A 130921-nucleotide genomic window follows, 5' to 3' on the forward strand; every position below is an offset into this window, starting at 1 on the left:
TTGGGATTTGAACCGACAACCTTAGTGCTGCTAGATGGAGGCACTAACTACTTAGCCACTGTGCTGCCCATATATGATTATTTTTTTTAATCAACATTTAAAATGTAGCACTCTCTAGCTTAGTGTGCTAGAATTAGTGTACATAGCTGTAGTGTGGGTAAATTTTGGCCTGGCTAAGAGCAAGGCTGGGCTGAATCTGGGTCAGGGTGAGTGACTCAGTGAGGCTAGATGACTCAGCAGGCAGTACCTCTGGTACCTCCTTCTACTTTCTGGAACCTTGGAGAAGCTTCCAGAAGAATGGGTGGGAGGCTAGGAGGAGCTGCTTGGAGTATTTGTGAAGGCCCCAGCCAATCCCCGGCCAAATGGTCTGGCATAGTCAAATACTCCTGAGTCATTCCAGCAGGGGCAGTCAGGTGGAAGATGGAGGAGTGCTAAGGAGGCTGTTGGTGGCCCTTGAGGGTAACCCCTAGTCTGGGGGGCGGGTGACCTTGGGCCTGGGGATCAGGTGCTGGAGGGATCCTCTACAACACTTGCAGGAATCCTGTCCTGGATGCACGGGAGCAGGTGTGAGGAGAGACTCAGCACGTCCAGGAGTTCTCCAGGAGAAGACAACTGGGTGTGCTGATGAGTGAGCAGTCTGCGAGGACTGTGGTGCAGTCCGGGAGGACTGTGGAGAAGTAGCCAGGTAGGCTAATGAAAGGGGCAGCTGCAGCCAGGGGTCCTGGCAGTGCCTGAAGATGTGGTGCTTGGACTAGTAGCCACAGGGATGTGAAGCTGGACACTGACTTTTTCTCTGCACACCAAAGGGGCCTGCGGTTTCCTTGCTTCAAAATCTGTTGCCTTTTTGTCGGATTAACTATCAGTATGCCAGGTGGGATATCTGCGAACAAGTGTGCTGGAGGAAGAAAAGTAGTTCTTTAAAGTCAAATGGACATCCCATAGTACCCCTATTCCCTATCCAAGTTTTATCCCCTCAATAAAAATACAAAAACAAGCACTGGACTGTTTTCTGACTCTAGGAGCCTGTGAAAATTCAGTGTGCCTGGCTGAGCAGGGTGGGGGATCCCAATTCACCAGCGGCTCCTATGTAGGGTGCGCTACCAAAAAAAAATCTTGAACTCTTTCATCGGGTTTTGGTCTGGCGCTGCTTTCTATATGTGTATGGTTTGAGCTACTGTTGGGTTCCCATTAAGGGAACCCTTGCTGTGTGGGAGCCACCTTGCCAGATCTATTGAGCTTGTTTGATGTTTTCCTTCATCTGACTACATTTGCAAGTCTACAAGTTCTAAGCGCCTTATTGAGTATGGTATTCTGAAGAAATGAAACACGGACAGACTCCCCTGTCTCAGTGGAGAAGTGCCTTCTTGCATTGGTGGTCAGAGAGAGGAATGCCACGATTACAAGCAACTAACTAACAAGATCTTTGGTGGCATGCAAATTACTCTGTAAACCATACCTTCCAACTTTTTGAGATGGGAACAATGGACACCTATTAGCAAAAGTATGTTGGCATAGGTCACACCCCTGCCATGCCCCCTTAAATGAGAATTCCTTTTAAAAAAAAGTGATTAGGTAAACCCACAAGTGCTTATTTTTACCAATGCTATTCCTTTATACTGGCTTTTGAAATTTACAAATGCAGCAATTTAGGAATTGGATAAAAGGTTTAGCACTACGGAACAATTTTTGAAATATAAAAAGTGCATTTTATATATAACTATATAGATCAGACCAAAATGAGGGACAAATGAGGAGGAAAGAGGGACAGAGGGGCTTTGTTTCAAATCAGGGGCAGTCCCTCAAAATCAGGGACAGTTAGGAGCTATGTGTAAACTCAGGGCTTTTTTTCTCAGAGAATAGGTGCCGGAACTCCCCCTTTTCAAGTCACCCCTTGTCTCCGCCCCTACCCACCTCCGAGCACCGTTTCTTGTTTCCACCCATTACCCACCTCCGAAGATCACCCCTTTTAGATAATACAGTAACATTTGTGGTACTAACTAATTTGTATTGAGCTTGTTAATGATAACAAGAAAAGCAGTAGAATAGATCCCCTGCAGCCAGCAACAATGGACCACTCACAACAAAACACCCCCCTCCCTAGCAGCAAAAACAGATCTCCTCGCAGCCAGCATCAGCAGACCCTCTGGAAGAATAGACCCCCCCCCCAGCAACAATGGACCACCTACAAGAAAATACCACCCCTTATCTCAGCAACAATAGACCCCCGGAAACAACAATAGACCTCTTCCTCAACAGTAGATCCCTCCAAGAAATGACTGACCCCCCAGCAACATAAGACCCACCCTTAGCAACAATAGAACCCCTGCCAGCAACAACAGATCTCCCCAGCAACAGAACCCCCTGCAATAATAGATTCCCTCAAGTAACAATTGATCCCCAGCAACCAGCATCAACAGACCCTGCAGCACACCTCCAGCACCCCTTGCCATTACTGCGTTCCCCCGCGTTCCCGCTGAAAAAAAGCCCTGTGTAAACTGATGTTGGCCCCCACACTATGTAAGCACTATCAAAAGGGAGGTCATTCTGCCACAGATTTCCTAGCAACCTCTACAGCGCTGGTGCCCAAACTTTGGCCAATGATATATGGTATATGATGTGCGGCCCTTGAACCTCAGCAGTCTGTAGTGGGAACATTGATTAGGGCAGTGGTCTCCAAACTGCGACCCTTTGCTTGCCTTTATCTGGCCCATGGGACACTCTTCCTCCCTCTGACATTAACAATAGTCCACTGACACCAATGATGGAACATAAATTCCTCTTCTTGACACTAAAGATGGAGCACTATTCCTCCCACTGACACCAAAGATAGGACACTGTTCCTCCCACTGACACCAAACATGGGGCACTATTCCTCCCTCTGACACTAACAAAGGGACACTATTCCTCCCACTAAAACCCATGTGTCATGGGGATTAGAGCCTAACATATAGAGGGAGGCCTCTTGTACAGCCCCAGATTTTAGACTGATGTTGTGACAGTGGCTGTGAGAGCACGGCAAGGTATAGGTGCCTGTAAGATGTTTTGTCAGCTGTGGCAGCAGGTAGCAGGTGCGTTGCCAGAGACAGGTCGGATCGCTGGAACAGCAGATGGCAGCAGAGACAGCAGACCCAGGACTGGGCAGACAGCGGGCAGCAGATGCTTGACACGCAGCAGGCAGGTAGCAGGTGCAGCAGGATTAGTAAGATTCAGCAGCTAAAGAACTAGCAGGGACCAGGTATCATGCAGATTTCGGCAACATAGAATCAGGCAGATGAATAAGAGACAGAGCAAATCCAGGGACAGGTCAAGGTCAGGGCAGGAAGCATTCAAGCAAGGTCAAGGCAAGCCAGGTTAATAACAGGAGTCAATACAGGAATGGGTGCAGGTTACCGTGGGCATTAGCGCACGGTTATGCACAGAAAGATGGGCACCTGCACATCTGCGCCTGGGCACCTGTGGACGTCTAGAGGCTTCAGCTGTACTAAGGCTAGTGCCTTCCTGACACAATGACTGGGAACTATTGTTCTTCCACCTAACCACAGTAATGTTTTGTACTTTTTTTACATCCACTGACCAACAAGCCTGAGGCATTATCTACTCCCGCTGACCACAGTCTAGCCCCCCTAAATTCTGAAGGACAGTAAACTGGCCCTTTGTTTACACAGTTTTGAGACCCCTGGATTAGGGTAATAGCATTGATCCCTACTCCTCATGTATAATGTTCCCAATTTCATATTGTCTTTTGCAGCATATCCCCAGCCAAAAATGTAGCATTACCACACTCTCTGACCCACATTTAAGGTCCCCCTTAGCTCATATGTTGACAACCACTGCTCTAGTAGAGGACCCCTAGGATTTCATAGAACTCTGGTTGAAAATGGCTGGTCAATATCATACGGCTAGTTGGATTCATACTGTAACTTTACCTGGAATTAATCAGAACCCGTGCAGGCGCAAAGTTACATGATTACTTCTTGACTGAGAATCCCAGCATCTGTTTCTTATCGGACATTTGCTGAGAATGGGATTTATTAAGCATTAATCTTTTCCTGTCATATGAGCGCGGGGGAGCACAATCAATTCCAGAAAGCAATGTGTGAGTGGGTTACCCTCCTTCACACTTGCTTAGAAGTAAACCTTACATAAGGAGCAGATCACGGTAATTTCAGAGAGCGCATAATTTGAGTTATTTTTGCGCTTTACCTTAAGCTTGTGTACATGGGCATGTGTTTTAAAACGCACATCAAACCCAGGTCAACAGAATCCTATTTATTTTAATAATACATTATTCTGAGTCTGCCTTGAACCTACTTTGCGTTGTGTTCTCTTTCTCTGGACACTGCATTTCCAATTTGAGATGTGATTTTTAGCAAAGCATGTAAATGCAGGATTTTGCATCTAGGACCTAGGTAGTGTTGTGTTCCAATGCAAAAGCCAGCATTTGTTAGCAATACCCAAGTGCAGATCCACAAACCAAATTTGCTGGGATAAAACTATCAATTCTACCTCTCCACTCGGTGCTGGGAACCCTCCATTGACTATTATTACCCGTACCACTGCTCTGATCTCTGCCACCAGCACTTCCAGGTATCGGGGAGCACGCGACACATTCAATGCCTTCCTTCAATGCACTACTTAAAACCCTTCTCCAGACAGATGTAGGTTTCTATAAACTGCCTACTGAATGCTTGAGATGCAAATCATGAATGGTAGGTACAAGCAGGTACAGATCCTGGTGCTCGGAGATATGAAGAAGAAGGAAAGCAAGATTCATTCTCTACCTTGTTATTACCATGACATCTCTTCTTCCTGTAGCAGTCTTGCAACAATGAAGGTATGCCCTAAACCTGCCACTCACAGGGTGGGTTGGAGTTAGGAAAAGGGATAATTTAATAGAACCAAACTGAGTAGTGAAACCCCCCCCCCCCCCCTTTCAGTCCTCAGACCCCACCTAGAATATGCACAGTATGTGACTCAGTGGGTAAGCACTAGAAGGTAGAGTACATACGTAACCTGCTGTAATTGCCCTGTTTGGCCACAAGATGCCCCTATAGCTTGGGAGTGAACTTTGGTTTTAGGAGCCATTGTGCCAGCCTTGCCCCTACTAGCAGATGGGCATCCTTGGTGAAGGTATATTGGGAAGGTGGGGAGACTTTTGGTTTGTTAATTGCCACAAGGAAAGTGATTACTGTTTTTGTGGATGTAACAGGACACACCAGCATGCAGGAAGGGAACCTTTATTATTAGCTTTCACCTAGGGAAGAGAGTTGGAGGTAATTGAAGGATTTGTATGTATTGGGACTACTTGTATCCCCTTAGGGGGGGGGGGGTGCCGAACTCTGGTGCACCCCTCATGTAGGTACAGACCCCTAATTTTGTCTCTGCTTTCTGTTATCTCTGAACTGCATAGTTGCATCACCCTCAATATTCTGCTACCATCTTGCTAAGAACTGCTCTGAATGGTAGGCTTTGTGCTGTTGCCCTTATGTGAGGCTGGCATGTACTGCACCTTGCACCTTATAATTTTGAAGATTCTTGAATGAGCTGCTCCTTCTTCTAATCTAATGTACATGTGGATGTCTCTTGCAAACATCCTTATGTACTAGGGCTCTGTGGGGTCTGTTGAGGGCAAGGCCAGTAGTGGAATGGAATAGGGTCATGCCAGGCTGGGTGGCTCTCCAGATGTCCCCTGCCAGGTAGAGCCTTGGGAAAACTGGGAGACCCAAACTAGGGGACTCCATAGTAACATAGTTAGGTTGAAAAAATACACAAGTCCATCTGGTTCTACCAACGACCAGTGTGCCATGTGGATCACCTGGCCAGGCCTCAACAGGTTAAAGAACATATGTGCTCCCCAACTACAGAACAGCACTTATCTAACATAACCCAACAGCTAACCCTCTTCTGCATCATAGTTTCCATATGATTTGCTGGGAGCCACTGCATTCAATATTTACACGGCCTGTGCTGAAGCATTGCATTTCCGATCTCAAGTTAGCTATTGATTAGTCCTTGTGCCCTCCCCCTCCTCTAGGTCTCCAGCTCCCAATGCCTGAAATATGTTCCATTTTCTTACAGCACTAGCATTCATACCGTCAGCAAAATGTTTGGCTTGTAAGTTAATAACGTATTTTTAAAAATATTTTTTAAAGCTAGGCATGCATGTAAAGATCCATAAATTCCACCAACCATGCTAAACAGAATCTCCCCCTGACAGTTATTTTATTCTAATAGCTTCAAAAAAAGTTTGAGAGAGGCGCCTCTAAGTGTAGACAATTAAGGTCGATTTCTTAAAACAGACAAGTGGCAACTCACATAGACACATCAACAATATCTGTTGGGTAGGCTGTCATCAATTGTTTTTCTCCAAGGCGCCCTCTCCAAATTCTGTGATGCTCCACTTGGTTTCAGGAAGTCAGATGGAAAGGATCTGAAAGCGAGGGCTAGGACGTCACTGGATGTCGCGACGCGTTTCAGAGCATGCACACTGAAATGTTTCATACACAGAATAGACTCATCATGGAACCTGTCTTTTTTTAACCTTTTAGATATTATTTAGTAATTGGAAAGATCCATTACAATATTAACCCCTTGGAGCCTAAGCCTTTTACTGACACTTTTTGCTGACAAAATAAAATCAGTATTTTTTGCTGGAAAATTACTTAGAACCCCAAACATGCCCAAGAAGGCAGCAGGAGAGGTGGGAGAGGAGCGTCCACGTCCCCTCCCGTTGCTTGTAATAACAGACAAACTCTAAAAAAACAGCAGCTGCAGGCATCACTCCTTTAAAACCTCTTGAACCCGAAGGCCGCATATTTGCCTTACGTCGTTGTCAAGGGGTTAAACTTGTTATGTGCCAGGGAGCCAATTTGTGTTCCTCTAAAAAGAAAAAGCCCCAAGGGGAATGCACATCTCCTGGTGCTTTCTTCTGAATTTTTAGAGGAACAAGGACAATTGCTAAATAATATCTAATGGGTTCAAAAAAAGACAATTTCCATAACGAGTCTATCCTATGAAACATTTCATGCTCTGAAAGGCGTTGCCATGTTCATTGACATCACCACACCACGCTGCGCTCCATGAGCACCCCAGCCCTCGCTTTCTGGATCCCTTCCATCTCATGACTGACTTCCTGGAACTGAGCAGGACATCAAAGCTTAAGGAGAAGTTTAATGACAGCTTACTCAGCAGATATTGTTTATGTGCCACCTGGGGACCAGCGGACATCTGGAGAGCCACCCAGCCTGGCATGTTTTAATAAATCTACATTAAATGTCTACACTTAGAGGCGCCTCTCTCCCTCTTTTTTCTCAGCTTACATTGGAATCTGCTTCAGGTCCTGCTTGGAGGCTTCCATTTGTGGATGGATATTTTTTTCCCTCTCCTTTTTCCACCTTGGATGAACTTTATCCATGTGTGTTCTTTAGTCACAACTCTTTACCCCTATTGTGGACTGTGCCATTTACTCAGGGGTATTTGTCTAATTACCCCTGGTTTTATTTATGCATTTAGTGCTTTTATACGTGTTATTTCCTGAGACCAATAGCCTTCTATTTTATTGTTTTATTCTGAAAGCTACGGATGTCAGAATACCAGAACGATAACAGGAGCTGATTGGCCACAGTCAGTGTCCGGTGGCTTTTTTTCCATCCAGCTCCCTCAATTCCTCAGTTGAAGTTTGTTGAGCCGGGTGTTGTTGGCAGGGCCCCGTGGCTTAAATTTAATTATATGATAGAGAACTAGTAACTGGATAAGGTGTATTAAAGTCAATTAAGAATGGTCGTGGCTTATTTCAGCTCATCAAGACATAAAAGACCAGCCAGATGCCATTTCCCTCTTTATAGAAAGAATACAGTCTTCCTTACTCATTTTAGAGTGCTTACCCTTAATTGTGGCCATTGTTAGAGCTAATAGGCAAGCTATTGTAAAGAAAAGCCTTGGGAAGCTGGGCACTACTATAAGGGGCCATGTGTATCAATACCAAACCTGATTGCTCCTTAATTGTCAAATAGACTTTGACTACAACAACTGTAGTACACTGCCACCCTGGCTGCTCTTTGCCCCCCTTTATAGTAATGGAGCTGACTTATCCAAAAGCCCTCTAATTAATCCCATAGAAAATATGTGGAGGGAGCTGAAGGTTTGAATTACCAAACGCAAGCCTCAAAACTTTAATGACTTGGAGAGGATCTGCAAAGAGGAGCGGGACGTAATCCCTCCTGAGATGTGTGCAAACCTGGTGGCCAACTACAAGAAACGTCTGACCTCTGTGATTGCCAACAAGGGTTTCGCCACCAAGTACTAAATCATGTTTTGCGAAAGGGTCAAATACTTATTTCACTCATAAAAATGCAAATCAATTTATACCTTTTTTTGAAATGTGTTTTTCTGGATTTCTTAACCACTTAAGCCCCGGAAGATTTTACCCCCTTCCTGACCAGGGGGTATTTTGCGATTCGGCACTGCGTGACTTTAACGGACAATTGCGCGGTCGTGCGACGCTGTACCTAAACGAATTTGACATCCTTTTTTTCCCACAAACAGAGCTTTCTTTTGGTGGTATTTGATCACCTGTGCGATTTTTTGATCATGCGCTATAAACAAAAAAGGAGCGTCAATTTTGCAAAAATAACAATATTTTTCACATTTTTTTTATATGAAATTCCCCCAAAAAAATTGTAAAAATCTAAATTTTTTAACATTTTTGGCCAATTTGTTTTATGCTACATATGTTTGGTAAAAAAAAATCGCAAAAAGCGTATTTTGATTGGTTTGCGCAAAAGTTATCGTGTTTACTAGCAAAGGGAAAGATTTTTGTCATTTTTGGTGTTTTTTTTTTTAACGCGTAATGGCGGCGATCTGCGATTTTTTTTGCGGTACTGCGACATTGGGGTGGACAGATCGGACCCTTGGCTGACATTTTTGACACTTTTGGGGTTACCAGTGACATTACTGCAGTAATCAGTGCTATACATATGCACTGTTACTGTAAAAATACACTGGTAGTGAAGGGGTTAACTTTATTTAAGAGGGAGGGACTGTGTGTGTCCCTAGGGGCATGATTCTTACTGTGATTGGATGTGGCTTGAAGTGTAGGAACAGTGATCAACGGCCCTACATAGTAGAACCATATGATCACTGTTTCTACACAGAGGAGAATGACAGGCGGCTTGTTTACACTAGCCGCCTGCCTTTCTCCCGCTCTAACGGACGATCGTGAGTGAGCGGCGGACATCGGGTCCGCCGCTCACACGCGCGGGGTGGTCCGTGACCGCGCGGGAGCGGGAGCGCGCCTCCGGCGGCGGGCGCTTGCTCCCCAGAGCCTCACAGTCTAGTGACGTACTGGTAAGTCACTTTGCCTATGAGGGGCTGACCGCCGCAGTATATGTACTTGTGGCGGTCGGCAAGTGGTTAATTGTTATTCCGTCTCTCACTGTTAAAATATACCTACCTAACACATTCCAAGTATATATACCATGGTTTGTAGGTGCTATAACTTTCTCTTGTTCAAATGTTTAATTGGAATATGCAAATTACAGCACAAAAAAACAAGTTAGGGAAGTGCAAAATGCAACCTGTTAATCATCATATCGTATAGAACATCAAATATAAGGTAACCTTCAGCTATGTGGAGCAATGGGACGTACTGTATAACATAAGAGGGCAGGCCTCAAACAAAGAAGGTTTATGTAAAATAAAAATCAGGTTTAACAGATAAAGTAACATCAAATAAACCAGTCAAGTGGGACGTTCTCAATAAACTCTGCGGAGAAGAATCTCAGTATAGGAAGTTAGTTATATAATATGCATATATAACTACAGAGGATAGCACACATGCAAAATAAATGCCTATCAAATATAACAAGGCAATCAAAATGAGTAAGAATGGGGATTTGGGGATAATTTGGGGATTATTTGGGAATATTTGGGGATTTGGGGATAATGGGGCCCTATATGGCCAAATTAGAAAATTTTTTTTCTAATTTTCTTTATTGGGCATGATTTGTAGCAGAAAGTAGAGAATATTTTTCTTCTTTTTATAGCGCAAAAAACAACAGCAAACCCAGTGGTGATCAAAGACCACCAAAAGAAAGCTCTATTTGTGTGAAAAAAATAAAATAAATGATAAAAATTTTGTTTGGGTACAGCATTGTTTGACTGTGTAATTATCAGTTTAATTAGCGCAGCGCTAAATAGCAAAAAATGGCCTGGTCATGAAGTGGGTAAAACCTTCTGGAGCTTATGAGCTCATTTACAATTAAATATTCAAAAATAAATTGAAAGACAATACATTATTTTTTAATGGCTGCTGGGATCCTCAAAGTATAGAATAAAAGTACGTGCAATATTTGTCTTCCAAAAAAACTGATTTCTAAATACGTTTCTAAATTTCTAAATTTTCTTAATAATTTCTAAATAGATTTCTAAATTTTTAAAAAAACCTTTTGGAGAAATAGTTACTTTTTTTCTGTTGATGTGACCGGGATAAATTATGTATTCAGTATGTATGGTGAAAAAAGGCCATTGTCCGACTTTGTGATTCTGACTGTCCCTTCCTTAACAGATAGGGACCTCTTAAACTAACAGCTTGATGAATCTTTTTTTTTTTTTTTTAATACTTTCAAATTATCTTCTTCTCTGCTATCTCTGGGAAGCCCAGAATGGTGACCAGATGGCCACTCTGCAAAGGGACATTATGCTGCCCAGGCCCTACAAGGAGACACTGCCCAGGACAACTGTTATATTCACAAGAACAGAGCTGAGCTGTACGAATATAAGTCATGTACAGGAACTAATGGCAGCCAATCAGAAGTAAAACTTATTGTGCCCACTTACCTAAAGTTTTGAATCCTGGGTTATCTGTACACAACTGATCTTGGCACCTTTATATGAAATAAGAACCATTTAGTGCCACTAAGGCAATGGGTAGCGGAGGAATTCAGTCCAGGCTCCCCAACATTCACCAGATTGATAAACAGATTTTCTGCTTGTTGGAATCCCTTACATGTTCCAGCTTCATTCTCAGAAATACCAACATTAAAGACGTCTTTTTTTCTAACAGAATAAAATCAAACAAAGGGCAAAAGAATTAATGTGTTAAAAATTATAGAAATAAAGGTAAATACAAAAATAAATAAATAGGTTAAACATTTTAAAAATAATTAAAAGAAAATGTGTAAAGCAGAAAGTAGATAATATTTTTTGGTCTTTTTATATCGCAAAAAAACAACGAACCCAGTGGTGATCAAAGACCACCAAAAGAAAGCTCTATTTGTGGGAAAAAAAAAAATGATATAAATTTTGTTTGGGTACAGCATTGCTTGACCGTGTAATTATCGGTTAAATAAATAGGTTAAACATTTTATAAATAATTAAAAGAAAATGGGTAAAGCAGAAAGTAGAAAATATTTTTCGAATGTATGTTGCCCCATGCACATACATCGAACACAGAGACGCGCACATGTATAAATGGAAAAAAAAAAAAAAAATTAATGTGTTAAAAATGATAGCAATAAAGGTAAATACTAAATAAATAAATAAAAATAAATAAATAGGTTAAACATTTTAAAAATAGTTAAAAATACATACATTTGAACACAAATGTGCACATGTATAAATGGAAAAAAAAAAACAAAGAAAAGTACATTTTATTATAATATAGTGTGGGGGGAGGGGGGGTGCTGTGCAGAAAATTGGTGGCACTATCCCCATATATAAATTATGCAAAGAAGCAATAAATGTAAATACTAAAATGAATAAAGAGTTTAAACATTTTAAAAATAATTAAAAACAAATGTTTAAAGCACCTCGTTGCCCCATGCACATACATTCAAACACAAACGCGCACATGTATAAATGGAAAAAAAAAATAATAATGTGTTAAAAATTATAGAAATAAAGGTAAATACAAAAATAAATAAATAGGTTAAACATTTTAAAAATAATTAAAAGAAAATGTGTAAAGCACCTCGTTGCCCCATGCACATACATTCAAACACAAACGCGCACATGTATAAATGGAAAAATAAATATAAATGTGTTAAAAATGATAGCAATAAAGGTAAATACAAAATAAATAAATAAAAATAAATAAATAGGTTAAACATTTTAAAAATAATTAAAAATGCATACATTTGAACACAAATGCTCACATGTATAAATGGAAAAAAAAAACAAAAAAAAAAGTAAATTATATTATAATATAGGGTAGGGGGGTGGTGGTGCTGTGCAGAAAATTGGTGGCACTATCCCCATATATAAATGATGCAAAGAAGCAATAAATGTAAATACTAAAATGAATTAAGAGTTTAAACATTTTAAAAATAATTAAAAAACAAATGTTTAAAGCACCTCGTTGCCCCATGAACATACATTCGAACACAAACGCGCACATGTATAAATGGAAAAAAAAAAAAAAAATTAATGTGTTAAAAATGATAGCAATAAAGGTAAATACAAAATAAATAAATAAAAATAAATAAATAGGTTAATCATTTTAAAAATAGTTAAAAATACATACATTTGAACACAAATTCGCACATGTATAAATGAAAAAAAAACAAAAAAAAAGTAAATTTTATTATAATATAGTGTAGGGGGGCGGGAGGGGGTGCTGTGCAGAAAATTGATGGCACTATCCCCATATATAAATGATGCAAAGAAGCAATAAATGTAAATACTAAAATGAATAAAGAGTTTAAACATTTTAAAAATAATTAAAAAAAAATGTTTAAAGCACCTCGTTGCCCCATGCACATACATTCGAACACAAACGCACACATGTATAAATGGAAAAAAAAAAAAAAATGAATGTGTTAAAAATGATAGCAATAAAGGTAAATACTAAATAAATAAATAAAAATAAATAAATAGGTTAAACATTTTAAAAATAGTTAAAAATACATACATTTGAACACAAATTCGCACATGTATAAATGAAAAAAAAACAAAAAAAAAGTAAATTTTATTATAATATAGTGTGGGGGGGGGGGAGGGGGTGCTGTGCAGAAAATTGGTGGCACTATCCCCATATATAAATTATGCAAAGAAGCAATAAATGTAAATACTAAAATGAATAAAGAGTTTGAACATTTTAAAAATAATTAAAAACAAATGTTTAAAGCACCTCGTTGCCCCATGCACATACATTCGAACACAAACGCGCACATGTATAAATGGAAAAAAAAAAAAATTAATGTGTTAAAAATGATAGCAATAAAGGTAAATACTAAATAAATAAATAAAAATAAATAAATAGGTTAAACATTTTAAAAATTGTTAAAAATACATACATTTGAACACAAATGCGCACATGTATAAATGGAAAAAAAAAATAATAATGTGTTAAAAATGATAGCAATAAAGGTAAATACAAAATAAATAAATAAAAATAAATAAATAGGTTAAACATTTTAAAAATAATTAAAAATACATACATTTGAACACAAATGGGCACATGTATAAATGGAAAAAAAAAAACAAAAAAAAAAGTAAATTTTATTATAATATAGTGTGGGGGGGGGGAGGGGGTGCTGTGCAGAAAATTGGTGGCACTATCCCCATATATAAATGATGCAAAGAAGCAATAAATGTAAATACTAAAATGAATAAAGAGTTTAAACACTTTAAAAATAATTAAAAACAAATGTTTAAAGCACCTCGTTGCCCCATGCACCTACATTCGAACACAAACGCGCACATGTATAAATGGAAAAATAAATATAAATGTGTTAAAAATGATAGCAATAAAGGTAAATACAAAATAAATAAATAAAAATAAATAAATAGGTTAAACATTTTAAAAATAATTAAAAATGCATACATTTGAACACAAATGCGCACATGTATAAATGGAAAAAAAAACAAAAAAAAAGTAAATTATATTATAATATAGTGTAGGGGGGGGTGCTGTGCAGAAAATTGGTGGCACTATCCCCATATATAAATTATGCAAAGAAGCAGTAAATGTAAATACTAAAATGAATAAAGAGTTTAAACATTTTAAAAATAATTTAAAAAAAATGTTTAAAGCACCTCATTGCCCCATGCACATACATTCGAACACAAACGCGCACATGTATAAATGGAAAAATAAAAAAGTAAATGATATTATAATATAGTGTAGGGGGAGGGGGGTGCTGTGCAGAAAATTGGTGGCGCTATCCCCATATATAAATTGTACAAAGAAGCAATAAAAGTAAATACAAAAACCCTTACATGTTCCAGCTTCATTTTCAGAAATACCAACATTAAATATGTATTTTTTTCTAACAGAATAAAATCAAACAAAGGGCAAAAAAAATGATGTGTTAAAAATGATAGAAATAAAGGTAAATACAAAAATAAATAAATAGATTAAACATTCTAAAAATAATTAAAAGAAAATGTGTAAAGCACCTCGTTACCCCATGCACATACATTTGAACAAAAACGCGCACATGTATAAATGGAAAAAAAAAGAATAAAAAAAAGTTAATTATATTATAATATAGTGTAAGGGGGGGGGGGGGGGTGCTGTGCAGAAAATTGGCGGCACTATCTTCATATATAAATTATACAAAGAAGCAATAAAGGTAAATACAAAAACCCTTACATGTTCCAGCTTCATTTTCAGAAATACCAACATTAAAGACGTCTTTTTTCTAACAGAATAAAATCAAACAAAGGGCAAAAAATGATTGTGTTAAAAATTATAGCAATAAAAGTAAATACAAAAAAAAAAAAAAAAAAAAAAACAGGTTAAACATTTTAAAAATAATAAAAAAATAAATGTTTAAAGCACCTCGTTGCCCCATGCACATACATTCAAACACAAACACGCGCATGTATAAATTTAAAAAAAAAATAAAGTAAATTATATTATAATATAAATAACAATTAAAGTGGATGTAAACTCTTACATATACTCAGTGAAGTGGACAGCCTCAGATGATACACAGAGATGAAACAAATCTCCCTACATACGTTTTATTTGTATATCTGCTGTCTTCAGCTTTCTACACTGTTTTGAAAGTGAACATCGTGTTAGAAATTTTTCTTCCTGTTCCAACACTGGGTGTGGAGTCTTGACATACACTGTGTGACAGCTGATTGGAGGAAGGGCCTCCACAAAGGAAGGAAGAAACATGCAGAGCTGTGCTGTGAATAGACCAGCTCTCTGCTAATTTATCTCTAAGCACCCACCCCAACACAACATTTCCAACTGCTTTTATCTCCTGTGTCAGAGAACTTGTCAGAAGTTATCATGCTGATAAGAGAGGAACAGAGCAGCAGAAAGACACGGGACTTAAGGCTTTGGAGAGAGATAAGTAAAACACTACAAAAATATGTGCAAAGGTCAAATTTCATTACATCCACTTTAAATGTAAAAACCACCTCCATCACCTCACGCACACACACATAGAAACGCAAAAACTATGTAAAAAATGATTGCATACAATGGATATGGCTACATATGCTGGAGTGGGAGAAAGATTTCTAGATCCCTCATTTATACATAAAGTGGTTGTAAACCTCAGACATGAAATAGGAACAAAGCATATCTCTCTATAGTGTGTACTGGTCTCTATCCAGAGCACTAATGTGTCATTTCTGCGCATGTTTGCTGCTTCATTCCTCTGCTATCTGCATGAGTTATTTCTGACAAGTTTTCTTAAAACCAAGAGAAAAATGGTGACAAGGGAGGGACCTCCAGCTGATTGACAGCCTCAGCTTTGTTCCTGTGTGCTGTGTGAAGGGGGCTGTGTCCCTTCCCTCCAATCAGCTCTCTGAGCTCTCCTCACTGAGCTCTGTAGAGTGTAATTTCATTTCTCTGCCCCCTTTTTTCTGAACTCTCAGGCAAGCTTTATAAATTCAGCACTTTGAACTGTTGCAAAGAAGAGAAGACTGCAGATAAACAGGTATAACTTATATAGGATAATGTGTTTCATCAGGCCAGTCTCTTCACTTGGTATATGTTTGGGTGTAAAACCACCTAAACTCTAGGTCAGTGATGTCGTATCTTGGCACCCCAGATGTTTTGGAACTACATTTCCTATGATGCTCATGCACTCTGCAGTGTAGGTGAGCATCATGGGAAATGTAGTTCCAAAACATCTGGGGTGCCAAGGTTCAACATCACCGCTCTAGGTTGATGAGCTCTAATGGCATTTAAAGCGTCACCTATTAAAGTGGTTGTGAAGTCTCATTTTAAAAATAAAAATAAAATAACAAACATGTTATACTTACCGGCTCTGTGTAATGGTTCTGCACAGAGCAGCCCCAATTCTCCTCTTCTCGGGGTCCCCTGCCAACACTCCTGGCTCCTCCTCCTCTGCTGAGTGCCTCCATAACAAGTGGCTTGCTATGGAGGAACTCGTGTGTGCTCGCTCCTGAGCCCGCTTTTAAAACTCGGCTCGGCCCCGCCCCCTCCTCATTGGTTCACAGTCAGGAGAGAGCCGAGAGAGCCTGTGCTCTAGTGCACATCGCTGGATCGAGTTTGGGCTCGGGTATGTATTTAGAGGAAGTTACATGCAAAATTTTTTTACCATACTGCATAGAATGAAATAAGGTAAAAAAACCTTCTGCCTTTACAATCACTTTAATCATTTTGGGTACAGTCATTTTTTTTTTTGCCATTTTGTGGGCACTTGCGTTTTGAGACTTGACACATTTGTTATCATTTTGATCAACACAACCTTATTTTTTTTTGTACAAATATCGGTATTATATTGTGTTTGTGAGCTCTAAATTCATTATATTTTTTTACTGAAATTTTAGATTTGATAAATGGTTGCACTGATATCATACAACAGAAAAAACTGCAATTAACTTTTCTTTTAATTGTACAGGGCCTGGGGGTTTATATAATTTTCTGGCCACAAATGCAGATTTTACTGTGAAAAATGAAAAAAATTGCAAAAAAATTGGTAATGGGAGGAGTGGTAAAAAGAGGTTTCTAAATGCACAGAACATAAAGGGCTATTAAAAAAAAAGCTGATTTTTTTTTTTTTGTTTATTTACCTTATTACTTTTAATTATTAATTTTAATTTAACCACCTTACGATCGCCCGCCGCAGTTATACTGCGGCAGGCAGCTGCTCCTGTGCAAACCGCCGTAGGTATATGTTGGTCGCGCGCAGGCAGCTAGGGGGTGTGCTCCCGCCCCTGCTCATCAGCGGGGAAGCCGATTGCTGCCTGACACCCGCGATTGTTCTCCACTGAGAGAGAAGAACAGTCAGCTGTTGTAAACACAGCCGACCGTTCTTCTCCCTGGGATGATCACAGAGCGCCTGTGATCCTTCTATATAGGATCACATGTCTCTATGGTCATTTCACAAGCCCCGCCCCCAAACAGTTAGAAACACACCCCTAGGTATGCATTTAGCCCCTTGATCACACACAGTGTTATCCCCTTCCGGGCCAGTGTCATTATTACAGTAACAATGCATATTGTTAGCACTGATTACTGTAGTAATGTTACTGGTCCCCCCAAAAGTGTCAAAAATGTCAGTTAGGGGTCCGATCTGTCCACCGCAATGTCGCAATCCTGCAGAAAAATCACAGATCGCCACCATTACTAGTAAAAAAAAAACAAAAAAAATGACATAAAATCTTTCCCGTATTTTGTAGACACGATAACTTTTACGCAAACCAATCAAAATACACTTATTGCGATTTTTGTTTTACAAAAAATATGTAGCAGAAAACAAATTGGCCTAAAATGTTAAATTTTGATTTTTAAATTTTTTTTTTTTTAAAATGTCATATAGCAGAATGTGAAAAGTATTGTGTTTTTTTCAGAATTGTTGCTCTTTTTTGTTTAAAGCGCAAAAAATAAAAATTGCACAGGTGATCAAATACCACCAAAAGAAAGCTTTATTTGTGGGGGGAAAAAGGACGTCAATATTATTTGGGTACAGCGTCGCACGACCGCGCAATTGTCCGTTAAAGTAAGGCAGTGCCGAATCACAAAATATGGCCTGGTCATTAAGGGGCAAATCCTTCCGGTCCAGAACTGGTTTAATTATTACTTTACGACGTTCCCCTGCCTCCATTCTTACCTAGATGGGAATGATGTGGACACTGCTCCTGGAGCCTCCTTGGATATGCACATGACATGAGGAGGCCTCAGCAGAGGCATCACACGGCGATGGAAGAAGGACCCGGCTTTTTATCATCAGGGCTCGGCTGCTGGAGTCAGATAGAGACAGCTGGCTCCCAATGGTGTAAGGAAGGAAGACGATGGTGCAGGACACGGCGTGCGCCATCACAGCAGGAGATTACAGCAGAACAATGCTAGATTCGCTGTACATGAGAGAACAATGTTTGGGGATAACCCAGCAAAAAAACAGTAAACCCCGGTTCACACTATAGCGATGACAGGCATTGCATGTGATTCGGAGCGCACTGCTCTGAAAAGCACATGCGATGTCTGTGGAATGCGAATTCAGCCATACAGATTGTATGGCCGTACATTTTTAAAAGCCTTTAAAAGTCTTTACAGGTTACCACTTTAGACTTACAGAGGAGGTCTACTGCAAGAATTACTGTCCTCGACCTGGCGTTCGCGGCGATACCTCACATGCATGCTGCAATTGCGGTTTACATATGACACTAGACCAACGCTTGCGTGCGCCATTGTGTGCAAGCACGGGGGAACAGAGGGGAGCTTGATTTTTTTTTTTTTTGCTTTTTTATGTTATTTTGACACCTTTTCTTTCATTTTTTTTTTTTAAATCATTTTTATTGTTATCACAGTGAATTTAAATATCCAATATGATAGCAATCTGTAGTGACAGGTACTCTTTTTTAATAAAATTGGGGTCTTTTAGACTCTAGATCTCTCCTCTGACCTTAACGCATCTGACCACACCAAAATTGGTGTGATAAAATACTTTCCCAATTTCCCAATGGCCCTGTTTATTTCTGGCGAAACAAAAGTCATGAAATGCTCGTAGCTTCCGGTATCTTAGGCCATAGAGATGATTGGAGCCATTCTCATCTCCAATTAGCTCGATGGTTAGATAATTGAACCACCGGCTGTACTCTCGGGTTAACCGGTGGGACAGGAGAGCCCGAGAAAAACCATGGAAGGCGGCGGAAGGCGGCGGTGGGGGGGGAGTCACCTCCCACTGCATGTAAAAGCAGTCTAGCAGCCAATTATCCGCTAGGATTGCTTTTACATGTAACCCGACCGCTGGCTGTAAAAAACGATACCAAGATGATGCCTAAATCTGCAGGCATCATCCTGGTATAACCACTCAAAGTCCAGCAACGTACCAGTACATTGCTGGTCCTTGTTTGGCATATAGTGTAGGTTTTTTTTTTTTCATGCATCAGAAATCAGCACAGGAATAATGCGTAGTATTACTCATCATTAACCGCCCAAACATCCACCCACTGAATTTAATGATGGGTATACACAACACTATTCCACGTATACCTAAATAGGATTTTAACTGCAGTGCTGAAATCAGAAAACCACCACAGCTGCTGCCAGCAAAGGTATCCATATATGCTGAGTGCAAACGCTGTTTGTGTCAGAATATATAAAATCAATGTGGCAGCCGACGAGTACTTGCAAGAGAAACAGGTTAACAAAAGAATGAAAAACAAACAAAGTACAGTAAAAGCACAGTAGGAAGGGTAGAAGAACATATAAAATGACTGACACAACAATTTTTTGGATTCTTTTATTTTTCTTTCTAACTGTTTTTTCTCGATTTGCGACTGCGATTTTCCAGCTTGGGTCTCTCAAAATGTCGATAGCCATCGAACATCTTTCGAGACCCTGTGTTTGTGTGCCCTACACTATGTCGTGCTGTACCCTACACTAATACTCCACTAGTGTATGGTAGCGCTCAAAACATTCCCCGATGCAGAGACCAGGTTGGTCAGGACATCTGGGACAATAATAGCACGTGTCACGCCTACATCCGCGCCTGCTAGAGACACGACATCTTCTTTGGGGTCGTCTTTGGGTAGGGGTACTCGGGAGGACATGTGGAAAATGCCTCTCATGCAGCCGGCTCACTGCATCTGGAAGGGGAAGTTGGGAAGGCATGCCTCCTGGGTACAGGTAGGCAAGGATGATCGCTTCCTGGAATTCCCGGAAGGATCCAGTTCGTCCTGACGCCCTGTATAGGACAAAGGTGTTCAGCATAGCCAATTGGTATAAATAAACAGACACTTTTTTGTACCAGCGTCTGGCTTTACGGGAAATTAAATACAGCGCCAAAAGCTGGTCGTTAAGGTCCACCCCTCCCATATTAAGGTTATATTCGTGGACACAGAGGGGTTTCTCTATAACGCCAGTTGCCGTAGGAATTTGGATCGTCGTGTCTGCGTGAAGGGAGGACAGAACATAAACATCCCGTGTATCCTTCCACTTCACCGCAAGCAATTTGTCCGTTTTCAAGCAGGCTCTTTCCCCCCGACTAAGACGGGAATTTGCAAGCCATTGGGGGAAGCCCCGGCGATTAGGTCGCACGGTGCCACATGCGCCAATTTGTAATTCAGAAAGATGACTAAATAGTGGCACGCTTGTGTAAAAGTTGCCCACATACAAATGGTACCCCTTTCCGGATAAGGGTGACACCAAGTCCCAAACTATCTTGCTCCCTATGTAGTCTGGGCAGTTCGGGGGCTCCACACAGCTATCTTTTCCCTCATAGACCCGGAAACTAACTGTATAACCTGTGGCCCTGTCACACAGTTTATACAGCTTGACCCCGTACTTGGCACGCTTGCAGGGGAGGTACTGTTTCATAGCAAGGCGGCCAGTAAATTTAATCAGGGACTCGTCAACGCAGACAACTTGTTCGGGGGTAAACAAGGCTGCAAACCGCTGATTGAAGTGGTCTATGAGGGGCCGAATTTTGTGGAGCCGATCATATGCAGGGTCTCCCCGAGGACGACAGATTTCATTGTCGCTGAAATGCATAAATCGCAGAATTTGCTCGTATCTCGCCCTGGACATGGAGCCAGAGTACATGTGCATATGGTGAACTGGGCTAGTGGACCAATATAGCCGCAAATCACTCTGTTTAGTAATGCCCATGTGGAGGGAAAGGCCCAGAAAAATTTTTAAATCAGAAACCGTTTTGATTTCCAGCCGAATGGTCTGGCAAGGGGCGAATTTGGGTTGGCGGCGATAAATTGTTGTGCGTATAAATTTGATTGATCCACAATTGATCTGTAAACATCTTCAGTGAAGAACAGCTCAAAAAAGTTCAGGGGCGTAAAACCAGCTGTCTCCACATGGATTCCAGATTGGGCAGTGAATGGTGGAAGTACTGGCGCTGTAGAATCAGTGGGTTGCCAATTGGGATATGCCAGCGCATCAGGGAGGGCACTATGGGCTCTACGGGCCTGTCTTCGAATACGCGGTGGCTGCGGGCCACTACTTGTGCTAGCCACCGCACCAGCTTCAACTGCACTTAGGGGACTCGCCACGTCACCAGGTGATACTGCAGTGCTGGTTGTACTAGGTCCAGGTTGTACTAGGCCGCTCGTGCTTGCCAGGTCACCAGAAGGATGAGCGGCCGTAGTATCGACAATCTGCTCCATACGAGCACCCTGCGATTCCTGCATCTCAACAACTTCAGAATGGGGTTGGGTACGCCTGGGTCTAACAGGGACCCATCTGTCGTTGGAGCTATCTGTCAGGGAGCCGCTGCTGTCATCTGGTTTGTATACTGACCCTGATTCTGCCAGTGTAGCTTCCCCTTCGCTATCATCTGGCATGGCCAGTATACTATATACCTCTTCACTACTGTACCAACGTTTGGTCATTTTGGTAACTAAATTTACCGGTACAGTAGTGTGACTCACAGGTAATAAAAGCACCTGGTTGTCAAGGACTATTTCAAGCACCCTAAAAAAAAAACTGCTAATGCTAGCAGGGATCAGGCCTGACTCTGCTAACACAGCGGTTTTGTGTGTTGTGTTTTTTTGTAAGTGACAGTAATCTATTGATTACTACACTTACCTGGGTGAAAGGGTTAAACGCAGGTGCTGGCAGGAATCAGTGCTGATCGTGCAAACACTGCGGTTTGGGAACCCTAAACTATGGGGGCGCTAGTATAGTTCTGATCAGATCAGATATTGATCTGTTCAAACACTATACTAGAAATGGAAGTGTATGAAAGTGGTTTATTTTCGGAGTGGGTATATGCGGTGCTATGGTGTGTTCCAGTGTGGATGCGGTATTTGGCCAACCTAACCAAAAACATGCATATGAAAAAGTATTTCTGCACAACAGAAAAGGTTATATGGTCGGCAAAGTATGAGTCAGGAACCTGTAGTTAGTCATAGCAAAATATTTATTAAATGTGATGTGAATATTCACTAACGTGCAGTATACAAAATGGTAAAATCAGTATAATCAACCAGTATACACAAGAAACAAGACAAAAAACATGAAACATAAGTAACAAGGTACCGGCCGGTGCACAAAAAATAATTATCAAGGGAGAAAGGAGATAATCCCTTGTAGATGGTGTCTTTGCATGACAGTGCTGCTGTCAGTAATGTGTTGTTCCCAAGTGGGTGATGGTCCCTTGATATATTCCTGTGGGCCTTTCAGGTTCTTCCTATATGATTGTGGGTGTTAGGTGTATTACAGGTCAGAAGGTGACTTTTACTGTTTTTCCTTTGAAAATAAAAGATATAGGCAGTCGATTGGAAGTAGTGATTATTTTGAAGGATCCGGAAGGGTATCCTCTGTGGTATATGCAATTATGCCTGAATGGGGGTGCTGAAATGCAGATTTGCAGGGATGGCTGCTGGGAGATCGTGAAGCCAATCGTCTGTGTTTCATCTGATGGTGTATGGGGACTTATGCAGAGGTAGGGGTTAACCCTGTGTCTCTGACGGCTTCAGTGCCAATTCTTCACCCCTCCTCCTTCTGAGTGGTTTATGAGGGATTGGTGTCTTTCATGTGTGGGGAGATCGTGTAGCTGCGGTTGGTCAGAGTTTAGAGGGGTGTGGCTTCTGAGATGACCACAGAGACATGTGATCCTATATAGAAGGATCACAGGATCTCTGTGATCATCCCAGGTAGAAGGACGGTCGGCTGTGTTTACAACAGCTGCCCGTCCTTCTCTCTCAGCAGGGAGCAATCGCGGGTGTCAGGCGGCAATCAGACCTGACCCACGCATCAGCTTCCCCGCTGCCGAGTGGGGGTGTTCCGTGAGAATTACCTACCCTGTGAGAATTACCTACCCCTCGTCACTTCCGGCCAGAAGCATCTGAGCAGCGCAGCAGTGCGCATGCTCAGAGCGCCGGATACCTAATGGCAGAACAGAGGAGCTTACTAGTGCGCATGCGCACTAGTATAAAACGATCACGGTGTACCGTGAAAAAAACCTACCGACGCGGCACTTACCTAAAACAGCTGTGCTGACATACGAGTCATCCCCGCTCCTGTCCCGGTCACTTCCCTGCTCACGGCAAGTAAATATAAAAGCGGCTGGCGGCTCAGTGATTTATGTTTTCATACAGCCGCCGCCGCTTTTATATTTACTATCCGAGAGCAGGGAAGTGACCGGGACAGGAGCGGAGATCACTCGTATTTCAGCACAGCTGTTTTAATGTAAGCGCTGCATTCCATACAGTGCCGTGAACCGGAAGTGACGAGGGGTAGGTTTTTCTCACGGGTAGGTAATTCTCACGGAACACCGGGGCAGTAGCGTGCCGCTGCCAGTGCGCTCCCCCCCTAGCTTCCTGCGCGCGACCGACGTAGATCTACGTCGGTTTGCACAGGAGAGCCACCCTGCTGCAGAAAAAAGGCGGCGGGTGGTCGGGAAGTGGTTAATACACAGCATGGTGGTTTATTACTTAGCACTTCTGCCAGCATTAGGATCCTCAGTTTAAAATCCAAACAGGACCCTTACCTGCATGGAGCTTGTATGTTCTCGATGGGTGTCCCTTTGGTACTCCGCTTTCCTTCCACACTCCAAAGACATGCTGGGAGGTTAATTGGTTCCTATCTAAATTGGCCCCAGTATGTGTATGTATGAATGTGTGTATGTGGGGGACCTTAGATTGTAAGCTCCTTGAGGGCAGGGGCTGATGGGAATGTACAATATATATATATATATGTAAGTGCTGCGTAAATTGTTACCACTATATAGGTATCTATATATATATATATATATATATATATATATATATATATATATATATAAATAAATAAATAAATAAATATATATATATATATATATATATATATATAAATAAATATATATATATATATATATATATTGTATATATATATATATATATAGTGTATATATAGTGTGTGTATGTATATATATATATATATATACACATTTTTATATATATATATACAGTACCCATAATAGAACACAACAGAATGTCATCTAGTGTCAGGGTTTTGATCCACTTCAACATAATTCATATCTTAGTACATTGTATAGTGGTGCAGATGCATTACAATGCTGTTGTAAAGGAACACGAATGAGGCTGTGCATACACTAATCTGTAGCAACCAATCATATCAGTGTAGTAGCTCTATAAATAAAATCTCTACTGCCACAAGCAAGCCCTTCTGGGTCAATTAAACAAGAGAGCCTTCCTGAGAGGCCTGGAATGGGTACTCTGTATGACCTCTAAGCACTCTCAGGGGACCTGGGATAGGATTACATTACCTACTTGAGGCTTAAGATAACCGCGACTTGTAAAAATCTGTTAATTAAATTCTATGACACTCCCAGAAAAACCCTCTGAGTGCTCATAAATCATGAGGTCTGTGTTGACTGCATTGTATATGTATTTTGCATGGAGGAATAAGATTGTTTGTACCATTTTGTTTTTTTTGTTTAGTCGGCATAGGATATTTAATGGCAGTCAGTTTACGAATCCCTTAGACCTCCTATTCTTTTGAAGTCGGAAAATTTTACATCTTCAACACGGCACAATCATTGCTATTAATTCTAGCAGATTGAGTATATTTAGTGTCAGCTGGTTTACAAATCTCCTAGATCAATAAGAGTTATCTGTGCAAAAAACCCATCTGATTGGCAGAGATGCCCCAAAATGGTTTTTCTATGAATTTCCAATTTATTAAAACATCATTTTTTTTTTTCATTTCACCATTTATTTGGTGAAATAAAGAAATTTGCTGTTTCAGTAAAGCAGATGACTCCTACCAATTCTTTAAAAACACCACTTTGGGCATCTCTGCCGCACGGGCCATTACCTGGGGGTTTTTTTGCGCAGATTCCTCTTATTGGTCTCAGGGATTTGTAAGACAGATGTCACTATTGCACACTGCAGCTCAAAAAAAAGCTGCTTTCACAGATATTTGAGCTTTTTTTTTCTCAGCCTATAAAAGCATGAAGAAGCTTGTGCTTTATGTGCCCTTTTGAGCGTTTTTAATGAGCTTACAGTGTATATGAGCCTTTTTGACCATAAGCCTTTTTTTCATAAACCTTCCCCTTTAGCTCCTTTTTTTCCCTTTTTTTTGGTGTGGATTTTTACGTCTTTGCATTTTATTTCATGTATTAAGGGCACCAGAAATTTATTTTTGGGAGTCTGTTATTCATCCCGCGGCCCTACAGAGATGTGGTGACATTATTATTGATGGCCTATGGGACCCCCTATATTTTCGGCACTATATGGCAAGGCACTGAAGTTGGTTCTGCTTGGGGACAAACGCCCTTGGATCCGTCTCTTTTGTGGTCAGTAGTGATGCAATGTCTATATGTGTGTGTAATGGGACTTCAATTACATAGATAAAGGTATGTAATATGTGCAAATAATGTTATTTTCCATCACAGAGGTGGGGATAATCTTCCCTGAAGAAGAATAGAACTACAAGTTCATACTCTATTCCAGGGATTCCCAAACTACGGCCCTGCAGTTGTTCAGGAACTACAATTCCCATCATGCCTAGTCATGTATGTGAATGCCAGAGTTTTAGGCTCCATGTACACGGGACGCTGGAAATGGCCGTTTAGTAGCAGTTGGGCGTTTTTTCAGAAGCCCCTGAACCCATGAATGAAGAGAATGAGTTGGTCGGTATTTTGAGACCAGATTAGCGATGTAGCTTTCTATCTTTCCTTGCTTTGCTTTGGCTAGTCGGACGCCCTAAATCCCACACTATTTGTGGTTCACTTCACTAGAATTAGTAACAATAATTGTGTTATGTTGAAGATGTGAACTTTTCCGACTTCAAGAGAATAAGCAGTCTAAGCAATTTCTAAACTGATTGCCACTAATTTTTGGAAACACCCCTTTGGGTGCCTCTGCCGACTGGAACACCAGCAGACTTTTTAGCACAGATTCCTCTTATTAATTCCTATAGCCTTTCATTTTCTCCTGGCTGTTGGCGATGGCGGTTTATATGGCTGCTTTCTTTGGCACCTGTGTGAGAACTTTGTGCCTGCATTGAGATTCTATTGTTCCAATATCTTGGGGCACGCTAGTCTGTTATTCTTGCTGTGTGGTTCCTCCGGCGGTCCCCTACCTTTTCCACAGCTTCTGGAAAAGACTTTCCCTATGGTGATGCAGAATCCACATGGGGAAAACAATGGGGAAATGGGACTATGCGATACCCAATGATGTAAAAAGAAAGCAACAAAAACAAAATAGCAAAACATGTAATATATACATTTATAGAAACTTTATTAATACAAATGGCCTAACAGCAGCATAGTACATAAACATACAAGGATATACAGCGCATTGCGAAAGTATTCGGCCCCCTTGAACTTTTCGTCCTTTTGCCACATTTCAGGCTTCAAACATAAAGATATAAAACTGTAATTTTTTTTTGAAGAATCAACAACAAGTGGGACACAATCATGAAGTGGAACGAAATTTATTGGATATTTCAAACTTTGTTAACAAATAAAAAACTGAAAAATTGGGCGTGCAAAATTATTCAGCCCCTTTACTTTCAGTGCAGCAAACTCTCTCCAGAAGTTCAGTGAGGATCTCTGAATGATCCAATGTTGACTTAAATGACTAATGATGATAAATAGAATCCACCTGTGTGTAATCAAGTCTCTGTATAAATGCACCTGCACTGTGATAGTCTCAGAGGTCCGTTTAAAGCGCAGAGAGCATCATGAAGAACAAGGAACACACCAGGCAGGTCCGAGATACTGTTGTGGAGAAGTTTAAAGCCAGATTTGGATACAAAAAGATTTCCCAAGCTTTAAACATCCCAAGGAGCACTGTGCAAGCGATAATATTGAAATGGAAGGAGTATCAGACCACTGCAAATCTACGAATACCTGGCCGTCCCTCTAAAGTTTCAGCTCATACAAGGAGAAGACTGATCAGAGATGCAGCCAAGAGACCCATGATCACTCTGGATGAACTGCAGAGATCTACAGCTGAGGTGGGAGACTCTGTCCATAGGACAACAATCAGTCGTATACTGCACAAATCTGGCCTTTATGGAAGAGTGGCAAGAAGAAAGCCATTTCTTAAAGATATCCATAAAAAGTATCGTTTAAAGTTTGCCACAAGCCACCTGGGAGACACCAAACATGTGGAAGAAGGTGCTCTGGTCAGATGAAACCAAAATCAAACTTTTTGGCAACAATGCAAAACGTTATGTTTGGCGTAAAAGCAACACAGCTCATCACCCTGAACACACCATCCCCACTGTCAAACATGGTGGCAGCATCATGGTTTGGACCTGCTTTTCTTCAGCAGGGACAGGGAAGATGGTTAAAATTGATGGGAAGATGGATGGAGCCAAATACAGGACCATTCTGGAAGAAAACCTGATGGAGTCTGCAAAAGACCTGAGACTGGGACGGAGATTTGTCTTCTAACAAGACAATGATCCAAAACATAAAGCAAAATCTACAATGGAATGGTTCATAAATAAACATAACCAGGTGTTAGAATGGCCAAGTCAATGTCCAGACCTGAATCCAATCGAGAATCTGTGGAAAGAACTGAAAACTGCTGTTCACAAACACTCTCCATCCAACCTCACTGAGCTCGAGCTGTTTTGCAAGGAGGAATGGGCAAAAATTTCAGTCTCTCGATGTGCAAAACTGATAGAGACATACCCCAAGCGACTTACAGCTGTAATCGCAGCAAAAGGTGGCGTTACAAAGTATTAACTTAAGGGGGCTGAATAATTTTGCACGCCCAATTTTTCAGTTTTCTGTTTGTTAAAAAAGTTTGAAATATCCAATAAATTTCGTTCCACTTCATGATTGTGTCCCACTTGTTGTTGATTCTTCCAAAAAAATTACAGTTTTATATCTTTATGTTTGAAGCCTGAAATGTGGCAAAAGGTCGAAAAGTTCAAGGGGGCCAAATACTTTCGCAATGCACTGTATAATAAAAACTATATAATTGCTCTTTTGGCTGGAATTGTCTGCAGGAGGCCCAAATGGGTGAAGTGCAGTAGCATATGTGGACAAGGAGACTTCCAACGCGTTTCAACATACAGTCTTCTTCTGGGGGTAAGAATGTTCACTTGACAACATCTATTTTTTAGTCACAGTAAAACATACATAGATGTAAAGAATGGGACATCCAGCTGTGTGTCAAAGCCTCGTAGGTAGCAGCCCATAACCAAATAACCAAAGTTCCAAATTCACTGCACAAGGGAATAAAAGCCAGACCGGGACCAATGGAAATCTTGAAAAGTAGGAAAAAACCTTCCAGCATGGCCTTTCAAAACAAAGATGGCAAAAATGGAAACCAAAATGGCCCCAAAAGGCTAAAATTAAAGCCTTCAAAAAATCTGCCAACGGGAAATGAACCTACCCCCTAGTTTGGGAAGACTCACTTTCCCTATGGTGCTTTTTTTTATTAGATTCTTGTTTTGTTGCAGGAAAAGGAGCGTATAAATACTTTTTATACGTTTTGTGTGATTGGTGTATTATCCCTTTAACAGTACTTCTCCTGATGAAGTGAACTTTGTTTCACGAAACATGTTGAGTTGCAGGATATCATCTGATCATCTCTTCATGCACATATGTTATCATACAAAAGTTTTTGTCATTTTTGAATATATTTAATGCAATTTTAACCACTTAAGCCCCGAAAGATTTTACCCCCTTCCTGACCAGGGGTTTTTTTGCGATCTTTTACTGCGTGAATTTAACGGACAATTGCGCGATCGTGCGACGCTGTACCTAAACGAATTTGACGTCCTTTTTTTCCCACAAACAGAGCTTTCTTTTGGTGGTATTTGATCACCTGTGCGATTTTTACTTTTTGCGCTATAAACAAAAAAAAGAACGTAAATTTTGCAAAAATTACAATATTTTTTACATTTTTTATATGAAATTCCCCAAAAAAAATGTAAAAATCAAAACTTTTTAACATTTTTGGCCAATTTGTTTTCTGCTACATATGTTTGGTAAAAAAAAAAATCGCAAAAAGCGTATTTTGATTGGTTTGCGCAAAAGTTATTGTGTTTACTAACTAAGGGAAAGATTTCTGTCATTTTTGGTGGGTTTTTTTTAAACGCGTAATGGTGGCGATCTGCGATTTTTTTTTTGCGGTACTGCGACATTGCGGCGGACAGATCAGACCCTTGACTGACATTTTTTACACTTTTGGGGTTACCAGTGACATTACTACAGTAATCAGTGCTATACATATACACTGTTACTGCAAAATGACACTGGCAGGGAAGGGGTTAACTTTATTGGGGAAGGAGGGGTTAAGTGTGTCCCTAGGGGCGTGCTTTTTACTGTGATTGGCTGTGGCTACTAGTGTAGGAACAGTGATCAACAGTCCTACATAGTAGAACCGTATGATCACTGTTTCTACACAGGGGAGAATGACAGGCGGCTTGTTTACATCAGCCGCCTGACTTTCTCCCTCTGTACCGACGATCGGCGAGTGACCGGCGGACATCAGGTCCGCCGGTCACACGCACTGACTTCCCTGTGAACGAGCCGCTATTGGCTCACAAGGAAGTGACAGGCAAGTGACGTATATACGTCACTTTGCCTGGCCGGGGCTGACCGCCGCAGTATATAGTCGTGCAGCAGTCGGCAACCGGTTAATGTGACCTTAACCATGTATGTGAATAAAAATTGGTATTTTTTAAATAATGTATTGATCTATTTTTTTTGTACAAGTCCCATGGGCAATGTGTGTTTCTGAGAGTTCTCCTATTATTTCCTTTAACCACCTGAGAACCCCACAGAGAACCTAGGGTGGGAACCCCAAGAGGCATAGTTGGTGACCACCCTGACCCTGCATGGAGACAGGTTTTCTCCACCTGTGTACTTGAAAGGTTACATATGTGTTGCCCATCTCTTTGGATGACTGCAGCCTCAACAGATGTAAGTCTACTTTTATCTTTTCTCATCCTACTATGAAACTACTCTCCATGATTCTATCACCTTTGGAAGCAATTGAACCTGTTTTTAAAATAATCTACTACAATATAAGGGCTCTCATTCTTTCCTCTCTTTTCTTTTTCGGTGGACATTCTAAGCTATACCAGAGATCCCTGGCCATCTCTTCAGAATCCTTCGGGCCATGTTAGACCACCACACCTTGGACTTAAAGTTATCGTAAACCCTTCCATATACCCAGTGGAATTGCTATCCTCAGGCGATACACAGAGATTAAATAAATCATCCTACATAAATTGTACCTGCTTATTTGCAGTATTCTCTTCTTTGCATTCATTTAAATTTCAGAATTTATAAAGCTTGTCTGAGTTGTCAGAAAAAAAGAGGGGAGGGGGAGAGCTGAAGTTATACTCTGCAGAGCTCAATGAGGAGAGCACTGAAAGCTGATTGGACGGAAAAGCTGAGGATGTCAATCAGCTGGAGCTCCTTCCCCTGTCACCTTTTTTTCTCTTGGTGTCAGAAAAACTTGCCAGAAGCCATTCATGCTGAAGCAGCAGACATAAATTACACTTAGTGCTCTAATTTGAGACAAATACAAACTATAGACCGATATGCTTTGTTTATATTTCATGTCTGAGGTTTACAACCACTTTAAATCCCTTAGACTGCTTTTATTCTTAGGTTTGGGCATTATAAAAACCTCAACATGACAAAATCATTGCTACCAATTCCAGCCAATTGAGTATATTTAGTGTCAGTTGGCTTACAGATCCCTTAGACTGTCTCTTCTCTTGATGGTGGGCATTATAAATCATCAACATGGCACAATAATTTCTACCAATTCCAGCCAATTGAGTATATTTAGTGTCAGTTGGCTTACAAATCCCTTAGAATGTCTCTTCTCTTGATGGTGGGCATTATAAATCATCAACATGACACAATTATTTCTACCAATTTCAGCCAACTGAGTATATTCAGTGTCAGTTGGCTTACAAATCCCTTAAACTGCTTCTTCTCTTGATGGTGGGCTTTACAAATAATCAACATGGCACAATCATTGCTACCAATCAGTGGCGGCTGGTGCTCAAAATTTTTTTGGGGGGGGGGGGGGGGGCGAAAACAGAAAAATGTAATAGGCATTGCTTTGCAGCAAAAAATGCTGTAAAAAATTGCGTGACTTTGAGGTCACAAAAGTGTGAAAGGGGCCTTCAGTAATTAAGGCATAGCATGCCCCCTTTCAATGCAAAGAGACCAGCGTGCCCCCTTTCAATGCACAGAGACCAGCGTGCCCCCTTTCAATGCACAGGGACCAGCGTGCCCCCTTTCAATGCACAGAGACCAGCGTGCCCCCTTTCAATGCACAGGGACCTGCGTGCCCCCTTTCAGTGCACAGGGACCTGCGTGCCCCCTTTCAATGCACAGAGACCAGCGTGCCCCTTTTCAATGCACAGAGATCAGCGTGCCCCCTTTCAATGCAGTGACCAGCATGCCCCCTTTCAATGCAGAGATCACCGTGCCCCCTTTCAATGCAGAGATGCCAGCATGCCCCCTTTCAATGCAGAGATGCCAGCGTGCCCCCTTTCAATGCAAAGATGCCAGCGTGCCCCCTTTCAATGCAGAGATACCAACGTGCCCCCTTTCAATGCAGAGATGCCAGCGTGCCCCCTTTCAATGCAGAGATGCCAGCGTGCCCCCTTTCAATGCAGAGTGAACAGCGTGCCAAGCCCCCCCCCCCCCCCCCCCGAGACCAGTACACTTACCTGTAGCGGCAGCTTCTCTTCAGTCCCCGTGTCTCCTCGAGTCCTCAGTCCTCCCTGGACCTGTGTGACAATGGACCTGTGTGACAATAGTGAGTTTTCATTCGCTATTGTCACACAATGGGTGGGCTCGGGGCGCACTGCTCTGCGCCCCGGGTCCACCCTTTTCTGAAGCCTATTAGAGCCTCTGGCTCTAATCAGATGACTAATAAAAAAGCCCCATTGAACTCCATGCGCCTGGCACCCCGCATGCAGATTAGGCGGCTGAACGCATGGATAGGGGGGCGGCTCCCCTGCGCCCCCAACGCACCGGCCGCTACTGCGTACCAATTCCAGCCAATTGAGTATATTTAGTGTCAGTTGGCTTACAAATCCCTTAGACTGTCTCTTCTCTTGACATTGGACATTATAAATCATCAACATGGCACAATTATTTCTACCAATTTCAGCCAACTGAGTATATTCAGTGTCAGTTGGCTTACAAATCCCTTAGACTGTCTTTTCTCTTGATGGTGGGTATTATAAATCATCAACATGGCACAATTATTGCTACCAATTCCAGCAAACTGAGTATATTCAGTGTCAGTTGGCTTACAAATCCCTTAGACCACATCTTATCTTGACGTTGGGCATTTTAAATCCTGAACATGGCACAATCATTGCTACCGATTCTCACCAACAGGGCTATGCGTAGATTCTACTAATCAAGCGGCTCATTTCCAAGTATACAAAGCATAGACCACACTCTGGGGATGGTTGCAAACTGAAATTGTTTGCTGAGTATTGAACTGAGATCAATAGGAAAGCCTTTGAATAGCCCCGCTCCACTCTGACAAAAGCAAATGTGTGCTTTGTGAGCACTTTAAAAACTAATTAAGGCTGATGACCATGCGTTGTTCTTTCCATCAACAGACAGGACCACAATGCTCTCCTTTGATACAACGTATCAGTCAGACCCCTTGGAATCTAATACTGATGTACCAGATGTAAGGTTAGAACTCCCATGTTCCCCATCTGTGCTTATTTTTACTCTGAATAGAGCAGAATTTAGCAAATATAGCACCGGTTATCATAAAAATATAGACAAACCTAGGCTGAAATTGGCCTGAATTATGGGACCTAATAAAAGTGACACCAGCAGGCGCTTAAAAAAAAAAATCTAACAGCACCTTCAATGCAATAGAAGTATTATGTTCATTACTTTTCCTCCTTTCCTCCTAGTGTTGCAGCTTCTTTAAAGCCAAACTGTCGATAAAATCAAAAACTGAAAAAAAAAAACAGCACAAGGGACTTAACTTACAGTCAGTTGGATGTATCCCTTGTTCTAATTGCGCTTTTGGCAGTCCTGCCAGACCTCTCTCCCCCATCCAGTGCAGCGGGGGTTAATAAAACCAACCAAGCTGTCATTAAGAGAGCCTGACTATGCCCTCCCTTTCCGCCCAGATCTGCCATTCATAGAAGCTGTACTACTGGGGGGAGGGCGTAGGATGTAGTTTTTCACTAACAGAAAAGAAATCAGCAGAAGGGATACATACTACTGACTAAGTTATGTCCCTTGTAATGATTTTTCTGTTTTTGATTTTGCATTTAGGCTTTAAAGTTGAACTCCAGGAATATTGTTTTTTTTTTGTGCACTTACATTTGCCCAGCTTGAATAAGTCGAATTCTTAATATCTCACATCCGGAAGGGCCACCGGGGATGCAAAAATTAATTATAGTAGTCTGTGCTACATAAAGTCACTGCTGGTTTCTTTTAGGTGTTGCTTGCCACCTGCATACTGAACACACAGTGTTGCTTGCTCGACACCTCCGCCATTCAGAGAACGCCTTGTATTTTGAGTGAGCACAGTAGGTGAGCACAAGAAGTTCTCTACTTGTAGCAACAGAAAAAAGCCGCTTAGGTGAGGCAAAGCACTCCGGTGCCGGTTGGATCCGCCATCCAATTGTCAAGTGTTCAAAGAGAAAGTTTTGACCGCACTCAGGAGTAAATAAACTGGAAGTGTTTTATTCCCATAAACTTTAATACATAGGTGCATCACACAGACATGGGACAGGTTGACGCGTTTCACGACTCTATAGATCGCTTACTCATAACCAAGGTTATGGTTTATGGGAATAAAACACTTCCAGTTTTTTTACTCCTGAGTGCGGTCAAAAAGTTCTCTACTTGGATGAGGTGATGAGGAGGGACAAGTGACATCACAATCTCTGCCTTGTCCAACCAAACAGAGGGCAATACCGTCAACCTGTTTGAGTCCAGAGCAGGTTCATATGTTGTAAATCACAGGTCCCCATGGAAAAATTGTAATTGGTCCCTCTCTGCTTTGCAACCTACCTTTTCCAACAACCTCTTTGTGGTATAAAGAACAGAACTCCGGGGCTGCAAACAGCTGTGAGCTCCCGGTGTCGTCTTCTCTGTTCTCTGAGCTCCAGGAAAAGAGTGACCTGAGGGGCCACGCTGGCAGAAGGGAAAAGGTCTTCTCGTGCTTTCTTGTTCTGGTACGCTGTGAGGACCGTTATATGCAGATAAAAGTTGTGGCCGGAGTGCACAGTCTATTGAGGCTTTTCCACTGCATGGAACCGAACGGTTCGGCTCGCTTTTGCGCTTTTCCACTGCATGGTACCGCATGGTACGGTGTTGGAATGGTTCGGTACGGTACGGTGGCGCTTTTCCACTACATGGAACCGAATGGTACGGCTCGCTTAAACAGTACCACCTCGGTTGTGGTTCCAAGAGGACCGTACCGATACCATATCCCACAATCCTTTGCATGCAGCCTTGACTGTTTGTCACTACTAGCCACTGATTGGTCAGAGAATTGTTGTTATCCCACTCACTTAATATTAGTGGAAAAGCAAACCGTATCAAACCGTACCGAACCGTTCCAACACCGTACCATGCGGTACCATGCAGTGGAAAACCAAACCGAGCCAAGCAGGGCCAAGCAGGGCCGAGTGGAGCCGAGCCGGTACTTGCAGTGGAAAAGTGCCATATGAAGGGATTTACATACCAGGAAGTGACCGTCTGCTCAAGCCCATGCAATATCTGGATATCTTTCATTCAGGCGTATATTGATAGCCTTAAGGTGAGCGCGGTGTAATCACACTGGTGGAGGGTTCCCTGTAACTTTATTCCCACGTGCACCTTTTGATCCTGTTTGGGACTTTTTGGACTTTTACCTAAAATCTTATATCATATTTATATATTCCAAACCATTTTAATTGCGCTGCACTTTTGTTTTATGATAACCTCTTTGTGGTGCCTGGTGTTCTACAGCTCTACTAATAAATTCCTTTACCACTAATGGTTAGCAGCTTATAGTTCAAACTTCCTTATTGGTGATTATGTATACTTCCTCTACTCCTTTCCTACATTCCATTTAAAAAGGTGACCAGTAGAAAGGTATACTAATAGTCAATACAAAGGTCCCCTAATGCCCCTTGGTGTCCCCATAAGGCATTCACTTTATGTTAAGTATCATGCTTCGGCCAGTGGATTGATACACAGTAAAAAATACACCCTTCTCTTATCCAGTGCCACTGATTGGCTTATATTAGAACTTGTTCACACTTGACTAAATTTCTAACACTTAACCACTTGCCGACTGCCGCATGACTATCTACGTCGGCAGTCAGCCCCTCACAGGCAAAGTGACGTAGGTCTACGTCGCTAGCCTGTGAGGGTCTAGGGAGTGAGTGCGCGCCGCCGGAGGTGCGCTCCCGCGTGGTCACGGACCCCCCCGCGCGTGTGACCGGCGGACCCGATGTCCGCCGGTCACTCTGCGATCGCCGCTGCAGAGGGAGAAAGTCAGGCAACTTGTGTAAACAAGCCGCCTGTCATTCTCCCCTGTGTAGAAACTGTGATCACACGGTTCTACTATGTAGAGCCGTTGATCACTGTTTCTACAGCTCAACAGACAGCCAATCACAGTTAGAATCACACCCCTAGGGACACACACAGCCCCTCCCTCTCAAATAAAGTTAACCCCTTCACTACCAGTGTATTTTTACAGTAACAGTGCATATGTATAGCACTGATTACTGCAGTAATGTCACTGGTAACCCCAAAAGTGTCAAAAATGTCAGTCAAGGGTCCGATCTGTCCGCCGCAATGTCGCAGTACCGCAAAAAAAATCGCAGATCGCCGCCATTACGCATTAAAAAAAAAACAACAAAAATTACAAAAATCTTTCCCTTTGTTAGTAAACGCGATAACTTTTGCGCAAACCAATCAAAGTACGCTTTTTGCGATTTTTTTTACCAAACATATGTAGCATAAAACAAATTGGCCGAAAATGTTAAAAAATTTTGATTTTTACATTTTTTTTGGGGAATTTCATATAAAAAAATGTGAAAAATATTGTTATTTTTGCAAAATTGACGCTCTTTTTTTGTTTATAGCGCATGATCAAAAAATCACACAGGTGATCAAATACCACCAAAAGAAAGCTCTGTTTGTGGGAAAAAAAGGACGTCAAATTTGTTTAGGTACAGCGTCGCACGACCGCGCAATTGTCCGTTAAATTCACGCAGTGCCGAATCGCAAAATACCCCCTGGTCAGGAAGGGGGTAAAATCTTCCGGGGCTTAAGTGGTTACAAAATGCTCCTATAACGTTAGTATGGGCGTTAGACTCATGTTAATGAGCTTTAGTATGGGGGTTAGACTGGCATTTTACAAGCATTAATGACAAGTTAAAAATGCTCCCCAAACAGGGCAGTTTTGAAGCGTTTGATGAGCGTAAAAGGTGCGTAAAACCACTCCACAAATGCCTGTTCCATTACAGGAAATGAATTAATCTTAACACCCTGCAAAGCATTACCATGGACTTGAATGGGAGACGTTGAACGGCTTCAAACACCTCCTGACTCGACACGAGGCTTCAATTTTGAAGTGATGAGATGCTAACGCTTCATGCTTTGATAGTGTGAACAGCACTGTCCATTGTATTATTTGCACAGGCGTTTGAGGTGTCTTTTTACATAGTTACATAATAGTTGAGGTTGAATAAAGAAACATTCCATCCAGTGCAACCTGTGTAGGTGTGTATGGATGTATTAATTTCCCGTAACCCTGAATGTTGTGATCTTTGAGATGCACATCCAAGAGTTTTTTTAAAAGTAGCTATATTCCCCGCAACGCCTTTTTAACGCCTCTCAAATGCCTGCTTTTAATGGCAGTGGGAATTTAGCCTTAAGGAAGGAACCAATAAATAAAGCATGGGGCGGATGTGCCTTTTTATCACTGCATGTGCTGCTATCTCAGTGCCACTGGAACCCTCTGCTGACATATGCCAAGCTAATACTCAACACTCAAAAAATATCCAACCTCACAGCAAACTTTGAGTTAACATAAACTTGATCTTTGTTACATTATTTTCAGCCCTGATGAAGGGGTTACAGTCCCTGAAATGCATTGGCTTTGCAAACAAACTACTTTTGGAATAAATTTGTGTTTGGATTTAAGTATTACAGTGTGACAGTTCACATTCATCTATATATATATATATATATATATATATGGATAGATCCATCTATCTCTACTACAAACCAAGGTGACCTTGGAAGCCCTTTAGTGTGCACAAGCTGCCAACCCAATATCCAGATGCTATATATGCACTACTGTTCTACCACTGGATGAAAACAATAAAATAAAACAAACCAAAGGGTTCTAGCACCTTATAATCACTTTTTCAAGCATATGAGTTGCTCCAGAGTCCCAGCCTACACCTCAACCCCCTCATTTCTCTGTCACTCGTTCATTAGAGACTCGGTCATCATCTTCTGCAAGCTCTTGGCACTGGATCAGAAGCAGGAGTAGAACTCGTGCACAATCACACCTTCTGACACTGAAGATCTAATATAAAAATCAATGAGCCATGAGCTTTCATGATAGACTACACGTTCTGTTGACAGTTAAAAAACTGCATATAGTCTAATATTGTGTAGGTTTATTGACTTTTACCTTTTTAACTGGAGTTCTCTTATAACTGCACTGCTGTGCAATGAAGATCCAATATCAGTCTTCCCCTCACCCTTCAACCCCAGGGGAATGATTACAGGACTCACTAATAAAGCCATCAGACTTTTCATTAGGAATGTGTCACTCTTGACTCATCATGCTGTGCTCATCAATCACCATTGAGCTTTACACCAAACCCTTTGACCATCATTCACAGTGGTTGTCTCTCAACGGGTGGCCATTCATATATGTCTCTGAAAATCTTACAGTTACCTTGATGTCACATGTCAATCAAGCTTGATGTGCCATGTTCAGAAAATCCCAAAAAACCTTATAAAGTATAAACAAAAAAATGAAAAGAACAAAACGGGAAAACTAACATATACATTTAGCTATTTTTTTAGTAATTACATTGTTTAGGTGCCTTTTTTAAACCTACATACTATAGGTATAAGTTTATATACTGTAAATCCATTAGCATTGGAATAACTGAAGGCTTTACGGTTTTACAGCAAAAGCTTAAGGGCCCAAGTGGATAAATGAAGAACACTAAAAAAAAAAAAAAGATTACTACATCCCATAATACTTATTTTCATCACTTTTGCTTCGTTATACTGTTTTTTTTTTTTTAAATAACAAATTTAAGCATTTAGAGGGTTTAGGCCCCTTTTACACATATATTCCATCAGTTCATTTTTGACCCGTAATTACATGGATCATAAATGGAATGCCATGTATCACTATTAGAAGACAGAAATAAGCATACAGCCAGCTTTGTTTAGGTTTACTGCACCAAAATCGCTTGATTTATTCTCCCTGGAGAAGAGACGCCTGAGGGGGGAAATGATAGCAATTTATAAATATCTCAATGGGGATCTCAGATTAGAAAAAAAGCTATTCAGTCGAAGGGATTGCATGAGGACTCGAGGGCATACAATGTGATTAGAGGAGAAGCGTTTTAACCTCAGGCAACGTGGGGGGTTCTTTACTGTTAGGGCTACAAGATTGTGGAATTCTCTACCACAAGAGGTGGTTTCTGCAGGAAGTATGGTGGCTTTCAAAAGACTCTTAGACGTACATCTCAAGGATCAGAACATTCAGGGGTATGAGAGATGATTATGGCCACACACACCTACACAGGTTGAACTGGATGGACTATTGTCTTTATTCAACCTCACCTACTATGTAACTATGTAACTATAAAATAAAAAATTTGGCATCCGAAAGTGGGTGGATATAGGTAGACGCAAGGTAGCTTACATCTGGATTATGTTTCTCTTTTCCTCCTTCATAAAATGAACGGACATGGATGTCACATATGTGACATCTGTATTAATTCCGATCCGACTTAGCAGGGGATTAGTCTAGAATTCCCTTTTGAGACCGAACAGTGGACGCCTATGTAAAGAATATCTTGGTAAAATTAATGGAAGTTAAATAGTGCATTTTTATAGAGGCCATACCTCAGATCAATAAGAGGGGCAGACAACAACAAAGAGGGGTTGAACCTGAAAGTAAGTTGTCATTGCCAGAACAAACCCAGAACAGAAACCAAGCTCATCCCTACTGAAGAGGAAAGAAGGACAGAAGTGCCAATTGGAGATAGTCCCTCTAAAAATAGGAGCAGTTGGGATATTTCCCAGTGGCTGATTGGACCAGGAGAAAACCCATGCCAATGAAAAGGGATGCTATTTTTCATTACACTGGCATGTTGTTGCACATGCTTGTTTATGCACTAGGACATTGGATAGGGTAACCGTTTGCATAGTTTCATAACTTTGATGTTGATTTCTATGTTTGGAGCTGATACAATTGATGGTGGTGGTGGTGACCTCATGGACATCTACAGTTCGAGGGATGCCTGGCATAAATTTAATATTTTGGGAGCTTTTTATGACCTACATTTGTTTCCGTGTGGGTTATGGCAATAAATGACCCTTTAGCCATATTAATTATTACTTGAGGGACACGGATCCTAAAGAAGCGAGCAATCACAAAATGCGTTGATCCATTACGTCTTTACTCATGTGTTGGTCACATTGAAAATAAAACTTCATCTAATATTTAATGAATTGTGTGATTTTTAGATGAAATATAGTCTGTTTTTATATTTTATCTATAATGTGTAATCCCTATTAAGGCATATTTTAAGTCCCGTTTAATTTTTATGCTCTCCCCCCCAAGGGTTGGGATGATTTTGGAGAAAATTAATTAATAAGGCCAGTGTTTCTCAACCTTTTTTCAGTCAAGGAACCCTTTATAATTCTGCACAATCATGAGGCACCCCCTTCTAAAGTGTAAAAAAAAATAAACTAATAGTTTTACATAATGAAGCAACATCCATACATGTAGGATAGAGATGTCGTGAACATAAAATTTTCCGTTCGCGAACGGCGAACGCAAACTTCTGAAAATGTTCGCGAACGGGCGAACCGGGTGAACCGCCATAGACTTCAATAGGCAGGCGAATTTTAAAACCCACAGGGACTCTTTCTGGCCACAATAGTGATGGAAAAGTTGTTTCAAGGGGACTAACACCTGGACTGTGGCATGCCGGAGGGGGATCCATGGCAAAACTCCCATGGAAAATTACGTAGTTGACGCAGAGTCGGGTTTTATTCCATAAAAGGGCATAAATCACCTAACATTCCTAAATTGTTTGGAATAACGTGCTTTAAAACATCCAGTGTGTGTATACGATCAGGTATGATGTTGTATCGATCAGGTAATGTAAGGGTTACGTACGCTTCACAGTGCCAGACCAAACTCTGACAGACCAAACTCCCCGTTTAACACACCGCAAACAAACGCAAACAGTCCATTTGCACAACCACAAACTCCCCACTTGCACAAGGTTGGATACCAAGCTAGCCATGTCCCGTTCCTTGTCCTCACTGACGTCATTGAAGGTCTCTTCCTCCACCCAGCCATGTACAACACCAAGGGTCCCCGAAAGGTGACAAAAAGCCCCCTGGGATGCCTGCTGTGGTTGGTCTTCCACCTCATCAAAGCCACCTTCCTCCTCTGACTCCTTCAGACTCCTCTCTCTGCGTTGCCGCAGGTCCAGCAATCGACGACGACAAGGCTGCTTCTGGTGGTGATGGTGACCACAACTCTTCCTCTTCATGCTCATCTACGGCCTGATCCAGCACTCTTCGCAGGGCACGCTCCAGAAAAAACGCATATGGGATGAGGTCGATGATGTTGCCTTGGGTTTGACTGACCAGGTTTGTCACCTCTACAAAAGGACGCATGAGCCTATAGCCATTGTACATGAGCGTTCAGTAACGCGGCCAATAAATACCCAGCTCTGCAGAGGCTGTCCTCTTTTTTTTTAATTAAAAAAATCTGTTCTTACCAGTTTAATCTCTGTTTTGTCCCCTATCAGGGGCCAGAGTATGGAATAGATTTTAGGAACCGGGAGATGGAAAAAGATGGTTGGTCGGTCCTCTTACTTCCAATTTGGGGCACTGCGCGTGCGCCGTGCAATGTACTGTGCCATCCTATATGAGTGGTGTGTTAAGTAGCACTATTCTTATCAGTTTAATCCCTGTTACGTTCCCGTGTATCGAATAGATTTTAGGAACCGGGAGATGGAAAAAGATGGTTGGTCGGTCCTCTTACTTCCAATTTGGGGCACTGCGTGTGCGCCGTGCAATGTACTGTGCCATCCTATATGAGTGGTGTGTTAAGTAGTACTATTCTTATAAGTTTAATCCCTGTTACGTCCCCTATCAGGGGACGTGTATCAAATAGATTTTAGGAACCGGGAGATGGAAAAAGATGGTTGGTTGGTCGGTCCTCTTACTTCCAATTTGGGGCACTGCGCGTGCGCCGTGCAATGTACTGTGCCACCCTATATGAGTGGTGGGCAGTGGGCACAGTACAGTCAGTGGGCCTGACACTCACTGGCAGGCAACTGCAATATATATATATATATATATATATATATATATATAAAAAATAAAAAATAAAACAGACTGATGTACCAGCCCTAAAAAGGGCTTTTTGGGGTGCTGTCAGGACGCTGTCCTTACAGCAGATGAGTCTTTGAGGACTGGAGTGGACACAGAACACTGGCCTAGCTAACGATTTCCCAATCCCTATTAATTCAGCAGCAGCAGCACTCTCCCTGCTCTAACTAACACTGCAGCTTCAGAATGAATCTAAGATGGATGCTGTCCTTGCTTTTTATAGGAGGTGGGAGGGTCTGGGAGGGAGGGTATGCTGATTGGCTGGAATGTGCCTGCTGACTGTGAGGTACAGGGTCAAAGTTTGCTCAATGATGATGTATAGGGGGCGGACCGAACATCGCATTTGTTCGCCCACCGCGGCGAACGCGAACAAGCGATGTTCGCCAGGAACTGTTAGTCGGTGAATAGTTCGGGACATCTCTAATGTAGGACACCTAATGTGAGAGGTGATTTATTCTTCCAAAGCAAATATACCTTTGCACACTGGTACTGACTAATATTCCAGCGTTTCTCTTCTACCTCATTTTTGTTCCCTCATTCAGCTACCCAGTGCAACAGAAAGGGGCAAACACGGATGTTGTGCAGATGTACAATGTCCTCTTCATCCACTGGTGTCAAGGTTGTAATGGTGCACGATGAAAACCTTTGGCTTTGTGTATTTAAAAGGCAGCCTTCATGCACTCGCTGGCTTGTATACAATTTGGGCAAGTTTTAGACATTTGTCAACGCACTCCTGAAGGCACCCCAGGGTGCCTGAGCACCCTGATTGAAAAAGGCTGATATAGCAAATGAAAAGGGAAGGCAGCAACGAGGCGAAGTGGTGGACCTAAACTAAGTTTTTGACTTACATTGTAACTGCAGTTCCATGACAATTGCCACAAGGTTGCCTCACTGTCCTCATGGATCCATCCGCTGACACCTCCATCTTACAGCATCTATTAGGTCTCATGTCGCATCTTTTGGGAGGGCATATATGATGTAACCCTATAGCCTGCAGTCTGTTTATCTTTAAAGGAAAGCAATACTCTATTAACAGTACAGTAATGTCTCATAAAGCTCACGGAAAATACACCATAGGTTCTTTATAACAAAGAAGGTTGTAGCCTAAAATACATTACAATAAATAGAGTTGTATTGGCAGACAGCTGGAGATAACCACAACATCTCTGCTCCAGGGAGCTTACAGTCTAATTAGTCTAATGGAAAATCAAACAGAATCTGGAGGCCAAAATGAAATACATACATCAAGTGTGTGTAGTGTACGTGCAGGACTCTGCCGCACAGGGGACAAAATACACATCAAAATGGTCAGTTAAGCTTTGCTAGAATTGTACCAGAGGCGAAACATGTTACTAATTATATTAGCTGTCACTATTGCTATGATTGTGTGTGACAGTTGGGTAGTAATGGTCATAAATAGCAGATCTCCTGTCTGTAGTAATCTGATAATATCCGATAGTACATACACATTGTCACCTTATATATCTTACTCTTCACTTTTCTTGTTTCTAAGCTTTATTGCGCGAGACTACAGGCTTGGGTGGCTCACACTTTTCACATATCTTGTTTTGTACAACTGGGTTCTTTTAGAGTAGTAATTCTCAAACAGGGTTCATGGAACCCTAAGGTTCCTCCAAGGTTTTGTAGGCAAGTAGCCTACTGCATATCAGGTCAGGGGGAAAGGAATCATTTTTTTGCAGCCTTCCCCCAAAGTGTGTTTTGCTGTGGTCAAGCGTCCCTCCCGTTCTATTAAAGGGAAGAGGTCCATGTCCTACGGGGCTCTGGAGAAAGCTTGAAGAAATGCATGGAGAACATACACAACTAGAGAATTGTTGGGATCTGTGGTCCGCTCTGGAACACTGATTCGCCAGAAGACGCTAAGGAGGTGGACCACTCGGTTCGAGCTTTGGCAAGCATGGACTTTTCTCAAAGAGACTTCACCTGTGCAGGTAACCTGGGACAGCTACAGTTAGGTATAGTTAGGAGAAAGTCATTATTGCATGTTATACATGTTGTGCCAAGTTTACAGGAAAAGTTGATTCAAATGCATAGAGCCTGGTCTGAAGTTACTCAAGGGGTGAGGTTCTAGCACTTGACTAGGGAACTTGGGTCCATAACCACAAAATGGGGTATGGATAACATCACTACCACAGAGGTTTATTCAACAAGACAAGAAGGAAGAATAGCAACTAGCAACCCCATTCTGTTACTGGGAGTGAAGCAAGGGTGGTACGCTGACTGTGACTGGTGGATTGGGCAGACGCTCAGCCTGTCCCTCCGACTGCAACACATACATCAGGACAAGTGTGTAGGACAAGCTTAAGGAGGCAATTCATACTTTGGGTACTGCGCACATGTGGCCGCCTTAATGTTTGACTCTTCACATGACCACCGCTCCCACGTGGTTTCTCAAAGAGCCCACCCCAGGGTAGGCCTCTCATGTGACCCTTGCTTGGCGCCCAACGAGGAAGGAAAACATGGAGGATGTGATGACCACCCTATCATCCTACCCTTACTAGATAGTTCCTTCAATTGTGGCTAATTGGCCTCCCATCTAATGCTGCCTGCATAGCTCTGGGACCAACATCATTCGGCAGGCCCAGCAGCATGACGATGAGAATCGGTTTAGCTGTCTGTAAAGGTGGCAATCTGACCACCACTGCAAGGGGTGCATTCCATCCAGACCACCAATGTACTTAGAATTTTTCCCACTGATGCCCAATAAATTGGATTTAGCAGGGTTCCCTAAAATCTGAGGAACAGTAGGGTTCCTTTAGAGGTGGTCAGGTCTTCCTTGAGCGATGTTGGATTGTTCTCCCATCTGATGATGCCTGCATTGTGCCAGTGCCATTATCACTTGGCAAACCAAGCAGAATGTCACCAATAATTTGTTTCACTGCGTGTAAGAGTGACAATCTTATCACTGCTGCAATGGGGCCATTCTGTCCACTGACCACCAATGTAATCAGAATGTTTCCCACTGATCCCCAATGATTTAGGTGTAGCAGCTTTTCCTAAAATCTGTAAATTATTTTAAAACTCTCCCTCTAGTGGAACAGTAGGGTTCCTTCAAAGGTGGCCGGGTCTTCCTTGAGCAGTGTTGGATTGTCCTCCCATCTGATGGTGCCTGCATAGTGCCAGTGCCATCATTAATTGGCAGAATGTCACCAATAATCTGTTTCACTGCCTTTAAGAGTGACAATCTTGTCACTGCTGCAAATGGGCCATTCTGTCCACTGACCACCAATGTAATCAGAATGTTTCCCACTGATCCCCAATGATTTGGGTTTAGCAGGTTTTCCTAAAATCTGTAAATTATTTTAAACTCCTCCTCTGATGGAACATTAGGGTTCCTTCAAAGGTGGTCGGGTCTTCCTTGAGCCATGTTGGATTGGCCTCCCATCTAATGGTGGCTATATAGTGCCAGGGCCAATTCCATTTGGCAGAGCAAGGGGAATGACCCCAATAATCTTTTTTACTGTCTGGCCGTAGATGATTTGAACCATGTACGGGCAGGCTAATTGTACCCAAGTTGATCGATCGATCGTTCAACTTGGGTACAACCAGCATGTCAAATTTTTTATGCATATAGTGCCAGTGGCTATAGCCGATAGCAAAATTCACTGTGTGTTCACCCGGCAGGAGCGGCTCTCTGCACCCCACAATAGCCCCGCAAGAGAGATTCTCCCATTAACACAGTCAGTGAGAATCAAACGTTTTTCTTTTCTGTAACCTGCAATCTCAACTAAAACAAATTGTAGTGAAAAGCCTTTCAGATTTCACTCTCCAGAGATGGTACACACCCAGGGCTTTTTTTTCAGCAGGAACGCGGGGGAACGCAGTTCTGGCACCTCCAGCACTATATGTATATAAAAGCAAGGGGTGTGCTGGAGGGTCTATTGATGCTGTCTGCTGGGGGATTTATTGTCACTGGTGGGGATCTGTTTTTGTGTGAGGGTCTATTATTGCTTGTGGGGGATCTATTGTTGCTGGGTGGGGTCTATTTTTGCTGGGGGAGTCTTTTGTTGTGTGAGTGATCTATTGTTGCTGGGGTGGGGTCTACTGTTTCTGGGGGGATCTATTGTTCCTGGAGGGACCTAATGTTGCTGGGTTGGTGTTCATTGTTGCTGGGGGAGTCTATTGTTGTGTGAGTGATCTATTGTTGCTGGGGTGGGGTCTACTGTTTCTGGGGGAATCTATTGTTGCTTGGGGGATCTATTGTTGCTGGCTCCAGGGGATCTATTTAACTGCTTTTCTTGTTATTAGACAAGAACAAATTCCATACAAATTATTTAGCACCATAAACTGATACTTGGGGCAGTACTGGGTGGTGGGTAGGGGGTGAAACCTAGGGACGGTTCTTGGAGAGGGGTGGGGAGCAGAGACAAGGGGGGACTTATAAGGGGGGAGTTCCTGCACCTATTCTCTGAGAAAAAAAGCCCTATACACACCTCATAGTTGGAGAACCATTGGCCAAAACAGTAACAAACCTTACAGGAATATGGAGGGTGTCATTGCAGTCTACTTATACAAATTCTTGTTGTCTGGTTGTCATATGCTGCCAATCTTTATTTCCTCATAGGGAAGCTCTCGAGAAGGACAGTGCCTCCACCTACATTCAGGACCATGGCTACAATTGTGCAACTTCTGGGAGTGGGGCTGGTTCCAGGGCAGAAACATCACTGTTCATGAGGGTATGGAGCAAGGGTCTCCAAAGTTTCCAAACAAAAGGCCCGTTTACTGTCCTTCAAACTTTAGAAGGGCAAAACTGTGGCCAGTGGGAGTAGAAAATGACAGTGTACCATCTTTTGTATTAGAGGGAGATATAGTGTCCCAACTTTGGTGTCAGTGGAGGGAAAAGTATCCCATTGTTGGTGGCAGTGGGAGAAAAAGTCCCCCATCGTTGGTGTCAGTGGGAGGAAAAGTGCCCTATTGTTGGTGTCAGTGGGAGGAATAGTGCCCCATTATTGGTGATAGTGGGGGGAATAGTGCCCCCATCATTGGTGTCAGTGGGAGGAATTGTGCCCCATCGTTGGTGACAGTGGGAGGAATAGTGCCCTATCATTGGTGTTAATGGAAGGAATAATGTCCCATCATTGGTGTCATTGGAAGGACTAGTGCCTCATTGTTGGTGTCAGTGTGGAGGAATAGTGACCCATCATTGGTGTTAGTGGGAGGAATAGAGCCCCATTATTGGTGATAGTGGAAGGAATAGTACCCCATCATTGGTGTCAGTGGGAGGATTAGTGCCCCATCGTTGGTATTAATGGAAGGAATAGTGTCATTGGGAGGATTAGTGCCTCATTGTAGGTGTCAGCGAGAGGAATAATAGCTCATCTTTGGTGTCAGTGGGAGGAATAGTGACCCATTGTTGGTGTCAGTGGGAAGACTAGTGCCCCATGGTTGGTGTCAGTGGGAGGAATAGCGCCCCATCATTGGTGTCAGTGGAAGGAATAGTAGCCCAGCTTTGGTGTCAGTGGGAGGAATTATGACCCATTGTTGGTGTCAGTGGAAGGAATTGTGGTCCATCGTTGGTGTCAGTGGGAGGACAAGTGCCCCATTGTTGGTGTCAGTATGAAGAATAGTGCCCCATCGTTGGTGTCAGTGGGAGGAATAGTGCCCCATCGTTGGTGTCAGTGGGAAAAATAGTAGCCCGTCTTTGGTGTCAGTAGGAGGAATAGTGCCCCATCGTTGGTGTCAGTGGGAGGAATAGTGCCCCATCGTTGGTGTCAGTGGGAAAAATAGTAGCCCATCTTTGGTGTCAGTAGGAGGAATAGTGACCCATCTTTGGTGTCAGTGGGAGGAATAGTGCTCCATCGCTGGTGTCAGTGGGAAGAATAGTGCCCCATTGTTGGTGTCAATGGGAGGAATAGTGCCTCATTGTTGGTGTCAATGGGAGGAATAGTGCCTCATTGTTGGTGTCAATGGGAGGAATAGTGCCCCATCATTGGTGTTAATGGAAGGAATAGTGCCCCATCATTTGTGTCAGTGGAATTAATAGTGCCCTGTTATCAGTGTCAGGAATGTTTCCCCAATGTTGCTGACAATAGGGGGAATAATGGCCCAAGGGTTGGATAAAAGCAAGCAAAGGGCCGCATTTGGCCCCTTGGCAGCAGTTTGTAGACCACTGGTATAAAAGGTTCAGCCTGCCCTGGAACTAGAACCATCCTCATTGCTGGGCACCAACAGCAGAAAATAGGACCCTCGGATAGGACAATTAAAAGCCACAGTGACAAGGTTCACCCAAAATTAATACATTTTTTGGTTCTAGTCTGGTAGGTGAGTCAGGACCTTGCCTTTGGGGTGTGCGAGCTGTGCAGCCGCACAGGGCGCCATGGGCAAGAGGGGCGCCGTGCGGCCATCACAGCTCGCAGCGGTCAGTTACTCACAGCCAGGACGAGTCACAGCAGGACTGGCTAAAGATCAACGCACCTGAAAAAAAAATGTCCGCGGCCGGCCTGACAGATTTACTGCGCATGCGCCGCTGCTCGGAAAAGCCCAAACACGCTTGTCTATTCTCAGGCAGACAGCGCATGCGCAGGGATGTGTTGGCGCCAGGCAGAGCCATTTTTAAATGCAAAGTGTCTCACCAAACGGTAAGTGAGACCCCTCCGCAGTCCCTGCATCTCCTCAGGAGCTGTACACTCACTACTTTACATTGTAGCAAAGTGTGATTTCTTCAGTGTTGTCACATGAAAAGATATAATAAAATATTTACAAAAATGTGAGGGGTGTACTCACTTTTGTGAGATACTGTAAGTATGCTGGGACCTATGGTTCTACTGCTTGTGCACCACAGATCAGAGCTTACCCGCTGCATTCTATATAAGTATCCTGGGACCTGGGACCGGATGTATGTTGGTTTGGTTGCTTCTGTGCAGCAGATCAAATCCCACCCACTGCCTTCCTTATCCAGGTATGCTGGGAGTTATAGTTCCTCTGCTTCTGTGCAGCAGATCAGATCCCACCCTTTGATTTCCTCGTCCAGATATGCTGGGAGTTATAGTTCCACTGCTTCTGTGCAGCAGATCTCACCCACTGCCTTCCTTATCCAGGTATTCTGGGAGTTATAGTTCCACTGCTTCTGTGCAGCAGATCAGATCCCACCCACTGCCTTCCTTATCCAGGTATGCTGGGAGTTATAGTTCCACTGCTTCTCTGCAGCAGATCAGATCCCACCCACTGCCTTCCTTATCCAGGTATGCTGGGAGTTATAGTTCCACTGCTTCTGTGCAGCAAATCTCACCCACTGCCTTCCTTATCCAGGTATGCTGGGAGTTATAGTTCCACTGCTTCTGTGCAGCAGATCAGATCTCACCCACTGCCTTCCTTATCCAGGTATGCTGGGAGTTATAGTTCCACTGCTTCTGTGCAGCAGATCAGATCTCCCCCACTGCCTTCCTTATCCAGGTATGCTGGGAGTTATAGTTCCACTTCTTCTCTGCAGCAGATCAGATCCCACCCACTGCCTTCCTTATCCAGGTATGCTGGGAGTTATAGTTCCACTGCTTCTGTGCAGCAGATCCCACCCACTGCCTTCCTTATCCAGGTATGCTGGGAGTTATAGTTCCACTGCTTCTGTGCAGCAGATCCCACCCACTGCCTTCCTTATCCAGGTATGCTGGGAGTTATAGTTCCACTGCTTCTCTGCAGCAGATCCGATCTCACCCACTGCCTTCCTTATCCAGGTATGCTGGGAGTTATAGTTCCACTGCTTCTATGCAGCAGATCAGATCTCACCCGCTGCCTTCCATATCCAGATATGCTGGGAGTTATAGTTCTACTGCTTCTGTGCAGCAGATCTCACCCACTGCCTTCCTTATCCAGGTATGCTGGGAGTTATAGTTCCACTGCTTCTGTGCAGCAGATCTCACCCACTGCCTTCCTTATCCAGGTATTCTGGGAGTTATAGTTCCACTGCTTCTGTGCAGCAGATCTCACCCACTGCCTTCCTTATCCAGGTATGCTGTGAGTTATAGTTCCACTGCTTCTGTGCAGCAGATCCCACCCACTGCCTTCCATATCCAGGTATGCTGGGAGTTATAGTTCCACTGCTTCTGTGCAGCAGATCTCACCCACTGCCTTCCTTATCCAGGTATGCTGGGAGTTATAGTCCCACTGCTTCTGTGCAGCAGATCTCACCCACTGCCTTTCTTATCCAGGTTTGCTGGGAGTTATAGTTCCACTGCTTCTGTGCAGAAGATCTCACCCACGGCCTTCCTTATCCAGGTATGCTGGGAGTTATAGTTCCTCTGCTTCTGTGCAGCAGATCAGATCTCACCCACTGCCTTCCTCATTCAGGTATGCTGGGAGTTATAGTTCCACTGCTTTTGTGCAGCAGATCTCACCCACTGCCCTCCTTATCCAGGTATGCTGGGAGTTATAGTTCTACTGCTTCTGTGCAGCAGATCAGATCTCACCTACTGCCTTCCTAATCCAGGTATGCTGGGAGTTATAGTTCCACGGCTTTTGTGCAGCAGATCTTACCCACTGCCTTCCTTATCCGGGTATGCTGGGAGTTATAGTTCCACTGCTTCCGTACAGCAGATCTCACCCACTGCCTTCCTTATCAAGGTATGCTGGGAGTTATAGTTCCACTGCTTCTGTGCAGCAGATCCCACCCACTGCCTTCCTTATCCAGGTATGCTGGGAGTTATAGTTCCACTACTTCTATGCAGCAGATCAGATCCTACCCACTGCCTTCCTTATCCAGGTATCCTGGGAGTTATAGTTCCACTCCTTCTGTGCAGCAGATCAGATATCACCCACTGCCTTCCTTATCCAGGTATGCTGGGAGTTATAGTTCCACTGCTTCTGTGCAGCAGATCTCACCCACTGCCTTCCTTATCCAGGTATGCTGGGAGTTATAGTTCCACTCCTTCTGTGCAGCAGATCAGATATCACCCACTGCCTTCCTTATCCAGGTATGCTGGGAGTTATAGTTCAACTGCTTCTGTGCAGCAGATCAGATCTCACCCACATCCTTCCTTATCCAGGTATGCTGGGAGTTATAGTTCCACTGCTTCAGTGCAGCAGATCTCACCCACTGCCTTCCTTATCCAGGTATGCTGGGAGTTATAGTTCCACTGCTTCTGTGCAGCAGATCAGATCTCACCCACTGTCTTTCTTATCTAAGCATGCTGGGATTTGTGGTTCCATTGTTTTTTCAGACTTGGCCACCTAGTAGGACCCATCAGTGATGAAGACCTCAGTCCCCCGGCCTCCCCTGATGGTGCATTGTCCTCTCCAGCCTCTACACAATTGTTCCCTCACTCCCCCCATGGAAGAGCCCCACAGATCCTTCAATCAGTGAGTTGAGTCTCTCCCCCCCCCCCCCCTGGGCGAGTTTCACAGGACAGCCCCTCCTCTCCCCATCTGCCCCCTCCTCCTCCATCCTCTCCCAGCCACAATAATAGCCCCCTTTCCTTGGCTGGCTGCGCTGCTCGTGGAGCCCGGGGTGGTCAGGTCAGTGTGCTGGGCATGGTAAGGGTTTGGGTTTTGGTGTAGATCTGGTGACCGGTGATGGCTGCCCAAGTTTTCCAGAGTTCCCCCCCCCCCCCAGCCCATGGTTTCCATTGGAGGTAGGCGCCCCCCTTCCACTCCCTTCATCCTTTGTGTGATGCCTACAATGCTGGTCTACTCCTACTTCTCCTCTTACAGCTTCTCCGCTCTGACCTGTAGCTCTCCATCAGTTGAAGAACTACAACCCCCAGCCTGCCCAGCCCCTCCGCGCATCCCACGCCGAGAGTCGCACTTCCAAAACTACTTTTCTCAGAATGGGGACCTGATTATATTTTTCGCTCACCTTTTATTTATTTGTTTGTTTAACAGACCGGTACTCTTCTTCATTCCGCGCTGAGCGAGACGCCAACACCAAAAAAAATAAGGCGATTGGACGGACGGATTAAACGTCAGAGATTACACGGTAAGTCTTATCTCATATTTCTATTAAAAGAGATTTTTTTTTAATTTTTATTTTAATTTATTTATTTTATTTATTTTTATTTATTTTATTTTATTTTATTTATTTTATTTTTTATTTATTTTTTTTTAATTTTAATACATTAAAACTGATCTTCAAGCAAATAGCTAATTATAGAGAATAAATAAATACAAGGGGTCTGTTTCGCCTGCCATAGGATTTGTATTTGTGTCCATCCAGTCCTGAGATTTACACAGCTCTGCCGCACAGGCTTAGTTTTTCTCTGCTGCAGTTAAAGAGGGACTCCCCCCCCCCCCCTGAGTTATTTATTTATTTATTTTTGCTTTCCTTTATACTGGGTTATCTTCAAATGACATACTCTCATGTATAAGAAATCCAGTATCATCCTAATCTACATAACCTGGTGAAGGTGCCACGCTACCATCTTTCCTGCTGGAAGCCTCCCATGTCATGTATCTCAGGGAAATCACAGAACGCTCTGTGCATGCGAGGCGGCTTATCATTGGGGGGCAGTAGTGAGGACCCAGAAGAGGCAGCTGGGTGCCACTGTGATTTGGCGAAGGTGCCACGCCACCATCTTCCCCACATCACCCATATCAGGGACATCTGGGCTATGTAGAACACGCTGTGCATGCGCAGCGACTTATCAACGGGGGACAGTAGAGGGGACCCAGAAGAGGCAGCTGGGTGCCACTATAATTTGGCGAAGGTGCCACGCCACCATCTTCCCCACCCATGCATCTCAGGGACATCTTGGCTATGTAGAGCACGCTGTGCATGTGCAGCGACTTATCATCAGGGGGGCAGTAGTGAGGACCCAGAAGAGGCCACACCACCATCTTCCCCACCCAAAGCCTCCCACATCACGCATCTCAGGGACATCTGGGCTATGTAGAACATGCGGTGCATGCGCAGCAACTTATCATCGGGGGGGCATTAGAGAGGACCCAGAAGAGGCAGCTGGGTGCCACTATAATTTGGCAAAGGTGCCATGCCACCATCTTCCCCACCCATGCATCTCAGGGACATCTTGGCTATGTAGAACATGCTGTGCATGTGCAGTGACTTATCATCGGGGGGCAGTAGAGGGGACCGAGTAGAGGCAGCTGGGTGCCATGCCACCATATTCCCCACCCACGCATCTCAGGGACATCTGGGCTATGTAGAACACGCTGTACATGCGCAGTGACTTATCATCGGGGGGCAGTAGAGAGGACCCAGAAGAGGCAGTTGGGTGCCACTATGATTTGGCGAAGGTGCCACGCCACCATCTTCCCCACCCATGCATCTCAGGGACATCTTGGCTATGTAGAGCATGCTGTGCATGTGCAGTGACTTATCATCGGGGGGCAGTAGAGGGGACCGAGTAGAAGAGGCAGCTGGGTGCCATGCCACCATCTTCCCCACCCATGCATCTCAGGGACATCTTGGCTATGTAGAACATGCTGTCCATGCGCAGCGACTTATCATCAGGGGGGCAGTAGAGAGGACCCAGAAGAGGCAGTTGGGTGCCACTATAATTTGGCGAAGGTGCCACGCCACCATATTCCCCACCCACGCATCTCAGGGACATCTGGGCTATGTAGAGCACGCTGTGCATGTGCAGTGACTTATCATCGGGGGGCAGTAGAGGGGACCGAGTAGAGGCAGCTGGGTGCCATGCCACCATATTCCCCACCCACGCATCTCAGGGACATCTGGGCTATGTAGAACACGCTGTACATGCGCAGTGACTTATCATCGGGGGGCAGTAGAGAGGACCCAGAAGAGGCAGTTGGGTGCCACTATGATTTGGCGAAGGTGCCACGCCACCATCTTCCCCACCCATGCATCTCAGGGACATCTTGGCTATGTAGAACACGCTGTGCATGTGCAGTGACTTATCATCGGGGGGCAGTAGAGGGGACCGAGTAGAGGCAGCTGGGTGCCATGCCACCATATTCCCCACCCACGCATCTCAGGGACATCTGGGCTTTGTAGAACACGCTGTGCATGCGCAGTGACTTATCATCGGGGGGCAGTAGAGAGGACCCAGAAGAGGCAGTTGGGTGCCACTATAATTTGGCGAAGGTGCCACGCCACCATATTCCCCACCCATGCATCTCAGGGACATCTTGGCTATGTAGAACACGCTGTGCATGTGCAGCGACTTATCATCGGGGGGCAGTAGAGGGGACCGAGTAGAAGAGGCAGCTGGGTGCCATGCCACCATCTTCCCCACCCATGCATCTCAGGGACATCTTGGCTATGTAGAACATGCTGTCCATGCGCAGCGACTTATCATCAGGGGGGCAGTAGAGAGGACCCAGAAGAGGCAGCTGGGTGCCATGCCACCATCTTCCCCACCCACGCATCTCAGGGACATCTTGGATATGTAGAACATGCTGTGCATGCGCTGCGGCTCATCAGCAGGGGTCACTCACTAGTGAGGACCCAGTAGAGGCAGCTGGGTGCCATGCCACCTTCCCCACCCAAAGTCTCCTGTGTCACCCATCTCAGGGACATCAAGGCTATATAGAACACACTGTGCATGCGCAGTGGCTTATCATTGGTGGGCCAGTAGTGAGGACCCAAAAGAGGCAGCTGGCTGCCACTGTAATTCGGTGAAGGTGCCACGCCACCATCTTTCCCACCCACGCATCTCAGGGACATCTGGGCTATGTAGAACAGGCTGTGCATGCGCAGCGGCTTATCATCGGGGGGACAATAACAAGGACCCAGAAGAGGCAGTTGGGTGCCACTATAATTTGGCGAAGGTGCCACGCCACCATCTTCCCCACCAATGCATCTCAGGAACATCTGGGCTATGTAGAACATGCCGGGGGCCGGTAGAAGAGGCAGCTGGGTGCCACGCCACCATCTTCCCCACCCACAGCCTTCCACATCACCCATTTGTGAGAGATCAGGGCTATGTAGAACAGGCTGTGGATGCGCAGCGGCTTGTCATCGGGGGGCAGTAGAGAGGACCCAGAAGAGGCAGTTAGGTGCCACTATAATTTGGTGAAGGTGCCACGCCACCATCTCCCCCACCCAAAGCCTCCCCCATCACCCATCTCAGGGACAGGTACAACATGCTGCACATGCGCTGATTATCATCAGGGGGGCAGTAGTGAGGACTCAGTAGAGGCAGCTGGGTGCCACGCTACCATCTTCCCCACCACAGACTCCCGCTTCACCCATCTCAGGGACATCTGGGCTATATAGAACGCGCTGTGCATGTGCAGCGGCTTATCATTGGAGGGCAGTAGTGAGCACCCAGAAGAGGCAGCTGGCTGCCACTGTGATTTGGCGAAGTGCCACGCCAACATCTTCCCCACCCACAGCCTCCCGCTTCACCCATCTCAGGGACCTCAGGGCTATATACAACAGGCGCATGCGCAGCGGCTTATCATTGGGGGGCAGTAGTGAGCACCCAGAAGAGGCAGCTGGCTGCCACTGTAATTTGGCGAAGTGCCACGCCACCATCTTCCCCACCCACAGCCTCCCACTTCACCCATCTCAGGGATATGTAGAACACGCTGCGCATGTGCAGCGGTTTATCATGGGGGGGCCAGTAGTGAGGAGCCAGTAGAGGCAGCTGGCTGCCACGCCACCATCTTCTCCACCCACAGCCTCCCGCGTCACCCTTCTCAGGGACATCAGGGACATGTAGAACATGTTGCGCATGCACAGCTGCTTATCTTCAGGGGGCCGGTTGCTAGGTCCCTGAGAGACAGCTGGCTCCTGATGACATCAGCAAAGCAGATGGTGGCGGGGTTCGATCGCCAGATTACCGCGGGATGATGCTGGATTTGCCCAAGGTGCGAGTCCGTAATTTGAAGAAAGCCCAGCAAACCAGGTTAAAGGATACCGAAAAAAAACATTTTATTGAGGGGTGAAATTCCTCAGAAGACATTCTTTTTTCCTGCTTCAGTTTGACAGAGCTGTGTAAATCTCAGGACTGGATGGACACCAGTACAGACCTTTGGCAGTGGTGTGTCATCGGGGGGCCAGTTGCTAGGACCTGAGACAGTTGGCTTCTGGATGAAATAAATGTAAGAGATCTGCTTTACCTGCAAAAAGTCTGTATTGGTGTCCATCCAGTCCTGGGATTTACACAGCTCTGCCACATAGCTGTCCTAATACAGCAGGGAAAAATTAGGTCTGGTACCTCTTTTTCTTTTTATTTCCCCTTGTACCTGGTTTGATTGATTATCTTCAAATGACATGCTGACAGCCAATCCAGCATCATCCAGTTGCGATCTGCTGCAGGTTGCACACTGCCATTTTCTTTGCTGATGTCTTCTGGGTCCTAGCAACCGACCTCTGATGACTCACCACTGCACATGCACAATGTGTTCTACAGAGCCCCAACGTCCTGAGATTTGGGAGACTTTGGGCAAGGGGGGGGGGGGGGGCAGCTTTTGCCATTATTCTTGCCTAGGCTGCACTCCGCAAAAAAGTGTATTTTTCCTTAAAAAAAGGGGGGGGGGGGTTGGGGAAAGGAAGAGGAATATTCATTAAGTCCCGGTTCACACCTATGCGTTTTTTGGGGCTTTTTGCACCATTTAACATGGTTTCCTATTGGACACGGTCACATCTATGCTCTTTTTTTGGTTCCATAGACTTCAATGGAGAAGTTGCAGAAAAGCATATAGTGCGTTCTTGCCATGAGTTTGCCGCAATTTGGGTTTGGCACATTTTAATCTGCCCAACAACAAATTGGCCGCAAAAAAAAAAGCATAAAAAGCAAATTGCGCAAAATTGTGGTTATAATAGCCTGTGCGAAAATGCACAGCAACATCCAATTGTAGAACGCACCAATCACACACTGCATAGATGGGAAGCCAGGCTAAGGCTGGGATCACAGCTACATGATGTGTGTGCATTGTGGTATGCAGCCTGTTTATTTGAATGGGCTACTCACTGCATCTGGTTCCTGGTCACACCGGTGCCACTTGTCATGCAATTTAATAGTTTCAAATCGCACGATAAGCCGCACCCTATTGTCCGCAACGGGAGCCGTCAAATTGGTGCCACTCTGACTCCTCTCGGAGTTGCACGGATTTTCAAAGTAGTTCCTGCACTGCTTTTTGTAAGTTCAGGTACATAGACATCTGTGCATGAAGTCACACAGATGTCTTCCAAGTCACACTGACAGAGTGTGAGATGTGGCATCTCCTCGCAGGGGAGACTGTACAGGTAACCAGTGCCCTGATTACTGTGCAGCCCCAACAGTGCCCAGCAAGTGACACCAGTCTGTGCCCATCAGTGACACCAATCAGTGGCCATTAGTGACACCAATCAGTGCCCATCAGTGACACCAATCAGTGCCCATCAGTGACACGAATCAGTGCCCATCAGTGACACCAATCAGTGCTCATCAGTGACACCAAACAGTGCCCATCAGTGGCACCAATCAGTGCGGCCTTTCAGTGCCCATCAGTGCCTGCTCATCAGTGCCCATTAGTGCAGCCTATTAGTGCCCATTAGTGCCATTTATCAGTGCCCATCAGTGTGGCATATTAGTGCAGCCTATAAGTGCCCTTAGTCTTGCCTCATCAGTGCCCATCGGTACAGCCTATCAGTGTACATCAGTGCAGCCTATCAGTGCCCATCAGTGCGGCATATTAGTGTAGCCTATCAGTGCCCATTAGTGTTGCCTCATCAGTGTTCATCAGTGCAGTCTATCAGTGCCCATCGGTGCAGCCTATCAGTGCCCATCAGTGCTGCCTATCAGTGCCCATCAGTGTGACATATTAGTGCAGCCTATCAGTGCCCATTAGTCTTGCCTCATCAATGCCCATCAGTGCAGCCTATCAGTGCCCATCAGTACACCCTATCAGTGCCCATCAATGCGGCATATTAGTGCAGCCTATCAGTGCCCATTAGTCTTGCCTCATCAGTGCCCATCAGTGCAGCCTATCAATGAAGCCTATCAGTGCCCATTAGTGCAGCCTATCAGTGCCCATCAGTGCGGCATATTAGTGCAGCCTATCAGTGCCCTTTAGTCTTGCCTCATCAGTGCAGCCTATTAGTGCCCATCAGTGCGGCATATTAGTGCAGCCTATCAATGCCCATCAGTCTTGCCTCATCAGTGCCCATCAGTGCAGCCTCATCAGCACACACCAGTGAAGAGAAAAATTACTTGTTTACAAAATTTTCTGACAAAAACTGAGAAAATGTTTTTTTTTTTTATCTTTTAACATTTTCGGTCTTTCTTCATTTTTTTTTAGCAAACCATAAAAACCCAGTGGTAAATAAATATTACCAAAAGAAAGCTCTACAATATTTGTATGAAAAAAATGATATGTCATTTGGGTACAGCATTGCATGACCGCACAATTGTCATTCAAAGTGAACTGAAAGCTGAAAATTGTCCTGGGCAGGAATGGGGGGAAAGTGCCCGGTATTGAAGTGGACAGGAGTCAATGCAAGTTGTATTGAAGTCACAGCAAAATTAGCGCAGAAAATTTTTCTACGTCTGAACGACTTGAGTCACTCCGATTGGAACGGTTCCTTTGCAGTGTTGGGGAGCGACTTGTCATGAAACTTTGAGCTCTCAAGTCGCAGTTGATCTACGTTTTTACTATCCACCAAACGCCCACTCCCACATATAACATGGTGGCCATGATGGTTCATGTTGCTGGCAATTTTAACTCAGCATGTCGAGTCTGACAGGAGGCACTACCTGTCAAACTCATCCATTGAAATCAACAGGACCATGTCATAACTACCTGCCAAACGCGGCCATTGTGGCTGTGCATGGTAGTTCAATGTAAAATCCTATTGCTATAGAAATGATCCCCCTAGGGATGAAGAAGGTGGCTGTATTACCACCTGAATGCCTGTAAATCGTCTGATCCAATGTTCAAGGGCCTCTTTCCAACAACCCTGGGCGGGGGATGTGGGGGTCTGCGGGCAGGGGGCTTAACGGAATCTGGAAGGCCCCCAGATCCCGCTCTCCATGTGAATGAGGATGGGGTATCTAGGGTGCCAAGGTTCTCCATCACTGCCATAGATGGATCAAAATGCAGCCGGACCCTGTTTTGATCCATCCACTGTATGGCCAGTTTTATACCACATTTTTTTTTTATTGCTTATACATTTTATCATTGTTTATTCTATATTTCAACAAAATTTCAAGCAATGTTTTATGTGAGTTTTATTAAGAACGTTTTGATCTTTTTTGGGAAATATAACAAAAGTGATTTTTGTAGAGCTCCCAGGTCTGGATTTGCACGTGTCAGTAATTATACAGGGTCCTGAATCGCTCTATTATGAACCTATAACCCCTGATTGGTAATGGTAATTCATTTAATGGTTGACATATGTGAACTCAGCTTTGCACCTTCCGCTTAGAGTGGCCTGATCTGCCATGATTAGTAGGCCAATTTGCGCATCTCTAGAATAAAGACTTTGTTATCTGAGGGATCTCTTGATCATGCCACTGTTTGACTAAGAATTCCATTAACTGTTGGTTCATTATCCCAGGCTTTGTAGCTAAGAAAAGTGTCTGGAATTTTCAAGCAAACATAGCCATGGTCTGATTTTAGGGTTAGATATGAATATATGTTAGGAATATAGCTGTCTGACTTTTTTGAGTAATATATAAATCTGCGGTTCCTCGGCTCCCAGCTTTGGCAGCCTAGACTACAGAGTCTTTGACTATCAATCATTAGGCCTAATTCAGATGAGCTAATGGGGGCAGAAAGGCTGCTGCGTCCAGAGATGGCTAAAGGCCAGGGCTGGCCCGAGACATTGTGCTGCCTGGGTCCACGAATGAAATGCTGCCCCCCCCCAAAACCCCCCCAAAAAAATCATGCCCATCAAAGGCATGAAGAAGGCGGGCCGGGCAAGAGGCCAGCTGTATCTAATCCTCCAGTTCCACCCAATAGTAATGCAAGCTGCGCCCGAACATCGGCTGCTGACGGAGCCAGTGGGAAAGGGATCTTTGCCACCCTCTCCTGTGGGTACCCCACCCCGGCAGTACACACACCTGAGCTCTTCATGTGCGCTCAGATATTTACCAGCCGATGTTAGACTGCATGTGAGCACCCTCGCACCCGGAAATTATGAGTGTGTGTTGAGGGCAGCAGGGTGGTATTGGAGCGGTCCAGGGGGGCAGTTGTCACACACAAAACTGCTGGAAAAAAAATCTTGGGCGTCAGTTTGCTGCCCCTCTCAAAGTGCTGCCTGGGTCCTATGGACCCAGCGGGACCCATGGTAGGGCCGGCCCTGCTAAAGGCCACCCTTGGATGCTGCCGCACACCGATCAGCTGGGGCAAGAACGCCATACCTGTACGTAAGCTGTCCGTGTCCAAGGCAGGTCAGAGGCTCTATTCCCATGTTACTGCTCAGATGAGCACTTTCTGCTTTTGGATTTGTTGGTGCTCAAGCGAATGGGTTGCCTTAATGCAAAGCACAAAAATCTCATGTTAACGTACTTGCATTTGCACAATACACCTGAACGCCAGGGTGCGAATGGGTCGCACACATTTTTGAAGTACTCTAAGACAAATTAGACCATAAAACAAGAAAATATTCTTTGTAAAGGGTTGATACAAGTATAGAGGTATAGCCTAGGGCAGTTGTTCTCAACCCTATTGAGACCAGGGCTTAGTAAGTTCTTCCAAAATCTTCCACACCCCAACAATAAAAAAAAAGTTTATACTCATGCAATAAAAGTAAGGGAATACAAAATATGTATTTAAATGCTGGAAAGCTGTGGATGGTGTTGATGTCACTGTGGCCCTGTAGGGGATGAGATTTCTGGAGTTGGGGGGCAACTGTGAGGGATATGGACTCTGGAAGGCGCTGGAATTCTCTCCAGTAGGCTGGGAGCTTTCCAGGGGCACTGTTGGAAACTGGGGTGAACTACAGGGATTGGGGGTGCATCCTGAGACACTGTTGGAGGCTGTGGAAAAGCACAAGAGCGAGCCGAACCGTTCGGTTCCATGCAGTGGAAAAGCGCCATTAGTGGATCAGCAGCTGGCTGGAGGCCTGGGAGGAAGGAGGCTAAGAATCATTGGCTCAGGGCACCAAAGGCTGTGTGGATATACATACAAGACTCACCCATATACAAGTCAAGACTCACCCAAGCTCTACCGCCATTTAAATGACGTGAAGATCGAGTGCCGGTGCTCAGGCCAACCAGTCCACTGTAAATAATTCCAACAAAAAGCCGGCAACTCTGTGCTTCTTAGCATCTATGGACATTGTATTTGCTGTTGTGCATCAATAAAGGATCTTTTAGGAAGAAGCCCTGAGTTGCTGGCTTTTTTTTGGATTTAACCAAAGGCTGTGTGCCTACAGGCTCTAGAGATTAAAACCAACCCTATTTACCAGTAAAGGGTTCTGGAACCATCATGACTCCAACATGGGCGTCTGCAGAACTTTTTTCAGGGGGGGGGCATAATTTTAAGGTCACCCATGCTCCACCCCTTTTCAACAATGTCATGAAGGGAAGGGGCTTAATCATTATACTTATTTTGAGTATATTCCCTTAAAGCATGTTATACAGCACAGTGCTTTGCTGTGTAATTTGGCCCCTTCTATCACCTAAAATACCTGGCTGATCCTGCCTGGCTATGTCCTCCCCTCTGTAAACTGACCACCGTATACCATGGCTGCTGAGTCCTGACACCGTGGTCAGTTTACATGCCTTCATCATCCGCAGCCCTCCTGTCCTCTCCCCCCCCCCTCCCTGCCAGTCTGCTCCTGTGTCAGTGCCCACCTCCCCTCCTGCTGCTGTAGTTTCATTTAAAGTTTCATGTCCTGTCTACAGTCTGTTTATTAATCCTGTGTGCCCCTGTGTCAGTTTTTTATAAAAATAAGCCATTCTTTACAAGTATAGAGTGTCACTTGCCGCTCACGTGACCCGCCACCTCTCTCCTCCTCTCCTCTTCCCCTCCTCCTCCCCTCCCAACTGACATCAGTGAGGAATCCTTGGCCCCGCCCGCTGCAGGCAGCTGTCAGCCAGAGAGAGGAGAGAGCCGATGGGTCACGTGAGCGGCGCTTGGCCCTCTGAATACTGGTAAAGAACGGCTTATTTTTTTAAAACACAGACACACAGGCACACATGATTATTACACAGAACAGACAGGATGGTATAAAGTGGCTTAACAACCACTTAAAAGGGGAAGTTGAGATTCCAAGGGGGGCATTTGCCCCCCCTTGCCCCTACCTGCAGATGCCCATGGACTCCAATTTTGGAGTTGCTTCCACCCCTTAGCTGTGGATCAGGGTGAGATATAGACTACTACTACTGGCAGTGCAACTCACTGACTGCCTTCTTCTGCTGTGCAGCCAGTCAGTATCACTGATTGCATACATGCCCCCCCTGCTCTGCATTACAGTCAACAGGGTCAAAGTCAGAGCGAGTCCAGAGCAGCTGTCAAGTAAGTATTATTGGGATGATAGATAGGCATATTAGATCAGACAGAAGAGAGGGATGAAAATAGGTTAGGTTGTATATTCAGTATGGGTCGTCTTTAATGAGCTAAATCTGTTTTATTCTAGAGTCCTGGGAAAATACTTAATTAGATTTGCAGCATCTTATTGTTGTACCGTATTTGTCTCTGACATGTTCTGATACAGCAGGCAGTTCCCAAGACAGTGACTGTCTCCTGTTAAGGGACATTTTAGCATAGTATGTTGGCCTAGGGTAAATATTTCATAATTAAGGCCCCATAATCCTTTGCAAACTCAAGCAACTATTTTGCCAATGCTTTGTCAAGCTATTTTTTTTTTTTTACATTTTCACCTCCTTTCTATTCTTTTTTGGAATTTTAAATATGTTTAGTACATTTTTTTTTGCCTTCTCCAAGTTGGAAGTGTGAAAGAAGAGACTCTACACTCAACAAGTGATCTATTGTCTTTTCCGGTCTTCTGGGGGCCCTCTGCTTTCCAGGCCTCCTTACTAGGAAGTATAATGATACTCATTGTCTTGGTGGGCTTAGGTGTATTTACCTTTTTGGGATTATATAGACAGGAACTTCCTTCTTGGATATCATAGAGTTATGTTCTGTAATTATAGTATGTTTGGATAAGAGAAGCAGGTTACACAGGACTTGAAAAGCGTTTACATTGCTTAGAGCAGCAAATCTCATTCTTCTTTTTTAAACTTCCTCTGCAAATCTTAGTTGGAATGTGGTTGCTGTAATATAATAGTTAAAAAAGAAATACAAAATTAATAAAAATACCTAGAATTTAATTCTATTCAAAATCAAAACATTTTTTCTTTAGTTTGTATAGACCCGGGGTCTCCAAACTAGCTAAGCAAAGGGCAAAGTTACTGTCGTTCAGACCTTAGGGGGGCTAGACTGTGGCCAGTGGGGGTAAAAAATGTCCCAGCCTTAGTGGGAGGAATAGTGCCCATGTTTAGTATTCGGGGGGAAGTAGTGTCCCATCATTGGTATCAGTGGGAGGAATAGTGCCCCATCATTGGTATCAGTGGAAGGAATAGTGCCCCATCATTGGTATCAGTGGGAGGAATAGTGCCCCATCATTGGTATCAGTGGGAGGATTAGTGCCCCATCATTGGTATCAGTGGGAGGATTAGTGCCCCGTGTTTAGTATTAGGGGAGTGAATAGTGCCCCATCATTGGTGTCAGTGGGAGGAATAGTGCTCCATCATTGGTATCAGTGGGAGGATTAGTGCCCCGTGTTTAGTATTAGGGGAGGAATAGTGCCCCATCATTGGTATCAGTGGGAGAATTAGTGGCCCGTGTTTGGTATTAGGGGAGTGAATAGTGCTCCATCATTGGTATCAGTGGGAGGATTAGTGGCCCGTGTTTAGTATTCGGGGAGTGAATAGTGCTCCATCATTGGTGTCAGTGGGAGGAATAGTGCTCCATCATTGGTATCAGTGGGAGGATTAGTGCCCCGTGTTTAGTATTAGGGAAGTGAATAGTGCCCCATCATTGGTGTCAGTGGGAGGAATAGTGCTCAATCATTGGTATCAGTGGGAGGATTAGTGCCCCGTGTTTAGTATTAGGGGAGGAATAGTGCCCCATCTTTGGTGTCAGTGGGAGGATTAGTGCCCCATCATTGGTATCAGTGGGAGGATTAGTGGCCCATGTTTGGTATGAGGGGAGGAATAGTGCCCCATCATTGGTATCAGTGAGAGGATTAGTGGCCCGTGTTTAGTATTAGGGGAGGAATAGTGCCCCATCATTGGTATCATCGGGAGGAATAATGCTCCATCATTGGTACCAGTGAGAGGATTAGTGGCCCGTGTTTAGTATTAGGGGAGGAATAGTGCCCCATCATTGGTATCATCAGGAGGAATAGTGCTCCATCATTGGTATCAGTGGGAGGAATAGTGCTCCATCATTGGTATCAGTGGGAGGAATAGTGCCCCATCATTGGTGTCAGTGGGAGGAATAGAGCTCCATCATTGGTATCAGTGGGAGGAATAGTGCTCCATAATTGGTGTCAGTGGAAGGAATAGTACCCCATCATTGGTGTCAGTGGGAGGATTAGTGGCCCATGTTTGGTATGAGGAGAGGAATAGTGCCCTATCATTGGTATCAGTGGGGGGAATAGTGCTTCATCATTGGTGTCAGTGGGGGGAATAGTGCTTCATCATTGGTGTCAGTGGGAGGAATAGTGCCCCATCATTGGTGTCAGTAGAAGGAATAGTGCCCCAAGGGTCGGACAGAAGCAAGCAAAGGACTGCCGTTTGGAGACCACTAATATAGACTGTCAATGTTTTTTTTTCTGTCTGTGTATCCCCTAGGGAGATTGAGCCTCCCCCTACCATTGTTACCAGTACAAAGGGTGATGGAAATCACAAATTTCACGGTTGTCTCCAGAAGAGGAGAAGGGAAATATTCTGATAAGGATACATGTTCTGTCTTAAACTGTCTTGAGCTGGCCATAACACCTTTAACATTTTTCTCCAAAAATTTTTTGTTTGGAATATTCCATTTTCTAATGGTTAGTAGGGTCAAATCAACTATTGTTTTCGACCATAGTGACAAGGAAAATCGAAGGAACAGCATGGAAAATTTTTCTCGTTTCTTATCTGAAAAACAAACTTCTAACCGTGTGTGTGGTTTTTGTTTGGAAGAATGGTACATATTATACACATATTTTAGGTACAAAAGAAACCTGTTTTTATACATGTGGGATTCCATTCAAATAGCAGGCCTGGATGAAATTTTAAGGGATTTTGAAGAAAATATTTTGACTCAGTGATGGTGTAGCGCTACCCCCGTAGGAGCCACTAAGAAGTTTGCTAAGACCCTTTTCCCAGTAGCTACAATAGAGGGGGCAAGGTGGGACTTTGAAGGTGCAAATGATGGAGAAAAATCTGAATTCTCAAAAAATACACATTTTATTCAACATATAGGATTAGGACAAGACATAACATTGGTTAAAATGTTAAAAGCAAGAAAATGCACTCGATAATATCAACTACTTTTCCCAGTAGTTTCCTCACAGCAAACACACAATTCCAGTCACTCTTTTTTGAAACTCAAAGGATAAGTCTAGTCAAAACCTTACTAACGCTAAACCTGCTCTTTGCTACATTCTAAACCTAATCGATCTAACCCTGTAAAGCAAAAATCACTGTACTTACCTTTTCTGCACCCAATCCAGTCCAGTCCCACGCTGAGCTGTAAGCGGCGGCTTCAGCATGGAGGCGGGTGCAGGACAGGAACTCGACAACAGTAGCCCCATAGTAAGTCCATGGGTGACATGACTTTCTATTCATTTCATAGCCATTGTCGGTCCTCTCCTGCACACAGCTACTGTCGCTGGAGACTGGACCTGATTGGGTGCAGAAAAGGTAAGTACAGCGATTTTTTCTTTACGGGGTTGGATAGATTAGTCTTAGAATGTGGCAAAGAGAAGGTTTAGCGTTAGTTAGGTTTTGCCTGGACTCATCCTTTACAGTAAATAAGTGTAGCACTGTCCCAGTAGGGCAGGGATCCTCAATCTATGGCCCTCCAGCTGTCGCGGAACTACACATCCCATGAGGCATTGTAAAACTCTGACATTCACAGACATGACTAGGCATGATGGGAATTGTAGTTCCTGAACAACTGGAGGGCCGTAGTTTGAAGACCCCTGCCGTAGGGCTTGCTGTATGATGACTTGTTTGGCCTCCTCTGATTACCAGCACACAGTCACTTAGGGAACAGTTCACACATCCCTCCTTACTCCCGATGGCTCGTCACATAATAAACAGTCCAGGAGTATTGGTTTTTAGTGTTTATTTTGGAACTTGGATGGGAGAAGGAAATAGTGGGATACTCCAACTGTAACTATTTACAATTGTTAAGGACAACTCTCACTTTGCCTCACCAGGTTGCTTGTGGAAGCAGCTGCACTGCTTAATCCATACTACCATGTGTATGAAAAGGGTTAAGTCTCCTTGCTCTTTTTTCTCCAACAAAAGACTTGGTGAATCTACATTATCTTCAGGACACTCACTGGCATCTCCTTTACTGACTCCTGTCCACGGACTCTAATAGCTACAGGGGGTGGCCCCCCTCAGGTCAGGCCCCTCGACACAGATCTGTACTCACTGTACTGCAGAATCAGATCCTCCAGTGTCTCCCCTTTCAGTCAGCTTCACGAGACCTCTGGGTTCAGTTCCTCACTAGCACTTTCCAGGCCCTCAGGTCGACTACCTGTGGTCGCATGGCACCTCTACAGAGGAGGAGGCAGCCGTCCCCTCCCTCCGTGACTCCGCTATCCAACGAAAGACCCAGAGCACATGTGCTCCTGGCTTTTATACAGTATCCCAGGATGCCCTGAGGCACTTTTCCTCTGCCAAATCACCAGGGCTATATTAAATGCCTGGGCACTCATTTGTCAGGTGTCCTCCCACTGTGCAATATGTCTCCCAATTGGACCATTGTGAAACACTCTGCAGGCAGAACGAGTTGCACCTGAGCACACTAAGCAGACCTCACAAACAGATCCTGCTCTCTGGTAGGCAGGGAACAACATAGATTTGCCTGAAGTCCTTCTGGTAAGCAGACGTGAATCAAAACTATACTTTCTCTCTAGCACCTACCTAGGAGGTTGCTACATCAGAATTTGGATAGGTAGTGTGTAATGGTAGGATACTCCAGTAACCCAAACAAACGATTTGGGGACACTGAATTTTAGGACTTTAGTATTAAGAATTAAATAGACTAATCGACTAATGTCCCCTTTAACCGGTTGCCGACCGCCACACGACTATATACGTCGGCAGTCAGCCCCGGCCAGGCAAAGTGACGTATATATACGTCATTAGCCTGTCACTTGCTTGGGAGCCAATAGCGGGCGAGTGCGCGCGCGCCCGCAGAGGCGCGCTCCCGCCCCGGCTTGTTACCTAGCAAGTCCGTGCGTGTGACCGGCGGACCCGATGTCCGCCGGTCACTCGCCGATCGTCGGTGCAGAGGGAGAAAGGCAGGTGGCTGATGTAAACAAGCCGCCTGTCATTCTCCCCTGTGTAGGAATGGTGATCATACGTTTCTACTATGTAGGACCGTTGATCACTGTTCTTACACTAGTAGCCACAGCCAATCAAAGTAAGAATCACGCCCCTAGGGACACACTTAACCCCTCCTTCCCCAATAAAGTTAACCCCTTCCCTGCCAGTGTCATTTTGCAGTAACAGTGCATATGTATAGCACTGATTACTGCAGTAATGTCACTGGTAACCCCAAAAGTGTCAAAAATGTCAGTCAAGGGTCCGATCTGTCCGCCGTAATGTCACAGTCCCGCCAAAGAAAATCGCAGATCGCCGCCATTACGCGTTAAAAAAAAAAACCCACCAAGAATGACAAAAATCTTTCCCTTAGTTAGTAAACGCAATAACTTTTGCGCAAACCAATCAAAATACGCTTTTTGCGATTTTTTTTTTACCAAACATATGTAGCGTAAAACAAATTGGCCAAAAATGTTAAAAAATTTTGATTTTTAAATTTTTTTTTGGGGGGAATTTCATATAAAAAATGTAAAAAATATTGTTTTTGCAAAATTGTCGCTCTTTTTTTGTTTATAGCGCAAAAAGTAAAAATCGCACAGGTGATCAAATACCACTCTGTTTGTGGGAAAAAAAGGACGTCAATTTCGTTTAGGTACAGCGTCGTACGACCGCGCAATTTTCCGTTAAAGTCACGCAGTAAAAAATCGCAAAAAACCCCCTGGTCAGGAAGGGGGTAAAATCTTCCAGGGCTTAAGTGGTTAAACCCGCTGACTCTAATACAAGAGGGTTGGAAACAGCACACTCTCTAGGAACTCTCATACCAGTCTGTACTCACAAATGTCCTTGGAAAAATTGGTTGCCTCCTTCCAATATCCTCAAGACATCTTCATCCCGTGGTACCAGACTAGATCCTCAGACAACAGCCTCTCAGTCAGCTTTCAGCAACTCTCAGCAGCATAGGCCTCCAGCTAACTCTACTGAGGCCTTGAAAACCCACAGGCACAATGGCAGGACATGGTGATCTCCTCCTCTGGTAAAAAGACATGGCTGCTCTCAGTCTCAGAGTATTTATACAGACTGCCAGTCACCATCTAGGCACCTTTCCCCAGGTATTGGCCAGGGCTGTATGAACATTCAGCTAGTGATTAGATTCTTCCTGCCCACTAACTTCCAGAACATTTCCGGACCAACCAGAGGAAAGCAATCACTGAAACACAGAAGAGGCCAGAACAATCAACACAGATTAGAGTGAGCCCAAACTAAATTTGCCTAACAACAAACTGCAGTTCCACTGGATACAGTGAGCCAGAACTAAATTGACATAATCCTAGCATCTATCTAGGAGGTTTTTTTTTCAGATTGCCGTAGCTTAAATGTGGATGTCGCCTTACGTCAGGAAGATTTGCTATTTATGTTTTTCTTTATACCCAGACAGGAAGTAAAGGAAAATCCCATTAAATAGATGCAGATAGGAAGAAAAAAAAATATCACAGGGTTTCTTATATTTTCCAATTTAATCACAAATATTCAAAAGTAAGGAAAATACTGTAGGTTAGGGATATACGTTTGAGTGGCAGCACTATGGAGTATTACTATAATTTTGTGACTTTTCTGCTAATAAACTAATATTTCACTTGTGCTTTACTCTGGATGACTGAAGCTTTACTCTGGATGACTGGATGACTTCTGATATCTTTCAAGGAATCCTTTATGATCTTCCTGATGAAAGGTGATCTGACACCCTTGCCATGGATCCTCAGGTCTCCTGCTAAAACAAAAGGGTTCCTGTATCTGTGGAATTCTTTTAAAATAAAACAAAATTAAACTATTTAACAGGATGAGTAAAATCTTTCATAAAGGCCACAGTAGGTGGGTGGTAGGAAATCTTGAGACAACCTGCCAACTTCTACCCAAAAGAAAACAGTTGGTAGGTCATACAGCCTGCTGACAATATCCAAAATTCAGAGGTTGATAAGTGACGAAACCTACCAAGTGGTAGCTGATGCAGCCTGTCAACCTTAACACAAATCCAGAAGTTGGAAGGTGATACAACCTGCCAACCTTACCCAAAACCAAGAAAGTGATAGGTGATGCAAACTGTCAACCTTGCCCAAAATCCAAAAGTTGGTGGGTGATACAACCTGCCAACCCTACCCAAAATCCTGAAGTTGGTAAGTGATGCAACCTGCCAACCCTACCCAAAATCCAGAAGTTGGTAAGTGATGCAACCTGCCAACCCTACTCAAAATCCAAAAGTTGGTAAGTGATGCAACCTCCCAACCCTACCCAAAATTCAAAAGTTGGAAGTGATGCAACCTGCTAACGCTACCCAAAATTCAGAAAGTGGTAGGTGATACAACCTGCCAACCCTACCCAAAATCCTGAAGTTTGTAAGTGATGCAACCTGCCAACCCTACCCAAAATCCAAAAGTTGGTAAGTGATGCAACCTGCCAACCCTACCCAAAATCCAAAAGTTGGTAAGTGATGCAACCTGCTAACCCTACCCAAAATTCAGAAAGTGGTAGGTGATGCAACCTGTCAACTGACTGTCGAACCTCAGCTCTCACTCTGTGTAATCTGTTAACAAGGCAATGCTGCTCTCCTTGAGGGGGGATACTCCAAAAGCACTAAAAGCAGAAAAAAAGGAGGGTGCAAATGCCTAGTGCATTACCTAGGACACCTTGGAAATTTATTGAAATAGCCAAAAACATACAAGCATAAAGAAGAAAAACACATGTTAGATACAACCTTAGTGACGAGGGTCATGCATCTCTGCAGTTGGAAAGTTGACACGTTTCGGGAGACACGCTACCTTCCTAAGAGCTAATCCAACTGACTGTGCTGGCTGTGGAGGGGAGGTATTTGGATTTGTGTATAGAGAATATATAAATGGTGCCCTCTGTTAGTTGGATTAACTCTGAGGAAGGGAGCGTGTCTCACGAAATGTGTCAAATTTCCAGCTGCAGAGATGCATGACCCTCGTCACTGGAGTTGTATCTAACGTTATTCACTTCTTTATGTTTGTTAGTATGTTTTTGGCTATTTTAATAAATTTCCAAGGTGTCTTAGGTAATGCACTAGGCATTCGCGCCCTCTTTTTTTTCTGCTTTTGATGCAACCTGTCAACCCTGTCCAAAATCCAGAAGTAGGTAGGTAATGCACGTCGCAACCTTACCCAAAATCCAGAAGATGGTAGGAGATACAACCTCCCAACCTTACCCAAAATCCAGAAGTTGGTAGGTGATGCACGTCGCAACCTTACCCAAAATCCAGAAGATGGTAGGTGATACAATCTCCCAACCTTACCCAAAATCCAGAAGTTGGTAGGTGATGCACGTCGCAACCTTACCCAAAATCCAGAAGATGGTAGGCGATGCACGTCGCAACCTTACCCAAAATCCAGAAGATGGTAGGTGATACAACCTCCCAACCTTACCCAAAATCGAGAAGATGGTAGGTGATACAACCTCCCAACCTTACCCAAAATCCAGAAGATGGTAGGTGATACAACCTCCCAACCTTACCCAAAATCCAGAAGTTGGTAGGTGATGCACGTCGCAACCAGTGTTCCCTTTAAGGTGCGCGCGTGCGCGGACGCGCAGTGGAAATTACGTCCCGCGCAAGCACCTAGTTAGACGGCGCAGCCGCAGACGGAGCGGCCAGGGAGCAGAGCGTGCACCCCGAGAGCACGCCCATCGTGTGACAATAGCGAATGAAAATTCGCTATTGTCATACGGATCCTCCTCCTGGCCAATCAGGGAGCGGGTCCTCCCGCTTCCTGATTGGCCGAAAGGCCAACTTCATGCCATTGGCCGAGGAGGAGGCGCCGGGACTCGGGAGGATGGAGACGCGGGAAGCTGGAAGCCGGGGACTGAAGACAGAGTGCCGTGACCGTCCGTGAGGTAAGTGCACGGGGTCGCGGGGGGGCATTGCTGTGGCACTCTGCAGTTTATTGGGGGCATTGCTGTGGCACTCTGCAATGTATTGGGGGCATTGCTGTGGCACTCTGTAGTTTATTGGGGGCATTGCTGTGGCACTCTGCAGTTTATTGGGGGCATTGCTGTGGCACTCTGCATTTTATTGGGGGCATTGCTGTGGCACTCTGCAATTTATTGGGGGCATTGCTGTGGCACTCTGCAATTTATTGGGGGCATTGCTGTGGCACTCTGCAGTTTATTGGGGGCATTGCTGTGGCACTCTGCAATGTATTGGGGGCATTGCTGTGGCACTCTGCATTTTATTGGGGGCATTGCTGTGGCACTCTGCAGTTTATTGGGGGCATTGCTGTGACACTCTGCAATGTATTGGGGGCATTGCTGTGGCACTCTGCAATGTATTGGGGGCATTGCTGTGGCACTCTGTAGTTTATTGGGGGCAATGCTGTGGCACTCTGCAATGTATTGGGGGCATTGCTGTGGCACTCTGCAGTTTATTGGGGGCATTGCTGTGGCACTCTGCAATGTATTGGGGGCATTGCTGTGGCACTCTGCATTTTATTGGGGGCATTGCTGTGGCACTCTGCATTTTATTGGGGGCATTGCTGTGGCACTCTGCAGTTTATTGGGGGCATTGCTGTGACACTCTGCAATGTATTGGGGGCATTGCTGTGGCACTCTGCAATGTATTGGGGGCATTGCTGTGGCACTCTGTAGTTTATTGGGGGCAATGCTGTGGCACTCTGCAGTTTATTGGGGGCATTGCTGTGGCACTCTGCATTTTATTGGGGGCATTGCTGTGGCACTCTGCAATTTATTGGGGGCATTGCTGTGGCACTCTGCAATTTATTGGGGGCATTGCTGTGGCACTCTGCAGTTTATTGGGGGCATTGCTGTGGCACTCTGCAATGTATTGGGGGCATTGCTGTGGCACTCTGCATTTTATTGGGGGCATTGCTGTGGCACTCTGCAGTTTATTGGGGGCATTGCTGTGGCACTCTGCAGTTTATTGGGGGCATTGCTGTGGCACTCTGCATTTTATTGGGGGCATTGCTGTGGCACTCTGCATTTTATTGGGGGCATTGCTGTGGCACTCTGCAGTTTATTGGGGGCATTGCTGTGGCACTCTGCAGTTTATTGGGGGCATTGCTGTGGCACTCTGCAGTTTATTGGGGGCATTGCTGTGGCACTCTGCAATGTATTGGGGGCATTGCTGTGGCACTCTGTAGTTTATTGGGGGCAATGCTGTGGCACTCTGCAATTTATTGGGGGCATTGCTGTGGCACTCTGCAGTTTATTGGGGGCATTGCTGTGGCACTCTGCAATGTATTGGGGGCATTGCTGTGGCACTCTGCATTTTATTGGGGGCATTGCTGTGGCACTCTGCAGTTTATTGGGGGCATTGCTGTGACACTCTGCAATGTATTGGGGGCATTGCTGTGGCACTCTGCAATGTATTGGGGGCATTGCTGTGGCACTCTGTAGTTTATTGGGGGCAATGCTGTGGCACTCTGCAGTTTATTGGGGGCATTGCTGTGGCACTCTGCATTTTATTGGGGGCATTGCTGTGGCACTCTGCAATTTATTGGGGGCATTGCTGTGGCACTCTGCAATTTATTGGGGGCATTGCTGTGGCACTCTGCAGTTTATTGGGGGCATTGCTGTGGCACTCTGCAATGTATTGGGGGCATTGCTGTGGCACTCTGCATTTTATTGGGGGCATTGCTGTGGCACTCTGCATTTTATTGGGGGCATTGCTGTGGCACTCTGCAGTTTATTGGGGGCATTGCTGTGGCACTCTGCATTTTATTGGGGGCATTGCTGTGGCACTCTGCATTTTATTGGGGGCATTGCTGTGGCACTCTGCAGTTTATTGGGGGCATTGCTGTGGCACTCTGCAGTTTATTGGGGGCATTGCTGTGGCACTCTGCAATGTATTGGGGGCATTGCTGTGGCACTCTGTAGTTTATTGGGGGCAATGCTGTGGCACTCTGCAGTTTATTGGGGGCATTGCTGTGGCACTCTGCATTTTATTGGGGGCATTGCTGTGGCACTCTGCAATTTATTGGGGGCATTGCTGTGGCACTCTGCAATTTATTGGGGGCATTGCTGTGGCACTCTGCATTTTATTGGGGGCATTGCTGTGGCACTCTGCAGTTTATTGGGGGCATTGCTGTGGCACTCTGCAGTTTATTGGGGGCATTGCTGTGGCACTCTGCAGTTGATTGGGGCAAGCTGGTCACTCTGCATTGACGTCCCCCCCCCCCCCCCCCCCCCATTGCTCAATCTAAAGGTTTGCGCTCAGAAATTTTTTTATTTGCTCAGCACAGTAAAAAATTAGAGGGAACATTGGTCGCAACCTTACCCAAAATCCAGAAGATGGTAGGTGATGCACGTCGCAACCTTACCCAAAATCCAGAAATTGCCAAATGATATGCACAGCTTACATTTACCCAAAATATCAGTATTGGGTGGAACGATCATTTAAAGATTTTTAGTTATCAACAGTAATGAAGGGTTGTAATAGAGATAATTAACCTCTACAAGGCTCAATGACTCATAAAACAGATGGAGGTAGGGGCTAATTACTACCTTTCATTGTGGTTTCCAAATAAGAAAAAAAAAAGATTTAGTGACAAAAGCCCTAATGCATAGTGCCCTAGAGGACATAGAAGCCTGATGGTTCCAACTGCCTGGGGTCGAACCATCTGTCATACAAATAGAGTATTTAAAATAGGGATTAACAAAATATAAATGTAACAGATAATGCTGATTGTGATGTGGATACAGACAGTGTATGGTCCAAGAACACCAAATGTGGTTGTGTGGAGCATGTTGAGTCTATTGAAGGAAATTCTTTTTTCTTGACTATTCCTTTGTTTTCTTCTTTGGATTTCATCTTCTTAAATTAGGTTTCATACAATGTACAGTGATTCGTAGATAACAGTGTTGGGTGGGAATGTTCCAATCAACAGCTGTTCTCTGACTATTTCAAACTTCAGTTTACTGAAATTAGCATTTACCTTAAATTGTATATGTGGCCATTACCCAAATGTGCCCCCTACCCCCACACACTTTCATCTCCCCCGCACTATTGTTTTATCTTGCCTTGTTCCTGTAGCAAGAAACAACTTTTATTACTCCTTGTGTCATTATCACCAGGTATATAAAATTCTTTCAGGGCAGTGACTGGGAGGTCAGTTTCTATTTATTTAGCCCTCCCCCCTCCCTACCTTTCCTAGAAGCCCTTTGACTTCACAGTATGTGGCCAGGTTCTTGAGATTTAGGCCTGCCATAGATGGTGTGATTTTCTTTCCTGCAACCACGGAATGAAAATCACTCAATTCCACCTTCAGCACAGTCAGTGTTGATAAGGGAATACCCCCCCCCCCCCCCTCTGCAGAGCTTTTGTGTTCTCCCGGCGGGAAGGTGCTGGTAGTGTGGTCCCTGCCAGGAGAACAGACAATGATTATTGCTAGGGATGATCGAACGGTCGGGTCGACCATCGGTTCGACCCGAACATTGGCTGCTCGAAATTCAGCCGAATTCCGAACTTTTTGCGGTAAAAGTTCGGAATTCGGCCACCAGAACCGCCCAAAATGCAATGGGACAGGAACTGGGCTTTAAAAGCCAGTGAGAAACATCAGTAAAAGCCGATTGGAGTGACTAGGGGGTCCAGAGGCCAATCAGTAGTGAATACGCCCCCCATATGCCCCCCAGTATATAACATAGCCCTGCCAAATCTCTAGCACTGTAATAGAGAGGCTGTGCAATAGAGTGGAAGCATTTCTGTTACTCCTGCTGCTCCAGTGTCATTTTGCAATTATTAGTGTGAGGAAAGGGATATGCAGTGTAGTTAGGGTACTATATACCACTATAGTTAGATTCAATAATCTAGTTTCAGTAGGGAAAGTTGTAAGTGTCAGGGTGACCGTAATGTAGTTTAGGGTGAACTGACTCTGACTGCTATGCCAGGGTGACCGAACTCATCCATGTCAGGGTGAGCGTAATGTATATATATATATATATATATATATATATATATATAGAATCAAAAAACACAATTTTGAAGCCCTAAAACCCAATAAATGCCCATAAAAAGTGCCTAGGGTTCTGGGCCATGCCCCAGGAACTATTAATCACACAAAAAAAAGTTCTTAAAAATTGTCGTTTTTGATAGAGATCCAATTATTGAAAAAATTATTGAAAAAAAAAAAAGAGATTTCTTTGGATTTAGTGTCTGGGGGGGGGGGGGGGTCTAAAAAGTGTACCTGTGAAGTTTCAGCTCTGTAGCATGTCCAGAACCAGAAAAAAAGATAATTTTTCTTAGAATTTCCGTAGCGCAGGGATGGGGTTCCGCTCCTTTCACACCTGGGCGTTTTTGTTTCAGGCATTTATTGGGCGTTTTTTGGGCGTCTTTGGAGGCAGGCATGACATCTGAACTTCTGTATAGGGGTGTATGTATATATATATATATATATATATATATATATATATATATATATATATATATATATGTGTATGTGTATATATATATATATATATATATATGTATGTGGGTATATATATATATATATATATATATATATATATAAATATATGTGTGTATATATATATATATATATATATATTGTGACAGGAAGTCAGGTAAATCTGGGAATGTAGTCACTGAGAGGAGACACATTCCCACCTGCTTTGAAAGTTCACTGATACTATAGGGTGTTGGCTGCAGAGAGAGCCAGCAGGAAGTTGAAAACCATTCAGCTGTTCAGAATGAGGAGATCAAGGACTCTATAATTTGTCCAGAGAAAATCTATTGAGTGCTGCCTCCTGTCGCCGTGTAGGCTGGGAGAGGAGGACAGACATACGTGTACCTCCCGACGCCGTGTGGGCATGGGAGAAGGACTGCTGCCGCCTGTCGCCGTGTGGGCTGGGAGAGGGGGACAGTCGGATGTGTGCCTCCCGACAAGCTGGTGAGCATGGGAGAAGACCCCCTAAAGCGATGTGAAGCTAAGGAGGGTAACCACGAGTGAAGACGTCTCAAAGGTGAGAAGACAAAGTGTTCCATGTGAAGAGTGTGAAGAGTAAAGGGACCTGTTAAATGAACTGTGTTCAATATGAAGAATCTGAAGAGTAAAGGATCCTGTTATAAATGAACATGTGCTGTGTGAAAGAAAACAAAGGGACATGTTCAATGGACAATGTTTGTGCTGAGTGAAAAGCAAACAAATGGACATTTGAGTGTCTGCTGTAGGATTAGCAGTGTCGGCCCAACAGTAGGTTGGAAAGACTTCTTAGGTAGGTTCCAGCGTGAGAAGGTAGCCGCCCACAGAGGCAAGGATTTATTTTGTCTTTTATTTTATTTTGGCTGTTTTGATGCTTGCAATTGTGTTAAGTAAATTGCATGAATAAATCAGTCTTGTTTTCAACCTCTAATCGGCTATCTCTCTGTGAAAACGCACCCCCAAAGGGGTCACCCATACGCCTACCACCGAGCTAATCCCTTACATATGGTGGAGGTATGCAGTGGGCATAAGCAGAGATCCCTGCAAGGAAGTGCAAATGTTTGATGAACTTTATCTGGTGCATGAGATTGCACAATCTATGTGTGCAGGAGAGAAGATCCTGACAGAAAAAAAAAAAAAAAAGTGTTTTAGAGACAGCGGTCTCAAAATTATTTGATGAACTTTGTTGTGTCTGGTGCAAGTGATTGCACAAACTGTGTGTGCAGGAAAAGAGATCTTGCAAGAGAGAGAAAAACTACATGTGTTAAAGAGACAGTGGTCTGAAAATTTTTTGCTGGACTGTGAAAAATTTGTGGAGTTATTGAAGATGGGGCGATCCAAACGCCTGAAAAATGCAAAGATAGATGAAATGAGAGACCGGATTCTATGGATGGAGGGGATGTTACCGTCTGAACCAGCCCCATCCATGCCTAAAGAGAGTCTACTAAAGAGGAAGGTTGTTGTCCCTAGCAACACTGATGAAACTGCTATGGAGACGCAGTGTGCTCAGATGAAAAGTAAACCCAAAATGGGGGAGATGCTGAAACAACGGAGCTTTGCAGCTCAACAAAAGGCTCATCAAGAGAGCATGGCAGGCTGGAAACAGAGACGCCAGCAGCCAATGGAGGCCATCGGTTTGGAGGAAACCGAGTATGTGTGCAGGGCTGAGTTGGATGCCTTGCAACGGAAAATGGAAGAAAAGGAACAAGCCTTGGAATTGCTTAAAATGGAGCATAGAAACTTGCAGGAAATGAATGAACTACTCAAGTCTCATGTGTTACAGTGGGAAGAATCCACTGCTCTTCTTTTGGTCGAGTTGCAAAAATGTCAAGACACTATAAAGGAGAAAGATACCATCCTCATGGAAAAGGAAATTGAAATTCAGACTTTGCAGAAGCAAAGTATGTGTGAAATGTTGGAGTTGCGTAATCAGCTGGAAAAAAAGTCTTCAGTGTTTGGAAGTTACAAAAATAGACCTGCAGGAGTCGCAGGAACAGAATGTTGCTCTGAAAGCGACATTGTCTCTCAGCGACAACGAGAAAAGTGAAAGAGAGGCTAAATTACTGAGTACTGTGTATGAGCTCACCACTTTGAGCAATGTGGTAGATGAATTACGTGCAGACTGTGAAAGTTGGAAAGGTGAAGCCCAACGTTTCCAGCAGCAGTTAAAGGAGAAAGAAGCCTGTGTGGCAGAATTACAGTCTCATTCCCAGAAACTAGCCAATGAGGTGAAGGCTCTTATGCAGGGAAAAGAAGATTGTGAACATAAGAGGGAAAAAGTAGAGGCACAGCTTCTGGAATCGCAAGTCAAGGTGTCAGAAGGTGACCGATTGTGTGCTAAGCTGTCAGAGAAGGCAAACCGACTGCAGGTTGAGTTGGACAATGTTACAAATCAGCTTTCTCAAGCAGACAGAAAATCTAGAGAAATTGCGGAAGATTTTTCTATCTTGGAATCGCAGCTGCAAGACACGCAGGAACTCTTACAGGAAGAGAGGTGTCAAAGGCTGAGTTTTAGCACAAAGCTCAAACAAATGGAAGATGAGAAAAATGGCTTCCTGGAACAATTAAAAGAGGAGGCGGAAGCAAAGAAAAACCTATCAGAGCAAGTCGCAACATTGCAAGCTCAGATAGCGGTTATGAAAAAACGCATGGAAGAAAGCGTTGGTTCATTACAGTGTGTTGAAGATGTGAAAAAGAAGTTTGATCAGATGCTTGGTGAAGAGAAGAATGTGTCTGCAAAATATGCAGAAGAACGCGCACGTGCAGAAACGGAGGCGCGTGATAACGAGAGCAAAGCCCTGTTCTTGGCTCGCTCTTTGGAGGAAGCTCTAGAGTGTAAGGCTGAACTAGAAAGTGTTAAACAGCTGCGTACAGAAATGGAAGAATTGGTCAGCTCCAAGGATGATGTTGTGAAAAGCGTTCAGGAGCTAGAAAAGTCTAAGCGAGCCTTAGAACAGCAACTAGAAGAGATGAAGATTCCGTTGCAGGAACTGGAAGAGGAATTCCAGGCAACAGAGGATCTGTCCCAAAGAGGGGATAGTGTGCCTGATGCAGTTTTTAAAAGGATCAGTGTTTTGGGGTCTGTCCTGAGTGAGCCTCAGAAATGTGACGACATGTGGCTTGAATCACCCCTTTGGAATAAACCGTTCCTTCAAAAACTTCAAGCATTGGAAAATGTATCATTAGAACTTCAGCAAACAAAGGAGCTGAGTAAGAAATGTGATGATTTCTCAGTTCAGGCTGAAAACCTAGTGGAGAAAACTAAGGCTGTTGGTGAAAACGTGAAGCAAATGAATAAGTGCCTTTCAGGGAGTGTTTCCAAAATGGAACTGGTGAAAGACGGGTGGCAGAAGTTTGATCGTGATCTTGAGATGCATTCCATGTGGAATTCAGATAGAGAAAAGGAACTAGGTGACCTTGAGCGGTCAAATAGTTCAGCAGAAAGTGCATTGAAGAAACCTGTAAAAGAATGTGTTGCAGTTCCATGCTTCTTCACTGATGCAGAGAGGAGGTCTATAATGGATACCACCCAGATCGCTGGGTTCAACTGTGTTGTTGCCTTTAACCCCGATGTTGGTGGAAGGAAAGTTGATGATGTTCTGGTTGGCTACTTCTGTGAAGAGTTTGGCAAGAAATATAAACTGAATATCAAATCAAATAGTAGGCCTTTACTGCGACTCGCTCAGGAGGGCGAAAAGTTTAAGAAGTTGATGAGTGCAAATGCTTCAGATCTGCCTATGAATATGAAATGTTTGAATGATATTGATATCTCTGGGAAAAGGAACAGGGGTCACTTTGAAGAAATGTGTGACAGCCTGTTGTCTCAATTGGAAAATCCTCTGCACAGCATCTTAGAGCAAGCAAAGCTCAAGAAGGAAGATCATTCCCTTTTACAACAAAAAGTCAATGATTGTGTACAGATGTATGGAGAGGCAACTCAAGTCACAGAGGGATGTCAAGAGTCCCTACTTGGAACAAAGCTTAGTGAAGCAAAGGTTCTCAAAGTTTTGTGGAAAACATTTATGGATTGCAGAGAGAGGCGTCTTAAGAATGTTGAAGACATTAAGACTAGCCCAATTGAGTTGCCTATGGATCACGGTCCTCCATGGTGGATTGGACAGACGGTTATGAGGGACAAGCTGTCTGACATTTATGAGAAAGCTGTCAATGAAGATGACAGAAACGAGAAGGAGCAAAATGATGCCAAAAATGCAGTTGAAGAATGTGTATATGAGATGAGAGACAAACTGTGTGGCATTTATGAGAAATCTGTCAATGAAGATGACAAAACAGTTTCATCCGGAAGCTTGAGGATAATAGGAGGCTTATCAGTGAGTCAGCAGTGCCTGACACATGCGTGCCTGGAAATATGTGTCCCAACCCTAGGGTTGAAACAAGAGGGGGGGGTATGTGACAGGAAGTCAGGTAAATCTGGGAATGTAGTCACTGAGAGGAGACACATTCCCACCTGCTTTGAAAGTTCACTGATACTATAGGGTGTTGGCTGCAGAGAGAGCCAGCAGGAAGTTGAAAACCATTCAGCTGTTCAGAATGAGGAGATCAAGGACTCTATAATTTGTCCAGAGAAAATCTATTGAGTGCTGCCTCCTGTCGCCGTGTAGGCTGGGAGAGGAGGACAGACATACGTGTACCTCCCGACGCCGTGTGGGCATGGGAGAAGGACTGCTGCCGCCTGTCGCCGTGTGGGCTGGGAGAGGGGGACAGTCGGATGTGTGCCTCCCGACAAGCTGGTGAGCATGGGAGAAGACCCCCTAAAGCGATGTGAAGCTAAGGAGGGTAACCACGAGTGAAGACGTCTCAAAGGTGAGAAGACAAAGTGTTCCATGTGAAGAGTGTGAAGAGTAAAGGGACCTGTTAAATGAACTGTGTTCAATATGAAGAATCTGAAGAGTAAAGGATCCTGTTATAAATGAACATGTGCTGTGTGAAAGAAAACAAAGGGACATGTTCAATGGACAATGTTTGTGCTGAGTGAAAAGCAAACAAATGGACATTTGAGTGTCTGCTGTAGGATTAGCAGTGTCGGCCCAACAGTAGGTTGGAAAGACTTCTTAGGTAGGTTCCAGCGTGAGAAGGTAGCCGCCCACAGAGGCAAGGATTTATTTTGTCTTTTATTTTATTTTGGCTGTTTTGATGCTTGCAATTGTGTTAAGTAAATTGCATGAATAAATCAGTCTTGTTTTCAACCTCTAATCGGCTATCTCTCTGTGAAAACGCACCCCCAAAGGGGTCACCCATACGCCTACCACCGAGCTAATCCCTTACAATATATATATATATATAATATATATATATATATATATATATATATATATATATATATATATATATATGTGTGTGTGCATATATATATATATATATATATATATATATATATATATATATATATATATATATATATATATGTATATATATATATATATATACCTCCAAAGACACCCAAAAAATGCCCAATAAACGCCTGAAACAAAAACGCCCAGGTGTGAAAGGAGCGTAACCCCATCCCTGCGATACTGAAATTCTAAGAAAAATTATCTTTTTTTTCTGGTTCTGGACATGCTACAGAGCTGAAACTTCACAGGTGCACTTTGTAGACCCCCCAGATACTAAATCCAAAGAAATCTCTTTTTTTTTTCTTTTTCAATAATTTCTTCAATAATTGGCTCTCTATCAAAAACGACAATTTTTAAGAACTTTTTTTTGTGTGATTAATAGTCCCTGGGGCATGACCCAGAACCCTAGGCACTTTTTAGGGGCATTTATTGGGTTTTAGGGCTTAAAAATGGTGTTTTTTGATTCCAGAAGTTCGGGTCCCATTGATTTCAATGGGGTTCTGGAATCCGAACCGAACTTTCGGGAAATTCGGGTGTTCTGGTCGAACCAAACTTTTCAAAAGTTCGATCATCCCTAATTATTGCTAGAGGCTTTAGCAGCTGACAATAATCACATGAAAAGTCCAACATGCTGGTTTTACCCAAGTTGATCGATTGATCAACTTGGGTACAATCAGCCTGCCCATACATGGTTTGAATCTTGGCCAGTCCCTGAGGAACCAGCTGAGATTCGAACCATCTATGGCCCGCTTTAGGCGGCAGTATTATTTCCCTTGAAACTACTTTAATATATGCATGTGGAGTAGGGAAGGTAGAGGTGGAGGATAGGGGGCGTTCTATAGTCCAGCAGGCAGGTCTGACAACACCAGTTGGAATTTCAGTGCAGCAAACACACTGTGTTGCCAACCCGATCAAGAAATCATGAGCCCCCTGGATTTATGGCAGGTCTTCTGTACTTGCAGCATTTCTAAAAGGCTAAAACATGTGGATATGTGCATGTATTTAACCACTTTACCCCCGCTCACATTGCTGCTACTGCGGCAATGTGGCTCATTATCGTCCAGCGACGTAGACCTACATTGCTTGAATCCTCCCCTTGTGGGCGCCGCTGTATTCAGTTACAGCGGGAGTCGGGCCAGGGGAGGAGCGGCGGTGATCACCGCCGCTCTTCCCCGATCGTCGGGGATCTTGTGTGGAGATCCGCCCGCTTGTGTAAACAAAGCGGGCGGATCTCCTATGTAACAGGCAGGGTCAGATTGCAGGGTTCAGCATAGCTGAACCTGCGATCTGTCCCTGTGTCACTCAGTCCCCTCCCCCCACACACGTCAGTAAGCACCAGGCATACATTAACCCCTCCCTCTCCAATAAAAATTAACCCCTTCCCTGCCAGTGTCATTTTTACAGTAACAGCGCATATGTATAGCACTAATTACTGTAGTAATGTCACTGGTACCCCAAAAAGTGTCATAAATGTCAGTCAAGGGCCCGATCTGTCTGCCGCAATGTCGTAGTCCCGCAAAAAAAAATCGCAGATCGCCGCCATTACTCGTTAAAAAAAACACCAAAAAAAACCCACTAAATCTTTTAGTAAACGCAATAACTTTTGCGCAAACCAATCAAAATACACTTATTGCTTTTTTTTTTACCAAAAATATGTAGCAGAAAACAAATTGGCCTAAAATGATAAAAATTTTTGATTTTTACATTTTTTTGGGGGGGGATTTCATATAAAAAAATGTGAAAAATATTGTTATTTTTTCAAAATTGCCGCTCTTTTTTTGTTTATAGCGCAAAAAGTAAAAATCGCACAGGTGATCAAATACCACCAAAAGAAAGCTCTATTTGTGGGGAAAAAAGGACGTAAATTTCGTTTGGGTACAGCGTTGCAAGACCGCGCAATTGTCCGTTAAAGTAACGCAGTGCCAAATCGCAAAATATGGCCTGGTCAGGAATGGGGTAAAACCTTCCGGTCATAAAGCGGTTAAAAATATGCTCATTGGGAATTTTTTTGTCAAAGACATGTAGCTAAATACATTTTGGCCTAAATATATGACAAAAATTGAATACATTGGATATTTTTTAACTGTCAAAGTAGAAAATATTGTTATTTTTTCAAAATTGTCGCTTTTTTTAATTAATATCGCAAAAAATGAAAATCGCACAGGTGATCAAATACCACCAAAAGAAACTCTATTTGTGGGGAAAAAAAAGGACGTAAATTTCGTTTGGTTACGGCGTTGCATGACCGCGCAATTGTCAGTTAAAGTCGCACAGTGCCGAATCGCAAAAAGTGGCCCAGACGTAAGACAGCAAAATCCTCCGGTGGTAAAGTGGTTAAAAGAGGTACCAAAAATATTTTTTTGCCCTCCTGTAGACTTTAACTTTGTCTCCTTTTTTTTTCTAGACCAATTCTCAATGGCAAGGTGGCTGAAGGATTACTTACATTTTGGGAGCAAGAAGTCTCCACCACAGCCTCCAAAGCCCGACTACACAGAGAGTGAAATTCTTCGTGCCTACAGAGCTCAGAAGAACCTGGATTTTGAAGATCCTTATGAGGAGAAGAACAGTGACAAAGGACTGTTGGGTTCTCCATCCAGGATTGATGATTTGCAACTCATCGTATCTCCTAGACACCGTCTTATCAAGGTGGAGCCATCAGAATATAAGAGGAGGCCTCATCTAGGTTCAGAAGAAGAGCCTGGAGGAAAGGTCAGATGCTGATTAGGACAGGGGTTGGTCAACAGTCATTTCAAATGGCAAAAATGTTTGGTAAAAACTTTGGGTAACGAAAGGATTGCTAAGAAAAAAATTACCTACTGTTTCCTTACTGATGAATAGAATTGAACTCAAAATGACACATATATGTTTAAGGACTTATGTAGTATATATTGATGTAAATGGTGTATTTACAGGAAAATCCTATTTTATATGTGTTTTATTGTTCATGTCATAGGCCAGTGAAGTCAGTGACTACTCAAACCCCTTTGATATGAAGAATAAATGTATTTTTGATCATGAAGAAATGGAAGATACAAGTTACATGGAACCGTATGACGATCAGAGACCTCTGGGAGGTAAAATATTTACTGTGTATTAATTCACTTCAGATCTTTTTTTTTTTTTTTGTCCCAAAGATCTTTTAACCACTTCAGCCCCGGAAGGTTTTACCCCCTTAATGACCAGGCCATTTTTTGCGATTCGGGACTGCGTTACTTTAACGAAAAATTGCGCGTTCGTGCAACCCAAATATGATAGATGTCCCTTTTCCCCCACAAACAGAGCTTTCTTTTGGTGGTATTTGATCACCTCTGTGGATTTTAGATTTTGCGCTATAAACAAAAAAAGAGCAACAATTTTGAAAAAAAAAAAAAAAACGCTCCATATTTTACTTTCGGCTATAAAACATTCCCAATAAAATTTTTTAAAAAAATTTAATTTTTTTTATCAGTTTAGGCCAATTTGTATTCTGCTACATATTTTGTGTTAAAAAAAAAATCCCAAAAAGCGTATTTTAACCACTTAAGCCCCGGAAGATTTTACCCCCTTCCTGACCAGGGTCTATTTTGCGATTCGGCACTGCGTGATTTCAACGGACAATTGTGCGGTCGTGCGACGCTGTACCTAAACTAATTTGACGTCCTTTTTTTCCCACAAACAGAGCTTTCTTTTGGTGGTATTTGATCAACTATGCGATTTTTACTTTTTGCGCTAAAAACAAAAAAAGAGCGTTTATTTTGAAAAAATAACAATATTTTTCACATTTTTTTATATGAAATTCCCCCCCCCCCCAAAAAAATGTAAAAATCAAATTTTTTTAAAATTTTTGGCCAATTTGTTTTCTGCTACATATGTATGGTAAAAAAAATCACGATAAGCGTATTTTTGATTGGTTTGCGCAAAAGTTATTGCGTTTACTAACTACGGGAAAGATTTCTGTCATTTTTGTTTTTTTTTTTTTAACGTGTAATGGCGGCGATCTGCGATTTTTTTTTGCGGGCCTGCGACATTGCGGCGGACAGATCGAACCCTTGACTGACATTTTTGACACTTTTGGGGGTACCAGTGACATTAATGCAGTAATCAGTGCTATAAATATGCACTGTTACTGTAAAAATGACACTGGCAGGGAAGGGGTTAATTTTATTGGAGAGGGAGGGGTTAATGTATGCCTGGTGCTTACTGACGTGTGGGGGGGGGAGGTGACTGAGTGACACAGGGACAGATCGGATGTTCAACTATGCTGAACACTCCGATCTGTCACTCCCTGTCACTATGCAGATCTCCAGACTAGATCCCCGACGATCGGGTAAGAGCAGCGGCGATCGCCGCTGCTCCTCCCCTGGCCCGACTCCCGCTGTGAATGAAAACAGCGGGAGCGAGCCTCCGAGCGCCGCCTACAGGGGGAGGAGTCCAGCGACGCATTCTGCTACATATTTTTGGTAAAAGAAAATCCCCAAAAGCGTATTTTAGTTGGTTTGTGCAAAAGTTATAGCGTTTACAAACTACGGGATAGATTTTTGGAATTTTTATTTATTTTTTTCGTTTTTATTAGTAATGGCGGCGATCAGCGTTTTTTTTAGCAGGACTGCGACAGATCAGGCCCCTAACTGACATTTTGACACTTTTTGGGGACCAGTGACATTAATACAGTAATCAGTGCTAAAAATATGCACTGTTACTGTATAAAGGACACTGGCAGGGAAGGGGTTAACACTAGTGGGTGATCAAAGGGGTAATGTGTACCTAAATATGCTTACTGACTGTGTGGGGGATGGGCTCTGTGACAGGCACAGAGAGATTGGGGTTTCAGCTTAGCTACACTGTAATCATAAATCTGCAGCAACTGCGTGACGCTATCATGTCACTATGGAGCAAAATCTCCGAGGAATGTTTCCAACACCTTGTTCAATCTTTGTCACAAAGAATTATGGTAGCTCTGAAGGCAAAGGGGGTCCAACCTGGTACTACTGTAGCAAGGTGTACCCAAAAAAGAGTGAGTGTATGTGCTAACATATAAATACATTCTATTTTTATTTTAACCCAAGTCTTGGCTATAGTGGAAGTTAACTAGTAGAGTATGTATGAATTGTACTAATTGTAGTAATTCTATATTTGCAGCCCCTCTGTTACAAAAGATCCATAGTCAAAAAAATAAAAATAAAAAAAATCCTTTTTATACTGTAAATAAAAGAGCCAAAACTATTTATATCTTTAATTATAATTCATGGGGGTTCTTCAAATGTATTTTCGTTTCTGAAGTTTAGAGAGCTTCCAATCTACATATTATCTCCCAGCAGACACAGAATCATTTGTTGTTGGTGGGGGGAGGCATGCGGTGTCATTGCTGGCTCACATCCCATTGTATCATCATGACTAATACATGACAAAGAAAGGAACCTTCCTATTGACTTACTAGAGAAAATACCAGTCCTTGATTCGGGCATGGTTAGAATGACCTTCTGAAGAGCAGTGGTTCTATTCTACAGGAAGGCTCAAAAGTCTACATACATAGGAAAAATGAACAAACTCATATTATATTTTGTTTTATCAAATTATTATTTTATTTATTATTTTATTATACGTTATATTGTTATATAATATATTTTATTGTTATATAATATATAAGAATATATATATATATATATATATTATATTTTATTCTATAAAATTATTTTATTTATTATTTTATTATATTGTTATATTATATATATATATATATATATATATATATATATATATATATATATATATATATATATATATATATATATATATATTTTATAAAATTATTTTATTTATTATATTATATATATATATATATATATATATATATATATATATATATATTTATATATATTTTATATATATATTATATTTTATTTTATAAATATTATTATTTTAATATTTTATTTATTATTTTATTATATATTATATTGTTATATAATATATTTTATTGTTATATAATATATAAAATATATTTTATATATATATATATATATATATATATATATATTATATTTTATTTTATTTATTATTTTATTATATATTATATTGTTATATAATATATTTTATTGTTATATATATATATATATATATATATATATATATATATATATATATATATATATATATTTTATTCTATAAAATTATTTTATTATATATTATATATATATATATATATATATATATATATATATATATATATATATTGTTTTGTAAAATTATTTTATTTATTATTTTAATATTTTATTTATTTTATTATTTATTAAAATATATTTTATATATTATATTTATTATTTTATTATATATTATATTTTTATATTATATATTTTATTGTTATATAATATATATAACAATAAAATATATAATGAAACCTGATTTAATACATCTAGGATTCAATTCAAATAGCAGACCTTGAGAAATTTTAAAGTGATTGTAAAGTTATTTTTTTCTTAATAGTAAACATGTCATAGTTACCTGCTCTGTGCAATGGTTTTGCACAGAGCACCCCTGATCCTCTTCTTCTAGGGTCCCCGCGGGTAATCCTCCTCTTCTAGAGTCCCTGCCGGTGATCCTCCCCTTCTAGGGTTCCCGCCAGTGATCCTCCCCTTCTAGGGTTCCCGCCAGTGATCCTCCTCTTCTAGGGTCCCCGCCGGTGATCCTCCTCTTCTAGGGTCCCTGCCGGTGATCCTCCCCTTCTAGGGTCCCCGCCAGTGATCCTCCTCTTCTAGGGTCCCCGCCAGTGATCCTCCTCTTCTAGGGTCCCTGCCGGTGATCCTCCTCTTCTAGGGTCCCTGTCGGTGATCCTCCTCTTCTAGGGTCCCGCCGGTGATCCTCCTCTTCTAGGGTCCCTGCTGGTGATCCTCCTCTTCTAGGGTCCCTGTCGGTGATCCTCCTCTTCTAGGGTCCCTGTCGGTGATCCTCCTCTTCTAGGGTCCCCGCCGGTGATCCTCCTCTTCTAGGGTCCCCGCCGGTGATCCTCCTCTTCTAGGGTCCCCGCAGGTGATCCTCCTCTTCGAGGGTCCCCGCAGGTGATCCTGCTCTTCTAGGGTCCCCGCCGGTGATCCTCCCCTTCTGGGGTCCCCGCCGGTGATCCTCCTCTTCTGGGGTCCCCGCCAGTGATCCTCCTCTTCTGGGGTCCCCACCAGTGATCCTCCTCTTCTAGGATCCCCGCCGGTGATCCTCCTCTTCTAGGGTCCCCGCCGGTGATCCTGCTCTTCTAGGGTCCCCGCCGGTGATCCTCCTCTTCTGGGGTCCCCGCCGGTGATCCTCCTCTTCTGGGGTCCCCACCGGTGATCCTCCTCTTCTAGGATCCCCGCCAGTGGTCCTCCTCTTCTAGGGTCCCCGCCGGTGATCCTCCTCTTCTGGGGTCCCCGCCGGTGGTCCTCCTCTTCTAGGATCCCCGCCGGTGGTCCTCCTCTTCTAGGGTCCCCGCCGGTGATCCTCCTGTTTTGTGTGTCACTGTAGGAAGTTGCTTCCTATGGTGGTACACATGCAGGCTCGATCCAGAGCTGCGCTCTGTGTGTCCATTGGCACACCCAGTGCAGATCAGCCCCCCCCCCCCCTGCTCCCTTTGTTACTTGATTTGGTTATCAGTAGCAGGATGGCCAATGGCTCTCACTGCTCCAGTGAGGAGAGAGAGCAGTGCCGCTGCCTTCAGGCACAGCGCTAGACCGAGATGGGGGCTAAGTATTTAGCGGAGCTGGGGGGGGGGGGGAGCTGACAATAGAAGGTTCTTTACCCTAATACAGAGAATGCAATAGGGTAAAAAATCCTTCAGCCTCTACCATCCCTTTCAGGGCTTTCTAATCAAATTAGTCAAATCAATGATGGCAAGAAAGAATGTTTTGACGAACAATTTTGCTACGAACGTTCAAAAAAAAAATCGAATTATGTATGGCCACCTTAAAAGCACATGGGCGATCTTTAGGCTTCATTCACACATTGCCACTATGAAAAAGTGAGCAGAATTACGCGTTTCTGCCCGCTTTTTCAGAAATGTGGCAACGTGCTTGCGGTGGCATTATTTATTAATGGCAACCCAAAATCACTGTGATTTTGCCACGCCTGGCTCAATGCCAAAATTTGGCACGTGAGCTTCTTTGGTGTAATTGTTCACAAAAGAGGAGAATGGCGAAAATAACAGTAAACACTAAACGATTGAAAAACGAAAGTTCTTTTTAACCAATTGCCGACTGCCCGCCGCATATATACTGAAGCAGGCTGGCTCGGCTTTGTGAATCGACGTATGGGTTCAGCGGTTCGCGGGAGTTGTGCTGGGGGGGCGAGGGGATGCATGGGACCGGCGGCCGCAATTGGCGCTGGGCACCCGTGATCGCTCCCTGCTGAGAGAGAAGGACGGTCAGCTGTTGTAAACACAGCTGACCGTTGTTCTCTCTGGAATGATCATAGAGCTCCTGTGATCCTTCTATGTAGGAACACAGGTCTCTATGGTCATTTCACAAGCCCCGCCCCATACAGTTAGAAAACACTCCTCTAGGATCACACTTAACCCTTTGATCAGCACTGTGTTAACCCCTTCCCTGCCAGTGTCATTATTACAGTAACAGTGCATATTTTTAGCACTGATTACTGGTCCCCCCCAAAAGTGTCAAAAATGTCAGTTAGGGGTCCGATCTGTCCGCCGCAATGTCGCAGTCCCGCAAAAAATCGCAGATTGCCGCCATTACTAGTAAAAAAAAAAAAAAAATAAAAATTACATCAATCTTTTACCTAGTTTGTAGACGTGATAACCTTTGTGCAAACCAATCAAAATACGCTTATTGCAATTTTTTTTACCAAAAATATGTAGCGGAAAACAAATTGGCCTAAAAGGTTGAAAAATTGTGATTTTTTTTTTTTTTTTTAGGAATGTTATATAGCAGAATGTGAAAAAAAATTTTTTTTTCAGAATTGTCGCTCTTCTTTTTGTTTATAGCGCAAAAAATAAAAAGCGCACAGGTGATCAAATACCACCAAAAGAAAGCTATATGTGTGGGGAAAAAAAGCACATCAATTTTATTTGGGTACAGCGTCGTACGACTGTGCAATTTTCCGTTAAAATAGCGCAGTGCCTAATCGCAAAAAATGGCCTGGTCATTAAGGGGGCAAATCCTTGCGGTCCAGAACTGGTTAAAAAAGTGTCCATAATATAAAATCGATAGTCCTTCAGAAGTATATCATACTAGGGGCAGATCCCCATTGAGTTAAAACAAATCTCTGACAAGACAAGAAGGAACAAACAGGGGGTGCCAGCCTAGGTGTAGTACAGGGGTGTCAAACTCAACTACATCGAGGGCCACATCAGCATTATAATTGCCCTTAAAGGGCAGGTTGTATCTGTAATACTAGATGTCCAGAGTATCCCACCCCCCTACATCATATGTCATGGGTCCCGCCCTACCCTCCCTTACATCAAAGTGCACCCCCTTACCCTGTGTTGGTGCTGGGAAGAAGCTGGGGTCTGAGCAGGGAAGCAGAAACTGCAGGGTCTTTGAGGAGGCCCAAAGGAGCTCTAGAAGTTATGGTGCCAGCTGATTGGAAAAAAGCCAACGTGGTACCAATATTTAAAAAGGGGCCGAGATATATCCCGGGTAACTATAGGCCGGTCAGCCTAACATCTGTAGTCTGCAAGATTTTGGAGGGGATGTTAAGGGACCACATACAAGACTTTAGTAATGAAAACGGTATTATAAGTAGTAATCAGCATGGATTCATGAAAAATCGTTCTTGCCAAACCAATCTATTAACCTTCTACGATGAAGTGAGCTGCCACCTAGATAAAGGGAAGCCTGTGGATGTGGTGTATCTGGACTTTGCAAAGGCCTTTGACACCGTTCCCCACAAACGCTTACTGTACAAACTAAGGAAGGTAGGTATGGACCATAAGGTGAGTACCTGGATAGAGAACTGGCTCCAGGGGAGAGTACAGAGGGTGGTGATTAATGGGGAGTACTTGGATTGGGCGGGTGTGGAAAGTGGGGTCCCCCAGGGTTCTGTCCTGGGACCAATCCTGTTTAATTTATTCATAAATGATCTAGAGGAGGGGATATCTAGTACAATCTCAGTATTTGCAGATGATACTAAACTAAGCATGCCAATATCTTCTATGCGGGATGTGGAAACCTTACAAGCAGACCTGAACAAAATAACGGGGTGGGCAACTACATGGCAGATGAGGTTTAATGTTGAAAAATGTAAAGTAATGCACTTGGGGGCCAGAAACCAGAAATCAAGCTACTCACTAGGGGGGAACCTCTGGGTGAGTCTAGGATGGAAAGGGACTTGGGGGTACTGGTAGACAACAGGCTTGGCAGTGGCATGCAATGCCAAGCCGCTGCAAGCAAAGCCAACAGAATACTGGGATGTATAAAAAAGGGGATTCCCTCCAGAAATAAAGAGATTATTCTCCCACTCTACAAGACTCTGGTCCGGCCACATCTGGAGTATGCTGTCCAGTTCTGGGCACCGGTCCTCAGGAAGGATGTGCTGGAATTGGAAAGAGTCCAGAGAAGGGCAACAAAAATAATTAGGGGAATGGAGGACATCAGCTATGAGGAAAGACTACAAGCACTGAACCTATTCTCTCTGGAGAAGAGACGATTGAGGGGGGATATGATGTCAATGTACAAATACTGTACTGGCGACCCTAAGGAACAAACTATTCAGAGAAAGGGAATACAATAAGACACGTGGCCACTCACTAAAACTAGAGGAAAGGCGGTTTAACCTTAAAATGCGTAAGGGGTTCTTCACTGTTAGAGCAGTAAGGATGTGGAATTCTCTTCCACAAGCAGTCGTATCAGCAGGGAGCATCGATAGTTTCAAAAAACTATTAGATGGGCACCTTGGAGACCACAACATACAGGGGTATACAATGTACGGTTAAAAGCAAACACACACATCATAGGTTGAACTGGATGGACTAATGTCTTTTTTCAACCTCACTAACTATGTAACTATGTAAGAAGTGCGAGGGCCACATGGAATGGTCTGAAGGGCCGGATTCGGCCCGCGGGCCTTGTGTTGGACATATGTGGTGTAGTAGTTTAAAACACAAGTTTATTTAAAAAATTGAATGGCTACTCACAAAGGTAGGACTATGTCAGGCATGTCTCCAATAAAAGTATCTGGGTCAGATGGTGATGTCCCCGTAACATTTTTTAAATACAGTGTATGTTGCAATCAGAGAGACCACATTTATGTATAAAAAGTAACTTATACGAGCAAAACAAATTGAAATAGGTTATTTGTTGTGTAAAAATCACTACTTCCCACCATAAAATGGAATATAGAGAAATCATCATGGTCAGTTCTGGTCCAGTATGGACATATCAGGCTCCAGAGTGGCTTACCACCTGGGACAGATGCCGGGGACATCACCATCTGACCCAGATACTTTTATTTAAGATATGCCCGACGTAGTCCTACCTTTGTGAGTAGCCAATACATTGTTTAAAATAAACTTGTGTTTTAAACTACTACACGTAGGTTGGCACCCCTGTTTGTTCCCTCTTTGGTGCATTTGTTTCAAATAGGGCAAGCCGTTCAAGTGAATGGGCTGCCCAGTGTGCTACACACATAAGCGCATCTTCCTGGTACGTGAAGTGTAAATGATATGAAATCACCAGATTTCAATTAATGAAATCGCCAAATATGTTTTATTTGTAGTAGTCACCGATAGTGTCACATTTGGAATCATTGGCTCCCTATGGTGCGAGGCACACAATTAGCATGTAGTAGTGATTAATCGCACATGTGCCACTACATGCTACTTGTGTACTTCACTTCATAGGAAGCCAATTATTTCAAATGCATTGCGAATTTTCCTTGCTTCTACTGATTATTTTCTCCAGCCAGGGCCAGCCCTGCCATGACAACTGCAAAAGAAGGGCGCACCGACCTCGTGCATTACCACTAAAAAAGGTTTATTGTAATCCAAAGACAACATACATTATACTGACAAACGAGAGAGGATATACTGTAGCACATAAAAGATACTGGAACCGGTTATCTCTAATGCCTCGTTTCCACTGAGCGGATCAGTTCGGTACGGTACGATATTTTGAGTGTTTCCATTATGAAAGTGGCCCATACAACTGAACCAAACCGCACCATTCCTGGCCCTCCTTCAGATGTAGGGCCATAGGAAATGGTACGGTACGGTAAGGGCAGAGCTACTGGCGTGACACCAGGGGCGTAACTACAGGGGTTGCAGGGGTTGCAATTTCAACCGGGCCCCATGCTCCAGGGGGCCCGTGCAGCTCCACTGTATACCTGGATAGGAGGGGCGGCGGAGCAGCATGTAGAGAAATCATTGTCCTCCTTTTTCCTCCTGTAGCTGCGTCACACGATACATTCCACTGATTGGCGGACAGGAAAACGTCAATGCTCACGTCAAACGAAAAGCTCAGTCCAGATAATAGTCCAGGCTTGCAGTGGAAACGCTCACCTGAATAGGCTGGACCATTATATCCCTTCAAACTGTACCGACCCGAACCATTCCGCTCAGTGGAAACGAGGCATAAGGTAACCAGGGAACCCCTGTACTGGATGTTATGCTGGTGTCAGCAACTATATGGCTGGGCTGATGCGTTTTCGAGGGAGGACCCTCTTCCTCAGAGCCAAAAAGTGCTATTGCATTGCAAATTTTCCTTGCTTCTACCAATTATTTTCTCCAGCCAAGGCCAGCCCTACCATGGGTCCAACTGGTTCAATTGGACCCAGGCAGCACTTGGAGATGGGCGGCAAAATGATTCCCAAGATTTTTTTTTCCAGCAGTTTTGTGTGTTATTAGTTTGCAGCGCATTATTGGCGGCATTTTTCCATCTCATACTGCCGCCCATAGTGCAAACTGATGAGTATGAGGAGTAGAGCTGCACGATTCTGGCAAAAATGAGAATCACGATTTTTTTGCTTGGAATAAAGATCACGATTCACTCACGATTCTCAGCACCACGTATATTTATACATTTATTTATTTTTATTTTTTTTAGGGATTACATTTTCTGCACATAACACTACCTTTTCAGCATTTTTACTTGTGAATTATCAATATAATAATAATTAATGAAATTATTATTTTCATTATAATATATATATATATATATATATATATATATATATATCTATATATAATACAATAAATAATATAATGAAAATAATAATTTCATTATTATTATATTGATAATTCACAAGTAAAAATGCTGAAAAGGTAGTGTTATGTGCAGAAAATGTAATCCCTAAAAAAAATAAAAATAAAAAAAATAAATAAATGTATATTATAATGAAATGAAATATATATATATAATTCATTCATTACAATATACATTTAATTATTTATTTTTTAGGGTTTTCCCCTCTCTCCCCCCCTCCTCTGTCCTTGATTACCTCATGGAAAGCTCATCATGCCATAATTTTCTCGGACCCGTGAACAAATAGGACCTCATCACTTCCGGGGACAGAGCAGGCGGGGCTGAGGTGGGACGGAAGACACCGTCGCGTCATCTGCAGACTTGAATTGAGGAGGCGTGACGGAGGTGCGGCCTGCCGCGTCATCTGCAGAGTGCTCAATGGAGGAGGCGTGACGGAGGTGCGACCCGCCGCGTCATAGAGGAGGAGTGACGGAGGTGCGGCCGTGAAATAACCCCACCCCCAGAGTCGCCGATATTCGTGATGGAGATCGCATAGGGGGGTGGATCGAGATCACGATCCCAGAACGATTAATCGTACAGCTCTAATGAGGAGGCGGAGTGTCTCTTCAGGGGAGAGTCCCTCACGTGATCATGGTGTGCGCAATGACGTCAGACATCAGCGCACTCCATCTCACACAGGGCAGGCTGGATCTTCTAGGGCGGTGGGCACGGTGGACACAGGAGTGACAGGAGGACTGAGGACTGGTGGTGAGTTATGGAAAAAGATAACAGTATATATATATATAATATTTTCTACATTTTATATTTATATAAAATAATGGATGTAAGGGGCCTTTTGTTGGGCGTGATTTTTTTTTTTTGGGGGGGGGGCAGCATTTCATTCTTGGACCCAGGCAGCACAATGTCTTGGGCCAGCCCTGTCTCTGGTGGTCACGCTACAAAAAATCCTCCGTGTGGTTATAGCCTTGGGTTAACCGAGAGAAATGTAATAGACTCTCCCATAAATTGTGTGGATGGAGGAATTTCTGATGCTAACACCTATGGCTGCTTGAATCCCTGAATAGTTACTGAATCTGCTTGGATGCAGTCTCTGTTCGACCTTCAGTTTTCCACTCAGCTCCTTCCATTTTTCTATAAAAGATTGTTGACTTTGTCAAACCATGAGAGCCAACAAGGCCACCCATGGTTTGAACTTCAGCCGATTCCTCCTGAATTTGAGCTGTGCCAGCTTTACGCTATCACATGTGTATAGTAAGACCCTGTGACTAGTAGCTGATTTTTTTTTAAATAGAAAGGGTTTATTTTAGGCAATTTAGATGCAAATTGTGATGCAAATTGTGCTTAGTGGAATTCTGTAAACTTGATTGATATGCAGGCACCCTCAGAGGCTTTCATATGCTTTTCAACATCTTCCTGAGCCTTGAGCCTCATCGGTATGTCAACAGAGCTTGGCTGGGGTTGTGCAAACAATCTCTTTGCCCATTGAAGATGCAGCCATTAACTATTAGTGCACGCTCTGGTCTATTTTGCTGATTTTTGTTGTTTTATTTTGATTTGAACTATTTGCTAAAAGAGAAGTATCGCCAAAACATACTACTCATGTGGGTCACAGGAGCGCAATTACTTTTGTCCTGCTGTGACCCAGAGTCAGCTGCCCGCTATCAATTGACACCGCAGACCCGCTCCAGGCTAAGGAAGCATCCTGACAATATTGTCAAGATCCACCCTGCTGCCTGACAGCTGGCTCTGCCTTTCATCACACAGGTGAGAGTCAAAGCCAACCATGTAAATATGAAATGTGGCATTTTATTATTCTGTGCTTAGCCTAGTAGGTGAAGGTCTAGGCTGCCTTTTCATGTGCTTCCTATATGGTATTTCTCTTATTATTTTAAAAGCTTGTTGTCGGGATAGCTCAGTAGCTCAAGCTCAAATGTGTCAGAGTTGGATGCTTTCCTTATGATGTATTACATTTACATTTGTTAATCACTTAAGCCCCGGAAGATTTTACCCCCTTCCTGACCGGGGCCTATTTTGCGATTCTGCACTGCGTGACTTTAACGGACAATTGCGCGGTCGTGCGATGCTGTACCCAAATGAAATTGACGTCCTTTTTTTCCCACAAACAGAGATTTCTTTTGGTGGTATTTGATCACCTGTGCGATTTTTTGATCATGCGCTATAAACAAAAAAATAGCGACAATTTTGCAAAAATAACAATATTTTTTTACATTTTTTTTATATGAAATTCCCCCCCCCCCCCCAAAAATATAAAAATCAAAATTTTTTAACATTTGAGGCCAATTTGTTTTCTGCTACATATGTTTGGTAAAAAAAAAATCACAAAAAGCATATTTTGATTGGTTTGCGCAAAAGTTATTGTGTTTACTAACTAAGGGAAAGATTTTTGTCATTTTTATTTATTTTTTTTTTTTTAACGAGTAATGGCGGCGATCTGCAATTTTTTTTTTTTGCAGGACTGCGACATTGCGGCGGACAGATCGGACCCTTGACTGACATTTTTTACACTTTTGGGGGTACCAGTGACATTACTACAGTAATCAGTGCTATACATATGCACTGTTACTGTAAAAATGACACTGGGATGGAAGGGGTTAACTTTATTGGAGAGGGAGGGGTTAAGTGTGTCCCTAGGGGCGTGATTCTTACTGTCATTGGATGTGGCTTTGTGTGTAACAGCACAGATCAACGGTCCTACATAGCAGGACCGAGTGATCAGTGCTTTTACACAGGGGAGAATGACAGGCATCTTTGTTTACATTAGCCGCCTGCCTTTCTCCCTCTCCACCCGACGATCGGGAGTGACCGGCGGACATCGGGTTCGCCGGTCACACGCGCCGGCTTCTTCGGGTACGAGCGGGGGCGGGAGCGCGCCTCCAGCAGCGCGCGCTCGCCCTCTATTCGTTCCCAGGCTAGTGATGTACCGGTACGTCACTTTGCCTGGGAGGGGCTGACCGCCGCCGTATATAGTCGAGCGGCGGTCGGCAAGTGGTTAAACACACGTACAGGTGCATCTCCAAAAAAATAGAATATCATCAAAAAGTTAGCTTATTTCAGTGATTCAAATCAAAAAGTGAAACTCAAATATTATATAGATTCATTACACACAGAGAGATATATTTCAAGAATTTCTTTCTTTTAATTTTGACGATTGTGGCTCACAACTAGTGAAAAGCCGAAATTCACTACCATGTAGACTCATTGGGTCACACTCAAAACACATGTGAAGGCTTTCCAAGCCTTTAAATGGTCTCTCAGTCTGGTTCAGTAGGTTACACGATCATGGGGAAGACTGCTGACTTGACAGTTGTCCAGAAGACAGTCATTGACAACCTTCACATTGGGGGTAAGTCACCAAGGGTCATTTCCAAAGAAGCTGGCTGTTCACAGAGTGCTGTATCCAAGCTTATTCATGAAAAGTTGAGTGGAAGGAAAAAGTGTGGTAGAAAAAGGTGCACAAGCAATAGGGATAACTGCAGCTTTGAGAGGATTGTGACGCAAAGACCATTCAAGAGTTTGGGGGGAGATTCACAAGGAGTGGACTACGGCTGGTGTCTTTGCTTCAAGAGCCACAACACACACAGATGTATCCAGGACATGGGCTACAACTGTCGCATTCCTTGTATCAAGCTACTCCTGAACCAGAGATAATGTCAAAAGTGTCTTACCTGGGCTAAGAAGAAAAAGTATTGGACTGTTGCTCAGTGGTCCAAAGGTCTCTTTTCGGATGAAAGTACATTTTGCATTTTATTTGGAAATCAAGGTCCCAGAGTCTGGAGGAGGAGTGGAGAGGCACAGAATCCAAGTTGCATGAGGTCCAGTGGGAAGTTTCCAGAGTCAGTGATGATTTGGGGAGCCATGTCATCTGCTGGTGTTGGTCCATTGTGTTTTATCAAGTCCAAAGTCAGCACCGCCCTCTACCAGGAAATTCTAGAGCACTTCATGCTTCCCTCTGCTGATCAGCTTTATGGAGATGCTGATTTCATTTTACAGCAGAACTTGGCACCTGCCCACACTGCCAAACGTACCAATACCTGGTTTAATGATCATGGTATCACTGTGCTTGATTGGCCAGCAAACTCACCTGACCTAAACCCCATAGAGAATCTGTGGGGTATTGTCAAGAGGAAGATGAGAGACACCAGACCCAACAATGCAGATGAACTGAAAGCCGCTATCAAAGCAACCTGGGCTTCCATAACACCTCAGCAGTGCCACAGGCTGATCGCCTCCATGCCACGCCACATTGATGCAGTAATTCATGCAAAGGGTGCCCTGACCGGTATTGAGTGCATACTATACTGTACATGGACATACTTTTCAGTAAGTCAACATTTCTGTATTAAAAATACTCTTTTTTTATTGGTCTTATGTAATATTCAAATTTTCTGAGATACTGAATTTTGGGTTTTCACTAGCTGTAAGTCATAATCAAATTTAAAGGAAAGAAATGCTTGAAATAAATCAATCTGTGTGTAATGAATCTATATAATGTATGAGTTTCACTTTTTCTGAATTGAATTACTGAAATAAACTTTTTGATGATCACATTTTTTGAGATGCACTTGTATGTAAAGCAAAAACACAAAATAAATATAATGCAGTCTAACTTTAAAAATTTAAATTAAAGTAATATTGGTCCAAATCTAGTTTCTCTTTGGTGAGCTGTGAACAGTGTTGCACAATAAAAGGTAAATGTACCGTATATCAATGAACTGTAATTTGAATAGGAAGTGACAAGACAATGTTCAATGAATAGGAAATGCCCAGTGCCTGGGGTTGTACAATAAAGGGTAATTCACATTAAGTGAAAGAGGCACAGAAAAGGTTTTAATGTGTAGTAAAAAAGGGATTGTATAGTAAAGGGCGATTATACAGTGAATTAAATAGACGCAATAAACAGTTATAACCCTTTATATAACCCTATTCTAGTGATCCATTGCAGTGTGTTATTACACACTCATTAACCACTTCCCACCCAAGGACGTGCCCGTACGTCCTTGGGTTTCAGTGGTTATACTGGGAAGATGCGTGCACCTACTGGCATCATCCCGGGACCATTATTTTCAGGCGGTGATTTTCTACAAAGCAGAAGTGATCTGAGTGGCTAATTAGTCACTCGATCACTTCTGTGGGTGGCGGAAGGGGGTCCCACCCCCTCACGTCGCCGCCTCTCCGGGGCACTCTGGTCCCATTGCAGAAGCCGGGAGCGATGCGGCCGGCGGCATTGACTGCCTGGGACAGAGAGAGAGAGAGGAACTGACATCGTTCCCCCATCTCTCTGTAACCCTGGAAACCGGGAGCGACACGTATTCGTCACCTCGGGTTCCGCCCCTTTGTTTATCTGGCCACCAGCGGCCAGAGAAGCAATCTCGGTCCGATCGGCCAGAGGAGAGATTTGGGGTCTAATAGACCCTAAATCTCCCCATAAAGAGGACCTGTCACAGCCCATGCTATCACAAGGGATGTTGTTCATGCCTTGTGATAGCAATAAAGTTTGTACTAAAAAAAAAGAAAAAAAAAAAAGAGTAAAAATAAAAAAAAAAGATGTGTATAAAATAAATGAATAAAAACAAAAAAAAATTTAAACCACCCCATCCCATCATGCTTACGCGCAAATGCATACGTTACTCCCGCACGCATATGTAAACTGTGATTGCACCACACATGTGAGGTATTGTCATGAACGTCAGAGCGAGAGCAATAATTCTAGCACCAAATCTCCTGTGCCACTCTAAACTGGTAACCTGTAAAGGCGTTTGAAGCATCACCTTGCCGCTATTCCACGGGCAGATGCAATTTTAAAGCGTGACCTGTTAGGTATCTACTTACTCTATGTAAAATCATCTTTCACATTATACAAAAAAATTGGGCTGACTTTACTGTTTTTTTTTTAAAATAAATTCATGAATATGTTTGTCCTCCACAGATCAACAGGATGGTAGGGAGAAAGTGACAGAAAAGGTCCTACAACTCTACGATTCTCCTTACCATGAGCGGTACAAGACTCTCCCGCATGAAAGCTGCCAGCCATCTGTGGATGAAAGACCAGCGGATGAGTATGACCAACCCTGGGAGTGGAAGAAGGATGACATCAGCCGAGCGTTTGCAGGTAGAACAGATTGGAAAAGTAACAGTGCAAAGAGTTCTATGTTTACAGTAATCCAGAGCAGCCAATCTACCAACTGGATTTCGACTTTTTGTTGTTCATTGTACATGTAGTTTTTTCCCTAATAAAGGGAATCTTCTGTATATTCTAATCAAAGTTGCCATGTTAAGTTCTTAAAACTTGAAATGAAAGGTTCCTGCAAAAGTAGAAGTATACTTACCTCTCTGGGGGCCGTGTCTCCTAGCGCTGCAGCCTCCACCAGTCTGTTTAGCGGAGTTCTGGTCCTGACTCTCTCCTCCAACCTCTATAAACCCACTGATACCCCCCTCAGACATCAGAGGTTCTTTGTAGTAAGTTACTGCATGCACATTAACCACTTTAGCCCCGGAGGATTTGGCTGCTCAAAGACCAGGCCCTATTTTGTGATTCGGCACTGCGTGACTTTAACGGACAATTGCGCGGTCGTGCGATGCTGTACCCAAATAAAATTGACGTCCTTTTTTCTCACAAACAGAGCTTTCTTTTGGTGGTATTTGATCACCTGTGCGATTTTTATTTTTTGTGCTATAAACAAAAAAAGAGCCACAATTTTGAAAAAATAACAATATTTTTCACATTTTTTTTATATGAAATGCTCAAAAAAAAAATGTAAAAATCAAAATTTTTTTACATTTTAGGCCAACTTGTTTTTTGCTACATATTTTTGGTAAAAAAAAATCGCAATAAGCATTTTTGGATTGGTTTGCGCAAAAGTTTTTGCGTTTACTAACTACGGGAAAGATTTGTCATTTTTTTTTTTTAACTAGTAATGGCGGCAATCTGCGTTTTTTTTTGCGGGACTGCGACATTGCGGCGGACAGATCGGACCCCCTAACTGACATTTTTGGGGTTACCAGTGACTTTACTACAGTAATCAGTGCTATAAATATGCACTGTTACTGTAAAAATGACACTGGCAGGAAAGGGGTTAACTTTATTGGTGATCAGTGGGTTAAATGTATCTCTAGGGGCGTGATTCTAACTGTGGGGGGGGGGGGGGGCGTGGCTTGTGATGTAAACTCAGAGACATACGATCCTACATAGCAGGATCGTATGATCTCTGTACTTACATCAGGGAGAATGACAGGTGGCTGTGTTTACATCAGCCGTCTGCCTTTCTCCCTCTCCTGCGGGAGATCACGAGTGGCCGGTCACACGTGCGGGGATCACTGTGAACGAGCAGGGGCACGCCTACAGGCTCCTGGGCGAGGGAAGTAGCCCTACGTCGGTTTGCCCAGGAGCGGCTGGCCACCGCAGTAAATAGTCGTGATTAATGTGTATTTAATAATGTGTGGAGGGACCCCCGAATAGATGAGGATGACTTGAGTTCTCCCCTATCTGTACAGAGGCTCCCTAAGCACATTGACACAAGAAAACAGTCCAGGGCAGGGGACTCCAAACTGTCTAAACAAAGGGCTAGTTTATTGTCCTCCAGACTTTAGGGTGGGCAGGCTGTGGCTGGCAAAAGTGGGAATTTTCCTGGCATTGGTGGGAGTAAACATTGCCACATTTGATATTAGGGGGAGGAATAGTGCCCATCATTGGTATCATTGGGAGGAATAGTGCCCCCTTATTGGTGTCAGTGGGAGAAATGGTGCCCCATTGTTGGCATCAACTGGTAGAATAGTATCTTGTATAAGTGGGAGGACTGGTGTCCCAAGGGCTGCAACTGGCAGAATAGTAACTTGTATAAGTGGGAGGATTGGTGTCCCAAGGGCTGCAACTGGCAGAATAGTATCTTGTATAAGTGGGAGGATTGGTGTCCCAAGGGCTGCAACTGGCAGAATAGTATCTTGTATAAGTGGGAGGATTGGTGTCCCAAGGGCTGCAACTGGCAGAATAGTATCTTGTATAAGTGGGAGGACTGGTGTCCCAAGGGCTGCAACTGGCAGAATAGTATCTTGTATAAGTGGGAGGACTGGTGTCCCAAGGGCTGCAACTGGCAGAATAGTATCTTGTATAAGTGGGAGGACTGGTGTCCCAAGGGCTGCGTCCAGCCCCAGCCGGCAGAAGTTTGGAAAATGCAGGTCTAGGAGAACGTCTGTTTATGATTTATTGCTAGTAATTAAACACGGGAAGAGGATGCTCTCCTCTGTACTCCACTCCTAGATAGATCTCCTGCTAAACATCAGAATACAGTTCCTCTTGAGAGATTTAAGGAAGGCCAGAGGTAGGGACCCCAAGAAAAACGACTTGTCTCAGATAACCCAAAAGTATACAGTCACCAGGATCTTGCAGCAAAGTCAGCACTCACGAAGCCAGGAAGCAGCTGTGCCCATTTAGCTTCCTCCAGATGCCTTCTAATGAGGCTTTGCAGCCTGGACCCGTCAGGTGAAGTGTCATGGTGTTGAAGATAACTTTAGGTGCAGGTCCCTGAGCTCTGCCACAGCTGGGACCTCAAAGAACAGCAACTTGATTCAGTAGAACCCTCTACAGGGGAGGGGGTAACCACTAGTGGAATTCCTTCAACAGGAAGACCCTGCTGTTTTGGGGTTCACACTATTTATCTGCACACAAGTGTCTCTCATCACCGATTAAGATGGGAAATATTTCATTTATTTATGTTGGACTTTATTGGTGGACTTATTGATATATTATTTTTCTTTTTTCGTTACATCACTTGTTATCATTGGCACGCTTTTTTGGCCTTTAACCACTTAAGCCCCGGAAGATTTTACCCCCTTCCTGACCAGGGGGTATTTTGCGATTCGGCACTGCGTGACTTTAACGGACAATTGCGCGGTCGTGCGACGCTGTACCTAAACGAATTTGACGTCCTTTTTTTTCCCACAAACAGAGCTTTCTTTTGGTGGTATTTGATCACCTGTGCGATTTTTTTTGATCACGCGCTATAAACAAAAAAAGAGCGTCAATTTTGCAAAAATAACAATATTTTTCACATTTTTTTTATATGAAATTCCCCCAAAAAAAAAAGTAAAAATCAAGTTTTTTAAAATTTTCGGCCAATTTGTTTTATGCTACATGTTTGGTAAAAAAAATCGCAAAAAGCGTATTTTGATTGGTTTGCGCAAAAGTTATCGCGTTTACTAACAAAGGGAAAGATTTTTGTCATTTTTGTTGTTTTTTTTTTTTAACGCGTAATGGCGGCGATCTGCGATTTTTTTTGCGGTACTGTGACATTGGGGCGGACAGATCGGACCCTTGACTGACATTTGTGACACTTTTGGGGTTACCAGTGACATTTCTACAGTAATCAGTGCTATACATATGCACTGTTACTGTAAAAATACACTGGTTGTGAAGGGGTTAACTTTATTTGGAAGGGAGGGGCTGTGTGTATCCCTAGGGGCGTGCTTTCTACTGTGATTGGCTGTGGGTTGAGCTGTAAGGACACTGATCAACGGATCTACATACTAGATCCGTTTTATCAGTGTCTTTACAGCGAGGAGAATGACAGGCAGCTTGTTTACACAAGCTGGCAGCTTGTTTACACAAGCTGCCTGACATTCTCCCTCTCCCCCGCCGATCGCCGAGTGACCGGCGGACATCGGGTCCGCTGGTCACACGCGCGGGGGGGTCCGTGACCACGCGGGAGCGGGAGCGCGCCTCCGGGGGCGCGCGCTCGCTCCCTAGACCCTCACAAGCTAGTGACGTAGCCCTACGTCACTTTGCCTGTGAGGGGCTGACTGCCGACGTAGATCGGCTTTAGGCAGTCGGCAAGTGGTTAAGCTCTTATCTTTGTTTTTACTCACTGAGATTTTAACACTTTATTTCCATATCTACACTATTTATCAGCCTCTTCAGCCACCTGTGTTTCTCTCTCTGTGAATTGAAAGGAAATATACATTGTATCTCTCTCTCTCTGTGTGAAAAAAATAAAATAAAAACAATAAAAAATAAGGAAAAAATACTTAAATCAATGTTTGATGTACATCAGTGCCATTGTTAGTGATTGAGTCAAGTAAGGGTCACAAAAAAAAGCATTTTTACATTAGTATCAGTTAGTAAGGCTCCATTCGCATCTCGGATCGTGGGCAGAATTGCTGCGATTCTGCCCGCGATCCGGAACCATTGCAAGTCGCAGGACGCCCGTGCAATTCACGTGACTTGCAATGGAGCCCCAAACGCGGCGCGATTTTGCCGCAATTAGTTTGGTAAAATTGTGCAAACAGAATCGCGGGATGCCTGTCGCCCAAAAAAAGTACAAGAACTTATTTTGGGTAACAGGCGTCCCGCGATATATATATATATATATATATATATATCTATATATCTATATATATAGATATATATATATAGATAGAAATATATCTATATAGATATGTATCTATATATATATATATATATATATATATATATATATATATATATATATATCTGGGCTGATTCCTCACCATTCTCAAGATTATTGAAACTCCACGAGGCGAGATCTTGCATGAAGCCTCAGATCGAGGGAGATTGACAGTTATTTTGTGTTTCTTCCATTCGTGAAAAATCGCACCAACTGCTGTCACCCTTTCACCAAGCTGCTTGGCAATAGTCTTGTAGCCCAAGTAGGTCTACAATCTTGTCCCTGACATCCTTGGACAGCTCGTTGGTCTTGGCCATGGTGGATAGATTGGAATCTGATTTATTGATTGCTTCTGTGGACAGGTGTCTTTTATACAGGTAACAAGCTGAGATTAGGAGCACTCCCTTCAAAAGAGTGCTCCTAATCTCAGCTTGTTACCTGTATAGAAGACTCCTGGGAGCCAGAAATCTTGCTGATAGATAGGGGATCAAATACTTATTTCACTCATTATAATGCAAATTAATTTATAACTTTTTTGAAATGCATTTTTCTTCATTTTTTTGTTGTTATTCTGTCTCTCACTGTTAAAATAAAATGTACCATTAAATTTATGGGCAAACGTGCAAAATCAGCAAGGGATTAAATACTTTTTTCCCTCATTGTATGTCTGTCTAGAGTTCATCTTTAAGAAATAGTGTAGTCAGCTGGTTTCTATACCATATACCACTTATAGCGCCGCTCAAGGTGCTCTGGTAGATTCGGTTATTCCTAATCCAGAAAACCAGGAAGTATGAGGGGATGAGAGACGCCGCACACCACTAGCTCAACAGGTGAAAAGAAATGTGAATGGCCTCAGCCTTGAACTCCTCCTGAGCCTCATCTCTGATGCATTTCGCCCATTTAATGCATCAGAGATGGGGCTAAGAGGAGCTCAAGGCTGAGACTGTTTATGTTTCTTTTCACTTGTTGAGCTAGTGGTCTCATCCCCTCAGTCAGCTGGTTTAACTATCCAGTGTCTCCAAAATCCAAAGCATCAGTTTTGCATGGACTGACCCTTAAAGTTTAATTTTGTCATCTTCTTCTAGTGCAGTTTGAGGGCTCTGGATGGCAATGCGGATCTCCCCATATGAGGGCGCGTCTTCTACAATCCACCCCGAGGAGCCCAGTTAATCTGCGACCATCTAGTCCTGACCTTACAGCAAACCAAAGGGAGCATGGCTCACCGCCCAAAGAGCTTGACTGTTCAAGAGTGAGGAAGCCCATTTGTGCCGATCTGCAAAGACATGGGTGAGTGTTCCATCTGGATTTAATGCAGCAGTGCATAGTGACCGTGTTATGATTCTGATTACTGGGTTAACACCTAAAGTGTATCTAAACCAGTGGCTGTCAACTTGCAAGGTAAAAAGGGGACTCAAGGGTTGTGATGGAGGGAGGTTTTCGAGTGCTCTTGGCACTGGGGCGTTTCTGAGTGCAACACTTTGGGACTGATGCGCTTTGGCCTTCCCTAATGCAGTTGACAGCTGAGGGTGGCCCGTTTGTTCTCACCAGGTGGCAGGCGCTTCAGTTGCTGCATTTTCTCCGAGGGCTGGGGTCACGCTCACTCTTCGAGAGACCATTGACGCCCCTCGAGATTCTTATTTCGGGGGACACCCCCTACCTCATGCCCTATCCCAGCTCTATTCCATACTTTTGGAGCCCCCAGGGAACTTTGTCATCCCGGGACTCTTGAAGTGGTAGGGGGAACTACAGAGGACCTTCACGGCGACCCAGCGCACAAATATTATTTGGTTCTCTTTGCGCTCCTCGATCTGCACGCGTCTCCAGGAGACCAACTACAAATTGATGACGCATTGGTATTACACCCCAGCTCGGATAGCCAGCTTCTTTCCCGAGGCATCGGACAGATGCTGGCGTTGCCTGGGAGACCGAGGTACCATGCTCCATATGTTTTGGACGTACGGAAAATATCCCAAAATGTGACTGATGTTGTCCTCCAGGACGACCCTGTTTTCTTTTTGCTGCACTGTACGACCACCCCCCCGCAGCGTTAGAAGAAATCGGTCCTGCGCTACCTCCTCAACGCAGCTAAGGGGTGCATTGGATTGTGTTGGAAATCTACGACCCCTCCTTCGATACCACTTTGGCTGTCCAGAGTTAAACAAATTAATGATTTTGAGGACCTGGTGATGACCTCGCAGGGCAGGAGGGAACAATACACGGCCACTTGGGGATGTTGGAATATGTTCATCCTTTCGGATGAAGGCAGAGCCCTACAGGATGCCGCCTGAACCTTGAACACTGCAAACTCGGAAGACTGCACGGAATCCATCCGGAACCCCCCTTGCTCCCCTCCTTTTTCTGTTCCCCTTACCCGCTTAGCTGCTGTCTTATTTCCCGCCACTTTACCCCCGTTCCCACCCTTTCCCCCCCCCCCCCCCCCTGAGTTCCCCCTCTCTCCCTTTCACATACACTATATAACTTCATTCTACCCCTGTGTGACTTTTACTCATCATTTTGTTTTCCCAGTGAGAAAAGATTTTTCTATGTATTTACCTCACGCACTGAATACCGAGGCATACATACCTCGATGCTCATCTTTATGTGGTTGTTCTGACCCACAACTCTGTTTCGGTGCTGATGTGCATTGTGACCGCACTTTGTTGGCTTACACGCTTAAGTGATTACATAAGTCCTCCTTTTACTGTCTCTCCTTTTGAAATGCTGATTGTCTAAGTTTTTTGTTTGATAATGCTTTTCTCACTGACCTACAGTCAGTTTTGTTTCGGTCATACTGCACTTTCTAATGTTACCGTATGTGACATTTGTTTTTGTTGCCTTTGAATATTTCAATAAAGAATTTGAAAAAAAAAAAGGGGACTCAAAATGACTCCCAGCAACGACCACATAAAACGTTTTATTATATGTAATGCTATAGAAAACTGTGACTGTGTACTGAAGACTTACAAGAGTGAAATGGTCAGGGATTGTTCTACTTGGGCAGTTGGAGACTGAACTCATACTGTAGAAGACTTATAGAGACTAGGGTCATCTAACATGAAACTGCTAAAGATCACTGCTATTAAAGACCCCATTTACAACCCAAGAAGAAAAAGGTAATATATTGTAGCACAGTAGTAGCTATGGTAATTTCCTTTTTTATGCTTATTTCCCCTTTACTGTTTCCCAGCAGCCTTGCCAGTAACACATTTTCTGTCCTAGGGGGACAACGCTCACTTACACTGCATCTATGGAGACAGAACCACAAAATCCTCTCCCTCTTCTCATCTTCATTACATAGGAAAAAGGAATTCTGTGGTTTAGAAATTCACTCTAGTCACCTGTACTACATATAGTCAGCACTGGTTTCTTTCAGATGGTGCTTGGGCCCTTTGCTCTCTGTATACCAAACACAAAGGGTTGCTCATGTAGTGCACCCCCCATAGGAGCCGCAAATAGAATGGGATCCCCACCCTGCAAAGTCAGAGAACAGTCCAGTAATATTTTTTGGTTTTATTGAGAGACTAGAACATGGATGGGGATTTGGAATTATGGGATGTGGTTAAGTGTCCAGCATACATTCCTGTGGCTACTGATACCAGCACCACCTCTTTAGGCACTGCCAGCCTGCCTAGCTGCAGCTACCTCTGTCACTCCTGGCTAACTTCTCCAGCACAGTCCTCCCAGACTGCACACTCACCAGCCCACCTCGCTGACTTCTCAGGAGATCTCCCGGATGTGCTGACCTCTCACTTGCTTCCATGCCCCCAGAAAAGGATTCCTCCATGTGTTGTAGAGAGTCCCTCCAGCACCCCAGACCCAGGCCTGAGGTCACCCCCCCCCAGACTAGGGAGCGCCGTGCTAGGGTCACCGACAGCATTCTCAGCACTCTGTCTCCATCTCTTCTGCTGACTCCCCTGCTGGCATGACTCTTGCCTATTTATGAGGTGCCTACCCTCTTCCAGACCCTTTTTTCTGGAGATTGGTCTAGGACCCTTACAAATTTGCCAAGCAGCTCCTCCTAGCTTCCGCCCACAACTTCTAGAAGCTTCTCCAAGGTTTCAGAAAGCAGGGGGAGATGCTGCTTGCTGAATCATCCAGCCTCCCTAAGCCACTTAACCCTGACCCAGATTCAAACCAGGCCTTGCTCTCAGCCAAACCAATTTGCCTACATTACCAAAACCTATTTACACCTAGTACACTAGCTAGAGGGTGCTACACTAGCTTGGCACTTCCGTCATTCGGAAAAATTTTTTTTTTTTTTTTTTTTTTCAGTTAATTTTTTTGTGTTGTAAGTGGTGGTGTGGTAAGAGGAAGGATTGTGTTATTGATGACTCCATCTCTATCTTGTTCCCAGGTGGTTCCATGGACCTCTGAGCTGCACCGATGCAGAGAAACGATTGCATAAATGTGACCCAGGAAGCTTCTTGCTGCGTACAGAGGCTGAAAGCATGTTTTTCCTTTCTGTTAGGTAAATATCAAGTTTTTGATTTATTAATTTATATTTCTAAAGCACTTTATCTGCTGTTGGTAGAGCTAGTGAGGTAGCCATCTGGGGCACGCCAGAGTCAGTTAACCAACCAGCATGTCTTTGGAGTGTGAGAGGAAACCCGCACAGGCAACATGCAAAGTCCATGCAGATAATGTTCTTATCAACCCCCAACCCAAGGATCACAGTGTTGAATGGTAGAAGTGCTAACCACTCAGCGCCACTGTGCTGCCCCCCATGAAAAATGTTTATATCTGTATGCATCCAGATAAGGTCTCTTTGCTAAAGCCAGCAATAGATGGTTTAAATCTCAGCTCCCCAAGATTTGGGCAGGATCGACCTGGGTACAACCAGCATGTCAGATTTCTAGCATGCGATTATTGCCAGTGGCTAGAGCTGTTCTCCTGGCATAAGTTCTTCATTCTACACATCTGCTGAGTCCATTATACTGGGGTTCCCACTCTGCCTGTTGGAGTTTTTATCTTTTTTATTTCAGATAGGGAAACTTCTATAGGATTCCTATAAAAAAAACTCCACCCTGAGCCTTAGATATCAATGCAACAAATGAGAATATAGTATCACTCATCAACAATGGGACCCTGATAGGAGTCCTCTGAGGAAAGTCCATATGTTCAGTGTTAAACAGTCCAAACACCAGGTGAAACAGTGGCTTGTTAGGGAAGGTAAATGTGGCAATTCAAACTGATAGCTGTGCCATCACTGCACCTCGTGGATCTTTCTCCCAATGGTAGAAAACTCACCGTAATCCACCCAAAACTGGCGTTTGGTCACATAACCATAGGTGCTTAAATGAGCCACCAATCCTCCAGGCACAACTCCTTCTTCACAAGAAACAGGATACAGGGAGACACTCAGCAATAGGACGTGACTACGCGGCTTCTACGTTCCACGTCTGATCTCTCCTGAGCCCGAAGGATACCGCGGGACGGTCCGTGGGTGAGAGGCAGACGTTATCTGCATTCAACTTTTAAATGTGTTTTTATACATTGTGTTTCTAAGTGAAACTGAGGAGGGGGGATTTCTTTATTTATCTATTAAAGTATGCAGTATTACGCTACGTGTCGTTCCCCTTTTGTTTTTCACTACACGAGCGTGTAAGTGAGGAATTCAGCTTGGATAAGGATTACATTCTGGAGTTTATCCCTACTATTGCTAAGTGCGCCCGTGTATCCTGTTTCTTAGAGGAAGGAGTTGTGCCTGGAGGATTGGTGGCTCATTTACGCACCTATGGTTATGTGACCAAACGCTAGTTTTGGGTGGGTTACGGTGAGTTTTCTACCATTGGGAGACGGATCCGCGAGGTGCGGTGATGTTACAGCTATCAGTTTGAATTGCCACACTTACCTTCCTTAACAAGCCACTGTTTTACCTGGTGTTCGGACTGTTTAACTTTGAACATATGGACTTTCCTCAGAGGACTTCTATCAGTGTCCCATTGTTTATGAGTGATGCTGACATATGAGCGCTGCTTAAAGCGGAGTTCCGGCCTCAAAATCGATAAAATCGGTTCCAATCACACAGCCGATCACAATAGCAAAGCCCGGAAGAAGACCGTGCATGTGCGATCGGGAGCGCGCAGCGCGGTCATGTCGGTGGCTCTGTGTTCCTTAGGAACACAGCTAGTCACCGGCAGTAGTAAACAGTCACTGACAGTGACTGTTTACTATGTGATCAGCTGTGAATCCATTGACAGCCGATCACAAAATGTAAACACAGAGCAGTAACTCACTGTTACTAGCTCTTCTCTCCTCACACAGTTTCCAGTGTGAGGAGAGCAGAGCCAGAAACAGTGATTAACTGCTCTGTACACCTGTCAATGTAAAATCACAGCAATAAAGGTCCCCACACAGTCCTCAGCCCCCCCCCCCCCAATTGCACCTGTCACCCAACAGTCACCTCATCAGTGCCCAGAAATTGACACCCATAAGGCTACGTTCACATGCGAACGTAGCGATTGCGGGCAGAATCACTGCGATTCTGCCCGCAATCCGGAAATCATTGCAAATTGCGGGACGCCTGTGCGTTGCCCGTGATTTGCAATAGCACCCCAAACGCTGTTGCCGCGATTTCCGCCTGCCGAATCACGGTAACATCGCGCAAACAACGCATGACGCCCAAAAAAGGTACAAGAGCTTCTTTGGGGCATCGTGCTTGTTTGCGCGATGTTACCGAGATTCGGCAGGCGGAAATTGCTGCAACATCGCACAGCGTTTGGGGTGCTATTGCAAATTACGGGCAACGCACAGGCGTCCCACGAATTGCAATGATTTCTGGATCGCAGGCAGAATCGCGGTGATTCTGCCCATGATCGCTACGTTCACATGTGAACGTAGCCTAAAGTGCACCTGTCACCAGAGACTGCCATCAGTACCGCCGTGCACCATCGCCCATCACCTGTCACCCATCGGTGACCATCGCCCGTCAACTGTCACCCCATCAATCACCGTCACCTGTCACCCCATCAGTCATCGTCACCTGTCACCCCATCAATCATCCTCACTTGTCACCCCATCAGTGATCGTGACTTGTCACCCCATCAATCATCGTCACTTATCACCCCATCAGTGATCATCACTTGTCACCCCATCAATCATCGTCACTTGTCACCCCATCAGTGATCATCACTTGTCACCCCATCAGTGATCGTCATCTGTCATCCCATCAATTGTCACTTGTCACCCCATCAGTCATCGTCATATGTCACCCCATCAGTCATTGTCACCTGTCACCCCACCAGTCATCGTCACCTGTCACCCCACCAGTCATCGTCACCTGTCACCCCACCAGTCATCGTCACCTGTCACCCCACCAGTCATCGTCACCTGTCACCCCATCAGTCATCGTCATCTATCACCCCATCAGTGACTGTCACCTGCCACCTATCAGTCACCTGCCACCCATCAGTGATCATCCGCAGTCAACCGTCACCCGTCGCACAGCCCATCACAGCCAGCATGTCAAAAAGGATGTACAGCAGCGAGGAGGCCCTTCAGGTCCTCTTCATGACTGATGAGAGCCCCGGGGAGCTCTCATCAGTATCCGAATCCAATTCCGAATCCAATTCAGAATTTGAAATCGGTAATAGTAGCGGATCGGAGATGGACTCGGACTATTCCTGTACACTTTCCTTTATACAATGTATTTTGGGGTGCAATTTTTGCTATATACATGCAACAACTTACCGACCGCCTAACGACTATATACGTCGGCCATTTAAAGCTAAATACTGGGGTTATGGCAGCAGATAGCCCCCATAACCCCGGTATTTTTTTAAACGGCGGGCGGTCGGCTTTCAGATAAGGGTGGTCCCAGTGGCAGATTCACTGCGAAATTACCCTTACGGTGCAGGGGAACGGGTGCCCCCCCCCTCCCGCCGCGTCCCAGACGTTTTCCCAGCTTACCGGATCCGCTGGGAGCGGGGAAAACTATCCGGTCCCGGATCCTCAGAGACAGGAAGTCGAGTGAGGGCAAGATGGCCCTCACTCGACTCTATGGTCTTGGAGGACCGGAGCTACGTCAAAAGTCGTTGCCTAGCAACCGGTTTAAAGGCCCTTTTTTTTTTTATTTTTTTTTATTTTTCAACAATTTTTTTTTTCTTTTTTAGTGTAGTTGTGAGGTGTGAGGTCTTTTTGACCCCAGATCTCACAATAAAGAGGACCTGTCATGCCTATTTCTTTTACAAATGGATGTTTACATTCCTTGTAATAGGAATAAAAATTATCAAAACATTTTTTTTTTTAAAACTGTGTAAAAATAAAAAAAATAATAAATAAAATAAATAGGAAAAAAATAAAAAAATAAAAATTAAAGCGACCTGTCCCCGTTAGCTCGCGCACAGAAGCGAACGCATACGCAAATCCCGCCCACATATGTAAACGGTGTTCAAACCATACATGTGAGGTATCGCCGTGATTGTTAGAGCGAGAGCAATAATTTGAGCCCTAGACCTCCTCTGTAACTCTAAGCTGGTAACCTGTAGAAATTTTTAAAATGTTGCCTATGGGGATTTTTAAGTACCAATGTTTGGCGCCATTCCGTGAGCGTGCACAATTTTGAAGCATGACATGTTGGGTATCTAATTACTCGGCGTAACATTATCTTTCACATTATGGAAAAAAATTTGGCTAAGTTTACTGTTTTCTTATTTTTTAATTCAAAAAAGTGTTTTTTTTTTTTTCAAAAAAATTGCATTTGTAGGACTGCTGCGCAGATATGGTGTGATAAAAAATATTGCAACGATCTCCATTTTATTCTATAGGGCCTCTGCTAAAAAAAAAATATATAATGTTTGGGGGTTCTAAGTAGTTTTCTAGCAAAAAAAAATGACTTTAGCTTGTAAACACCAAGTGTCAAAAATAGGCCCAGTCTTAAAGTGGATAAATGGACAACTTTGTGCTACTTGGATGTTGGGCCTCTGTATGTGGCCAGGCTGTGACAAAGTCTCACATATGTGGTATCGCCATACTCAGGAGGAATAGCAGAATGTATTTTGGGGTGCAATTTTTGCTATGTACATGCTATGTACATGCTATGTGTTGGAAATATTTCATAAATGGGCATTTTCATTTTCTTTCCACTGTTTCCAAAAACTTGTGGAAAGAAATGACATGTTCAAAAGACTCATTATGCCTCAAAAATTATACGTTGGGGTGTTTGCTTTCCAAAATGGGGTCATTTTATGGGGTTTTCCATTGTCCTGGTGCTCCAGGGCCTTCAAAAGTGTGATAGGTTGTCAGGAAATTATATGTGTAATTTATGCTCCTAGAATGCCGGACGGTGCTACTTGGATGTTAGGCCTTTGTATGTGGCCAGGCTGTGAAAAAGTCTCACACATGTGGTATTGCCATACTCAGGAGGAGTAGTAGAATGTGTTTTGGGGTGTAGTTGCAAGTATACAATTGTAAAAAAAAAAAAATCTTAATTTTGCAAAGAATTGTGGAAAAAAATTACAACTTCAAAAAACTCACCATGCCCCTTATTAAATACCTTGGAATGTCTATTTTCCAAAAAGGGGTCATTTGGGGGGTATTTCTACTTTCCTGACTTTTTAGTGTCTCAAGAAATGAGATAGGCCTTCAGTACATCAGGTGTGATAAAGTGTGATACATTTTAATGATTAGCACCATAACTTGTGGACTCTATAACGTTCACAAAGACCAAATAATATATACTCATTTGGGTTATTTTTACCAAAGATAAGTAGCAGTATAAATTTTGGCCAAAATTTGTGAAGAAAAATGACTAACCCAGTAGTGATTAAATACCATCAAAAGAAAGCTCTATTTGTGTGAAAAAAAGGACACAAATTTTTTATGGGTACAGTGTTGCATGACTGAGTAATTGTCATTCAAAGTGTGAGAGCGCTGAAAGCTAAAAATCGGTCTGGGTAGGAAGGGGGTGAAAGTGCACTGTAGGCAAGTGGTTAAAGACCACAACATACAGGGGTATACAATGTACGGGTAACAGCACACACACACGCATCATAGGTTGAACTGGATGGACTGATGTCTTTTTTCAACCTCACAAACTATGTAACTATGTGTTTGTACTGAGAATAAATTACACACAGATGGACTCTATTTACTAATTAGATGACTTCTGAAGGCAACTGGTTTCACTAGATTTTTGTTAGGGGTATCAGAGTAAAGGGGCCTGAATACAAATGCATGCCACACTTTTCAGATATTTATTTGTAAAAAATTTAGAAAACCATTTTCCTTCCACTTTACAATTATGTGCCACTTTGTGTTGGTCTATTTCATAAAATCCCAATAAAATACATTTTCGTTTTTGGTTGTAACATGACAAAATGTGGAATATTTCAAGGGGTATGAATACTTTTTCAAGGAACTGTACATCAGGGGACGATTTCTTAGGGACAGAGAGGAGGTCACCAGTGTGGGCAGCGTGAAAGTTAAGTATTTACTGTCTTGTCTTACAGATTTACCTTTGTTGAGTATTTTCTGTAAAGCCACAGGGATGGATTAAGCAGTTGCTTCCAGCCACCAGTCAACTACAACCACTCTTGGAAGGTTGAATGTGTTTCATTGAGCAGAGAAAGAGGAAAAACAACACTGGTTGGTTCTCAGGAACCAACCAGCCATGTACAATCCATTAGATGGATTTTAATGTTTCTTGGAGAGCATTCATTATAAACATAAGGAGAAAATAATATGCACTCATACAACACTGAGAGGTGTATACACAAATGCCAGGAGCCAAGCTAACAAAATGGATGAGCTGGAGCTGCTATTACACAAGGAGGGCTTAGACTTTGTTGGAATAACAGAAACTTGGTTTGACAGCTCACACAACTGGCTGGCAAATATTAGGGGTATTGCTTGTGTTCAGAAGGTCAGGGAAGGTAGAAGAGGGGAGGGGTGTGTCTATATTAAAAAAGAAGATGAAAGGGTGGTAGAAAGGAGTGACATTGTGAATGGGACGGGGGGGGGGGGGTGGAATCTGTGTGGGTAGAACTTCAAAGAGAATAAGTAAGTGGGAAATGAATTATGGGGGTATGTTACAGGCCCCCCAACCTGAAGGATGAGGAAGATCTGAACCTCCCTTTACAGTTAGAAATGGCAGCGAGGCAGGGAAATGTCATCATAATGAGGGACTTCAATTATCCCAATATTAACTGGGCAGAGGGGACAGCTCACTCATTAAAGGTTCATCATTTCTTGAATGTCCTACAGGACAACTTCATGTCTCAATTGGTGGATTCCCTGACTAGAACATATGCATTGCTAAATCTTCTAATTAAGAATGATCCAAGTTTGATCTCACATTTAGTGTAAATCACAGGAAAAAAGAGGCACGAGGATAGCAAAAGAACACTAAATTTCAAACAAGAAAACTTTTCTGAACTGTGCTCAATTTTTCAGGACATCAATTAAAACCAAATCCTAGAAACATTGAACACAGAAAAAAAATGGGAATGCTGTAGGAACATATTAAACAAAGGTATCACACAGTGCAATCCAACAGGCAATACATATAGAGGAGCGAAAGGTAAACCTGGATGGCTAAATCGTAACATAAAACATCCTTTTAAGGCCTCTTTCACAGTAGTGCGACTTGTCCTGCGACTTTGACTGCAAAGTCACATGACAAGTCACACTTCATGATTTACAATGAGTACTGTTCATATCTGTGCGAATTCAAGTTGCAATGACATCAAAGTAGTTCCTGCACTACTTTGGTCTGACTTTTATGCGTTCAAAGTCTATAGACCTCAAGATTACACAGAGATTGCTTGAAGTCTAAATCACGTCAAAATCGTGGTAAAATTCTGCCACTTTTAGGTCGCACAAGTATGAAAGGTGCCTTAAGAGAACAAATGGCCTTCATAAAAATATAAAGTGGAGGGGACATTGTTAGCATTCCAACACTACAAGGAATGCAATAAGAAGTGTTAGAAGGAAATCAAGGTAGCTAAAAAAGACTACGAGAGACACATAGCAGAGGAGAGTAAAAAAATCCCAAGGAATTTTTTTAGATATACTAACAGTAATGTCAAGCTGCAGCTACCAAAGCCGGCAGAATTTTAGCATGCATAAAAAGGGGATATACTCCAGAGATAAAACTATAATCCATCCACTTTATAAAACTCTAGTTAGGCCACATCTGAAGTATTCCGTCCAGTTCTGGTCACCAGTCCTCAGGAAGGATGTGCTGGAGCTGGAGAGAGTCCAGAGAAGGGCAAAAAAATTAATAAGGCGACTAGAGGACCTCAATTACGAGGAACGACTACAAGCACTACATTTATTCTTGCTGGAGAAGAGGCACTTGAGAGAAGACATGATAGAGATTTACACATACCTCAATGGTGATCCCAGCATGGGAAAAAACTATTCAGTATCAGGGAGTGTAAGAGAACATGAGGCCACAGTATGAGATTGGAGGAGAAGCGGTTTAACCTTAAACTGTGCAAGGGGTTTTTCACTGTCAGGGCAATAAGAATGTGGAACTCTCTTCCACAATTTGTGGTGTCAGCAGGGTTTATTGATATTTTTAAAAAACTCTTGGATTAACTTTATTGGTGATCAAGGGGTTAAGTGTGACCCTAGGGACATGATTCTAACTGTCAGGGGGCTTGGCTTGTTAGATCATCACAGAGACATGCGATCCTATATAGCAGGATCGCATAGCCTCTGTGATGATCTTTTTTTTTCAATCAATAAATTTTTATTTGCATTTTAAAAAGGAAAACATACATGAGAACAGGAAAAACATCAACGTGATGTAGGTAACATAAGAAACAACAGGGTAATGGAACATCTTCCATAGTGAATTTGTAGAGTGCATATGGAAATTAGCAAGTACAGTACAAGAATTGTATACATGTATCATAGTAATGTCTTAGCAATATATCACACAAGTCCATTTCCGACTGGAAGAGGAAAGGGGTAGCAGCCACCGCCTCCAGGCCGGAACCCCCGAAGGGAGCAATGACACCAGGTCGGAGGCAGCGGGTGTCTCCCTCCCTTCTTCGAGGAACGATTTGGAGCCTCAGCTGTTAACACTTTGTTAAGTCTTACTTACAGGTGGTAAGTAGGGCCATGCCAACCAAACTTTTTGGAATTTTTCAGGTGCATGGCATCCACGACAGGAATCCTGCCTCTGTGATGATCTAAGCGAGAATGACAGACGGCTGTGTTTACATCAGCCGTCTGTCTTTCTCCCTCTGCTGCGGGAGATCGCGAGTGACCGGCGGCCATCAGGCTGTTGAATCAGAGCCAGGATTGGGTTGCTTGGTATGAAATATTTTGCCTGTACCCTGGTGACAACCAATAAATGGGATTTAGACAATCCACAGGGTGATTTTACTTGTCAAGCTGTTTATGGCCAGTTTTATCTTCTAAATTTCTTACAATGCCAATTTAGCAAGGATGCTGATTGCACTTATTTAAAGATAGCCACCAAAAATAGCACTATAAAATCTGTATATGAAATATAATTATGAAAGTATTGCACAGGAAGTATTTAAATAGTAAAAGTTATGTGTAAACCAAGCCCCTATTTTTCACCCTCATTTATTCTTTTTCCTCAACAGAGGCCGCAGCAGCATCCTGCATGTTAAAGTGATTGTCATGCCAGATGGCCGCTTTATGCTTGGAGATAGTGGACCAACCTTCCCCTGTATCCCTGACATGGTGCAACATTACATCCAGTCTCCACTGCTCTTCCCAGGGGAGGGACAAGTGTGTCTGCAGCATCCAGTGTCTGCAGTATTACAGTGATGTGTTTTAACCAAACGGGACTCTGAAATTTGCTAAGTACAAAGCACAGGCCTTAAAGTCTACATCGATAGAAGAAGCATAATGGACCAAACTGAGATCATCTATAGCAAACTTGGCATTTTGGTGGACCTTTAAAGTGCTTTGAACCAAAGCAACAATTTGTTCTTCATCTGCACGTAAAGTTTGGTAACAGTTGAGCCATTTTTTACATTGGTGACTGTACCTCCAGCTTTGAATTGCGGATGGAAATATCTCAATCAAGGCTAATAATCAGTAGCCTAAGGGTAGGCCTGTGTCCTTCTGAACTTTTTGTGGCTTTCCTTCCAAAACAGTTCTTGGATCTGCAGGTTACATTCACAGTATCCAGTAGCAGTTATTATGCAAATATTTTTAAAGCACTGATCAAGGTTTTTTCTCCTTTTTATGGAACATGGAACCTCACCGGCTGCAGCTCCTAGCTTTAGTTGAGAGGGGGAGTTGCTTTACAACTGCAGAGCCTCCTCCTGGTGAAGTCTGGTAATGAAGCGTGACCTTAAAATACCATTATTTGTTGTAATAACCATCCTGGCTTAATGGACCGGTTCCTGTCTACCAAATATGATAAATAATAATGGGACAAGAGCTTCATCCTTAATAACGAGTGGTGAAGATCATTCTGTGTTCCTGTGTGACAGGGTTCCAATCACCATAACTGTTTACAATTTTTCCTAGAATTTACTTTTTTTATAATCTCACCATGCACTGCACAATTCTGACACTTCTCCTAAGCTTTTTTATCTGTCCGCACAAAGGTCTGGCATTGTTCTATGATAGGCTTGGAAAAGCAAGGAGTGGTCATCTTGCACCACTAATAATTTCTAATTGGAATGTGTAAAGGTTTATTAAAGGGATTTTCCTATAATATATTTTAGTCAGTCTTGATTAAAACAGTCATCTTCAAGAATTATTCAAAGTGCTGGCATACTCGGTCTGAACTGGGGACCTGTCAACTATTTACCCTTCTGGAATTAACAATCCTGCCTTTCTAGAACCTTTATTAGTCAGAAGAGGCTCTTTGATGCCCTCGCTAAATTAGCTTTATTTTATTACATTGACCTAGTTTGTTCAACTGCCATACACTTATCCAATAAGACCGATTCAGGGCCAGAAAGGGCATTCTTACTGGACAGAGGGGTGGTAGTTGACCAGGCATAAGGGCACCAACATGGCCTTATTGCCACTTAAAAAAAACAAAAAAAACAAGCTCCCCATATTTATAAAAGCACAAATGTGTGCTCTTCACCATGGTCGGCATTTTATGAATGGGTTGTATTTATGAATGGGTAGCCTTCAAGCTCCTTTAACAAAGTGAAAATAGATCAGAGAGCAAAAAGAAAGCAACAGGCAGAAGAGGATGTCTGGTTAACCTCCCTGGCGGTCTAATTATGTCCAGATCTCTGTGCAAAAAGCGGTACATTCTTTTGAATGGAAATCTGTTTTATATTTAAAAACTCACCTTTCCCTGCTATCCACTGCCGTCCTCCCCCGCCGTCCTTCCAGCCGATGCCGGCACCTGTCTTCCGGTTCCCTTCCCTGCGAGCGTTGTGACACATGGTGAAACCGGCGACAATTTCAAAAATGTAAATACACCAAATGACATGATACAAAGCTGTGATCCTAACGGATTACACTACACCTGGTGACTTTTCCAGTGCCCTGCCTGTGCTTTTCCAGTTCTTTGTGCCTGAAAAATTGAGAACGACCATGGCGTCCAAAAAGCGTTCTTTTTGGGCAAAAGCGCTTCTAGACAAACTGGAAAACAGCGACAGCGAAACTGAGTCACTTGAAGAACTGAGCGATAGCGATTGGTGGGAAAATTTGTCATCAGGTACGGAAAGTGACAACAGCGACGATTCTGATGTCTCTTTCTGGCACATCGCTTGTGGAATTTGGGAAGTATATCAAATGATTCTTCAGAATTTCCAACGGAATGATGTGCCAGAGCGGGGAGAGAGTGTAAGGACGCCGGGAGGACGGCGGGGGAGGACGGCGGGGTATCGCAGGGAAGGTGAGTGTGCTTCTAGGGTAATCCCGAGTGTGGCTCGGGGATTACCGGTTTTGGTACTGAAAGTTAACCCCGAGCCACACTCGGGAATACCGCCAGGGAGGTTAATAGCAGGAGTTTTGTGGTAACTACTTTCAAGCAGGATTTTTTCTTGTAAGCATTTAGAATGCCTGAAAGTTTCACACTGAGTGTGCATTATATTAATGGAGAATACAAATACAGAGGTAAATCCATTAAATAAATAATAATAATAATAATGAAAAAAATAAAGGAAACCTGTGCTGATAGGCTGCATGGAGATTGATATTGTTGAAAATTTGGAAATGTCAGTTGTGTTTTCTGAATAACTGGCCTAGATTAAGTAACTAAAGTGCATGTATACGTATAGGCAAATTTTTTTTTTTTTTGGGTATAGTAGGAAAGTATAAGTACCCCTGTCAAATTTTTGTTGCTGTCTGTGTCTATGCTAGGTAGATGATCCCTCTCCTTTTGTCCTGTGTAACCTTGTTAAAACTTTAGAGTTGTCACCAAAACAAGAGGCGATGGTAAATATTCCAACACAGACACCTGTTCCGGTGACAAATGTCCAAGAACGGACTTGCCCTTGTCTTGTAGAAATTTTCTTCCGATTGCATCCTCAGGTCAGAACGTGTAAGGAAATCTTGAATGGGATAAGACAGCAAAAAAATAAACTAACAGGTAGGTTAACCTTTCAATAGTCTATGCACAACTTAAAAAAAAAAAAAAAAAAAAAAAAAAAATTGGTTATACATATACATACACTCGAAAATCATCAGTTTAGCACTACCAGTCTTTATATTTCTCCCGGCTCAGGTTTCATTTAGGTAATAATAATCATCTAAGGTACTTGCAGTTTGGTGTGCTGCAGAAGTCCTCTGCTGTCCTCTTTGTTGCAGGTCACAACATCTTCTAAAAAGAATGTAGATTGCCAACCAAACTTCTTTTTTTAGCTTTGTATAGAGTAGGGAAGGGTTGAAAGGTTATCACATACCTGGCTGAAAACCAAAATGATGAGAGGGCTTCCCCAGCACCTCTAGTTCAGGCACCCCTGCAGTGGTGCGAGGGGGTACAGAATTGGCATAGGTGCCAAGAGTCCAATCCACGGAAGTTCCCTTCTGGATGCCGGTTTGGCTGTGAGGGGCTCATGCAAACAGACAGGAAGGTCCCTAGGAAAGGGTAGACTTGAAGAAAGGGTCAAGACAGTAGAACACACAGCAGATTGGAAGTGAGATCTGAACAGGCAGTGGTCAGTGGCCTAGGAGAAAGACAGTAGGTAGGGCTATGGTGAGGAGGCAAGTCGAGGTCATACCAGAATAAGTTGTAGTTAGGAACTAGACAAAGTCAAACCTGGAATCAGCAGAGACAAGCCCTGGTCAGGAACCAGCCAAGGTAAAAACAAGAATCAGCAGGGGCAAGCCGTGGTTAGGAAGTAGACAAAGTCAAACCTGGAATCAGCAGAAACAAGCCCTAGTCAGGAACCAGCCAAGGTAAAAACGAGAATCAGCAGGGACAATCCGTGGTTAGGAAGTAGACAAGGTCAAACTGGAAATCTGCAGAAAAAAGCTGTGGTAAGAAACTAGTGAAAGTCAAGAGTTGTGAAGACCAGTCCAAGAGCAGGCCAGGTCAGCAATGGGAAAGCAGATCTTTGGAACAGGTTCAGGTTCCAATTTTAATAGTTTAGGGCCATCCAGCAACACCCTGCCTCAGCTTTGCCGTCTGGTGCCAAGTCTGGGTTTAGGTGTGAAGAAGACCTTGGTTCTGTGCATTGGCACACTTGCATGTTGTCTTCTGATGCCGTCCTGACAAATATCTGTCAAATTTTCTTTGCTGTGCCCCCAACAGCCAGCGGTAGTGCTGTAATTACAATACACTTGTTGAAAGTATAGCAACAGCTAAAGGCCAGTACACACTTGACGGAAATCAGACGAAATATCCTCCGATTTTTCTCTCTCTTGCTCAGCGTTCATAACCGTTTTTTTTTTTTTTTGTGGGACATTTGTTCCTAGACATCCGGGTCATCAGCAACTTCAGATCATGCTTGGTCTTTTTTATCCGATTTTTCACGGACTTACTGCATACACATTAAACGAAAATTGGTCGTCTGGGGACAGACGATAAAAATGTTGGTGTTTGTCCCTCCGTTTTTTTTCGTTGAAAATGTCGGCATCGGCTGCTGAAAGTTGTGTACACACTAGCCGAAAATCGTACGATTTTACCTCGGATGGGAATTTCCGGCAGATTTTCTACTAGTGTGTACCCCACTTAAGAGGACTGCATGGTACATGACAAGGGGCCTATTTATATTTTTTGGTCACACAATATTCATGCCATTTTCACCCAAGATTGACACTTTTTTAAATTAGATTTGATTAGAAAGATGTGAATCATTGATGCAAACTTTTATAAATAGACCCTTGTCTGAGTATTTTGCTAGCATGAGTGATATTCAGGTGTATACTTTCACATAAACGCTAAATTTATGTGTTTAGTGGAATTATTCTTTCATTTTCGGTACATTTTGGTGTAATTGTTACTACTTTTTGTTACTATCGTAAGTTTGTTTTAATTTTGAATATTCAAACATATACAAAGCATGTCAAAGATTGTTTTTTTTTTTTAAGTACTCAAGGTGCATGACATTGAATTTCAATTTAGTCAACACATAATGCCAGTTGGGTTTGTGCACTCATAATGTAAGGGCTGCCCACACGACCAGTGAGAGTGACTAATAAGAATTGGATCAAACCAAAAAATAAATGTGCTGCCCATAACAATGTTATGTATTGCTTAAACCCTTTGCACTTGGAAAGTCACAATGGGATGGACTTTTGTTTTTCCTTCTTTATTTTTTTTTTCCTTCTTTATGACTAAGCCCCCTTCCCCCTTGTTTTGAGGGGTTTTCAGTAACAAAAACACGTGGAAAATTGACCCCCACACTCACAGATTCCTAAGTTTTAACCTTTGCATAAAACTGATCCTTACAGTAAGACCCCTTTCACACTAGCGCGACTTGTCCCGCGATTTTGGACCGCAAAATCGCATGACAAGTTGTTTTCCATTATTCTCAATGAGCCCCATTCATATCAGTGCTTTTTGATATCGCACCGACTTCAAAGTAGTTCCTGCACTACTTTGCCTCGATTTTAATGCGTTTAGAGGCATATAGCCTTGCCATTGCTTTCAAAATCGCGGCAAAATCGCGCCGAGAAAATGCGGTAAAATTGCGTCGCATAAGTGTGAAAGGGGCCTTAAAGAGACTCTGATGCCAGGCCATGTGTTTGAAAAAAAAAAAACAACTGAGACTGTTGCTGTGCACTACCATCTTGGATTTATTGTCAGAAGCCCCAGCAGACTCAGATCTGTCAATCACGTGCCATTCTATAGTATTCCCCTTCATTTCCCCCCTGGCAGCTACATACTGTAATAGGTGGACCTCCTGTGATCCCCTGGGGGTATTATGTAGCAGGGCAGCTACTCAACACGGGACCTGTAGAACAGCAAGGATCACTGTGTTAGTGGTTCTCTCTGCTTCCACAGGGATCTGCCAAGTATGGAATAAGCATACTTATATTGGTCCACCAAAGTGGAGCCCTAATAGAGAGAACTCTCACCTGATGAAAGGCCGCGGTAGCAGAGCTGGTTGCCGGATGGACACTAAGGTAAGTACTCTGATAAGGACACAGGTTCATCTGAGGTGCGGAGTCTAAGTGTTAGCTGGTTTTCACCAGAGCCCCTAGTGGTGGGGATGGACTACGCTGCAAGCTAGCACCAGGTCACGGTCCCCAGGATCACCCAGCCAGGCAGAGTGCAGGTTCTGGTCCAGAAGCAGAGAAGCAGACAAGGGATAACCAAAAGAGTAGTCAGACAAGCCAAAGGTCAGGGCGGGCAGCAAGTAGCAAGGTCAAGAGAAAGCCGGGTCAAACAATCAGGAACAACAGGTACACAAGGAAGAGCTGAAGATAACACAGCAATTACCTGGAGTGACTGCTGCGTTTAAATAGGCCATTTTGGCACCAAATTAGTAGCCTCAAACTATTCTAAGGTAGCCTCGAACTATTCTGAGGTAGCCTCTGACTATTCCGAGGTAGCCTCTGACTATTCCAAGGTAGCCTCTTACTATTCCAAGGTAGCCTCGAACTATTGCAAAGTAGCCTCGAGCTATTGCAAGGTAGCCTCGAGCTATTGTAAGGTAGCCTGGAGCTATTGCAAGGTAGCCTCGTGCTATTGCAAGGTAGCCTCGTGCTATTGCAAGGTAGCCTTGTGCTATTGCAAGGTAGCCTCGAGCTATTGTAAGGTAGCCTTGAGCTATTCAAGGCACCTCTTCGTACGTGCATGCGCATAGGCATTCGCCGGTTTGTGGCACCAGTGCGTCTGCGCATGGCAGTGGATCCCTGACATCTGGAATGTAGCTTAAAAATAGCACCAAGTTAACTTCAACATCTGACTCCAAAATGTTATCCATTTGATTCCTTCATTCTTAACTCAAACCCTAAAAGAAAAATTGTATCTTAAGTGCATGTTGTCCTGTAATGGCCTCCCACCATTTGAACGCAACCCACCTGGTTACATACTTACTATCCTCTCCTTTCAGCAATCTTCACTCTGCAGCCTCGTTCAGAGCTATTTTCTTCTGCCAGGTTCTCTTACTGCACGTGTGCCATGGCCCCATTCATTCCTAGGAGAGAGTCATACTTCTGTGGACTGGTGGGGACCACCACGAGTACCACTCTGATAGGAATGAATGAGGCTGCGGCGTGCATGCACAATAAAGGTACAGTTGGCCTTTATCTCTTAACTCCTTATCCCTGACCTTATCCCCTAACACTAGTTAACCTGCGCCTCAAAAGTACTGGGTGTTTCTATGCCAGTATCAAAGTTTAAAGCACCCATTCCTTGCACCCAAACAATTCAGCGCTGAGATGCTGGAACCTAAAATATCTTCGATCTTCATCTGCTTTTTTCTCATTAATGGTCCAAATGGGGGAAGCACAGAATGATGCACTTGCCCAATTATAAACTGGCAGTAGTGTCCTTAGTTTAAAATAAAGAAAGTGGGTTAGGAAAATCTATACCTATATCTTTATATTTGATTGTATATTCACCCAAAACATATGTTTGTAAATGTTTATTTGCTCTTTTTATAAGAAGACAATGTTCTATTTTGGGTTTGTGTTCTATTATTTCTTCAGTGTTTTCTCTAATTCTAGTTCAAATGTGTAATTTGCTGATTTGATTTTAATCAGTTTTACAGAAAAGAACAAAGGTTCAGGTTCAGTATCACATGCTGGAAACTCAGATATATTGTCACTCGTATGCTGGTTTGCTCACAAGATATTACGTGTTATGATACTGTATATGAACTATATACATCTTTGCAACATTGGGGTAGCCTATACCGCCAGTGACCACCCACGCTTACCACCTTCATATATTTCATATGTTTCAAATATAGTATCATAATATGTTCTATAGGTTATTCACCCTTGTCTCCAAGAAAAAGGGTCCTGAAGAAGCATTTTAGGCGAAACTTGTTGATCTCTTGGATAAGACTAGTCAAAGGAGTGATGTGAATGTTATACTTTTGTACACATACTACTTCAATTGATGTAACAAAATCAGGGATTTATTTCCCCAGTGATGCTTTTATCAATGCATTTTACTATGTAATAAACTGATTGTATATTTTTTAAATAAAAGTGTTTGTCTTCCTTGGTACCAGTAAAAACTTTATAGGTGATTTTTCCCATACTGTTAGGGTGTGGTACAAATAATGGCAGCGAATTGTGATGTTCTATATTTTTATTCAATAAAAGAAAATAATTATATATATATATATATAAATATATATATATATATATATATATACACACACTATATCACCAAAAGTACTGGGGCGCCTGCCTTTACACGCACATAAACTTTAATGGCATCCCAGTCTTAGTCCGTAGGGTTCAATATTGGGTTGGCCCACCCTTTGCAGCTATAACAGCTTCAACTCTTCTGGGAAGGCTGTCCACAAGGTTTAGGAGTGTGTCTATTGGAATGTCTGACCATTCTTCCAGAAGCGCATTTGTAAGGTCAGGCCCTGATGTGGACAAGAAGGCCTGGCTCACAGACTCCGCTCTAATTCATCCAAAATGTGTTGAGAATGGGTTGAGGTCAGGACTCTGTGCTTAAAGTTAAGTTCCTCCACCCCAAACTTATATTTAAACTCATTTATATCTTTATAGACCTTGCTTTGTGCGCTGGCACGCAGTCATGCTGGAACAGGAAGGGCCAGTCCCCAAACTGTTTTCACAAAGCTAGGAGCATGAAATTGTGCAAATTATCTTGGTATGCTGACGCCTTAAGAGTTCCCTTCACTGGAACTATGGGGCGAAGCCCGACCCCTGAAAAACAATAAAGTTGCCTCCTGTGCACGCCTATGAGCAAGCCATTTGCTATGGGGGCACTGGTGCATGCTCGCTCCTGAGCCCTGCACCATGTGTCCATAGGACACATAGGGCTGCGGCTCGGCCCCACCCCCCCTCTCCTCATTGGCTGCGATTGACAGCAGTGGTGGGAGAAGAGGGAGTTTCGGGAGAGACAAGGGGGGCTCAGGTGAGTATTGTGGGGGGGGGGGGGAGCTGCACACAGAAGGTTTTTTTTATCTTCATGCATAGAATGCCATACCATTTTATTATATTGTCACTCCCTATGATAGGTAGTGAGGCAAGCATGAAATGTATTAACAAAGCTAATAACACAATTTAGCGTACAGAGTGATTAGTAGTAGTAAGGACTAGGCATAAGATGACACTTGCCGTTCAGTTCAGCAGAAACTGTAGCAACATCACCTAAAGTGCAACAGTGGGCAGTGATTAAGCTTGATTTACCGAATACAGGAGACTATACTGCCAAAGTGTATTAATGGTGACAATGCTGGGCCTAGACCGACTGGGTGTGCACTGAATGAAAGAAAGGGGAGAAGGGATCAAAAGGAACTTGTAGGATTGTTTTGCTGAAGGGGCAGTCCTTGATGCTGTTCTTCTGCTGGCTATCATCAAGGGCCCTTTAAGAAGCTGTGGCGCACGTAACGACAGTTCTAGTTAACCAGCATTCAGTAAAGTTGCGGTAAAGATGCCATCAAGGTGCAGTATAGACGTGGTACAGGTGAAGGGTAGATGTGGGCCAAATGCAGTGACAGTTTGGTATACCTGCAGTATAGGGTTGGTATGGGTGCAGTATAGGTTTGGTAGAGGTGTGCTTTAGTGCTAGTATAGATGCCATATGGGTTGGATGCACTTGGTGTCCTGCTTTCAGTGGACACAGTCAGTGTCAATATTGGGCGGATAGCACTCTTACCATTCCCCGATTCCTCTTATTCTCTCTCCAAAAGCCTCAAGTGATCAGCGGTGGGAAGCAGAGGGTGAGTGGACTTTCTAGTCTCTGTTCCCGGGGTTTCCTCACTTCCAGTGTCAGGTTTGCATCCTCACTGGCAGGTGATCCCCATACAGAGATGCTCTCTCCTTTCTGGCTCCAATAGAAAGAGCTTTCCCTGGGCAGTTTATTAAAAATCCTCTCTCTCCTCCTACTGCACAGGGCACACTGGAATCTGTAGTGGAGAAAGTCAATGATTCTATATTGCAGGGGTGCTGTTTTGAACTACACTTCCCAGGATTCTAAGTGCCCCGCTTTGAAGTCCTAGTTACATAGTAGTTAAGGTTGAATAAAGACAATAGTCCATCCAGTTGTAGGTGTGTGTGCGTCAGAGTCGATAATCATTTCCCATTTCTCAGAGTCGATAATCATTTCCCATAGAGATAATAATTTCCCAAGAGTCTTTTAAAAATATCAATACTCCCCGCTAACACCACCAATTGTGGAAGAGAGTTCCACATTCTTACTGCCCTGACAGTGAAAAACCCCCTGGGCAGTTTAAGGTTAAACCGCTTCTCCTCCAATCGCATTGTGTGGCGCCGTGTCCTCTTACACTCCCTGGGACTGAATCGCTTTTTTCCTATGCTGGGATCACCATCGAGGTATGTGTAAATCGCTATCATGTCCCCTCTCAAGTGTCTCTTCTCCACGAAAATAAATGTAGTGCTTGAAGTCGCTCCTCGTAATTGAGGTCCTCCTCCAATCCCCTTTTTTTTGTTGGCCTTCTTCGGACTTCTGAGGACTGGTGGCCAGAACTGGACAGAATACTCCAGATGTGGCTGGACCAGAGTTTTATAAAGTGGCAGGATTGAAATTTTATCTCTGGAATATATCTCCTTTATTATGCATGCTAATATTCTGCCGGCTTTGGTAGCTGCAGCTTGACATTGCGTGCTATTACTCAATCTGTCTTCCACTAGGACCCCCAGATCTTCCTCCATCCTTGATTCCCCCAACTCTATGAGGTTTGCTCGGCTTTAGCTCTCCGCCTGCTGGCTAGAGGAAAATGGTGCATAAAAAAATCATTATCCCAGTAAAAAATGAAAGTAAACTGATTGTCAAGGGGGGAATGTCTCCTTCTCCGTGTTTCTGTAGTTCCAACACCTCTCTACACGTATATCCAGTCTCCAACCAAACCTGTAGCATGTCCATAGTCCTTACCATTCGTGATGAGCACAGGCATGTTTGGACACGACTCTGAATCTGCCTGAGCTAGACCAACAGAAAGTTGTCACAGCAGACAGCCAATCATAGACACTGGAGGAATTCCCTGCTCCGCAGCTGAATGTATGCACAACCCTTGCATTCATGTGGCTGTTGGAAATGCCTATGATTGGACCATGAGTGCACCATCTAGCAGCTTTCAGTCTGTCATAGACTTTGACAGGCTGTAGGCTTTACCTTCCACCCGATAATACAAAAAGTGGTCACCTCCTCCACCTATAACTGGTCTTGATAGCAAGGAGCACTGGAAGGGCAAACCCAGATCAAAAAAACTAAGGGGATTTACAGTCCCTACTTATCAACCAGCCTGCAACCAACGGAATTAACCTGTCTAGCAGTATGCGTTACAAGCACTTTCTGAAATGTCTGTAATATCGGCCACCTATATCGAGGAAAGTGCATATCGGCCTTCGATAATCGGTTGATCTCTATACAGCACACATCCTTAACCACTTGCCGACTGCCGCACGACTATTGACTGCGGCAGTCTGGCTCTCCTGGGCAAAGTGACGTAGGGCTACGTCGCTTGCCCAGGAGCCTCTAGGGGGCGAGCGCGTGCAGCCGGAGGCGCGCTCCCGCCCCGCTCATTTTCGCACATCCCCGCGCGAGTGACCGGCGGCTCCGATGTCCGCCGGTCACTCGAGATCTCCCGCTGGAGAGGGAGAAAGGCAGGCTGCTAATATAAACAAAGTGTCAAAAATGTTAGTCTGGGGTCCGATCTGTCCGCTGCAATGTCGCAGTCCCGTAAAAAAAAAATCGCAGATCGCCGCCATTGCTAGTTAAACAATAAAAATGACAGAAATCTTTCCCTTAGTTAGTAAACGCAATAGCTTTTGCGCAAACTAATCAAAAATACGCTTATTGCGATTTTCTTTTTACTAAAAATATGTAGCAGAAAACAAATTGGCCTAAAATTTTAAAAAATTTTGATTTTTACTTTTTTTTTGGGGAATTTCATATAAAAAAAAATGTGAAAAATATTGTTATTTTTCAAAATGTACGCTCTTTTTTTGTTTATAGCACAAAAAATAAAAATCGCACAGGTGATCAAATACCACCAAAATAAAGCACTGTTTGAGGGAAAAAAAGGACGTCAATTTCATTTGGATATAGCGTCGCACGACCGCGCAATTGTCCGTTAAATTCACGTAGTACCGAATCGCAAAATAGGCCCTGGTCTTTGAGCAGGAAAATCCTCCGGGACTTAAGTGGTTAAAAACAACAATATTTATTTTATCACAAAAAGTAAATTAAAAACATTTGTACAACCACATATTGTCATCCATATATAATGGGAAGCATTTTCTCTTAAAGCGGTGTTCCGGGCACGGAATTCAATTTCTACAAATTGCTGCATTGTGTTCCTGAGCCTTCGCTGAGCCACAATTGGATATTCCCATTTTTTTTTTTATTACACTTACCTTTTAATACAGCTTTTTATACTCACCATTAGATGCACTTCCTCCCTGCAGAGCCGCGGCTCTCCCCGTCACTTCCGGGCCGCAATGTGTTCTGGGAGCTCTTACTCGGCGCTCCCAGGATGCATTGCGCAGTGACGTGGGCGTGCGACCGCTCTTCTCATCGCGTTATTTCCAAACAGGAAATGACGCGATGTTAGGCGGAGCCCAGCGCGGACGGCGCCATATTTAAGTCTGTAAACAAAGGAAATTGCCAGTAGTTGCCTTTCTTATGTTTAGAGATACAGAGCGTTCCTAGTGTTCGGTGGTCCTACTGCAGTGAAGAAAGCAAAAA

General features: G+C 43.5%; 1 protein-coding gene across 1 annotated transcript; it reads left to right on the forward strand.

Moving 5' to 3' along the window:
- The first annotated feature begins 51388 nt into the window (after window positions 1-51388).
- On the forward strand, window positions 51389-118525 carry LOC309543319 (SH2 domain-containing adapter protein D-like). Its single transcript, XM_082242777.1, has 8 exons — window positions 51389-51452; window positions 51819-51912; window positions 83545-83849; window positions 84094-84214; window positions 100242-100424; window positions 105798-105999; window positions 109067-109180; window positions 118275-118525. The coding sequence occupies exons 3-8, from the start codon at window positions 83556-83558 to the stop codon at window positions 118459-118461; spliced, it is 1101 nt and encodes a 366-aa protein (XP_082098903.1). The 5' UTR covers window positions 51389-51452; window positions 51819-51912; window positions 83545-83555; the 3' UTR covers window positions 118462-118525.
- Window positions 118526-130921: the final 12396 nt, after the last annotated feature.

The sequence above is a fragment of the Pelophylax lessonae genome (genome assembly GCF_965119305.1).
Source record: "Pelophylax lessonae genome assembly, chromosome: 13".
NCBI lineage: Eukaryota > Metazoa > Chordata > Amphibia > Anura > Ranidae > Pelophylax > Pelophylax lessonae.

Bases quoted from the DNA above. Each gene is read 5' to 3' on its own strand.
- LOC309543319 (XM_082242777.1), top strand. From the start codon at position 83,556: ATGGCAAGGTGGCTGAAGGATTACTTACATTTTGGGAGCAAGAAGTCT. The intron at 84,215-100,241 runs GTAAAATATTTA...TGTCCTCCACAG, and splicing joins CGATCAGAGACCTCTGGGAG to ATCAACAGGATGGTAGGGAG. The intron at 106,000-109,066 runs GTGAGTGTTCCA...TCTTGTTCCCAG, and splicing joins GCCGATCTGCAAAGACATGG to GTGGTTCCATGGACCTCTGA.